The 112,402-nt window shown below is 40.2% G+C and overlaps 2 protein-coding genes across 2 annotated transcripts; one reads left to right on the plus strand and one right to left on the minus strand.

Annotated features, from left to right (window-relative positions):
* Positions 1-24,704: 24,704 nt before the first annotated feature.
* PPIC (peptidylprolyl isomerase C) lies at positions 24,705-30,407 on the plus strand (the record flags this gene model as incomplete). The annotated part of the gene is made up of 6 exons (XM_079548609.1): positions 24,705-25,168; positions 25,228-25,372; positions 27,040-27,153; positions 27,576-27,669; positions 29,198-29,382; positions 30,279-30,407. 6 exons carry the CDS (start codon positions 24,705-24,707, stop codon positions 30,405-30,407), a joined length of 1,131 nt encoding a protein of 376 aa, XP_079404735.1.
* Positions 30,408-32,569: 2,162 nt separating this feature from the next.
* On the minus strand, positions 32,570-106,791 carry SNX24 (sorting nexin 24; the record flags this gene model as incomplete). The annotated part of the gene is made up of 7 exons (XM_079548036.1): positions 32,570-32,640; positions 36,256-36,320; positions 36,773-36,805; positions 38,272-38,366; positions 62,894-62,998; positions 67,306-67,389; positions 106,732-106,791. The coding sequence occupies 7 exons, from the start codon at positions 106,789-106,791 to the stop codon at positions 32,570-32,572; spliced, it is 513 nt and encodes a 170-aa protein (XP_079404162.1).
* Between the last annotated feature and the right edge of the window lie 5,611 nt (positions 106,792-112,402).

Consider the following 112,402-nt stretch of genomic DNA (forward strand, 5'->3'; position numbering starts at 1 on the left):
CGGGGCCGAAGAGAGCGGACCCGCGCCCCATCTCTGCCCGCAGCGGGCGGCCCCGCCAGCCCCGTCTTTCGGCTTTTTCTCGCGGCGTCGGAGCCGCTCGATGCGCGCTGGGAAAAGAGGAGGGCGGCTGCGGGTGCTAAACGAGCCGAGGGCCCGCGCGAAGCTGCTCCCCGCTCCGGTGCGCTGCTGCCTCCCGGCCCGGACCGCGGCATCGTGACCCGCAGCTCCGGGCCCGCCCTGCTCGTCCGCTGAGACGCAGAGGCTGTGCGGCACGGCCCGGCCGCAGCCCGCTCCCCTCAGGCGGTTCGGCGCAGCCTCGACCTCTGGCCGAGCTTCTCGGGCCGGCGGCTCTCCACGCTCCCGGTGCCAGCCCCGAGGTGGACTGAGGCCTGTTTGTTACGTCGTGTGTGTTTTATAAACCCCCTTTCTGGATGTGCCTTCCTGCATAAAGATGCAGGGAAAAAAAAAAAAAAAAAAGAAAAAGAAATAAAGGAAGGAAGAAAGGCGGAAAGGAGATTTTGACTTCCCCTTCTCCCCGGCTTTTCCATTATTCAGAGGACGAGCACTGAAACAAATCACACAGACCGTTTAGAAAGCGATCAAACCTTTATAAAAATCCATCGCCTGTGGATCGATTGGTGAATATTTGCAAGGAATTTGTTCAAAAGAAATAAATAAGGAGGGTAAGTGTACTAAATGCAGAGGGGGAACACGGTGGTGTTTTTCTTCATTGATTAATGACCTCTAAAATAAAACGAGCGGGAAGAGGAGCCAAGATCGATAAATTAACTGCCCAAATTCATCATTTTCCTGAGGTTTTTTTTTGTTTGTTTGTTTGTTTTTTAATAACCCCTAGGAAGGATGCCCGTCTCTTTGGGAACTGGAAGGTGTTAGGGTGGTCGTAGAAAAGGGAGATAAAACCCCTTGCGGAGGGATGCAGTCGGGGACACCCTATCTGATTTCGTTTGACACAGAATTAAAAAGTTTGCCTTTCATATTAATTAATTCTCCCGATCCGGGGGAAGACGAATGGTCGGTTCCCTCTGACAGGAGTCCGATAAAGGATGCAGCAGCTTTCCTTCTTGCCCTAGGCGTCTCCTCTTTGCAGCTTTAAGGTCACGAGCGGCCGAGTTAATAATTCATTAATACAGACGTTTATTCAGATGGGATTCGCGCTCCCCTTCCTCCCGCCGCTCCATGCAGCTTCCCTCGAAGAGAAGAGGAGGAGGAGGGACGGAGGAAGGCGGCGCGCGGTCGCGTTTCTGCGCACGTGAGCGGGGCCGCCGGGCAGCGCAGCGGCTGATGCCGGCAGCGCGAGGTCCCGGCCTGCAGCCGCCGGGAGGGGCCCCAGGGGGCGCGCGTGGCCCCGGGCCGGGCGGGTGGGGCTGCGGGCCGGGGGTCGCGGCTCGGGGGTCGCGGCTCACGGGTCGCGGTCCTTGCGGAGCTCGACGCCGGAAAAGAAAGCACCTGTCCGTGCGGAATCGCTCCGAGATGCGGAACGGTTTGGCTGCGGCCACCAAGCGGATGCCAGCCGGACGCGTAATGACTTTCTGCCGCTATTGACCCGACACGGATATGAACCGCTGACCTTTGATGTGAGGCGCTCTGTAGTCTGTTACGGATCCCCTGAGCCAGCAAACGCCCCGCACGGACGGATTCAGATATTCGTGTCCATCATCAAAGCGGACCCACACAGATGGCATGAGAGAAGGGATTGCTCCGTTGCGAGTGAAGATAAACTGAGCTGGAGCACATGCTGAATTTGGGGTTGCTCCGTTCCTCTTTGCATGCACAGCCCATCTGAAAATCTCTTGTTAGCTGAGAATTGACCATTCAAACACAGTTGTTAGATTATTCTTAACCAAAGATATAATTGGATGCATTCTATCCTAACTATATAAACCAAGGAAATAAACCAAACCAGACAGTAGCTTTTCCAAAGAGAATTATGCAACTTAAAACACATTCTCAGAATAATAAACTTACCAGACTGAACACTAAGATCTCTAAGCATGGCTTTTGTGTGGGTTTTGTATTTTCTTTTTAATTGCTATTATCATTTTAAAAAATTTATTCCCTATGTGTCGCTACGTGCTTGTTCTTTTATGTATATTATTGACTGTAGCTACAGAAATGATGTAAGGGAGCACTCCAAAATTCAGGCTTTCATACAGTGCTTATGTGAAGCTTTCCATAGCAAAGGGATTCAATGTTCCCAATGCTGGAGCAGCGCTGAGCAGCTGCCTCAAACAGCAAAACTCCTGAATCTTATATAAAAATCGTTCTCATAAATACAGAATCTATTACAGATAATCATTTATGTATGACATGAGAGTGATAAGGTCTGGGGAAAACTTAAGCATAGTAGCACTGTGGTGGTTGGTATTGCCGTGAGAATGCCATAGTTTCACCATAGAGTTCGCAAAAGTAAATGGAGATATAAGTGGAAATAGTGGCAGTGTTCTGTTTCAGATTTTGTCTGAGAGTCATCATCAAGACTCTGCGTTTTTTAATGGAAAAACCTAGCACTTGTTTTTACCACTTCACTGCTTTTTCACAACATTCACCTTTCTGGAAGATTTTCTCGGCCTACCCACTTACAGCCTTTTCTTTCTTAGTTTCTAACTCAGCCAAACTCTGGAAGACAAGCGTTCTGATATCACTGAATGATACCTATGTGCTGGGACCTGGGGGGAGGGCAGTACCCCCTTAGGAAGTGATGATGTGTGATGTGTTCTGCAAAAAACATCTGCTTACAACTTCAGCACCATGTGGAGAATTTTGGCTGCTTGAACGCTATTCATATTAGTGGAGTTTAGTTTCCTAAGTGAAAGAATACAATTGAATGGCATATGAACATGCAAGCAGGTGTATTTAAATCAACAGTTAAAATCATTAAGGGATTACAGTAGAGTTCTCTCTGCCTCACAGAAGGTTCAGTTCAGTTTCTGACTCTTTGTCAGTTAAGGGTTGGGCCTCTGTACTGGCAAAAAAATTGGTCAAGTTACAATGCCATGATGATCCTGGCCAGTGAACATCATACACAGAATAGAAGAAATTAATATGTCTCCAGCAGCTGCTGATAATTGCAGGGAGAAGTTCCACTATGTCAATTTGATCTCAGAAAGGAAATCTTGACTATACAATGTCAAGAATCCTCCAAACTATTAAGGAAAGCACTGTGTCCATAGCAATTGCTGATGCTGAAACACACATAAGAAAACAACAAGGCCAGTGACCCCAGTATGACATGTACAAAGATAAAGGAAGTGGGAGCCATCCTTTAGCAATTAGGATCAGGTAACGTCTGTGCTGGCAGTTTGGGATAACCAAGGGGAAAATTAAGGGTTAAGCATCAAATAGAAGCTATAAAACTCCATCTAACTTCCTGACAATGAATTAGTCAGGAATGTGGGAGGATAGAGTGATGGAGATTTTGGCACTGGCTACCTGCAGCCCTGCTGCTCAAACTGTCTGCAAAACCGCTAATGGTCATGAAGAACAAAACAAGGGAACTTGATCAGAACGAGAAGACTTTGATGGCATTCACTGCAGGTACATATAAACCACTGGCTGAAAGAGCTTCTGCCCTACAACTGTTGTAGGCAAATCTTATGTCTCTGACACGAACTAAAGTATCAGCTAAACCAGTTACTAGGCCTTGGTTTCTCTCCAAAGCTGAAAGTAAATTCTGTTTCTCCCATACTCTGCTACTGGTAAGTAAATAGTTCTACCAGCAAAAGCAGACAGGATATCTCCTTCCAGATAGTTCCAACAGGATTACCATTTTTGTTACAATGAGCCCATTACAGTGACCTTAAAGCATACTATTTTGACCTTAGATACAGCATGCACGGAAGGTCCTAGAGTTTGCAGTCTATGAAATTCTGACCTTCTGTTGCTCTTTTGCATTGGTTATTAAACTTATTGTAGAAGAAGCTCTTTCTTTTAAGGCAGGGTTGACAGTTGATACAGGAGATTTGTAGGATGACGTGTAAGTAGTAAAGCACAGGTGTTTCATATATTGCACACCTAGCTGCAGCATCATACTTTCAACAGTACACAGTTGTTTTGGAATTTCTTCTTGGAATTTAAGAAGCTGCTGTCCTGAAATAATTTCTTATTGCATCTGAAGCTACAGTCATGAGAAATGTAGGGAAAGGAATCACATCCTTATTCTGACTGTATCAGCAGATCAGTGTATATCCTTAGAGCCAGGTTAACTTAAGCACATTGCTGAATGGAAGGGGCTTCCCAGACTACTTGTTGTTCTGGTTGAATTCATCATTTTTGGCCGTGAGATGATAAAATAATCAGTGTTTGGTAACTTCTTCACAGATGCAGCTGCTCTGATAACATATTTTCTGTCTGTTCTTCAAGTGTCACCAAAGATTTTGATATACCACTCTGCTTCACTTAGAGAAGACTGGTCCAAGAGGAAGTTACAACATGACCTCTACCACTCTTCAAAAAACATATCTGGGACAGCTTTAAGATTTCTTTCTCTTAAAAAAGCCTACTAACCAGAGTGTGCTTATTGCTAATCTTGGAAATATGTTTACTGCTACCTTATTTTAGGGTAATATTTGCACTATTAGCTTGTAGTCACACTACTAGCCTAAAACACAAAAAGAATTTATTCTTTTGTTATACATCTTTTGTATCTGTATATATGTATATACATTGTATGATTTATACATTAGGAAGACCCAGGCAATTATAGGCCAGTCAGCCTCACCTCTGTCCCTGGAAAGGTGATGGAACAGCTTGTACTGGATGTCATCTCCAGACAACTGGAAGAAGAGGAGGTTATCAGGAGTAGTCAGCACGGGTTCACAAGGGGGAGGTCGTGCTTGACCAACCTGGTAGCCTTCTATGATGTTGTGTCTGGCTGGGTGGATGGGGGGAGAGCAGTGGATGTTGTCTACCTTGATTTCAGCAAGGCATTTGATACTGTCCCCTACGACATCCTTATAACAAAGCTGAGGAAGTGTGGGACAGATGAGTGGACAGTGAGGTGGGTTGAGAACTGGCTGACTGGCAGAGCACAGAGGGTCGTTGTTGGTGGTGCAGAGTCCGGTTGGAGGCCTGTAACTAGCGGTGTTCCTCAGGGGTCTGTGCTGGGTCCGGTCTTGTTTAACATCTTCATCAATGACCTTGATGAGGGGATAATGGCCACCCTCAGCAAGTTTGCCGATGATACGAAGTTGGGAGGATTGGCTGACACGCCTGAAGGCTGTGTTGCCATTCAGCAAGACCTGGATAGGCTGGAGAGCTGGGCAGAAAAAAACCGGATGAGGTTTAACAAAAGCAAGTGTAGAGTCTTACATCTGGGGAAGAATAATTGCATGCACCGGTACAGGTTGGGGGATGAGCTGCTGGAGGGGAGCTCTGCGGAAAGGGACCTGGGTGTCCTGGTGGATGACAGGTTGGCCATGAGCCAGCAGTGTGCCCTTGTAGCCAAAAAGGCCAATGGCTTACTGGGGTGCATTAAAAAGAGCGTGGCCAGCAGGTCGAGGGAGGTGATCCTCCCCCTCTACTCTGCCCTGGTGAGGCCTCATCTGGAGTACTGCGTCCAGTTCTGGGCTCCCCAGTACAAAAAAGACAAGGATCTCTTGGAAAGAGTCCAGCGGAGGGCCACAAAGATGGTGAAGGGCCTGGAGCATCTCTCCTATGAGGAAAGGCTGAGTGAACTGGGTCTGTTCAGCCTTGAGAAGAGAAGACTGAGAGGGGACCTGATCCAGGTCTATAAATATCTAAGGTGTGGGGGACAGAATGGCGAGGCCAGACTGTTTTCAGTGGTGAGTGGAGACAGGACAAGGGGAAACGGCTGGAAACTGCAGCATAGGAAGTTCCGCACAAATGCGCACAAGAACTTCTTTGTAGTGAGGTGACGGAGCACTGGAACAGGCTGCCCAGGGAGGTGGTGGAGTCTCCTTCTCTGGAGATGTTCAAGACCTGCCTGGATGCCTACCTGTGCGACCTGGTGTAGGGAGCCTGCTTTGGCAGGGGGGTTGGACTCGATGATCTCTGGAGGTCCCTTCCAACCCCTACAATTCTGTGATTCTGTGATTCTGTGATCTTTTGATAAGGGCTATTGTTTTCACTTGAGTCTTTATAATTTTGAATTTTCCAGAAAATCCTACTTTCAACTCCTACAGTTCTATTTCCAGACATCTATGTTGCCAGTGTAATATATGACTAGGAAATTAAATGACAGAAAGTGTATGAAGTTCCGTAGAGGTTTATCAAAAGTTGATTTAAGCATTGCAGGTGGTGCTTCCATTCAGACACACCAACCCAAATCCTACTTTTTGAATATGGATGGATTACTGTGCCCTTTATCTGAAATCAACTCGTAACATTCTGGAATGTTATCACTACAAGGCCAGGCTGGATGTGGCTCTGGGCAGCCTGGTCTGTGGTTGACGACCCTGCACATAGCAGGGGGGTTGAAACTAGATGATCACTGTGGTCATTTTCAACCCAGGCCATTCTAAGATTCTATGATTCTACATTTGAAATCAAACCACCCATTCCTCTGCTGGAACAGGCTTCTAATCCATGCCAGTAAATTACCTAGTGTCCTCTGACTTTCAAAATGTAATTTCATAATAATTTCTTGTTGATTTTGCAACTACTCAGATTATGAAAACATGCCACGTGCTCCAATGTAATGGCACTATTTAAGACAAAATGTCCTTAAAATCACAGTTGATGTAAAAATTAAAGGTTGATTTAGTTTATACCATTTAGCCTTCTAGGTTACAAGTGAGCTTCATTGTAGAGATTAAGTAAACTGATTCAACATAAATCTGACAATTTAAACTATGACATGCCCTCACTGACATTGAACTTGCAATGCTTTTATATTTCAGATTGACTCCAGAAGGAAAGTTCACTTTCCTGCCTGTGCTGGCAGGCTGATGTCCTTTACGTTTCTGAGCAGCAGACCATACCTGAGGCGAGACAGGTATGCTTTTGGTCTTACTTCCCCACTGTGTTAATGTTCCCTGAGTGACCCTGGCACATGCTTTTCAGAATGCCTTCTGCCTGCCATTCCCAACTGTTAGTTTGGTTGTCCATTCTGCAGACTTTGTAGAGCTCCCTTGCAGTTCTTCAGGTTTGCAGAAATTCACAGAAGGTCATGGCAGGCACTCAGAAAAGCTGAGGAGCTATGGAGAGAACCAAGACATGGAAAAATACTGAGGATTTGCATACTTTGATCACATACATTGGACAAAAGCAGCAAGAATCATTTTAATGTAGAGCAATGTCATAGGTGAAGACTACAGTATTCTCTAGAATAGTGATTTGGAGGGAAAATGATTCCTTAATTAAAAACACATGACCTGAAGAAATGACAGAATCATTATTACTTCCTTTTAACTTAACTGGTCACGTACAAAGGGGAATAACATCCACACAGTGAATTCTAGATAACCCGAGAAGCACCTTCAGATTCAGTTGGAGAATTTTCTACAAAACCTACTTTGGCTTTGAACAATGAAAGCATTCAAGGGCACATGTAATTTCCAGAGCATATCTCCCAGGAAGAGAACTCAACAGCTATTTTTTGTGAGATTTTTTGGAGTTTTCAAGAAATGGAAATTGTATCCTAATGCAAGGGTAGGCAACACAGCCTTTCCCAAACACAATTTGAATTTGATTTGCAGATCAGTTATCGCTGTTCACTTCTGCTAAAATCTGAGATATGGAATTCTGGAAATTCTTCTGAGGGCTATAACATATTACCTTCGTATCCTGGGGAATAAGGGGGCAAATCCATAGGCATTCAGTCAGGAGGAATGCACTCTGCATAAAATAGAGCACAATACGGATTTATTGGATGTCATTTAGTATTCACTAGCATTTTGGAATGCATTTTCACTTGACAAATGATTAAGGTAAATACCTGAGAAAAATGCTAGTTAGCTAAATGGTGTCACCTACTAGATTGAATAAGCATGTGGAATTTATCATTTAAAAAAATAATAAAATACTGTCAAGCTTATTCAGTGGGAAGTTTCATACTACACTGGAAACATTTCCTAAGGCCTTTGCACTACAATTGGTACAACTGACTGTTAAAATTCAAACTGACTGAAGTCAGCAAAGTGACTCTGTAAAAATGGCACCAGCTAACAAGCCTTACTTCTGGTGTGCATTGAATCATAGCTTCTTTCCCTTCTTCTGTTTTTCTACAATTAGAATACTTTTTTTTTTAATTTTTTTTTTAATTTTTTTTTTTTTTTTTTAACCACTTTTAATTCCTGGTAGCTGTGTAGAATAAACACAGCTGTGGGAGAATGAGCTAGATACTTTTCCATTTATATAAGATAAGCAGATTGATTAGCTAACCTGAGATTCTTTGTTATCTGTAATGCGGTGTGATGCAAAGGAAAATATAACAGCCACAGGTTAGGTTTTCACAACTGTCTGTATTGAAGGCCCTCAGAGGAACAGATGGAATACAGAAAACCTAAGAGATATCAAAACAGAGACCTTTCCATTTCGTCACAGTTACAGTCACTGAAAAGCCATATATTAAACAATTTCCCACATAATTCCAGTTGAATAAATGCACTGGTATTTGATACCTGGAGTTCTTGATGGATGCATGCATCTAAAATATATTTTGATTAAATACACTGGTAATATTTCATATGTTCTCAAAAAGCCTCTGGGAAGCAGTGACCCAGGAAGAATGGAATTAAAGCTTCATTTTTCTCACCTTATGAAAAATTTCACTTTCTTTTTGAGGAAAGTCACATTACTTACTGGAATATCCCAGACAGTTTCAAGTTATTCTGGACACTAGATGCTGACAAGAGGAGCATGTGAATACATAAAAGGTTTAAAATAGTCTAATATACAAAGAAGAATGGGCTGATATGCTGGCAGTGTTTTCAAGAAACACAACTTCAATATCAAATGTAGTAAGATGCAGACAGAAAACATTACCTACTAGATACCTACAAGATAAGAGCTGGTAAAAAAGGGCATTTGATTGATGAGACAGGAATCCTTCAAGCACCATTAAAGAATGCAAACTCAGAAACTAGCTGCAGTTGTTTTCTGGAACTGAAGATGAGAGATTTAGCTTTACATGTCTTACATTCACCTTTCAGGAAGAGCTGAGCAAAGACCAAATTCTAAGATACACTGTGCTCAGAAATTGAGTGGCCAAACACTGAACACCCAACCAGGCCTACCAGGGTGTGCAGCATTAACATCATCTGGGCAAATGAACACCCAACTGACAGTCCTATACAAATAAATTGGTGTGGAACTCAGCATTTTGCAAACTAACAGACAAGATTTGCACTGAGACAGGCAGAGATTAAAAAAAACAGGAACTAATCCTGCTTATATCCTGAACAGTGACCACCAAACTATGCCATATAAATAGACTGGGACAGGATGGCTGAAAAGCCAAGGGACTTCAGTAATGATGCTCCTTTTGCCACGGGCCTGTAATGCTGAGATCTCGGTTTCTGTGTCCCAATCAGCTACCAGTGTAACAGGTTGACTTTCCTGCATGCAACAGAGATGCTGGTTCTTATGCATCTTCGTAAGAACTTATCTTTCTAATGAAAAATGGTCTAGGTGGGTAGAAGTTGCATCCATTAATTGAATTACATAGAATCACAGAATCACAGAATGGCCAGGGTTGGAAGGGACCTCAAGGATCATGAACCTCCAACACCCCTGCCACATGCAGGGCCACCAACCTCCACATTTAATACCAGACCAGGCTGCCCACGGCCCCATCCAATCTGGCCTTCAGCACCTCCAGGGACGGGGCATCCACAGCCTCTCTGGGCAGCTGTTCCAGCACCTCACCACTCTCTCTGTAAAGAATTTCCCCCTGACATCCAACCTAGAGATGAGTATTAACTATGTATGCACTTCCACTTGCCTTTTTTATGTTACATTACATACAAGATACTCTTGAGTGTCTGTATTTGTGAATAGATGTGTGAGAGAAAGAAAGAGAAGGAAAGAAAGGCATAATGACTGTGTGTGTAATATATCTCAATCTGCGTTGCCAAGAGACCTAATATTATATTAAGATCAAAATGGTGCCAAAGAGAGAGGTCAAGCAGCAGCAGCCAAAAAAAGTTATGATCAGTTCAGGGTACGATGATCAAAATAAACACTTGAGAGTATTGTTTCACAGGATCCAGCCATAGAGGAAGCCCAGATACATTCTTTGAAAGATATCACTGCAGTTGCAACGTGTTAAAATTACTAAAAAGGAAAAAAGGAATGATGATTGAATATTAGATGGAAAACATGCTGGATCTTCTACTGCTAACAGATTCTTCTTTTCTTTTAAACTGGACTGATAATTGTTTTACTTTGTGTCACTAATAAGAATTTCTCCATCATCAAAGAAAGATTAACAATGTGAGAACCCAGAGGGATTAGAGAATTAAGAAAAACTGTAACTGCTTAGACCAAAGATTTGGCAAAACATAATAGTGCCCTGAGGCTTTGGAGCATTAAATGCCGAAAGTGTTTGTAGCCTGAGAATTGTGACAGGCTCAGTATTTGGAATTATGGAATTGTTAGTGTTGGCAGGTTTGCTAGAGGGCAGCTGACTCCCAGTGATCTTAATTTTGTTCTCAAAGCAGAATGTGAACAGTTCACAAAAGCTCTGTTGGTGGAGGAAGAGCCAGATTAGACAGCTTCCTTGCAATAAAAAGTTACAAGAGAGTAGGGCAGTCTGCCTGCTCAGCAATTAAGTTGGAATAATAAGCAGATCTGGCTCGTTTCGAAACATCTATGTACACATTTATGTGGTCCAAACTTGTAAGTGTACAGTCAAGGAGTCCGCAAACAGCATTTCACTTGCAGCCCAGAACACTCATTTTTGAGTACGTTTTCCAATTTTGTACTGTTTGCCTTCAAGTGGGATGGCTCAAAGGTATTTAACTGATGTTAGCACAGCATTAAATGGGAAAAAGGTGTAAGAGTGGTGAAATACAAGGGAAAAAATCTGGACACCTGCCCATGCAGCCTTTTGTAGGGAACTGGCATTATCAGGGCTGTTGGACTTGATGATCTCTCAAGGTCCATTCCAACCCCTGGGATTCTGTGATTCTGTAATACTGTACAACCTGTAATTTTAATGTTCACAGTGATTTTGATTCTGTGCTTCACCTCTAGTCTAGTTTCTATTATGACACTAAAATAACCAGAATGCCTAACCCTGGAAAAGAAAGTCAAGCAGCAACCTGTAGACTATCATAACACAATTTTTTCTTCCAATGCAGCAAGAGCATCTTCCTATCAAAATACACACCTCTGGTGGCCAAGATCCAAGTGTCCTAGACATTATTTTGCTGTCACAGCCTGTTGCACAAAGTACACAGCATGTATTTCAGTAATAACTGCCAAAGAATGAGTGACATTCTTACAGAGAGGATGAAGCAAATGGGTGACAGCTTCATTTAAAACATGAGAAAAACTATAGTCTTATGAACCACAATTGATAGTAGCCACAGAATTGAAGCATTCAGGCTGTTTATTTTATGAATTTCACAGTGGAAACTCATTCAGTGAAAGGGATCCAGAAGTTAATCAGCTTTCCTTGCCGCTTCCCTTGAATTTGAAAAAAAGAGACTTTGGATCTTTGGTAAATCCACTTAAAGTACTGTTTGCAGCAGCTAGATCATGAAGTACAGTGTTGTTCTTGGAGCTAACTCTGAGACTGGGACATTTAAGAGTTGGTGTTTAACTCTGTGTTGCAAAATCTTTTCTTAATTGCCTCCACATAAGTTTTGCCTATTTTTTCTTTTATACTTTTTTTTTTTCCTGTGTTAATTATTAGCAGAGAATTCTTGAATAACTGTTGCATGATGAAAAAGGGGATACACATTACTGTTTGTTCTATTTTAGGCAACTGAGCAATTTGCTACACTCTCAATGGCTTCAGTGTTTATTTTTTAAGACTAAAGACAGAGTGCATATGGCAATAATTCTGACATTTCTTCTGGTGGATGAATCATACAGCACAGTCGGACATGCTGGGAAATCACATTATAATGTATTTTATCAACAGAAAGGGCCATTTGCAGCAGGTGACAGCAGTTCATACTCGTGGTGAAAACAGGTTAATGGAAGCAGATGGTCAAGCCTGGCAGGGAGCTGTGTGTCCATGTGGCCCAATCCGTGCTGAAGCAAGGACATGCAGAGCAGGGTGCCCAGCACTGCTCCAGGCAGCTTCTGAGCACCTGCATAAGGAGATCCCGCAGCTTCTGGGCAGCCTGTGGCAGGGTTCAGTCACCCCTACAGCACAGCAGTGCTGCCTGGTGGCCAGAGGGAACCTCCTGTGCTCCCCTTTGTGCCCACTGCCTCTCGTCCCATCCCTAAAAGGAGCCTGCCTCTGTCCGCCCTGCACCCTTGCTGTGGGTATTTGTACTTACTGTCAAGATCCTCCCTTGAGCATTCTGTTCCAGCTCTCTCAGCTTCCCCTTGCAAGAAAGGTGCTCCATCCCTAAATCATTTTTATAGTCCTACATCGAACTCTTGTTAGCATGTCCATGCTTCCCTCATCATGGGGAGTGAGAAATGGCTCCAGTCATCCACTCTAGTATTAAAGCTGGGTTAGAGTAAACATTCTAAAATTAAAATGATGATAAATAGTAACTTGTTGTTCTGGTTTGATATATTATTTAATATAAATTAATGATGCTATAGAGGAGAAAACTGCAAAAATTTTTTGGAGAAAAACGCTGGACAGCAAGAAAGTTTTTAGCAAGAACTGTGGTTGTGTAAGTACAGCTGCATGCTTTAGCTTGATTATCTGTATGTTTGGCTGAAAACAATAACACAATTTACCAAATATATCTCTCTTAGCCTTTTTATCTCAGTCCACAGTTGTGTGAGCCTGCACAACCCACGATTAAGTGACAGAATCAAAGAACGGCTTGGGTTGAAAAGGACCACAATGCTTATTTGGTTTCAACTCCCTGCTATGTGCAGGGTCACCAGCCACCAGACCAGGCTGCCCAGAGCCACATCCAGCCTGGTCTTGGACGCCTCCAGGGATGGGGCATCCACAGCCTCCTTGCGCAACCTGTTCCAGTGCCTCACCAGTCAGAGTAGGTACAACACAGAAAGTCACTGTCACAGTGCAACAGGTAATGTTTCTGATTCCAGCTAGTCTTGTTGCATCCATAAGGACTCAAGGACTCCCTTTGGAATTTTGCAGTTTTTTGTTGTTGTTTTTGTTGTATCACAGGCTGGCTCCTCACAGTCTTCCTTGCTGACAGTAGCATGCCAGAGGCCATGCTTTGGCCCTGTACCATCTCCTCTGGTTTTTATACACATAAATTCTTCAACTACCCCCCTTCTTCAACTACCAGAGAAAAGGCCTTAAGGAAAAGCATGTTAAGGAGTATGGGCTATGAAAGAATGAAAAATAAGATACAGCATCAATTACAGAGATAGAGAATAATCTTCTCACCAACAGCATTCACTTCCTAACCCTCAGCAGCATACATGCAGGAATGATACACAAAAACGGAGCCTAGTGTTATCACTACAGATTCTGAAGTGATTGACTACTCAGACTCATTACCTTTCTGTTCAATTCCATCTACTACAGAAATCTTCTCTGGAGAAGTTTTGTGAGTAATTCTGCAAAACACAAAAGGTCTTGATACTTCGCCTCTTTCTTTTCCCCTGAAATTCAATAGGAATCACTGCTTTAATGATCTTTGGATGTAATACTATAATCACAACACCGTATCTGGAGATACGTTATGTTTGCACATTGGACTAATGAAACCATGAAAATGTTTGGCCATATTTGTCTTGGTGAATAAATATGGCTCTTGGCTCCTGGACTTTGCAATCAGGAAAGGAAAATGGATACAGTAAATTAGCTGAACTCCAAAAGCAGCTCTGCATCCATGGAACTTGATGATCCTGAGGGGCCCTTCCAACTCTGGCAGTTCTGTGACTCTACGATCTCTCAGGCTTCTGTTCCGACAGGTTGAGCGAAGGGTCAGACAGCTCTATTAATAGCTTTAGGTGACTTTTAGCTGGCACCTTCTGAAACATCCACTTCAGTCCTGTAGAACAAAAGAAAAAAAAAAGTCCCTTGGCCTCTGAACAGTATCCTATTTTGCTGTTTTACACAAAATTCTGTACTGCTATGGTTGTATTGCTGTATGGTTGTACTGCTGTGGTTGAACACAAACAAGTAAAAATGTAATTTCACCAGGCCAGGAACACTGACTGAATTAAACAGAAATGAAAATAATGGAAATAAGCTATCTAAAATTACAATCATGGAAAAGGTTATGTCTACATGACTCATGCACATATTTCTTGAAAATAAAAAGCATATCCATCTTCATACATTTTAAGCCTGTTTCTTCCTTTAAAAAAAAAAAAAAAAAAAAAGGTATCTCAAGTATTTTATTCAACAAGAATTTGAATTAAAAACTGAATTTCATGTCACTCCTTACACCTAAGGATCCCTACACCTAACAGAGCCACTACTGCTATGAGTTATCAGCAGGAAACTTTAACATCTTCATTTTGACTTCAAGTGAAAAAGGAAATAGCACGATATATTGCTGAGTGTAGATTATTCTTACTGTTTCATTCTTCTTCTTTGTGTGCTTTTGGGATCTCTTAGGGGAAAATGGCATACAAAATAAACATTCTCTGCTAATTTTTCATGGATTCTTCAACTGTGTTTAAACTTAGAGAACAAGGCTGTAAAGAAGTAAACCAGCATTATCAAAACAACCATTTGAAGAATAACTAAAGAAAATCTGTTCACCAGGTTCTACAGAAATTATGACACTCATCATAAGATGGGGCTAAAAATGATGTGTACTGTGTAGAACACAATACTTGATATAGTTGACAATACTCAACTATAGTGGCACAACTTTGAGCTAGATATCCAAGCAGCTTGTCATATCAGACTTTCATACCTAACTTAAGGCCTCCTTAAATCAGTGGTAGCTTTGATGACATCTGAAATCAGGCCAGGCACTCGTTGCCTCTGTTAGCCTGCTTACTCCATTCCCATGCACAGTTCTGGGCTACATTTTCAGAGGTTTCTTGCAAAGTTTCTTGCAAGTTTCTTTCCAAGGTGGTACATAAAGTTACTAGTTCATTTCAAAAGACAAATCCTCAAAATATAACACTCTTTTTTTCAACAGCCAACATTGTGAAAGAAATGGAATTACCACCACAGCTTATAGTTGTATCTGTATCAGAGATGTCTTTACAGTCATCCCCAGGAACTTTGATAAACTCAGAAGATGGGCCCTTGTGAACATGAGGTTCAACAAAGTAAAGTGCAAGGTTTTGCACTTGGGTCGAGGTAATCCCTGATATGTGCACAAGCTGCAAGGAGAGGTCCTTGAGAGTAGCCCTGATGAGAAGGACTTAGAAGTCCTTATTGATAAAAAACTAAACATGAGCCAGCAGTGTGTGCTTGCAGTATGGAAGGCCAAAGGTATCCTAGGTTCCATCAGAAGATGGGTGGCCAGCAGGTACAGAGAGATGATGACACCATCTATTCTTCCCTCATGAGGCCCCATCTGGAGTACTGCATCTAAGTCTGGGGCCTGCAACATAGGAAAGATTCCAAAAACTTTTGAAGAAGGTCAGAAGGAGGTCCACAAGGATGATCCAAGAGCTGGAGCACGTCTCCTATGGAGACAGGCTGACTGAACTGGGCTTGTTCAGCCTGGGGAAGAGAAGGCTGCAGGAAAACCTCAGAGCGGCCTCATAATATATAAAGGCAGTTTAAAACAAGAGAGAAGTCTACTTTTTACGTGGTAAATAGTGGTAGGACAAGGGGGAATGGTTTTAGACTAAAGGAGGGAAGATTTAGATTAGATGTAGGGGAAGTTCTTTACTGAGGGAGTGGTGAGGTGCTGGAACAGGTTGACCATAGAGGTTCTGGATGCCCCATCCTGAGAGGTGTTTAAGGCTGGGCTGGAAGGGGCCCTGGGCAATCTGATCTAGTGCTTGATCTAGCAGATAGCAACCCCACCTGAAGCACAGGAGCTGGAACTTGCTGATCCTTCAGGTCCTACCCAACCCATGGCATTCTAGGATTCTATGATTGAACCCTGTGTATGTACTTGATTTTATAGCCATTACATGCATGATATTATTAATGGCAACCATGATTATTCATGGGATCATTCAAGTCAGAAGATAGCATAGCTTTGAATAATTTTTAACTTGGTTTGCTGACATTACTGCCAGATAAATACAGAGAACATTGTCAGGTCTTATGGAAGGACAGGCTTAGGGATGGACAACTGTTCTCTACCTCATCCAGCTCACTGGGAAAACTCATGACACTAGAGATGATCTTGTTGGAAAAGGGAATGCAAAGGTGAATATGAACTCAGTGGCTGATGGGCTTATAGTGGCCTCAGCCAGCCAGCTCCAACTGAAACAGCTGGGACCTGTTCAAGATATCAAAAAAATTCACAGCTGGCGTTATAAGGTTCTTGTCCAGCAGAAAAAGACACAGGTTCCAGGCAAACTGAAGGTTATATACGGCATACTGATGCTGCCTTATTATCCAATTTCATACAGGCTTCACACAGTGACACAGATATCTTCTTACTGCTGGAAATAGTATTTCAGGCAGGTAGTTGTACAGCACAACTTTGACTTTGCCGTGATTCAGCATGACCTAATTGCACTTGACTTCTTGGCCACATCCTGATGTATTATAGCATCCCCTGGAAGAGAGGGACACAGCTGGCATTGTATTGCTGGAATAAACTCCAGAGAAGACTCATCACTTCCTCTCACAATGGTAACTATTGAAAAATACAAAAGGAAGCTGCAGCTGAGTTGCTGATCTCTGCAGTAATAAGGTAGTGTGATAAGTTACTGTGCTGGCACTTTCCATAAATCTCATAAATTCAGTGGAAAGGAAACCTGAAGCCTCTTCTTCATATTTATGCCAACTTGCTGCAGTCTGAACTTGTGTCTGCCTTCCTACCTGTTCCTCACAGATGACCTGCTCTCTGTTCCAGCTTCCACTGAGAAGTTCGTTCTAATGAATTGACCTGAAGGCCACAGCCATCTTATTTTCCTCTAGCAATCGGGGTTGGGACACTTGACAATGTTGCTCATTCATGCCTCGGCTGAAATACGACTTGTGATAATATCTGCACTCACACAGTGGCCTGTCCTAGGTCTGAACACAGATGCACCAATCGTCTCTATCTTTGAGCTGGTAAGAGGTTCAGACACAGCTGTGGATAAGCTTCATTTAATTAGATGGTAACTGTGAAATGTCTCTTCTACTGCTCTTACCTTCTGGCAGAAAAGAATACGTGTAGACACTCTTTGTCTCGGTAGAATAACATCCCTAGCCAAGTCAATCCTTACAGACTGCAAAATGGACAAATCCTACACCACCAAATGTAAAAATCCTATTCAGAAAGAAAATACAGTTAATGATGAAGCATCACAGATGGAAAACAGTGGAAGGGAAGGTCAGCCAACAAGGACACCCCTGCTGGAAGGCTTCATAGACGTGCCATTCATGGGCTCGAATATCCTGCTTCAACAGAGGCAAACGCTGCTCTGTAAGAACAGGGTTTACACAGTGCTAAAGAGGCAGAAAAAATATCCAAGTTCTAATTTACATTTCAAACACTCATACTGCTTTTCCAAATCTGAGTTCCCAATGACATTATAATTTATGAGCCATGTCATTGAAGGATAACACTTTCGCTGTGCATGACATTGTTTGTCCTCCAAGGAACATTTGCTGCATTAGACATAATATACATAGCCAGCTTGTTTATGAAATGAGGACCAAATTCTGTCTTCATGCTTAAGAAGATTTACTGGTTCAGATTTTCAGATTGGTATCCTAAGTGTGAAAACAGTAGTTTGCAGGTCACATGACGTATCAATCTGCCTTTATAGCATGTGTTAGCACAACAGTTGTGAATAAACTCTGGATTTACAACAGCACTAGGCTTTTTTACAGAGGGATACATATAAAGCTGTCACTTCCCTGGCAATGCTGTCTGAAGTTAGAGAATTCTGACACAAAACATTGCTAAATCTAAGAAAGTGCTGGGTTTTCTGCCAACTGAGAGGGAGACAGGGCATAGCCCTAAAAAGGAAAAAGCCTTCCTGGAACTGAATTTTAAGCATTCACTGTAATCCCCTGCCTTGAGCAGCAGCCACAACTGGCAGTCTTAGGGGTGAATTTTTTCTCACTTGTCAGGCTGGTGGAAGGAAAGACATGAAGGAAGAGATCTGGAGAGAGCAAGTTCCCTAGAAGCCTGCAGTGCCAATGAAATGATAAGAATGCTAATGTTTAAAAAAGCTTGAACATTTTAGAACAGAGCAGTACATGGACTTTATCAATCTGAAGTTTTAATGAGAAGAAAAATGCCACCAGTAGTTTGCCAAGCCAAAATCTCTCTATTTCTAAGAATACCATTGACATATCCCTATGTCAAGATACAATCAAAGAAACATCTGCTCTGTTTCTACTCTGTTGCTTCTGCTAGAAACTAGAGACATATTTTAAGAGACATAAAATTGGACATGAGTAAATCAGCTTCCAGGTAACATTTGTGGAATCCCCTAAAGTTTTTTTTGAACTTGAAAACAATAATCAAAGCAGGGTTTTTGAGCTCTGAATGAGGATTATCTAGAATTTAATGGATTAAATTATATAAGTGAGATTCTGTAATTTGTTTCATCATCCAGACCATTACTTTGTCAACCACAACTGTGTGGGATGTGCCATCCAGAACACATAATGAAGATATGCTTCCAGACAGAAAAATCTGGCATCCAACAAAGTATGATGCAGTTTAATGACTGAGTAGCAAAAGTTTCAGTGGCATTGTAGTTACACTAGACAACACAGCATATAAAACACAATGTGATGTCACAATTCTGAAAGCATTTCTTAGTAAAAGGATGTAAACTAATCTGATCCTTGAGCTCTTTATTCAAATTTTCCTTGCTCGCAGTCACAAATTCAGCTCTTTTTCATGCTACAGTTCTTTATATCAATGTATGATCTATAAAACAAACAAACAAACAAAAACCAGCAAACAAACTGAAAACCAAACACCGTAACATTTGCTGAGAATGTACTAAGAACAAATACAGCTAAGGCTGCTGAAAGTTAACAGTCTTGCCAGATAGGAAATACAGAGAGCACAAATAGCAAGTGGAACATGTCATTAGCATCAGTTTTTGATAAATTAAATGTTGAGAAGTGACAGTGGTATAAGCAAACTGTCATTCCAGACAACTGCACTTCCATGCATTATGTATATTGAATGTACTTTGTAGGAAGTTCTGCTTTTAAAATGCTTTGCAGAGTCTTCAGGGTGCACAGGGGCTTGTTCACACTTTCAAAAGGTCTTTAAAGCACTACTCTAATCCAGCAGCCTAATGCTGGTAAGTCTAAAAACACAATGGAAAAGTTCCCCAGTGCCTGAAACCTGCCTTTCCAAAGTGAAGAGGGAGTGAGGAACCCACAGCTTCTCTCTCTGTTGGCTCTCTTGGGACCTCTTTGGTAACAGAAGTGTAAAGCTGAGCTCCTTCCATCACCCGTCAACATCTGACTTCTAAATATGAAGCATTGGCACAGCTCTCTAAAACTGAAAATCAGAGTTATTTCCAAATTAACAAGAACTGCCTTCCCAAAAATAACACCCTCACATTACCACATATCACCAGCACTACATAAAGCCCTATGATAAACGTAATTGCTCACACAAGTTAATGGTCTTAAAATGCAGAACTTGGAAAACAGGATCAAGCGGGATTTCTATCAAATACGCTTTTTAAAATAGGACAATCAACTTCAAATAGATAATGGATAAGAAAAGCAGAAGAGCTTCAGTGCCCAACCACAACACCCCTGCAAACCAACACCAGTACAGTGCCCACGCAAACACAGGGCTAATATGCATAAATATGAAATCTCTTTCAAAATTGAAAGGGAGGACACAGATGAGGAAGTGGCCCCAAATCTGTGCAGACAGCTGGAGACAGCTTTCCTAGCACACCCTGTCGGAGGACAAATGGATTCATCCTTATGATAACATTGCACCTTACTGAGGAGAGTCCCAGATGGAAAACTAGGTAGATGGGGTCCTTGGTCAGATACTACTGTTAGCATTGTAGTAACAACACTGAACTCCAGAGCCTGAAATATCTGCTCTTTCTGTATCTTCTAAGTTTCTCTATGTATCTGCTCTTCCTGTATCTTCTAAGCCATATTTTCTGTACTAATGAAGCTAGCATCATACTTCTGTCAGCACAGCAGGCTCCCAGATCAGTTGAAAAGTATCATTTATCCTCACATTTCACTCATCTTGAAACAAACAACATTTTTCGTCCTTGTAAAACCATCTCTGAACAGCCTTACCCCTGGTTCTGAGAAAGTCTTTTCTAAACATTATCATTTTTTTCATATAAAATTTCTCTAAACATCTGATTGTTTTCTTTGTTACTTACACAGGAGAAGTTATTACACAAGCTGTTGTCGCTTCCATCCTAAGCAGATGCAAGACCCATTTTTCCTCTTCACTACTGCAGTCCTCTGCAGCGTTAGGAAGGTGGTCTCCAACCCCATTTCTGTGCTCTCTCAAGTCTGAGTCCTATTTTATTACCTCTGAGCTTTTTACCTCCTAATCAATTAATGAACCCACATCCTGCCTCATTCCTTGGTGAATGAACCCATTCGCCTATGATGAAAAGAAAAAACAAAACAGATTACTCGGTATTATTTAACAATAACTAAAAGCCTCGTAAAGCAAATGGCAAATTTGGATCAATTCTTCACTGTAGTCATCAGACAGGACTTTGTTTCACAACTTTCTGAACTTCTCATTCAGATTTTAAAGAAGGAATCCTCTCCTCTTTTCTCTTAAGAGCCCAGAGCTGCAAATCGCATCCCCTGAATTTCACCTTTGGGCACTATTGGACTAGCAATAATCACAGCATTCACAGACATAGGGTCTGATTTACGAGTGGCTCCTGTGTGGATCCAGGACTTGGACTCCACGATCTCATGGGTCCCTTCCGTGACTACTGGAGCTCATTGACAAAGGCCCAACCTCCTTCTAACACTCCTGTACTGATGTTCAGGTGTAAGTACTTCCACGGAGGTGAGACCACAGCCAAAGTCAAATGATGTGCAAAAGTATTTGGAGCCCTGGAATGTTTACACTAAGTAATAATCGGAGCAATAAAAAAATACATCATCATAATTCTGAGATGCTATTAAGAAGTTTTAACTCTGTTGCTTTGAAAACAAACAAAACTGACTGCACACCTCCTTACAGCTAGACATAACTGCTACAGCTTCTCTTTTCTTTTTTTTCCCCTACGGAATTTTAAGCAACTGCAGGCTGCATGTAGAACAGACTCCAATGAATGACTATGTGTTAAATGCTCACTCCAGTGAGATGTGCAATTACAGATAGCTCTGCTATCCTGCAAACAAATGGGCTCAAAGCAAAACCGGTTTTGGCTCCAGCTGTAATATTTTGAAAACACGTTGCCAGTATCACCTAAATAAATGCTTTGACCATTAGAGTGGAAAGGATGACACTTCAAATTGTGCTTGGATACAAAATTTAAAAAGCTTAAAAACTGTTCACCAAAAGGAAGACACTTATCTAGAGCATGGGACACATTTATTTTGCATAAGTGCACCGGATGACAGGGGAAGTTTAAGCCATTTTACAAGTGATTTAATAGAAGAGACGGCAGACATGATACACTCAATTTTTCTGAAGTTACATAAAGGAAAAGACAAAAAAAAAAAAAAAAAAAAAAAAAAAAAAAAACAAAACTCCTCATAAACTTATTTCTTCATTATTCATGAAGGCCATATATAGTGACTTACAGTTCGTGGACCTTAAACTGCTGTCTTTTTTAACTGTGGTCTCTTAGAACTATACACCATCACCATTGCCCTGATACTTTACAGCTTTTAACTTTATTATAACACAGACAATGCGTAAGATGAAGTGGTGTCATTTCTTAAGTCTTTATGGGATTAAAGCTTGGCTTTAAATATATGGCTGATACATGATCATGATACATCAGAACTCAAGAGAAGTACTGCAGTGGGCTTCTGAAACAATACGGGCTGAGGCTGAGGCTGGTAATGATGACACACGTCCAGTCATTCAGGTCTGAGAATCACAAACCCATTTCAAAGCGAGGAAATAAAGATGAAAGCTCAGCTGCAGCAGCCTTACAGAACACAATACTTACTTCAAGTTTCATTCTGGCAACTGTCAAGCAGTTAACGTTGATGAAAGTGCCTACAGACCCATAAAACATTATTATTATGTATGTCATGCCCAGAATTCTTTTTACCTGTGTAACATGATATACTAGAGCAGTTTGGATATGAAATATTTCTGTATCACTGCAATAAATCATAGTGCACTAAAATGCCATACAGCTGAAAGGAAGTGCTGGAATTACTGCCAATGCTCATAGCACCAGAAATCAGAAAGTGTCAGATGCTAAACGCTTAATATATCTCTCTTCTGTACCCATTTTAAACTGTAAAAACTCTCTCAGAAGCAATGAAACACCTCATTACAAATACTATTACTGAAATGGGAGGCTGTCAGGCAGTAGCCATTTATTCTCTTAAAGGCTTGATTACTGTAGAAGACAACAAGCACCAAAACAGCGCACATCTGCTAGCACTGCACTGCAAAATGCCATGAGAACCAAGTCAGAAACATGAGACAGTTTTAAAACATTCTTTCAATCGATGATCCAGTTTTGGGTGTCACAGTTATCTTTGTGCCATTTATCTATTAAAAAACAAAAAAAAAGGCAATGCACTTATTTGTAACTTCTCAGATTTTTAAAGGATAAAGGTAATACTGCAATTAACAGCTACACAGCCAGGTAACACCTGCTCCAATATTTGAACCATGTGCACTGGGGTTCTTAGTGTACAGAAAAGACAACCAAAGGAAGAAATGGCAGTAGCCTTCCAGTTAACTCTAACAGAGAGGTGAACAAAATCCTCCCAAGCTAGGGAGGATGGAAGGGAAAAGAAGTCTGTTGTTGATTTCCCTTGGTTTTGTACTTTTTTTGTACACAGAAACCGTGCCTGTGCAAATCCGCCAGGAGTTCAGCGTGGCTGTCAGCAGACTGTACGGGGTGCTTGAGCAAAAAGTACACCAAATCTTCACAATGGTTGCGAACAGCTGAGGCAGAAAAACAAAGAAATCGTAACAAATGTTACATGTTATTCCCTAGTTGAGCTGGACTATCAGCACAGTTCACTCAGAGGGACCTACAGACTGAGTCCAACTGCCCAACCACTTCAAGGCCAGTAAGAGTCAGAGCATACTGAGGAGGGCAGTGCCCAAAGGGCTCCTGAGCACCCATGGGGCACCAACCATTTTTCTGGGAAGCCTCTTCCATCATCTGACCACCGACCCTCGCAGTAAAGGAATTTATCCTAATTCTGAGTGCATACCTCCTCTGGTGGCCTTGCACATAGCAGGGGGTTGAAACCAGATGATCACTGTGGTCCTTTTCAACCCAGCCTTTCTATGAGTCTACGGTTCTGACAGGAGGCTTCCTTAGTTTTATTCTAAAGATCTTTTTTTCTTTCCCATTCCTACAAACCATACTGTTTGTCAGAACTCTATCTTCAGTCACACAATTCATATCAGATTCCTAAAAACAGGCATGGCATTTTGCCTCAGAAAAAGGTTATCCATGTGAAATTGAGTTTTTATTGAACACATTAAGTTTCTGCCTCATTTGGATATTTTCTGTTTAAATGCTATTTTATCTTTTTCCAAAAGTTATTTATCATCACCAACATGCATAAACTTTATAAGATACTGTAAGTCAGACACACTCTCATCTTGTTTGCAAGTCTTTTCCATGCTATGAAATACTTATCGCCCTACACACCAGCATTATACAAAGAAAACATATTTACACCCCAAAAAAACAGCAACATTGTCCATGCAAAGACCAGCATTTTTATTGAGTGAAATGGAACTCTGCACAGTGTTCTGGATGCCTTTATTTAGCACAACTCGATGGAGTAAGCCCCTCTATCTCAGAGCTGTTAGATGAGCCTGCTAGCCAGACCATGTCCTCTTGGTTGTCTTTCCCTTGCTTGCTCCTCGCCATCCAAACCAGCCTACTGTGACTGAACAGATATAGGAAAACAAATTACCATCAGCTAATACTTTTCCTCTTTCTGACTGTACCCTCCGTATGACTCATTTGATCCGGACTATTAGAAATACCATGTCTCATGTAGGTCTATTCCCCAAAATCAAAACATTCTGCCTTCAGAACACTGAAGGCTATTAGCATGCACTCTATGTGCTATGATGCACATTCTTCTATTCTCATCACACTCCTCTGAATACGCCATGATGTGCAGCATCTTTTCATTGTGCAAACAGATGGCTTTAAAGCAGACAAAGTCTAAATAGGTAATATGGGTGGATTGCACTGATGAATTTTGCAGAGGCCTTAGCACGCACACGCTGAATCCCCAAACAGAAGGTATGATCCAGGCCAGGCTGGATGTGGCTCTGGGCGGCCTGGTCTGGTGGTTGGTGACCCTGAACATAGCCCGAGGGTTGAAACCAGATGATCATTGTGGTCCTTTTCAACCCAGGCCATTCTAGGATTCCATGATCCAGGAACCTGCCTGGCATGCCTCAACCACCTGGCATTTAGCTAGCAGGACGGAACACCTGCAAAGCAAGCAGCTGTCTGATCAGCTTCTCAGCACCAACCGCCGCGTCCCGCACCTCTGCAGCTCTGCCATAAGCAGACGCAGGCCGGCCCCGGGTTGCAAGGCTGCACCGAGCGCCGCGCAGCCGCGAGCTCTGGCCCTGGACGTGCTGGCACACGCCGCTGTCAGCCTCCTGCTTGCAGCACAGCGGCGCGCAGCAATTATTTTTCCTTCAGGCCCTGGAACTTGGGAGCGCACAGGTCTCACCGCGGTACAGCCTGCACGTTTCTCACGGACCGGCGGCGCTGCCCCATCTCCCCGCGACGCCGATACGGGCGGCCGGCCTCCCCGAGGAAGCAGCCCCGTCCGCAGCGGGGCGGCCGCCGTCCTCCCGCCGCCCCTCCCCTGGAGCGAAGCGGGGCAGCGCCGGCCGCGCGGCGGAGCTGAGCGCCCCCCCCCGCCACATGGCGCGGGAGGAGCCGCCCGGCGTCGGGCGCAGGCGCCGCAGCGTTCGGTCGCGCCATGTCCCGCGGGCAGACGGCGCTCGGCGCCATCGCCTGGCTCTGCCTGCTGGTCGCGGCGGCCGACGGGCTGAGGAGGAGGGGACCCAGCGTGACGGCCAAGGTGACTCCGGGCCGGGCCGGGCCGGGCCGGGCGGGAAGCGGTCGGTCTGTCGGTCTGCTCTGGGGCGACCCGCGAGCTCCGCCCGCCTCGCCTCGCCTCGCCTGCCAGGAGCGGTGCCCGGAGGCCGCGCCGCGCTCGTTGCGGCGGGATACCGCGCGGCAGAGCCCGAGGAGCGGCGTGGGGTGTCCCGGCCCCCGCCCTATCGCCCCGTGCCGGTGCTGCCATCGCCTCGCTGCGGCGCGGAGCGGCGTCACCGTTTCCGTGAGCTGTCGCACGGTGTGGTGACGCGTGGAGCTCTGAGCTGGCTCGGGCTGCCCGCCGGGGCTTTGCTGTTGCGTTCGCTCCCGTCTCGGTGCCGCGGGCGCTGAGCCGGGCCGTCCCGCTGCCCGCTCCGCCGTGCCGTGCCCGTGTCCGTCGCCTGCCCCGTTACGGCGATTTTTAACTTCGGCTTCTATCCCTGCAAGTCTGAAGCTGCAGCGTCTGACGGCTCAGCGACGTTTCGTTCCCTTTTCGAAGGACTTGAAGAGAGGTGGTGACCCCAGGTTGTGCCCGAGAGGTCCGGGTTGGGCGTTGGGACGCATTTCCTAACGTTTCGGGGAGCACAGGCATTTTCGTGTGCAGCTCTGCCGCTTGTGAAGCCTGGCCTCAGTTCGGGATAGGAGCTTTGCCTTCTCTCTCGTGCTCTGTGTACGCATTTGATAGTGCTGCTGCCAGCAGGCATTGCTGGCAGCCTTGGCTGTGTCACCAGCACCCTGCCTGGACAAGATTTCCATAGAAAATAAGGTGTGTTTAGAAAACCTCCACAGGTTTTTTTTTCCTGTGCGCCCATACCTAAAGAGAGCTGACTGCAAAATGAAGAAAGATGCATTTATAAAAATGCCAGGAAATCAGGGAAAGTTTGTTGTTAATGCTTTGGAAGCCACACATCTAACAAGTACAAGTATTTGGTGCCAAGTGCCAAGAAAATGGATGAGGTGCATCAAAAGGAATGTTATTTTCTTTATAAAGCTTTTGTAACATTAGCCAGGAGTTCAACAGTCAAAACCACATGGAAGAAGAAGAAACAGTAGAAATGTTTGGTAGGAAAGCATGAAAGAGGCATTGACATTGGAGAGACTGTGGTCATTTATTATGATAATTGGACTAATTTCTTAGAGTTGCAGACTAGTAATATTTGGTCGAGTGCAGAACAGCAAATACCACATCACAGGAATACACACTGCTGTTTCCTAGAAGTTGTAATAGTTTTTATGTAACTTTTTCAGAACTTATCTCCTCATTTCCTGACAGCTGCTCCTATTTAATCATTTGAACAGTTTTGCTGTTCATAGACACACACAGACATTCTGAACTATGTTAAATACCTCCTAACTCTTTTGTCTTTTCCACATATGCTTTTTAGCAACACACACGTAGAAGACTTCAGACAGCCAACTACCTACTGCAGCCTGCTTCTTCCTCCAGGCAGTTCTGGGTTGCTATGTGGGGAATGGACACCTTGCTGGAGCAGCAGGGTTTTCTTCCCACCTTTTCCCACTGCATAATCTGGTTTTGGAAACTGGAAGGAAACTAGCACCTGAGGATTGTAATATTAGTTGTGAGCGCCCCAGAGGCTATTTCTTACCATTCTTCATGTTTGTGTCTCTTTTCTTAACAAATACATCTAGGTGTTCTTTGACGTGAAGATTGGAGACAGAGATGTTGGCAGAATTACAATTGGGTTATTTGGAAAGGTTGTCCCAAAAACAGTGGAGAACTTCATCGTGCTGGCAACTGGAGAAGTAGGTTTGCAGTTTTCTTCCTTTGTGTACTAAAGTTTGGAGTGGGGAATGAGTATTTAAATGCCGTTTTGGCTGTGAAATGTCCACTTCACCTCAGTGCAGTCAGTGCAAGAGTGCCATTCCCGAGTCCGTGCTCTGCTGCGTGAGACACAGAAGTCCTTGCATCACAAGATGTCACTGGGGCTGGCTGTCAGCACCATGGCGTGTCCCTGCCCAGCAGATGTGCCGTGCAGAGGCACTGTGGTCAGCACTGGTCAGACAGACTTGTACCCTCTATGCAGTCACCTGCATCTCACTGCTGTTTCTTGCCAGCATTTGGCTCAGGTGGTGGTATGTTCTCTGAAAGCTGACCGCTTACCACGTGCACATTTCCATATGATCATACAGAACTGTGTGTTACATTCATTATTTCATTTTCTTAGAGAGGATATGGATACAAAGGAAGTAAATTTCATCGTGTGATCAAAGACTTCATGATTCAAGGAGGGGATTTTACAGCTGGAGATGGATCAGGAGGTAACATGCCTTTCTTATGGCTTCTTTCCTTTCTTTGAGGGTTTACTGAAAAGATGGATGAAAAAGCATTTTCCTTTTTTCTTTCAACTCCCATAAACAAGAAAAAAAAACATTTATTTTAGAAACAGCTAGTTCTTTTCCAGGCATCTTGGAAGATAAGATGCACAAATGCAGGTTACCAAATAAAAGTGTGCGCAGACCTTCCTTGTCCTCAGCTTCTGCAGATAGCGCTTTCTGTCTGTGACTTTCCCCAGTCAGGAGCCTGGCTTTGCAGTGGGCATGGCAAGCCCTTTGAGCATCTAAGCAGCTCCTACAGCCATTTCCACCATTCCCCTGCTCTGCTTTGCAACAGCACTGCTTTCCTGATTGCAAGTATATGTGGAACAATTTCAGTCACCCAGCAGCAAACTAATCTGCAACAAAGCAAGGAAAGCACTCAGGGGGAAGCAGGTAGGGAAAGAGCAGTCTCACCTCCCTTGTCCTCAGCTCAGCCATTTCTGTGGAGCATTCCAAAAAGTGCTGCGGGAGAAAAATCCAAAGCAGGGACAGAGAAATTGAAGTGAGTGTCTTGCACTCTCTTTTTTCTTCCACTAAATCTATAACTGCCTCCTGAACCTCCAGAAGACCACATCAGCCAGTTCAGGAGAGCAGTCTAGTGCAGCATCTCTTGCATTGCATGCATTCTGGCCTGATTTCTTCTCTTCCTTTACACGCGTGTTCATCAGGTGCTACGATTTGAACTGTCTGCGTGCAGTGTTAGTGACTTCCCCGCTGGGACAGAATGGAAAACACATTCCTTTTCCTTGCAGCAAACAGTGGGGAAGGCTAAAATACCACAGACACAGTTTTAGCACTAAAGGTAGGCAAGGTTTGTTTGCCTGCTACTACTGTTTGTTGGGATAGCTATGGTGGTGTGTTGGGGCAGCATCCCTACAGGCACTGTGCAAACAGGGAGCACAGCAGCATTCTCTTTTCAAAGTTACAGTATTTAACCATGACTATTCTTTCTCTTTTCAAGCACCAAAATTGTTACGTAATGTTTCTATAGATACACATGGAGTCTGTGACACTAGCTTCCCTAGTCTTCATAAACATGTTTAAAGCAAAATACAAAAATATACTGTGCAGAAAGTGTTACAGGAGTACCAAAGTTGCCACAAAACATGACTACCTTATTTTTAGTGGCCATAAAGATGCAATTTGAATTTGCTGGGATGAAGTATCACTGCTGCTCAGCGATGTATTTTAGTAGGATCTTTGAAGATACTGAGTTTGCTTGTTAAATTCAGAGGCTAAAGCATCACTAGCTTTAAATATTCTTTCCATGTATCTGGTGTTTTAGTTCACCTTATTCTTTTCTCTACATGCAAAATCTTTTCAGTTACTGAGTCACAACAGTGATGTTGTTAGGCTTACTCAAATGATGAATCTTTTAAGTCTCGACTTTGTACTCGTTTCATTTTTTAACAAGGTTGTGGGTTGTTTGCTTTTTTAAGAAAAAAACAAACAAACTTTTTTTATGTCACAGGAAGAAGCATTTATGGAGAAAGGTTTCCAGACGAGAACTTCAAGCTCAAACATTATGGAATTGGATGGGTTAGCATGGCTAATTCTGGCCCAGACAGCAATGGATCCCAGTTCTTTATCAGTGTGACAAAACCTTCCTGGTTAGATGGAAAACATGTAGTATTTGGCAAAGTCCTTGATGGAATGGTAAGCTGAAAGCAAATAATTCAGGGAAGTATTCTCCTGCATTATACTGGCTAGTGTAACTTAGAGCCATCTTGAACAACTGAGTGTTAACCTGATGTGCATTTGGTAGAAAACGGATGTGAAGAACTTGAAGCTAGGAGATTTGGAACTGAAATACCAAATGATGGCCCCTTGCTTCAGATCACTAGCCAACGAAGTCAACACTGACAACTTTGCAGACTGCAGAGTTCAGGTCCCCCTGCTAGTAACGCTGCCAGCCATGAAATAATTATATTTCTGCAAGCTGTAGGTAACTCTTTAGTTGTTAGGTCACATGAGTGTGAGGTATACAAACAAATATTCAGAACTGTTTAAAAAGGAAACAAATGATAGTCAGTACCCTCCACGTGTACACAGCAGCAAAACTGATCAAGTGCATCACTGCAAGGGCCAAGCAGTATGCAAGTTCAGAAGTGTTATTTCCCATTGATTATACTTCTTTGACTCCATGTAACTCATTACTCCATTTAATCTATATTTTGAAATGAACGGGTAAACACGACCTTCTGCACCAGTTATTTGAGGAGTTTGCAGACCTCATCAGAGCACTTCCCCTCACATCCCATCCTGAGTATCCAATTCAATTCTTAGGAGCTCAGCAGCTGAAAAAAAAAATAATTGAAGAGAGATTAAAACTAAGTTTTAGTCTAGTTAGATGAACTGGCAGATAACAAAAAATGAGTGCTCAGTATTTCTAACTGAATTTTGTCCTTTAGAAATAGCTACTTTGATCTCTTGCCTAATACATACAATAAAGGTAGAAGTGGTCACCAGGAGCACTTAACTGCTTGCTGTGTGCCAGACTTGAGCCGCTGGAGCTTTCTTTATCCAAAAGATCTGTGCTTTATTTTTTACAGTCTGTGGTGCACTTGATAGAGCTTCAGCAGACGGATGAACATGACCGCCCTCTTCATGACTGCGTGATCGTGAACAGTGGCAAAATAGCTGTAAAGGAACCATTCGTAGTGGAAGTAGATGACTGGTGAGAACAGTGCTCAGTGTGGAAAGTACAGTGTAATCCTTCGAGGTCTAAGTTTTTTGACTGATCTCAATTGTCTATTGAGTTTTCTCCTTAAAACACATTAAGCTATATGCAGGTGATGCTCCTAAGTTGCCAGCTACATAAAGATAGTGCTGTGTGTAACAGCTGGATGGAGCAGGTCAGGCCTTAGAACTCAGGACTTACTGAAAATCTCTCATGAAAGACTGTAGAAGTACTTCCTTTTTTCAAGGCTTGAAATAGTCATTTTGTATTCTTCAGAAATTTTCACAATGTTTGTTACTGCCTTTTAACTGAAAATGTTATTTTCTGTAGAAGTATCTGCTTCTTTTAAATACACGTCTCTGGGGAAAAAAAGTAAAATACAGACATGTTTTGAATAAAAAACTTTGATTCCAGATAATTAATGAAGAGTTTTGTTTTTTGTTTTTCTCTCCCTTTTTGCTTTCTTCCCACTTCATTTGAGTCTGCAAACCATGTGGGAGTGCTGCTTTTCAGATGAGGTTTCAAGATTTGAGCAGGGTGGCAGATTTCCTTAATGTGTGAGTTGAAGTTCTACTGTCTTTCAAAAAAAGCAGTGCATTCAGATGACAATCCTGCAATCAGGAAGTAGCAGGTCTGTCTCACTGAATACGATTGTCAGTTAGAAACCGGACAGTCCTAGAGGTCTTTTCCAACCTTGGTGGTTCTCTGATTTTAGGAAAGCTTGAAGGTGGTGTCTAAATTTGCCTACTATTAGGCAATCAGATGACCATTTTACATTTCAGTTTGTGCTCTTTTTTTTGCTTTTTTTTTTTTTTTTTCCTAGCCTTTGCAGGTAAGAATCTGCAAAGAGTCTGGGAAATGAAGACTGGAAGGAAAAGCAACAGTTTCTCATACTGTCTCACCTAAATTGCTTTCCACTAGTACCTGAAAGCTTTCCTGGAGGTGGATCCCCCAGGCAGGAAAGCAAGGACTCTCACATGGGCAAGTTGATTTTTTAAGCAAATCCAAACTTTTCACTATTTCCAAGCAGCTTTAAGGCAGATTTTGTAGTCAGGCAATACGTGTGCCTCCTGATCAGTTTTGGTAGTGCTTAGCTTTGCAGTTACTGATTCTGTGCCTTTGTCCAAGTTCAGTTTCCCTGTTCCATGAGTGTAATATATTCAGAATAGCAAGTGTGGTACTGTGAGTTTTAGACAGGCAACTAACATGTTCTTGTGCATCACATGAAGATGTGATGACCTCTTTGATAACCTCTGAGAAATGTTTTATTTGAACAGAAAGGCACAACAAAATACACTGAAGCAGTACATCAACGTTCTAGTAATTTATTTTGTAATCTCCAGTAGCACACAATTTCCAGTTAAATCTGAATATATATACACACAAGTATATATATGAGTTTTGACATGATACTACTTAATCAACTTTAGTAAGCTAAAGTTCGTATGCTCTGTGACTTATAAAATGCTAAGATACAGAATACAGTCTGCAAAATAAAGAGTAAGAATACACACAGGTTATGTGTCATAACTGAGTGAAGATCCCCTGGTACATAGCATCACTGTGACTGAAATCTGGACAATTTCCTAAAAGAGAGCTACGTATTTCAGAACATAAAAGCATGATTTCTCATGGCAACTGCACATACCCGCGTTGGCTCTTTTCCAACCAATAATTAAGAAGCAAATTGAAAATAACTTAAGAAAAATGCTCAGCAAATTCCTCAGTTTCTCATGCATTCACTTCAGTGCCAGCACTTTCAATCCATCCACTGCCAGCAATGGGCCTGTGTGCTGAGAAAAAGCCTGGTGCGAAAAGGTTTAGTGTAATTTAGGATAGAAACAGTAGAAAATATTAGTACAGCTTTTAATTCTTTTCAAAAGATAATGTAACTCAGTGTATGATGTTCAGCTTGTAGTGTTAAATAGTTACAAAGAGTCTATCAACAAGGTACAACTACCTTCTGTATGCTTGTTTCCAAATCTTTTTAAAAGCAGCAACAGTAGTGACACTGATTAAAAAAAAAAAAGTAACACTTGAAGTTAAGCAGAGGTTGTGCCTCTTGATTTTGAGCACAAAAATCACATCACCATTTCCTTCTTACTAATCTGATTAAACATTGCTTGGAGACTTGCTTCAGCTTCTTCTAGCCGTGAATCTCTTCTACCTTGGCAGTAAGTGAGGATAAAATATTCCATGTAGGATGCCTTCTATAACCACATTTGGAAAGTTATCTGAAAAAAGACAGAAAACCTGGTTTTGTTATCTATGTCAGTAAGGACAGGTGTTCTTGTCAAATTTAACTGCTTAAGGCCTAGTCTAACCCGGGTTACTGCATCACCAAACTGCTTGTCCACACTGGGATGTGCTATTAGTAGTGCTGTTTCAGCACTAAAGCCACTTCAGCGCAGCGCTGGGCATTGCATGAATGCACTGCCAGATTTGTAGCTTATTGATTTAAAGGGATGCTCTCATACTTAATGCTGCTGGGCTCCCGCTCTTTATCTGAATCTCTTCTCACAAGGAAGATGGATTACACTGGCAATTCAATTTCTAACAAAATCTCAATATACTTGAAGGAATTCCAAGAGTGCTACCGGGAATACTTCAAAGCTGTTTTTCCACTGTGGTTTGCAGCAAAAGATGTTCAGGCTGAGGAGAGCTGGGGATGCCTTTACCATGCAGATGGTTTTGTGAGGCAGGGAAATTTCAGAGTGACCGATCGACACAAGAAGTCATCCTATCATACATTAAGTAAAAAAAGCCACTATGTGGGATGCTGGCACTTAAATTCTCATGTTACATAAATTCTCATTGTTACATATACACAAAGGAATTACCTGATGAAATGTAATAAAATACCCACGCAGAGGAACACCAGGAATTATGTTATGAAGCTAACAGCCAACTCCCACCTTCTTGGCAATGAATTTGACTTAAATTACCAGGCATGAGGAGTAAGAATTTCTGATTTTCCTTTTTACAACCTCAGAATTGCTAGTACACTAGGAATGAGTCTACCCAAAGATCAGACTATTTCTGATGGATAACTTTCCACCCTAACCAGTTTTCTTCCTTTGGCTGTGAGTCTAAAGCACGCTCAGAGAAGGCAGATGCCACATTCACAAAGCTGCCCAGATAGCTGATAAATTAGATTCTGACCTGGTCCTTTTACTTGTATCATTTTAGAGCTATAGTGGTGAGCAAAAAATCAGACCTGACTCAGTAAGAAAGCAATAAAAAACAATAAATCCTCATTTGCTTAAACATTCCACCTCATCCCCTATTAACACTGATGATTTGAATGTATTACAGGCTCAACAAACAGAAGAGTCTTAGGATCCTGTCACAAACTGCAACTTCCATCATAAAGGACATGCATACAGTGTTCTCTAACTTCTCCTGTAGCAATCCCCCAAGTCCTGTGAGCTGAGCTCAGCTACCCCAAATTACCCAGATAACACTTTGCTAATATCATTAATGTTATTAAAAACTCACTGCTAAGAGCAGTCTGATGTTTTCTTTCTAAATTGAGTTCCGTGGTTCCATCAAACTGTAGTGGTTCTGATGTAATATGTAGGATACCACAGAGGACATACAGGAAAATGAGTATTTATTAAAAAAATACATCTTTGCACCATCAGACCTGCTGTGAAGCTTTGTGGCTTTTTTAAAGCAAATTAATTTAAATTAAATCCATTACTACAGTGAAGCACAGTCCTGCAAGTATGTGATACCTGCATAGCTTAACTATCAGAAGAATTTTCAATCCAGTGACAGTAAATCTGAGGTTTTGTTTTTCAGCCTCTGCAGTACCATTTAGTCTTGCAGCATTTTAGGCTTTTCCTTAGCTTTTCTTCAACATAGTAAAAACAATTGGTTTTTTTTTTTTTCTTCCTTTACTCTCACAAAAAAAAGAGTGACCACCTCACACACACAAAACCAGAGGCGCTCATGCACTTCTGTGTTAGCTAAGCCATGAAAAATAAGTCTGAAAACCAATGAAGTATGTAATAGTAAATCTCATTTTTGGGAAGTCGTCTAGCAACACAACAATGCCTGAAGTCATTACAATCATGACAACACTATAATAATTTTTTCTTTTTTAATAAAGACAAGTAATGTGCATTACAGTCAAAAATCAGCTGTTTACTTCATTAAAATCCACAAATATGCAGTTTCCTATTTTTTTCAAAAGATGTTAACATGGGCACTCCTGTACCCAGGAAGGATTAACTCCATTTCTGATCTAAACAACTGTCGTAACTGACCTTCTTCAAAGAGGGAATGCGATGAATAGTTGTTTGCTAACTCACTTTTCATCAGTTGGAGTAGCTCTGGCTGATTTTTGCAAAGGAATCCATCACAGGGGAAACTGATCAGGGACAACGTTATAGAAAGCTCATTCTGCACTTTCTCCATGGTTTGAACTGACAAGAAAGAAATCTTAAAGGCAGTGGTTTTTTGTGTAAGTTGTTTTCTTTCTGGATAAGCTGAGTCAGCACAGAAGAGCCTCTGGATGTAGAGGCTGTTTTTTTTCCCCTCATTTTTTAATGCTAGAACTGGCATTCTACTTGGTGTTTTAATTCACTATACATTAAAATAGAGAGTAATTTGCAAGTGAATTCTATCTTTCAGAATAAAAAGAAAAAAAAGAATGACTTAGCCAAGGCCTTGAAAGTTCTTTGTGTCAGCTATCATTAACAAGGTCTATTTAGTATTTAAACATCATGCATAAGGAGAGGCGTTTATCCTGATCCAAAGTAAAGCGAAACTGAATAATTACAAAATTCATTAGAAAATTACTAATGATTTCCAGAGAAGAAATTTCAGCCTGACCCAGTGTACACACTAGGGAAGAAAGATAAACATCATCACAGAATTGCAAATCCTTGAGCAGAGGTCTTGCAGCAAACCCTTACACGAGGGCTGGAAACATTTAAGCACTGTCTTTGTGTTTCAAGACAACTGCATAAAGTCCATTTTATCTCTCAGAAATAGTGTGCAACTGAATGACGTTCATAATTTACACTCTCTTCCAGATGGCCCCAAGTTTGCAATTAAGACAAGCCTTACACAGTAAGACTGAGATAAGCAGTATGACTCACTAAACTAATGTTTTAATGCAAGGTTTAGTAAAAGTAACAGTTCTCACAATAAGATGACAAATCTGGTGGAACACAGTATAAAAATGTTGTTTTTCTTAATCCCTGCACATATTTTACCAAGATTTTATCAAGAGAACAGAATATACGCTCTCTAAATTAATAATGCAGAGCACTTTTAAAAAAATGAAAGGAAAAAAGGTTTACAACAAGCTATTTCAAACACTCTTTTGAAGAACATATTAAGAGATGAAGGCTAACATAAATGCTCTGTGAACACATCCATTATACTTTTTTTTTTTTGGCCCTCACAAGAGATCTAGAGGTTATAAATGATAAGAAATAGCAATAATCCAAATGGAAATACAAACATGCTCACAGCAGATGGACTGATGTTTAGGGAAAAAGCACTTATAAAGGATGGGACCTCTAAGTTCAAATCCTTCAGGCAAAGCAGCCCCAAGGGTCAACAACAAAAAACAGAGAAGCAATGTCCTCAGTCTTCTGATCTGAATTCTCAGTAGATTTGTCTGAGAAACAACTAGGAGAAAAAATCCACCCTTTTACAAATCACCCACCCCACCCCGAGCTGTAATGGTTTCTCACTCAAGAGCTATTGCCTTATTGGCAGGCTATTAGGTTTCAGACCAGTGTTGTTTGACTCGGCTTGTATTAATAATAATGCGGTTGGCGCGGTGCAGGGCAGGTCATACAGCACTGTTAACAGATGACAAGTTTGATTACCATTGGCTTTAGGCAAGACATAGGGATCCCTCAGGAACAGCAGCACAGGCTGGTGGGACAGTTTGCTGCTGCAAAGATGAAGAACAGAGATGTCGGTACTGGAGAACAGTAAACAGAGCATTGTACAAACCAGCTTCGACAGACAGGTCGCCAGGCAGCTTAGGGCTATGCTGCACCCTGCGTGCTACTGCTGCTGCAGAAGGTTCCATTCACAGCCTTCCCATGGAGGCACACTCACAGCAGCCACCTTCAGCACTGCTCCTTTAGAATGGTATTCTGTGGGATTTTGTAGGGAACCTCCAAACACAAGCGTTAAGGCTCAAGTGACATCACAGATAGATGGAGCTATTGCAACTGACAAAACTAGCCATGACATGTAACAAATAAATCCTATTACAGTGGTAAACTACTCTTAATTTTGACAACTGTAAGGAAAATACAGCAAGTGCCCATCATTTCAAGTAGTTCATGAACCTGACCTCACAGAGGAGGTCAGAGGAGTAAGAATAGAGCTCACCTTGATTCTTCAGACTCTGTTTCATCAAAAGAGCTGCAATTAAAGTGAAAGGAAACTTCCATTACAATAAAATTAATAAAATTACTCCATAATAAAAAATAAACCAACCCAAAGCCTTCAGGAACCATCAAAAGGAGCAATTTTCCTCTGGTCTGTAGCTGCATAACGCAGTGAGAGCACAAACGTAGGAGGCCCTATTATTTTACCACCACTTGGAGATGTCAGTATCCACTCTCCTCCAATGGGTTCATAGCCACATCTACCTATAAAGTGACAGGGGTGCAATCCCACTTGGGGCACTGGCTGATATCATGAACCACAAGTGAATACTACAAGCCTGCCAGCTTGTCCCTTCATTACTAATGCCTGATCATTTATTTATGGGCAATATGGATTTAGTATATACAGTTTTCTCCAGCTGTTGAGGGTAGTGTGGCTGTTAACATCACACTGACTGCACATGGAGCATATTCACTACTACATATCACCCTCAAAGGCACTCTGTGAACATGTTATAGTAGAATCATCTTTCCAGATCTTTAACATTAGCCTTGCCATAACTAAACAGTAATTTCAGTTTATTACTGCTCATCTTTAGAATGGCAAAGCAATTATTATCTGGGAAAAATCATGGCTTATGATGTAGACCTTAACTTATCTTAATGAAAATGCCCATATAGGGAGGTAGGGAATGGTTTAAGAATCTGCTGAAAGGATTTCCTGCTGAAAACCAGCAGCAGATTTATTCCCATGCAGAAGTAACTAAGGACCATCCCTTCCTCTACATCAAGAGGGCCCCACCATAACCTGTATGCTTTCCAACCTGCCCTCTCCCCACTGCAGGCACACAGAATATTCTCTGAAGAGGAAAAGGGACAACCCCACAATGCTGCTGGAAGTTCCAACCATGACAGGTTCAGAAATGCTTCTCCCTACAAACCCGCAGATGATAACACAGCTTCTGGTCACACTGATTTTGGAATTTCTCTACACTCACCATGATCATAACACGAGTCTCTTTTCAATCCCAGGAACAGACCCTTACCAGAAGAGGGCAGTGGGGCTACTGGGGTCATTGTAGAAGTACAAGACCTCTTTTCCACCCCAGAAAGGGTGAACACAGAAGTGATCACAGAATGAATTTCTACTTTGACCAAATGTTAGCTGTAAAACACATACAAACAAGTGCTTTCTATGCAGGAAATAGTTATGAATATCTTCTAAAATTCACCTGATACTTTAGGAACTATAAGAAAAACCTACTTTAACTCTACTTTCCAAGAACACTACTTTAAACTTTGCTTCTGCCTTCAAAGAAGCTGGATTTATTTTACCACATTTTGAGGATATATAAACACATTTAAGTCAATCTAATGCCCATTTATTTTACAGCTTTAAGATTTGGCAGCGAGACCATTTTAAGTCAATGAAATTGCATCAGCACTGAGTGGATATGGGCCTTCTGGCCTCCATTTGTTTTTCAGTAGATGAGAGCTTACCCACAGCTTTCTGCTTTTGGCAGGGTAGGTACATGTCGAACATTCAGGAAATCGAGAAATATTTTAGGAAGCTCTTCATTTTCTAAAATGACTGTCTGTAATAAATGAAAAAAAAAAAAGGAACAAGCAGAAAAGAGTTTTTTTTACATGTTAAATATTCAACTCTTCTGTTCAAGCTATCAAAACATTCCCATTAGTAACACTATTTGTTTTTATCTCTATTTCTACATTGGTGGAAAACATAAGTCTCAGCTTTTTAGAATTTTATTAATGCACATCTTAGGAAATGCCAATAGTGTCAGCTCTTTGCTTGGCTTGGCAGATCAGCATACAGTGTGCTGCTCCATCCACGCTGTGGCTCCTGAGGATCTGACCAGAGGCCTGCTGGCCAGACCTGACACATTCTTCCCCAGCACCAGCACGATGGCTGGGAGCACTGCAGCCTCCTTTGGTTTTCTGCAGGTAAGGTGACTTACAATTTTAAATAAATCAATGAAAAGTACACTTAAAAACACATGGCAAATAAATGAAATGCTTACATGTACATTCATCATATAAGAATAACTTTCAATGAAAACAACAGAGCTCTGTCAGTTTCGTAGAGGCAGGCTGAAAAACAGCAGCTGCTTTTCACAAGGCAAACAAAACAGTCCATACACATAAGCAGATGTTCGAGTACAGCACTTTACATACAAATGAAAGCCAAAGTTATCTGGTCTAGAACAAACATACACACAGAAGAAACCTCTCTAGAATTATAAATAAATGGTTAAATGCAAGTGGCTGCACAAGCAAAGCTATTCCTGTTCATTATGTTCGTGTTCACATTCTCTATCAGAAGAAACAAATCTAAAGAAGAAATACCAATAGTGGTAGGAGGGAATGTTACTTAGCCTACAAACGAATAACTTCTTCCCACGTTTGTATTCAATGCTGTACTATCACTAGGAGAGTGCAACAGCACGTAGAGGGTAACACGCTCACAAAGAAATGGGGCTGGAAAAGACTTGTAGAGGTCATCCACTCCAGCCTCAAAGCACTTCGTGCTGAAGTTTTATAACATTTTGGTTATCTGTGTAAGGAAAACCTCGCTCATGTAAACATTACATACAGTGTGCAGAGATCTAAAGAGAAGCATTTGGAAACAAAGCTATTTGATAAATGGTTCTTTTTTCATGTTTCATTTGCAGATATGAATTTAGAATCTACATTTCTTCCACAGCTGACACCATCACTAACAAGTTAAATGAACGGCAGGAAAAACTGCTATTTTCTGTTCTAGACTGCAAGAGATCTAACAACTTTTACAGAAGAAACAGAAAGATCTGAGTGGCTGGCAGGTTTCAAGCCTTTCAGTTCACCTCTATATAAATATGCTGCATTAAAAATGCCACCTCATTTGCATTCTGTAAAATCAGCACTCTGCTGCTGCAAAATTTATCTTGTTCTGCAGTTGGGTTATGCACAGAAGGAGGAGCGGAGGTGCATACATATTCAGAGGGTGTGTGAATTGCAATAACAATGTCCATGACATGGTCAAATAAAACCATCTAATTAATTATATTAAAATGGACAGCTAGAAGAAGTTGTTTAAAGATGCTTAAGGGCACACAACACTTGTGTGCAGCCTCATATCTGCACCTCCTGGAAGCTTTGTCCAAAAGAAAAGTTGCCTGCTGAGGCTGCTGCACAGAGCAGTGATTGCCAGGAAAGAAAAGGAGAATATGTTGTTGCATAAAAGGAAAGCACTCGGCAGCTGCTATGAACCTATTTGCTGCTGCTCCTGCTCACTCTGGTTGATGAATATTGCATTTTATTTCCTTCCATTTCTATTTCATGGTATGCGCCATGTCAACTCAAACCCTGATAACCTGCCCTGACCAAATGTAGTTCACAAAAAAAAAAAAAAAAAGCTTTTCTTTTAGTGTCCTACTGAAAAACAGAAAAACAGATCAATAACTTTACTTTCCAATAAGCTCTTCAATAAACTTCAAGAAGCAGAACTTGGAGGGAAGCAAAGGCAGTTTTACACTGTACTGTATTCTGGATGCCACCTCACCTCTGCTTAGGGAATTTTGCCATTTCCAGAATTGTACGACTACATTGGGAAAAAAAGAAAGAAGAAAAAAAAAAAAGAGGATTTTCCAATTAATTTAATGTGACGTTGTTTTAAAAATAAGTACAAAATAAAGTATAAAAGGATTATACTAAAAAGTGGGTAATAATATACTAACTGGCTTCAGTGCAAAAAAGGGCCAGCACATGATCCAGCTGTTTAATATATGATAGAAACTGACCTGCTGTACAGATAGACTTTCAGAACAAAAGAAAGAAGAACAGAAAAACAGCCGTACTGAATTAAGGACATCTTTCCAGCCTCATTTTCTCTCTCTGGTGACAGCCCAAAGTGTCCAGAGAAAAGTCTAAACGTTCTCAACTTTGCATTTAAGTTCCTCAAATATACTGTTAAATCAGAGGTAAGTGCTTTTGTAGTCGGATTAATATATTTCCAACATCCCACAGTAGAACAGATTTTTGACTTCTGACTGAAAACTTTAATAGGATTTCACAGACTTGGTCATCTGTAAGGAAGAGCTGAGCAGGTGAAACCTCTGAATCACAGTCTGTAATTTGTGTAAGGTGCTCAAAAGTCACCTTCGTTCAACTGAATGTACGACATTCTCAACGCAACTACACCTTGCTTGTTCTGCAACCGGAAACTTAACGATAATAAAACTTCACAGTTTGTTTATCAGTAATGTGGTTTTCTAATACATCTGAATTCTATAAACATAACAGTAATGAATTTCAAATATGGGCCTCAGTATCTTAAATAGACTAATTAAAGACAAAAAACAGAACACAGTAATTCTTCTCTAAACCCTGTTGAGCTAAAACACCCATCACAAACAATCTCTGGCTAATTTGAGAAGTTACTCCAAACATACTGTTTTCAAACTCGTTGATCTCAGCTGAACCAAGAGCATAAATGCTATGTTTTCTTAGGAAATCATAGAGGGTATTTACCCGTTACTGTCATACTTTAATGAACTACTCCATCCTTCAGAAAAAAAAACCCAAAGCAACAACAAAAAACAAAAGCCCCCCCTCCCATCACACGCACAAAGGAAAGTCTGATGTTTATATCAGCAGAAATGACTCTTTTTTTGGTTATTGAAAGGATGTAATTATTATTATGTAGCATAAATCACAAAAATCCCAATTTTTCTACCTTATCAGTTTCATAAAATCACATTCCCTAAGGACGCCATTGATCGGTTGCACATGTTCTCTCAGTGACATCCAAAATACTTAATTGTCGGTCATCTTTTCTCCTTCAGCAAGTAAAATATAGTCACAAAATTGCAAAGGGATTTGTTCTGCCTTAACCTTAGCTAGATGCCATCATGCAGTGGAAAACAGTGCTAAAATATCACAGGATAATGCTCTCCAACAGGGGAGACATATAAACAGCATAATGATTTCCCACGAGTTTCCTTTTTAGAAAATTGTCACTAAAGCCAGGGTAAGTGGTGACATATCTTCACAGAGGACACCGTGAAATCGAACACTGGCATTCTAGTTAGGTCCAAACCTACTCATCAGCCAATTATAACAATGACTGAACAGCCTGCTGAAAACCCGAGCAAGACCACTCTGCTAACCTTAGGAGATCGTCACTCAGAATGTATTGTTTTCACAGATTTTTTTTTTAATTATTTTTCTTTTTTAATGAAAAAGACTTAAAAATAATTTCTTACAGTTACCCACCGCTTCTTCTCAAGGTTGCTGGAACAGCCATTACGGAGAGAAATGAGTGCGGGGCACGGAGTTTTAGGGTTTTTAAGAGTCCTAACAGACTTTTCCCTTCAATCGGGTTTAGTTTGAAATGCTGTGCTGTTAGGGTGAGAAAGTTCATGACAGTTTTTCCTCTCTTCACAGGGAAAGATGCTTCACACCACCTAATTCAGCGGTGCAGCTAAAAAGGGGGAGAAGAAAATCAATACATTCCAGCTACAGTAAGTAGGCTGGAGTGTCAGCCTCCACTGGGACCAAAACCCGCATCTTTTACAGCACTTTAGTCTACATTCTTCTATTAACCTGCTTTTCCTGAACTGCTTTGCACAGTCCCAAGAAATGATAAAAAGGTTACCAAAAGAACTTATTAACTAAAAAAACAAGTAGAGAGGAACCAGACTTCTAAGAGCAAATGTTCCCCTTTCTGAATAGCAGATAGAATAGTGCTTTGTATTACCCCACTATGAAGAACTGTGAAGAAGCTCACCCCTTTTTGCACTGAGAATGCAGCTGTATGCCATCGGAAAGGGGGAACTACATCTATCAGAATTGTTCCTAAATACATCCATCGCCTACACTGTCACATTAAGGAATCACCATTTTTCAGCACCAAAGAAACATTCACTGATGAGCAATCTCTCAATAAGGGAAGGTACCAATCATGTTTAAGGTCTGTACAGATACTATATGTGCTACAACACAGAAATGACACTCCACACAAAGTACCTGCTAGCCAGTGTTCAAAGACTACCTAACAAAAGGAATCCAGAAGGAGGGGTGTGCCATTTGTACAGCAGAGCTTGAAAGGGAAGATAGCCTAGACTGTAGGTATTACAGGATACCCAGATCCGAAAGACAATACCTGGAAGTTAAACTCTCTGAACCTCAAGACTAGAGAATAGTAAAAAATTCCTACACCTGCTTTCCAATCACTTTTTTTTTTTTAATTCTTCTGATGAATTCAAAACTCAGACACATCTCTTGAACCACAAAAGCATCAAGCCACCTGTCACAGCACCCTCACACTACGCAGGATAAATGAACTAGATAGCAGCGACAGGTTAAACTGGAACATCACTGAGGATACACGTGCAGAAAGTTTCTCAATAGCCTACAGGCTATTCGCATTTTCACTTTTGCCTTACCTGATCTCCCAAGCTGGATGTGGCTCTGGGCAGCCTGGTCTGGTGGATGGTGACCCTGCATATAGCAGGGGGTTGAAACTAGATTGTCATTGTGGTCCTCTTCAACCTAGGCCATCCTATGATTCTATGATTCTAATTTTAACACACTGTAGTTGTTTTGATTAAAAATCTACCAAGCGATTTTTTAGTGAGTATTTTATTTAGAGGGATAGTTAATTACACCTTTACAGTTCCAATTAATGCTTAACTTAACTAAGTGAACTGATGTGGTAAAAAAAAATAACAAAACACACCAACTTTGAAAGAGTATAATTTTAGCTGCAGAACAGCTAAAACACAACAGCGTTTGTAAGTATTTTCAAGTTTAATTTCTAGACATTCTGAAATGCATCCTTTCTTTTTTTCCCCCTCCCTTTGTTTTTCATTTGGAAGAGCAAAAGATTTTCCATTTTTTTTCCCTATATCGGTGTATTTTCTGTACACTGTATTTACTATGCCTTTAAATATACATTAAGGAAGAAAGCCTGAAGAAAATGCAGCAAACAAAGAATTCAGCTTTACTTCATTCTTCAGAGCCCAGTGCAATAGATTGGTACCCCCAACACTCAGAGAAACACGAGTAGCCTTGCAAGATGATTTTTTCTTGCTCTCTCAAAAAGCACTCTCTGGATGAGCCCTACCTCAGTGTGCTACAGACTATTCTGCAACAGATGCAGATGTTGGATTGGATGTTGGCATTTTTTGATTAGATAATGAGGTTCTGATCAGGTAAACGTAGCTTCTAATGAACTGAAAAAAGCCCAGAGAAACAATAAAATACTGGAAAGTCCCAATAAGAACTTAAGAGTAGCCTTGAAATAGTATTCTTCTTTGCTTTTTTGCCTCATAAGAAATATTCAACAGCACTAACTCATATTTGTTGGCTTTGCTGGGAACAAGGAAGGAGTCAGGTGGTTGATAATGATTCAGGAAGTAAACTGTGAAAACAAATCTTGCTTTCCACAAAACTGACAATTTCATACAAACGCTACCAAAAATCTAGAAATCACCCGTGGATGATTCCCCATCCACACTGTTTGTAGAAGGAACTGTAACAAAATGCTTTCAGCCTTACGAGAACTTATTTTGTCTCCCTGATATTTTCTGGTCAGACATTTTGGGCCAGACTAAACTCCTGAGTAACGATTCAACATTCCCTTTGAAACTAATTAGACTAAGCAGCAGGTGCCCACTCCAAAGTCCAAACAAGTTAATGCAGAAAGCACAGGGAATTCACTACTCTGGGGGTTAATGAACTCATTGTGTCATTTTTGCAGAGGTGAAGAAGGGGAAACCCACCAAATACATTCAGATTTATGGTTATTTTGTTTTTCTTTTTTCTTTTTTTTTTTTTTTAAAGTTTTGAGAATTGGTAGTCTTTTCAACAGAAAATCAGGTGCTGTATAAGGACTGCAGGATACTTTGTTAGGATCTGCAATGTCATAAGAGCAACTGTAAGGAAACTGATCTGCTTAGTTCTGAACTCCAGAAGCTTTTGTTAAATTTCAATAATCTTAAAAAGAAAATACTACATTGCATTTGCTCCATATTTACTCATCGTCAGCAGCAAATGCATGGTAAAAATCTCTTTCATCTGTTGCCGAATGCTTAATACAATTAATACAAGCAACTGACTTTGATATCCAAATTCTGGAGCTAATAAGTGGCTTCTTATACAAAAGCAATGAATCACAAAGCTTTGATCACATATACACTCAGGAAGACGGGATAGCTGACAAAACAGAAGTCAGCTCTAATAGCATAAAGAGATAGCATACGGATACATGCAACAACATAAGGGTATTTATTTTAATTTGTGATGGCAACTGGTTTTCTCTAGAAACACTGTGCACAAAGAATTCCATTTAAATATACCCCACTTTTCCAGATCACGTTAAATTAACATCTGCTCGTAATAGTTCTTATGTTTAAAACATTTCCCTAGCCCCATAGGAGGGCAAGATCCAATCAGCTCATAACAACGTGGTAAATGCTTGGCTGACAGCACTACACATTGATTCTAAAGCATCTGTTTTCTGAAGAAACATTAAGGTTTGCTCTCTTTGAAAAATATTCCTCAGACTTCTTTCCATCTTAAAGGAGACCCAGGACTTCCCCATGCTGGCAGCAGCACTACTCTTCCAGAAAGGAGCCTGCACTGTTAAGTGCAATGCTTTGTCCTAGGACAACCATTCCTCTGCTCTATTCACGGCGCTTTATGATATATCTGCATTTCCTTAAAATCTGTCAAAGTTATTGCTTTTTCATCCCTTAGTGCCAAAACACTGCCTTTCGAATACACTGCAAGAAAAAGCTCTTTGTGCCATCACACCACCTCATGGAAAGATCCAACGGCAAATTACCAAAGTCTTCACTCATCAGTGAGATCAGCTGTGTGCAGAATCCAGCCCAGCACATCACAGTGTGATTTTCTCTCTCAAAGGAGCTGATGGTCTTCACGCAAATAAGAAAAACTACGTGTAAATTTAAAAAAATAAATAAAAAATACAGAAACTATGAAGTCAGGTGTAGATTGTGTGATAGTAAATTTTTGATGCTTACTGCAGTTTCAGGCACTTGCTTGCTCAGAGTCAATGTGTCCTTATCACAAATTAATGTTACTGGAAATGCTAGGATTAGACAAAGTAACTCTCCCTTTCTCTGCAACCATGCACACTCTGCTTCTTGTTTTTGTAATGCTGCTAACAGAGTTATAAGGTTTTCTACCTTCTATTATTTGGTTCCCACCCCCCCTTAAGAAAAATCTTAATGCACACACATACACACACACACAAAAAAAAAAAAAAAAAAGGCCAGGCAAAAAAAATCCTTCCCTCCCTTCCCTTTTTCAAGCCCACCACCCTGGCAAAAAATCCCTCACCTCTCTTTCAGTGAAATGAGTGTGCCCTGTTACATGCTGCTCTGTAACTATAGGAGCAAATCAATAGCAGCTGAATGCCATCTGCTTCGGCAGCAGAACAGCACCAAAAGTGTGAGCAATGCATCTTCGCTTATTGAAAGGTTATTTTATGCAAGTAAACAATTCATCGTCTTCTTGCACGCTTGATGCTCATTTACCACTTTTGATCAATAAAATATGCAAAACAACAAAAAAATTGAATCCTAAGAGTAGTTCTGATGCCACTGTGATAGCTAATCAATATCAGGTCTCTGTTCAGTAAGGCAGGCAGTAGGGTAACTCCTTTATTGCATGAACCCTGGAAAACGTGTGGAAATGTGTCTTGTTGCCTCTAATGTATGATCTGAGTGAGAAACACAACTTCTGCCTTCAAATTAAAAAATGGAGAATGAAACTGAAAACACTATTTCAATTTCTTGCCTTACTTAGGCCAGCCTGCCTGATGATTTGTAGCACAGAACCTGTTGTTGTGCTGATAATTGAGCTATGTTATCATTAGCACAGATACTTGGTTAAATAAAAGCCATTACAAGGCTCACACTGCCCAGAAACCCAGTGAAACTGCTCCGCCTTATTAAGTCTTGCTTCTCAATATATTTTCAGCATTTCAGGTGAACTCAGTTTTTCTGTTAAAAACAAACTGCTATGGGAATTTCTTTTGCACAGTGTTTCTTTTAGTCAGACCACAAACTGCCTTATTACATTAAGCCTCCTGACAATTGATTCAAGCAGAATACTTCCCTCCCACCAAAGAAAACAACATCATTTTTACAGATATTGCAGAACAAGCCCACCAATTTAAACTGTTTCCAAAAATAACACAAAGTGCTTGAAATACAGTTATTAATCACAAACGCTCTCTTTTCCAGCGAGCTCTATCCCCTGCATTAAACAAATTAATTGCTTTCTCATTTGAACAGTAATTTTGTTGAACATGTTTGAAAAACAAAGCCACAAATTAAACTGCATACAGGATGTTCTAATTTGTATGTTCTCATTCTGTCCTGTTTGTACGTAGGAATGCAATTATTCAGGAACAGGGCCTTTATCTTAAGAACAGGAAAGCATTTTGGATGCTTCAGGAAAATAATATCTTACCCTTCACTTAAAAGAACAATCAACAACAGCAACAAAGGAAAACATACATTTTATATATTTGCAACACAGGCACTTCCCAATGCATTGGCTGTGGACTTCTAGGAAATACTTACTAAAATTTATATATATTAAAAAGCATAAATAGACTGCAGAAAAAAGCACTTCGCATCCAAAATGAAGTATTAGAAACAAACAGTAACTATTGGTCAAACAGCAGCACTCATAAATGGAGAGAAAAGAATCACTTATTCATTATTCGTTCCTCACAATTCTTTGAGTAAACAAGATAATTGTATGTACATAAATATAGGTTCTATAAATCCAACGAATCTATAAATCTACCTATAAATACACATGCAGAGAATTTTTAAGGCGGGTAATTAGTAACATTCAGAATCACATGTACGAAAAAAGTCCTCCTGATCTACCACTGAAATAATTGTTTAATAACAAGATACGCGTCAGGCACGGGTTTATCAAAATCTGAAGGGGAGATTAATTTAGGAGCAACACTTGAGTCTTTTCATCTTACAGTCTTGTGAGAACCCAGCCTTTAGCTGTAATAGATAGCTGCCCCTCATTCCACATGCCTTCTTCAAAAACACATACGAGCTGATATGAACTCCAATATACAGTTTGATCACATTTATAGAAGCCAAAGCAATTTTGATCAAATTAATAATACAGAACATGGCAGCAAAAGTGCAGTAGCTTTGAGTCAATGACCCAACTAGCAGCAAGGGTATAATTTAAAGTCAGAAATTTCCAGTGCATGCACCGTTAGCCACAGTGAACCTGTTACTGCTCTAAAGGGAATTGTTTGCCTCTTATTAGATTTTCTACAGCACAGCCATAAGTGATAAATGTACTGCTGTACTCACTGTCAAGTTAATCAATGCTGCCAAAGTTTTGTTGACCTAACAGTAATCCATAAAGTGAGCGGCATTTTCTCTATCCCTATGACATCTTGGTCCTCAGTGGGGATACAAATCTTACAACAGCATCTTAAAAAAAAGAAATGAAAAAACAAAGCAAAGCAGAGGGCGGGGGAGGCATCTTGAAATTTCTGTCTCTAAATTAGCAGATGGAAAATTCCTTGTCTCTCTGTGAAATGGCATAAAAGCGAAGGTCTCACAGTGTGTTCAGTTTGACGGCTAAAATGCTAGCAAATGAATAACTTCACAGAAGATAAAGCCTTGCCTACTAAAAGGGAAACAGAAAACAGCATCGGGAGTCTTCCGAGGAAACAGTTGTGAACATGGAGTAGCTGTGATGACAGGTTAGTGCTCCGGCTCAAACACAGCAATTCTGTAAACAGTAATGTGAAAGTAATAATAAAAAATTGCCACCAATAAAAGTTCTCTATTGCTGCACCTGGCTGTAACTCAAGATCCACGAGAGGCACCACCAATGAAAAGAAGAAAAAGTCAGGAAACAATTCCTGGTAGAACAAGCTGCTCTATAAACAAACTGCTGCCATGCTCTCACAAGCAATTATAGACATATGAAATATGAATTGCCATTGATTTTTCTTCTAGAGGTCACTCTGCTCCATGTTTTACGCACTCTGGGCATTTATTTGGGTGGCAAACTGACAAGTTTTTACAGAATTAACGGAGCAATGTAATCTTTGCTCAATCACAGGTACTTCATTATGGTTCTGTTCTTTGACACTTATCCCTCCCAAAACTCGCCAGCAAGGGATTCCTCAATAAAGGTGAGAACAGTGCAATTGCCTGTGAAAAGACACAGTCCCAACTTGGTCAGTGAATGCTTATTTACCTCCTCTGTGCTGATGGCAGACAAGTGGCGTCAGTGGGCGGCTGCATTTATTACAGCATACAGCTCTGCAGTTAAGGCTCCGATTTGGCAAAATATTCCCCATATCCCATATCATTAAAGAAGGGATGAGTTCTCTCCAAAGGATAAATAAGATTGCAAGTGAGCTCCCTAATGGAAGTAACACAGCTATCTGGATTTCTGTTGAAAACGAACACAACATTAAAACAGTGCAAGAAAGTTGAGCTGCTGTCTATAAATAAAATGTTTTTGATACTATCTTCCTACCTACAATTGCTTTATGTTCCTTAACCAGCAACTGGACGACTACTTTATTTTTGACAATAAAACTTATCAGTGAGTTTCAAACTGGGAATCATTAGTTCATCAAGCACATAGTCTAGATTTTTTAAACAGAAATTTTCTTTACTTCTATTATTCATTTTTTGGTCTCTGGGTTTCCCAAGGAAGAAAAGCTTGCGAAAAGATTGTTGCACCATACCTAGTGGTCACTGTGTCCCTGAAGGCCTTGGCTTACCCTTGAAATAAACCTTGTAGGCACCTGAAGTGAAGTTTAAATTGTTATTTTAAGTTACATTTCTTACTGCCTCTTAAGAGACTGATGAGTGTGGTAATATTATGGTGCAGAGAGCTTAATCAGATTCTGGACTCTGTGATTAGCAAATAAAACTGAACTATGCCATCAGCCTAAGTATGTCTCAAGAACTGGTGCCAAAAACTCAAAGTGGGATATGAATGTAGCATAAGAGTTCAGAGAGGGTTTGCAGTAGAATTTCAGTTTACAGCTATTGGCTGGACATGGAAGTGACCTCAAACACTTGATCATTACCAGACAACAATATGACTGTTGCTTAAATCACATGAATGAGTCAAGAGGACAAAATGAAATCTAAAACAAAACTGACAATCCAGAAAAACTGGGAAGAAGCTGAACGAATCCAATATACATTTAAAAATGACAATGTGCTGACTGAGAAAACAGGTAAACACAGAACAGAGAAAACAGTTTAGATGTCTCCATCCACACATTAACAAGAACAACCTCTCCACCTGTCCACTGTCTCAGCATCAACCGATTGGTCTGGACTCCAGTCTGATTTTCTTGGTGAATATCACCCCTTTGAAATATCTGGGCAAAATTAATTCCCCAAATTAGAACAATGGGATATTTTTATTTCTCCTTTAGGTCAGTGTCAATTTCTTTTCAGATGCCAAGCATAGCTGCCAGACCAGACTGAAATGATCCCTCTACTTCTGCATGATTAATGCCCTCCATGAATATCTGCACTCAACCATAATCACTGTCAGCCAACTGCATCATTAGAGCATAAAAAAAACTCACCAGCCTGTATTTCCAATACTAAAAATGTTCCTAATGTGCTAAGGTAACTTATTCTTCCAGTATGTGTCCTCATCATTTCAGTTTTAAAAGTTGGATAAACTTATTGGGATTGTATGAGCTGACTGAAAACTAGCAATAAAGATATCCACCTCTACAGCCAATAGCACTTATAAATGGTATTTATACCATTACAAAGAAGCAAACTGCTTCCTCATTAGGAAGTTACATAACTGCTGCTGTTCAAAACCATTAGCATGCGTCAGTGCATGACCTTGATTCAGATTTGTCCAAATACACAGTAAAATATTTGATGGAATAATGTAGAGACAAATGCTACACTGCTGATGGCCACAAGGCTGCAAACTGAATTCTGTGCACAGATTCTGTTCCACTACAGCTTTACTGAAGTGTTTTGTTGCTTTATGAGTCCTTTTGAAACTTTAAACTAGAGATTTTACCACTGAAGTCGGTGTGAGATCTGGATCTCATGTTGAAAAGCACACTGGGAAATCTGGATGTCCTGACATCTTGGAGTAACTGGGAGAGGTTCCACTCTTCTAACTTCCTTGTGATGTCTTGAGGACATTAAAAAAAAACTTGCAGAAGCCAATGTGACAGGGCTCAGAAATCCAGTTACTCAGGGTACACTGTGACCACCAAGTAAATTGAGAGCAAAGACATTAAAGAAAAATACTGGAAACAGACCTTTCAAAGCACTATGTCTGTTGAACCATGTTAGTTATCATCAGTACATGAGGTGATGTGACAACACACTATCACAGTTATGAATACTGTATTTCCCCACTGATGATGATATTCTAGAAATAATTTTGAAAAGACTCTCAGAAATCGAAAATGAACTCCCCCTGCCTGATACATGTAACTGGAATTACATGTTTTCAGAACGCTTATCAGGAAAGTTAGCATTTTCCTAGAATAGATAAACCCAGTGCTTTGTAACAGCATAAGAAATAATATTTTTAATCGAACCATTAAAAAACTGTAATTCTGCAAAAGCAGGCTCCAACCACACCCCAAAATATTCAGAAGAGCCACGCACAGACTGATGCTTGCCACATGTACACCAATACAAACTGGCATGCAAATGCAGCTGAGAGAAAGGGACACTCTTCAAAACTCTCCAGGTATGCATCACTGTAGAGATGTAGCTGTATTAAAGAGGAATAATAGTCTAACATGCCAGGCTACAACTGCTACTGGTTACAAATGTAAACAAACCATGGTAGAGATTATGACATCTTTCAGTCAGTAACGAACCGTGATACAAAACTCTGACCTCAGCAGGGAGGCTTACGGTGCCGTTCAACCCAAGCCATTCTGTGGTTCCACAAGCAGGGCTGTCTTGAGTTTCAGATAAAAGTGGAGTAAATCTTGTGATTGGCTCTTAGCTGTGGGATCTGTGATCTTCACACGTCTATTATTCCTTGCACTATGTTGTAGGAGACACATACGTAGCAAAGGAGTTGTCAAATACGTTTTGACATCCCATTACTTAAGGTCCTCAAATAAGTGTCTTTTAATGCTCTTGCTGCAAGAGAAAACATCTGCATCACAGATTAAATTCTTTTCGTTGCAATAGAGCTTCTTTATGTAAAATTTGCATTCATTGATAACACTGGTTTAGTCTGACTTTTATACCGAGCTTTGAACTAATTGCTCTCAATTAATCTGTTCCACTCTTTGATAGCTTATTTATCAGATTGGGAAAGATAGATTTAACGGTCCTTGCTGGAAACAAGTTCTTTAATTGGAAACACCAGAGTGTTTAGCTCACTTCGTGCTCCAGCAATTAAGGACAATTTGGAAAAGCGTTTTTCCACCTACTATTGTCTCCTTGATTAGATTTCCAAAGAAGCAGACAAAACAAATGACAATACCACCTAGCAATATTGGTTCAAATAAAAGCCCAGCAGCCAAATTACTTACTATGAGACATGTGAACCATCCCCATCAGTTCCAATGCTGTGTTACATTCATTTTGCTTTATCTTTGCTTCCCATGTAGGTAAACAGCAAAATTTCTTTCAAAATGCATAGCTCTATGCTTTGCCTCTATACAATTATCCCTTTCCACAAATAAGCCAAATCAACAGAAGAAATTATTTTTCTTGATTAAGCTCCCACATTTCTCTTGGGATGGAACAAAACAAACAATTAATCTTTCCTTATTTGTTCTCAGAAGAACCTACATCCCTTAAACGCACGATAACCGGGGTACCTGTGGCAGGCAGTCGGCAGCAATTAGGCTTGTGCTGAAAATGAATGAACTAGAGTCAGAATGCCTAATCTGCTGAGAGTTTCTGCAGGAGGGCAAGGTTACACCAGGAAAATTCCCCTGCTGTGGAAATACTGTTAAAAATTACCACTTGACTTCAGCATAATTAACAAGGTTTGGGAATTTATATGAACTGAGTAATTGAAAAGAATTAGCAAGAGATATATGCATTAATCTTCACCAGTTACAGCGTGCCTAATGAAATTAAGGTTCTGCCTCTACTCCATGATTTGTTTCTGCAAACTTTTTTCAACTATGGAAGAAAAAGTATTTTAGATAAAATCACAGCAGTTATCAGTAATTTAAAAAAAGAAACTGCATCATAAACCTAACTTTCCTTTATTATATTATATGCCTTTATCATGTTATACACCTTCATTTACGTATATTTCCTTTGAAAATCTTATAAGATTTTCTTACATAGAAATCATAGTATTTTATCACAGTGAAACTTCATGAGTTTCTGGCATTAATGTCCACAGGAAAAATGCACAACACAATTAGAAGTTTACCATTATTTAGTAGCAGGTATTTATTTGTAAACATGTGTGCACTTAAATTCCAGTCTGTCTCAGTCAAGACATTGTACAGTCAATAGTTTCCATAACAGGAGCTTTTTTTTTAAAACTCTTAGCCAAACCCTCGTTGTATTCCTATTACAGAGACAATGAGATAGTGAACAGAAAATTCAAGGCAAACAGTGCTGATGTGTTCAAAGATTCTGTTAGCAGAAAATAATGAGCATCATCTTCCTGCAGCCTAAGGAAGAGTAGCTGTGTGTCCACGCCTTCGCCAGACCAGTCACTGGGCTGTACTCTTTAAACACAATATCCATTTTAGGTTGGAAAGGACCTTAAGATCACCAGTTCCAGCTATCGCCTAACACTGTCAAATCCACTGCTACACCATTCCCGTAAATGCCATATCCACAGATCTCTTACATACTTCCAGGGACAAGGACTCCACCACGCCCATGAACAGCCTGTCTCAAAGCCTGACTGTTCTTTCTGTGAGGAATCCTCTATTCAATCTGTACCTCTGCAGCACAACCTGAGGCCGTTGCTTTGTGTCAAATCACTTGTCACTTGAGAAAAGAGACTGACACCCTCCTTGCTGCAGCCTCCTTTCAGGGGAGTTGCAGAGAGCGATGAGGTCTGCCCTCATCCTCTCCTTCTTCTCCAGACTAAACAATCCCAGTTCCCTCAGCAGCTCTTCATAAGACTGGTGCTCCAGACCCTTTACCAGATATAAACAACGCTAGATAAAAACACGGAAGTTATCGCACACTTCAAAGTGAAGAACTGTCGGAATAATTTTATCATTCAAACTTTCATTCAGCTTTCTCAAAGATGCATTAACTGTTGCTTACATGATCCCGTACTACTTTTTACCCCCAAAAGCCAGTTCTTCATCCCAAGCACAGAATGAATGGCATTTGGTTCTTCAGAACGTATTCGCTACTTTGTTTTCAACCTCCCACCTTCAAATATGTCCTGACATGTAAAAACTCAAACCCTGCCACAAGGACAGATTTATTCATTTCTCCACCTACTTTTCCTTTATACTCACACACACTTCACAAACACATAAAGAGTATTAATGAATGGCCTTCAGTCACACAGAGTGTAGGCAACAGACTACAACTGGATTGCATCAAGGCAACAATATGGCAAACATAGGTGTAAACTACTTGTTTATGTAATGTGTATACTGCTGAGTAATCATAACAGACCGTTGTGTATTGCACTACACATGCAGTAATAAAATACTCTTTCACTAGAAAGTATTTTTTTCTTCATTGACAATTCAGTAAGTAAATTAGCAGGTTGATTTTGAAGAAAAAGTCTGTAAAACTTAACTGGCCTTGGAAGCACAATTTAAAGCTATAACCATTTGTCCACAGAAAAATAAGAATCAGCTTATGCAAAACAACATAGAGAAGAAAATGATAATGTGTTTAAAATATTATGTGTTGATGAAAAAGTGGGAGCAACTATCTTTCTATCATAGTTCTGGGCTGGGATAACTGCCCTTACAAGAGCTGCATCTCCCTCCTTCCTTTACTACAATAGACAGAAGTTGTTTGAAACTTTTTTCTTTTTTTTTTTTTTTCCCCTACACAAACTCATACAAATCCACTAAATACGTATAAGAGAAAAAAAAATTCAAAATGTAAAATCTGTGTGTTAAATGAGGAGTTGCCATCAGGATCACAGATGGTCACATGCTTATTTTCATCATGGCTAAGTAAAATGAGAGACTCAAACTTTCTATTGTTCTAGAAGGCATCATGGATATGGGAATGAATGAGACAGCAGACTGCAGCCATGAGCCACAAAATGGGGACTCCAGATTTAATATCTTGCTTATACAGGCTGTGACACAGGGCAAAGAACTCCATTTCTTTCTCTTCCCTCAAAATCTTTTGGTTACTCTGAGCACATGAGGTCATGATGGAGACCATTTCTCACTGTATATACAATATGCAGTACATGCACTTTGATGTTCATCTTAACTTGGGCAACAGTAAGTTATACTACAGCATTATGAAAAGAGAAAACTGCTTATGTATGGTTTTGAAATTTCTAATGACTTTTAATGTAAATTTTGCTTTTAACTGAGTAAAATTTACTTTTATCAGTTCTGACTCAAGAGAAGAATGAGAGAGAAAATCATGTAGTATAGTTCTATGTAGCAAAAAAAAATCCACAGATTATTGAAGATGAAGGAAACTATACATCATAAAATCATAAAATACAAAGTACCAACACTTAAAAAGCAAAAAGAAAATCAGGCAATTCTCCTAAGCACACTTGAAAGAAGCTTTAAACATTGCTGCAGAGTACACATTTGTAAACAGAGATTGTTATTAAAAAGCTCTCTGTTAATTGATCTGCAAAATTAATTTTGCTTTCCCCTCCTGTTTTACAGCTCCTCTAAGCCAATATAAAAGTCTGCATCTATCAAACACACTCTCTTAAAACCCACAGCCATTGAAAACCAGCTACGTATCTGTACCACCGAAGAAACATGTATGCACAACAGAATCTTAAAAGAGCTGGTCTTAGCAATGATGGATTTAAGTTATTAACCAATCAAAAAAAGATGGATGGTGGTCTGCTTTTCTTAATCTACATCATCATCTAGATCTATTTAAAGATACGTGGTATACTAACAAACTTAGTTAAGGTTTCGATAAAATCAGTAGAATAATCTGCCCTGTTACATTGAGACTGTATCGATCAATAAAATCACTTGTACTAGGAAAGTACTGTTAAGTACTGACAATCCAAGCCATTAATATTATTTAACACTCTGCTCACAATCTTTAATAAGGACAAAGAACATTTTGCTTTTTTATTCTTGTCATACCATTGTTTTTATAGCTCCTTACAGGTAGAGTTCAACCTCGATGACCGTAGACTAAATAGCATCAGAGAAGGATGATACTGATTAATTTCGGATAATAGAGAGAATTTTCATTGTGATTAATGGACACGTGTGATCCAACTGCCTTTCCAGCAAGACATGAGTTAGATCTTATTTCACTGCTTCCAACTTTTACTTCCAACTTTCTAAAACTGAACTCTTTCTTCTTGATGTATTCATCTGCATTTAAAAGAAAACTGCTTCCCAGAAACAGCAATCAGAAAGATAAGCATCTGTTCTGGACCTGATGGGATTATTTTTTTTTTTCTGCAAATAAGCCAATTTGGTGTTAAATTAGTTAGAAATAGATTCCAACAGAGAATGTGTACATAGGACAAAGGGGAGGATGGCTTCCAAAGAAATCTTTGTGGTGATTAATGAATGATATAAGGAAGTCAAAGTGAATCCTATCCAGCTCTTGCTCTCAGATACGGTGAAAGGTTAAAAGGAAGCACAGTGAGAAAAAGCCCACAGATGAGACACACAGAGTAAAGTGAGAAGAACAAAAACAGGTCCAAATTTTGCACAGAAGTTTCAATGTTTAAAATTTCTTCCTGTGCATTCAGCTTCTAAATATAAAGCCAGCTACCCAACACATGCAAATAAATTATCCTCAGAGGTGCATTTAGTACTGTATCTCATCTCCAAAAACGGCTGTGATTAATGGTTACCAAGGAGGAGTGTAAATGAATAGCATGAGATACTTTCCCTCAATAGTCCAGCAGCCTCAAAAGTTATACCCAAGTCACAGACTTCCTATGGTAAGTGTGAAGTCTTCCATGAGCTTTTCCACTCTTCCCTTTAAACAGTTTGAACTTTTTGCAATCTCAATACATTTATGTATTAACACACAGGTATTCAGGAATAGCTCAACTCTTGACATAGAGCACATTTCTGAGAATATAAAGGAATGGCAATTGTAATGAATGCTGAAATTGACAGAATGGGTACATGTCATTAATGAAAAACACAGAAATAAAATTCAAATAGCTGAATGATCATTGAGCAGTTCTATGATTATTTTGCCATTAACATTTATAGAACTAATTAGCAACAAACAATTCTGTTGGGCACAGGCAAAACAGTGTCTCCCAGAAGTGCACTTATCACATACAGAGATCTCAGTATTTCTAAAAAGCTGCAACAGCACAGGGTAAAAATGTTCTGAAGTCATTCCTTTTTATTTCATCCTTTCTTTCTTTCTAAGATAAAGTTCAAGAATTGTTTCTATTAAGCACAAACAGAACGCTCCTGGTTCCAGTTTTATATGCCAACTCCATACAACCCACTAACCAAAATATCTCTCTTTTTATGTGACAGTCTAGCTTTTTTTCCCCTCTCTTTGTGATGATCTTTGATCCCTCATGATCTTTGGCTGATTTTTATGTATTAGAATGATATAAATACCACTTTTTTTTCCTCTATTTTACTAAGGAAGAGAAATAAGTGAAAAATCCTGTGCTAATCACTAAGAATTTGTGCTTCCCCACTTTCACCTTCTGGTTCTCCTCCAACAAAAAGTTCTGAAGCAGCACTTAAGCAACAGTTATAGAAAAGGATTATTCAGATATTAAAAAGGCAAAACTCCAGACCATGCACTCTGTGGAGTAGCTGCTGACTGGCATCAGCAGCCTAGATGGCTTTTCTTTGAGCAGAGACCTCTCCAATGTTCTTCAGGATGGGTAAAGCTATAAATGCCCGAATTCATATTCCTCCTTGTTAGAATGGAAGAGGCCAACAAAAATTGGAACAGTTAAGCAGTGAAGAACTAATGGATCTTCCTAGTAGCTGATGGAAAACTTATTTTCTTCACAATTAAATAAAACAAGCCTTAGGAAATCAAATTATCTGACTCCTCAGGATAATAGTGAAAATGACTAACACTCAAAGGCAACAGAGGATTCATATCCTTAGTTGCAATATGAAACGCTGTTCGAGTTTGGCAATGCTCTGCAATTGCTTCCAAATTAACAAAAACATTTCTTTTAATCTACAACTTTATGAAGCAACAGCACAGAACCAGGTCAACATAAACGACAGTAGCTCAAATGTTCCAGAATATAAATAAATACAAGTGACCAAAAGCTTGGATTTTTTTATTTGCTTTTTGAGCTATAAATTATTTAATCCCCTCACTGAGATTGTCTAGTTAGAACAGAATATTTGCTTATTTACTTTAACTTCATCACAAGCAATTTAATATTAATATTTTGTGAAGTTACTAAAGAAAATCATCATAGTTCATGAAGAAATGACATCTTGGGCCAAATTTTCCATTGGATACTTTTTCTTCTGCAGTCAACAATTAAAGAAATATTTTTTTTCTTTGGCATTTGCTTTGCATAGTTCCCCAAACCAGAGTAAAAAAGTATACAGTATATGTACTTTATACATAGTAATGAGTACAGTAATGAGTGATTTTCTCCTTTATATTTCTCATGAACTTTTTCAAAGAGAATCGCATGTTGAAGAATACTGAAATATAGGTCAAAGTGCTTCCCAGATCTCGAGATTATTTCCCTAAACAGAAAACAAATCTCTAGTCCAGTTTCATGAAACTACATAATTCATTTTGCAGATTGGGAACCCTGAAATAACTGGAATATCAAAGTTCACCAAGTCTTCAAACCTCACTGCCAAACAGCGCTCCAACCAATTCTTCAGGAATCAGAACTGCTCTCTTTTCACAAAGTACAAGAGTAAATAAAAGGCAAGTACGCTTTCTCGACATCTACTGAGAGAAGTAGTATCTCTATGTGTTATCTCTGGTTAGAGGTGTACATACATACAGACCTTACATCCTTCCACACAGACAGGTTCAGAAGGTTTATAGCCCTCAATTTTATATGAGATCCCTGCCAGTCACAGGAAGAATCTCTTCAGATCACCTGAACTACAATAAAGAAGACAGTATCCTGAAGCTCATCACAAATACAAGCCTTCTCCAAAATCTCTCTATAATCAAATAATTTCAATGAAAACTAGCAGTGACATATTCTGATGTCGAGTGGGTGCCACATTACAGTGAATTCTGTTAACCATGTCTTCTATCTCGTTGGACTGATGACATCAACAAATGATGAAATTTCTTCTGCCCAAAGGGTTGGAAAATGTCTATTCCATTGAATGTCAAAAGGCAGGCCTGACAAAGGGCAAGACCCCAGGCAGAGAGCCTGGATGGAATAACGTCCAGTGTCAGCTTAGTGGGACCAGGATATGACCTAAATTCAAATCAGTAGAGGGCAGTGGTTAGATCAAATTCTTCCCTATTAGCAGTTCACTGAAAACAAGCTCTACAAGAACTGCTCCTTCCAAGAGTACATTACACAAAATCTAATTGTAACAAATACTCATCAGATTGAAACAGTTGTCACAGTAACCAAAAATAAGGCCCTCAGTGCTGCTCCAACATCTTACACACTTAAAAACACTTAGAAATACTTAGAAATAACACATATAAACCAACCTTTCACACTTTCAGGAAAATCAGATCATTATAGGAAGAACACATCCTCAACTAGCTTTCAAAACCAAAAATGACCTATCTGATGAATTTTAGCTGACAATGGATGACAGTGGATTTTGCTGAATAGTTCTAATATAACTAGAGCGCATATTTCTATATCACAGTCTAATAATATTTGGTTTATTCACCACTTTGCTGTTCATTAGAAAACTATAATGAAATGTTTCTGGGCTCCTGACCAGGCACTTCACGAAACAAAACACACACAATGAAAGAATCTGAAAGGCTGGTTTCACCACGAGAAGATGAGGTACCTCAAGCAGCAGCACTTTCAATCTCAGACCATGGAATTCTTTGCTTTTCTTACTATTTGATGCAGAGATAGATCAAACATTCTAATTTAATCTCACTATTTTTATCCATATTTCAACGACAGGAGGTTCCTTCATTAAAAATATATTAAAAACTCAATATGTCAGAAAGAGGTCTGTGTGTAACTGCAATTGGCACAGCGCGTTATTTGTCTTTGGCACAGGTTTTTCCAAGATGCAAAGTAAAATAATGAAAAATTACCATATGCTGCACAAAACAAATAATTTGAAAGTAATAGTTGTGTATCTGCTCAAAATCTTTGCATGAGATTCTAACTGGTTTTGAAAAAAACTACAGCAAGTAAAATAAGCCCACTGTAGTTGACCACTTGCAGAAATGGTTGATTACTAATGATGGCAGTAGCCAACCTACTTTTGAAGATTAAATTCCATTAGTATAACTTGAAAACGTATCAGCCACACTTTATACACACAGTGCTGAATTAAAAACAAACAGAACGTATTTTGAAGTTGGAGCACATTCCTACACTGTCTTGAAAGTGCTTGGCACTCTGATAAGTGAACTGCCTTGATATGAGCATTCATTTTCCTAAAATCAGGCTCTCATAGCTGTCCTTTCCTGTCTTAACCACTGCATTTTCTTGTGATATCCACCAGTAAAAGAGGGTACAAGTTAATTACATAAAGAATGTACAATTGTAAGAGCCGACTAAATCTTCCAGTAGGGGGAGATGTTCTTTTACAGTTTAATCGCTAATTAAAAAATGCTAAGCAATTTACCCTTGTACCTTCTTAACAAAACCTCATACAAGAAATAGGTGTATGTGCCTTAGTACTGATACTCTCCAAAAGGCAACTCCATGAAAATCAGGAAAAAAAGGAAAGTCACAGAAAATGCCCTTAAAATAAAAACACACTGATTGCATAAACTGTGCTGACAGCCAACAAAACCAAAAAGATCCTTTTGTTTCAAAACCAAAAGGACTTGGTAATGCAATGTTTTTTTTACACCCACAATAACAAATTTAGTCACTCTTGATGATATTTGAACAGTCACGGCCATCAGGTGAATACCGCAGTGACTGGAAACGGCAATGTTGCATCCATTTTTAAGATGGGTAGAAAGGAGGGCACAGGGAACTACTACCTGTCAGGATCACCTCTGTGCCAGGGAAGACCATGGAACAGATCGTAAAGATATGCTAAGGCACATGGAAGAGAAGGGTGATGATATGGGCAGCCAATATAGCTTCACTGAGGGCAGGCCCTACCTGACCAACCTTGATGTTTTTTATGATGTAAGGTTTCCCCATGACATATAGCTGTGAAAATGGACAACGGAAGATCCACTGACATCATCTATGTGGACTTCAGTAAGGTTTCCCCATGACATCATTCTCCCCAAATTGGAAAGACATGGATTTGGAGGTGGACTGTTTGATGGACCAGGAACTGGTTGCAAGACTGTACTCAGAGAAGGGTGGTGAATGGCTCAACATCTGGACAGAGATCAGTTACAAGTGGAATCCCTCAGGAGTCAGTACTGGGACCAAAGCTCTTTATCATCTTCCTCAATGACATCCACTGTGATGATGGAACACCACACTATGAGGACAGGCTGAGAGTTGGGGCTGTTCAGCCTGGAGAACAGAAGGCTCCGGGGAGACCCAATAATGGCCTATCAGTATCTAATGAGGGGCTACAAAAGAAGGGGACAGACACTCTAGCAACCTGTTCCAGTGTCTCACCACCCTCACAGTAAAGAGTTTCTTCCTAATATCTAGTCTAAATCTACCCTATTCCAGTTTAAACCCATTTCCTCTTTTCCAGTCACTACCTGCCCTTATAAAACGTTCCTCCTCAGCTTTCCTGTAGGCCTCTTTCAAGTACTGGCAGACAGTGCCGTGACAAGACAAGGGGAAATGGTTTCAAACTCAAGGACCTCTAGATTGGATATGAGGAAGAATTTTTTAAGGATGGTAGGGCACTGAAAGAGGCTGCCCAGTGAGGTGGTACAGAAGCCCCATTCTTGGAGGATTCAAAGTCAGGCTGGATGGGGCTCTGAGCAACCTGATCAAAGTGTAGGTGGCCCTGTAGGTGGTGTTCATTGCAGCGCAGTAGGACTATCTGGCCTTTAAGGATCCCTTCCAACTCAAAAAATTATATGATTCTATGTTTCAGTTGAAAAATAGTCACTAAATGTTTTAAAATAAAAAATAAAAAAAAAACCCTCTACTTCCGGAAACTCTCCTCATATTTCAGAACAAAAATTGAGCTGGACTTCCAAAAATTGAGCCGGACTTTTCATTCCAACTTGCTTTTTAAAGAATGTCTGAAGTTCACAGTGAGAGTAGAAGTTTCATCTACTAAAAAAGGATGGGATTTATCATTTATATATCTGTACATCCAAATAATTCCTGTAGGTGCCCTTTACAGTCTGGAGCATAATGAGTGTCCAGGTAGGACTAAAAATGCAGTGCCAACAGCGAGATGAGTATGCGATGATGAATACCTACTTAAACTAGATGAACTAGACATGTACAGAAGAGGGATATGAATTTGATGAGCTGCTGCTTCTGTAGTTTGCCTAAGCTAAGGTTAGTTAAATAAAGCCTCCTTTTTTTCTCTTCTATTGCACTTTTCATTAGTACAATAAAATCAGATTTGGAAAGAATAGTATTATTTTATATGCAGGAAAATACAGTGCCTGTAAGTTCGCCAAAGTCAGTCAGCAGCCTAATGAGAAGCAGTCTAATGAGAAGCAAAATGCTAACAGTCCAGCTGCTAGACTTGCTAAGTGAACGCTGCCAGTAAGGATGCAACTTGCAGTCCACATTTTAAGTTGCTTATAGGTGAACAGCCCACTTCATACCTGAACTACCTAGAGATGCTTTGGATAGTAGACAACCCTGAAAAGACATTTTTGTTTTTACTTCACGCTAGTGGGAGGAAACTCACCTGCAAGTACAACTCCAAGCCTTGTCGTCTCTGTTCCAAGACCTTTGGGACCCAGTTCCTCACATGCTTTGAAGGGATCTCTGGAGTCCTTATGCATTTCTTGAGCTAAAACAAAAAGAAATTCAGACTAAGAGAAAGGATAATAGTGCCCCTTTAAAGTAAACACGTTTACACTAGAGATGAGAGACAGCATCAGTAAAACAACCACACATAAAGGAAAACAGCACAGCAATCAAGATCCTCTCCAATCAAGTTCAACTCATTGAAGTAACAACTGACTTCTTAAGCCCCTTCATACCTACAGGCTGCAGTTAAAAATCCCTGTGTTCAGTTGCCCTTTTCAGTGAACAGAAAGCCTAGCACAACTTGTCATTAATGGCTTTACAGCCAAACAGCAGCAGCTACTTTAGGATACTTGAAATGAGGAACTATGTCACACTGATCACACGCTGGAGCCAGACTGTTAACTGACTGCAGCTGAGCAGTGGGCAGGAGGGCTGAAGGATAACTAAAGCAGAGCAATGTCAATCTCCGACTCTGGTGACTTGCAAGGCTGAGCCTTGGGAGAACACTCAAGAAGCCCAGAAACCACAGAGCAAGGGCTCAACCTACCTCACAGCAGCTAATATAGATGAGGAAGGAACATCTAGCACCTGACAGCTGGATTCAGTGCCCATTGCAGCCTTAAGCACCCAATGAAGATATAAGATAGAACATTAAGTTCCTCTTGTGCTTCATTTCCTCTTTAATTGACTTTGCATGACACGTTAGAGTATGACTGCACCGTACACAGGTATTACAAGTCTGGTGACAAAAAACCACAATCATTTCTAACACCAGATATAGGCATTTATGTAAAAGTGGGGGAAGGAGAAGAGCTAAACATTTTTATGGAATCAAGAGAGCAAGATATCCATGCCCTCAGTTTGCCCCAATGGATTGACAATTGTGTTCAGTAGCTTACATAGAAAAACACCAAGACTGCCACTGAATATAACTTCCAACAGAGCTCCACAACTGTTCCTCTAAGATTCTCATACAAAATCTTTCATAGATATATGTAGAAATGTGTGTGCGTATGCATAAATGAGAGCAGACAGACAGACACAAATATCTATTATGACAGCAGAAAGAATTCTCTTTCTAGAGCAACGTTTTTTTTTCAAAACCAACCAGTATGAACATTTCCCTCAAAACTATGGAGCAAAAACAGTAACTGGAATAGCCCTCAATGTATTTTAATAGGAGGTGACGTTGGACATTCCTTCTGTTGTATATTGCCTCTAAGTAGATCTGAGGCAAGGGAGCCAAAGAAAGAAACTCAAAATTGACTATGACATGCGTACCCATGGGAGATTGAGAATTTACATTTCATCTTTGAGATTGCTGAGATGTCACTATAGGAAAAAGCAGTGCCAACATATCAACGTCTCTACAATCACAAGTAACGAAGCTCCAGCGTAGAAATCTCGATCGCTCTGGAAATATTTTGCAACTTCCTGATCTCTTAACAGTGCTAGATTACAATTTAATAAGAAATGAAAATGAAATCTGACCAAACTCACGTATATTTACTGAATGGCCTTAAAGCCAAAACACAAAATCTGATTTTTCCACCAGGTTGCTCACAGCCCCATCCAGCCTGGCCTTGAGTGCTTCCAGGAAAGGGGCATCCACAACCTCTTTGGGCAACCTCTTCCAGTGTCTCACCACCTTCACTGTAAAGAAGTTCTTCCTAATATTTAGTCTAAATCTACCCTATTCCGGTTTAAAGCCATTTCCTCTCTTCTAGTCACTACCTGCCCCTTATAAAAAGTCCCTCCCCAGCTTTCCTGTAGGTCCTTTTCAAGTACGCTGGCAGGCTGAATGCAGTCTTTGTGGAGCCTTCTCTTCTCCATGCTGAAAAGCCCCAGCTCCCTTAGCCTGTAGTAACAGGGGAGGTGCTCCAGCCCTCTGATCATCTTCATGGCCCTCCTCTGACCTGCTCGAACAGATCCATGTCCTTCTTGTGTTGAGGCCACAGAACTCCAGGTGGGTTCTCATGAGAGTTGAGCAGAGGGGCAGAATCATCTCCCTCCTCTTGATGCAACCTAGGATACAGTTGGTCTTCCGAGCTGCAAGCACACATTGCTGGATTATGCTGAGACTTTCATCAACTGACACCCCCAAATCCTTCTTAAGGTTCTAGTGCAGCTCAGCCTTCTCAGACAAAGGTACGATCTGCCCCACTCTCTACCCCACCTGTCCCCAGCAAAGGTTTTCTTTCTGCTGCTCACCAGTCATCTCCAGTGCTGAGGGCACCTTGAAAATGCAGTACATTTAATGATACCTTTATAATTCTCAGGCATGCAATGGTGAGTGGAACTCATGTTTTGAATTAAAGGGGAAGAAGAGAATTGTACTATCTTAAGAGCTTTGAGATTTTCTGCTTTTTCTAACACAAGGCAGATGAATAAAGGGTGAAATGATGTAATGTATTGTTAGAGAACTCTTTCTCCAATATTTCTGCAACTGAAAGCACTGAAGCAGCCTCAGATCAGGACGTCTTGAACTCTTTGTTTACCACAAACCTAAGTATTACTGTGGAAGAAAAAAAAGACTTAAATAGCATGTTGAGCAAAAAACGTTGGGTGTTTTGCATCTGTGCTGGAAGAATTAAGAAAACCACAGCATAACTTAAAATGGACACCAAGCAGATGAGGTGTAAGATGTAACAGACTGAAAGGTAATCCAAGGGTTCTGTTTGAATTTTGGCTGAATATTTTGCTGCTATTTTTGGTTAGAGAAAAAAGAGGTGTCATTAATGGCTCTTTTGGTGCTTTAAGGATAATTCTCTACAAAGGGAGTTACTGCAAGGTGACAAACCTGAGACTGAGACTGCAATCATTCATGACACTTGTGTGGAGCAATAAGGGGAAACATGCAAGTAAGTCAAGAGATAACTGGAAATTAAACCATGCAACACCAGAAACCACAGTGAAATCAGACAACTACAGCAAACAATCTACTTACATATTCAATTTTAGCATAGAAAAGTTAATTTTTCCCTTTCAATGCTTCCTAACTTAACCAGTTGTGTAATTCCTAGTCAGCCTATTATTTTACTTTCATTTGTTGTTTTAGTGTGTGTAAAATAATGCACACGTATGGCAGAAGCACACTGTAAACTTGTACTGCTGATTCTGACACTGTTGCTCATATGTTATCATATTGAAATAGAACACAAGGCAAAAAAGATGTGAGAGAGATCTGAATTAAAGCAATAAACAAAAAAAATGCACTTTATAAAGTGGCAGTCAATTACCACAGCTGGGGCAAGAAGCAAAAGGCCAAGAAATAATAGCACATATTGATTACTGTGCAGTAAAGCAAAATCTTTTTTTTTTTAAAGATTCTTTAGGACAAAGACACATACACCTCAGCAGTTTCTTTCTGTTGTCCCAAGTTGGCTTATATCAATATAAGGCTGTCAAAATTCATTCTCTCTGCTTCCTCCCTGGATTAGACCATTCATGAGATGACTCAGGGATACCAAACATGCTGGTATCAGCAAGCTCCTGTGACACTGCAGTGGCAGGAGCTGTAAACGCCACAAGCTTTTCCCTGTGTTCCTCTCTGTTTTCTGCAGATGCAGATTTTTGGTACTGAAGAAAAGCAGCACAAGCAAAAGCAGTCAAGCCTACACATGCTCCTCCAATGCAGAAGCAAGAAAAGTCCCAGGAAAGGACTGAAGCTCTTCAGCATACCCCCAACACCAGTAGGCTGCTGCTTTTCCAGAATTATTCTTCACAGTATTTGCTTTTCACAAGGCAGAAACGATTTAAAATTTGCCTTTTGGTAGGATGCAATAGAAGCATCTAGTTCAGCCTGGGGAGGAGAAGTTGTACCCTCCCTTCAACAGTCATCAAAACAGTTAGCGGACACTCAATCATGAAAGATTAAGGGATACTTCCTACCACAATCACTGAATGAAGAGCAGCAGAGTGAGCCAGTCCTTTTCATGTTTAGTTTCCTGGTGTGCACAAGTTGTTGCCTCAGCTCAGCAGGTTAGCAATTCAATTTATAGATTTAACATAAATTACTTGCATAACAGCATATAAAATAAAGCTGTATTGCTTTGCTATAGGAATGTGCTGTATTTCATCATTTTGTAAGAAGAAAAAAACCCCAACATACTGCGGATGCCATTTTAGCAATGCCGCATGTAAAAAGCAATAGAAAAGCAGAGAAAGGATCAGCCCGCAACCCACCATCCTCACTTCCACAAAGCAGACAGCTATTTAAGGCAAGGTCTCTTTTCCAGAGACATGAATCACAAGATGTATTTAAGATAAACCATAAATGTTAACAATTTCAAGTGAGGGGAATCAATCAGAGTAAAACAAATCTGCTATGTGTAAATAGATAACTACCTTTTTATGGAGAGCATGGAATTCACTATACCTCTTCTCCACAAAATGCTTCCTTCCACTCATTAGCACTTCTATTTTGAAGACCTGAAAAATTATGAATAGTAAAAAACACATAAATGGTTTTTGCACGGATAGTTCTGTGACAAGACTGTGATTGCACATTATACCCAAAATGTAGGGTGGTTCCAAAATATGACAGCTGAAATAGGTAAAGAAACAGAAAAATGACAAATGGGTATCATGGCTGACTCTTTTATTAACAAGTTTGTTCAACAAACAAAAAGACAGTTCCATGTGGACTTTACACTGTATATTAAAATCTAAATGTTAAGACAATTTCAGAAATATTTAATACAGTGGGAAGTATTAAAAAAATAAAAGGACAGTAGGAACGACAACAAGAAGGCTGGAAGGAAACAGAGATTTATTCTCTTTTCTTACATATAACACAAAAATAACACAAATGCAGTAAGAACCAGGTAATAAACGCCTTATGCTATGCATGGAGAAAAAAAATTCAACTACTACACTGCGGGTTAATTACTTCCTAACCTACAAAGTCAGATGCAGTTTCAAGTGAGCTCATGCTACTATCTGTAACCTGGGGTGTGTGGGGGGAATAACAGAAAAGCTATGGCAAACGCTTGTTTTCTTTGTATGATACATGTGACAGCTTTGGTTGCTGCCTCTAGGAGGTTGAAGGCCAGCAGAAGCAGCTCTCCGGATGCACTAATTAGTAGTCACTAACATGACACTTCCTTGATACTCAGGTTGCAAGGTCAGTACTAAGGGCAAGTGATGAGAAATATTTTGAAGTACTCAAGAAAACATGGTCTATTAAATGAAGATCAGCAGAAAAGCAATACAAAAAAGGTGCCTGATCTTTCCAGGTTTTTTTTTTTCTTTTTTTTTTTCTTTTTCTTTTTTTCATTTTCCGTTTTGCTCAGAAAATGCTGGAAATAATTATTTCCAGGAGAATGAAAGACAATGGTCAGAAAAGATGATTGCATCAAGACCTGAGACTTGGAGCAAGTGAAAGTACTTGGAAATAAATTTGCAAACAGTGTTCACATCTGAGCACAGAAAAAAGGGTTTTCTGACACAGAGCACGGAGCTCGGATCAGAGCAAACAGGCAGGAATCACGCAGGATAAATGCTTCCTATTGTCAGCTGGAACCTGCCTTTCAAACAGAGCTCTAACTGTGATGGCTCTTGCTGGCAAGTCAAACCACATGAGAACCAGATGGCACTTTATTCAATCCAGCCTGAAACACATCCACCTTTGAACGCGGGATGGATGGGACCAGAGTCACTTCACACCGATGTTTACACTACCAAAATTAGTTCAGACCTTTGTAATCCATCAAAATAACTTGAGATACGTTACACCTCCTTGAAAAGGACTATTTCTGTGTCCTAATCACTGTGAGCAAATGACCTTATTTGGGTGCATTGATTTTTTTTTTCCTTGTCCATTTAGACTATTTTGGGAGAATAGCTATAGGCTATTAAACAATTCTCCTCTCAATGTGCAAAAACTCCAAGGTACCCTCAGGAATATATTTTAAGTTCAGAGTTGTAAAGAGGATCAGATGCAAAGAAAAATCAATGCAAACTTTTTTCTTTAGTCCAGACTTAACATCCTAATTATATTAGAGGAAAACATTACTTACATCTTATACTCTACACACTGCATGAAAGAAATAGGCACAAGGTACAAAATGCCTCTGATTGCACAGGAAACATGTTGTGGATAAGGAGACTCAAGGACAATTTGTGGGAGGACTGGCTAACAGAATATAAAAATACTTAAATTAGGAGTGTGAAGTGGCCAGTTCAGGTGCTGCAATGGTTCTGAATTAACTAAAGCTCCAGCAATTGCTACCAACTCATGACACCCAACTGCACCTCAGTCAGGTAAGAGCCTCAGCACCAACATTAGCTCAGCACTTTCTTCTATGAATACGCTGAAACTACAAGCAACTTACCTTTCTTGGTTACTGCCCAACAATTAGCAGTGATGTTTGCACAAACTCAGAAGATCATTGAAAGTGTTCTTCCAACGGAATTTAACCCACATAATGACATCAGGGGTAAGCCACTCCAAATTGAAAATCATCATGAATAATACTGATGTTGCCTACCAAAACTGTAGCACCAGCTCTACAATTCGTAGGTATCATAACAACAGAGGAAACTCCTGGAGTTAAAGTTATTGTTAATAAGACACTCAAAGCTTTCAGGACTGACTACAAAAATACTTAAATATGATCGCAGGATAAAAAGAGGGTGGAACCATTCTAGCTCCCTTCTTTGCCTCTACTTTGTCTCAGTGAGATGGAATATATTCAGATACTGGAAACCACTTTTTGTTAGTGGCAATTATACATAATTTTGCCACTTTTCTGTATTTATCCGTTTCTGAAATCACAGCTCCGCAAGCTACATGACACGTTTTCAAGAGGAATAATATTTCTTGTTCCAGAAAGCACAGCAGTTGTACAGTATTACATAATAACTACAATGTACAATGCAAGAACAAATAATTGGTGTTGCATCACTGTGAATTTTTGAGATAGCTTAAACAGAAGAAAACAGGAGCAAATATAACATACACAAGCCTTTAAGTGCAGAGATATGCTAAGAAGACAGAGAACCATACAAAACTAAACTGACAGCAATCTCATTCAGTGTTATGCATGTCAAGCACTCACACAACAAAAACAGCTGACTCCTATCTTCTAATTTGATGTAGAAACACATAATTCCAGTAATTAATCCAAAAAATTCAACAACCAACCAAAAAACTTAAAAAACAAAACTCCACCCCAAAACCAGAAGGACAAATTTAACAAAATCCGACACAAATGATAAATATGATCAAGAATAGGAAGGAAAATTGACAGAGTAATGCCTCAGTGTGGCTTCCTATTATACCAGAAACACAGAGATGATACTGTGAGTGTTCAGTCAAAGAAATTAGATTCATTCCATTTTTTATTATTTTTGTAAGCTATTACTATCATTTTGTGTGTATTTATATAGAGAGAAAATTAATTACAAAGTATATAATCTTCTGTAAAATTACAGTCAAGAAAAAGGTTTGGGGCAACCAAGGAGATACAAAAACCAGAAGCAGAAAAAGAGAATTTTACAGGAAACAGATACATTCATCTAACATTCACAGGAAAGAAAATCCTACAAGATTCTTGTACTGTACTTTTCTCTCCTAATAGCAAACTTACCAACACACTTCTATTTAATACATTACTGACAGAAATAAATACATCCCTTTAGATGCTTCAGCATGCCTCATAGACTTTTGTCTCAGGAACAGCTAATGATTTCAAAGTGCCAAGACAGTCAGCCTTAAATCTTTGTCATGGCCACATGGAAGGATTTCCAGGACAAATGAAATGACAGCTATGGTCCACGAGGCACAAATAGGATTTCCGCATGCTTAGTGTTCCATTATTGCTCAGACAATGGCACATTTTCTCTCTCTGTTATGCTATAATTAGAACAAGACCGCAGCACATACCAAAGATCAAAAGATGACTCTAAACCTGTCTCCATCCAACCAACCAGGGGCAGAATGTGGGTCCTTGGCATCAGCAGGACCACTGGGGTGCTGTCATGGCCATGGCCACGTGTGGGTAAGGCACTGCCTAAATACTCTCTGCCCAGAGCTGGGGGCTGGACACAGGGCCAACCCAAACCTCTCAGCAGCCCAGACAGAACTGAACCTCACTGACCCCCAGATGAAAACAAATCCACTTATGCTGACTTCAGTCTCAGGAGGGAGGGAGAGGCAGCAGAAATCAGTTCCGTGCGGGTGCAGGGCAGCTCTTTCCCCCATCACCTGTTTGGGTTATTGACTCCATGCTCACTTGCTGAGACTTAAGCTGTTCTTAAGCTTAAGCAAGTTGCTTACAGCCACATCTCCTCCTGCATCCTGCAGCAGCTGCAGCCCCACCCAGTGTGAGCAGCTGGTACCCAACCAGCCCTCCCCTGTAGGAATGGATAGTAAGGAGAGAAGTGGAGCAGCTGGTTTAGCTGGGGCTCTGTGAGTACTTTACAGATGAAGGCAGCTATTGGAGGCAGGAAATGAAAAAGAGATAGCAGTTAAATTCCAGGAACTGAGAACAAACATGGAGTTGGGAATTAGGATGAACAAGCACAGAGCTGTGGGGCATCCATCCTTCCTGGCAGAGGTGCCCAAACAGGCTGATCCCATTTTCCAGATGGCATGAAAGCAGGCAGCAGGCAGCAGCAGCCCCCAGACCAGCAGCAGCCCCCAGCCCTGCTCCCCAAACCAGTTCTATGCACATGCATACACACTCCATCCTCCAATATGGCTCTACACTCTGTGTTTCACTGATAAAGAAAGGTTCCCAAGAGATTCACACCCATCACGTTTCCAGGTATGCTGTCTTACCCAAACTCAGTTCAAAAGCCCTATTATCCCTGCACTCCAAACACTGTGATCTCTCTTACGTAGATCCAAACTGTTACACTCAGTCCTACCTACCTACAAGGTCAGGTATTAATTAAGCCCACAAAAGAAGACAAGGCTATGGGCTCTTCAACAGTCTTCAGCATGTAGTTTGTCTTTCCCACCAAACCTATGAAATAATTAAGGATATTCCACATTCTACCTTCTTCTGCAGTACAGGTGTTCCACACTCATAAAATGGCACAGTATTGGTAGGAATTACATATAAAAAACATGCACAGAACTCTAGGGAATTCTTTCTGAAGATGGCCTTTAAGTATGTCACACTTCTTGGGGCTTAGAGGGAGAGCTGGTGAAACGATTTATATCACAACCAGGTGAGACTAACTCCCTGCAAGATGGGAGGCTTGAGGGAGGCTTCTGTGCCAGTGTCACTGCTGAGTGAAGGAGCTGCTGACACATAAGAGTAAGTAGTATTCTGATTTTTTCAATTCACTTTAAACCAATCTTTCCCAAGCACATCGTTCATAAAAAAAAAATAAAAAAATTAAAAAAAAATCCCATAGGAACTTCACTGTCATTTCCCGAAGAATAACTTTCTTGACTTTCCAAGCTAAAACGCCTTTCCCTTGCCAGTAAAACACTGACTATGGAAATCTAACTTGTAACCAACCAAGAAGCTACCAGATCTGACCTGTTCTTGCTATTTTTCTTTATTAGTTTTGCAGAGAACAACTGTTACACAGATGACATCCCTTTAAAACCTACTTGTCAGTGTGGTCACCTATCTGGCTAACATCCTTTGAATTAAACTCAAGAAAAAATGTTTTTATCTTTTACTGAAAAAGGAAAAGGCTCCTAACACGTTATAGTTCTCACAGTCACACAAAACAAAGCAAAACAAAACAATGTCCTGCTCTGCTCCATTTGTTCATCTGGATTATCTCAATGTCTTTTACCAGAAATATTCTATTAATAGAACCACCATGAGGCTTTGTAATGGAAGATACGTGAATTTTCTAATGAAAATAATAAACTGAGATAAAATACTTGAATAAAAAAAAAAAAATAACAAAAATATATACACGAAACAGATGAATTCAATGTCTGATGAGATGTTAGGAGTTTTATATTTCATCAGAAAACACTTTGCTATTTTATCCATAAAGACTGCGAAGAATCCCTGCACTTTTCAAGGCAAGAGGCAGCTTCTAGCTACAATGAAAACATCCCCCTGCTGCAACCAACTAGCTGCAAGAAAGTCCACTTTACTAGAAGCTAGAAACCAAAGTTTTTTTCCTGCAGACATTCAAGGTCAGGCTGGACAGGGCTCTGAGCATCTGACTGAGGTGTAGGTGTCTCTGTTCATTGCAGGGGAGTTGGATCAGATGACCTTTAAAGGTCCCTTCCTGCTATGATTCTATGGTAATTTAAAGTCTGTGTTATTTTCTTCACGTTTATAATTGCTGTCTGAAAACCTGTGGGCTATTCAGGACTTCCAAAATGTTGATACTGAATGTCTGCTAAAAAAAATCTCCAATGTGTCCAAGAATATGTTAAAAAAGTGTACACTGCAGCCCCATGGAACTTGCAATAATTCAGTACTCTCCCAGCTTGCTCATTTAATTACCATAAACTCCCTGGCATGATTAAACCAATGTGCAGCAGCATTCCTTGTGCCAACAGGGAATAACAGCCTTGTCAGATGTCCCTTTCAGAAGCTTAGAGTTTAGGTGAAAACTCAATAGCCCAGCTAATTCCAAGCCCAGGCACCATTATGCGACAGTGCTGAGTGGCACCTGCAAGCAGAGCAGGTGAAGATATTACATCCTATTCCTCAAGGTTTGAGATATTAAGGAAGGAGATAACACTTGGCACAAACACCGATTACTCAGAACATGTGAGTGACATGTAAAGATTGCATTTAGAGAAATATTTGCCATGCAACCCAGATCTCCACTCCTCAGTCAGAAATCAGTTTAAACAGAACACAGCATGGTAATGAGCATCACAGTTTGGAGAAGGTGGCTTGGGATTGTCTCAGATATATGTTTACCATGATACACAAATTTAGCTTTTTCCTGTGCTGACAAGTTACTAAACACATAGGAACACTAAACACAACAGGATTTAGCCAGCACACACAAAGCACACAGTACTAAAGATCAACTTAGTGCAAGGCAAAGAAATACTGTTTGTTCTGCCCCTCGAAACAGAGCCACAACTACCTAAGCTGTTGTGTGCTATCATTATTGTTCTTACACAAAATTGGCAGCTTTATTTCAAACATCAGCATTTGTTTCTGAAGAGTCATTATGGCCATTTAAGAATGCAATCTTGCTCACCAAAGGTTTCCCTGCAAAGTTAATTTCTTTTGAATAGCAATTCAAAATGGGATGAAGACAAACTCAAGCTGCAACACAGCTTCATATCTTACTTGACTGAGCCTGCTGCTAAAGAGAAAAGACTTGAAAGAGGTTATCAGTATTTGTTTTTTGACGCATTAAACTTGAGAAAACAAATTGGTTCTTTACCTGTATGGAAGGCAGACAGAATGGAAATGAAAAACCCTGTGCAACTACTTGAGAAACTGCAAGAGTAACCATCACAAACAGTTCCAAACAAACAATAAAATACTGGGCCCAGATTAAAATTTAAGTTACTAAGCTCCTGAATTCACCTGATGTGGCTAACAACATCTATGGTATACTTACCCTAGTGGCCACAATGAATGTAGACAGTTGTAAGCCAGAATTAGTTCATGCATTGCTGGCAACAAAACAGAAACAGTGGTTACAGCTGCACAAGCCGCAAAATTTAGCAAAGTCTGAATAAAACCTAGTGCTGCCAGGACCAGCCTAGCTCTATCAAGGTACATCTGCAGGAACAGAAGCTGGTGATACGGAGACATCCAACAGAAGGGAGCAGAATGAGTGTGAAGTTCAGAGAATCAGAGAATTGCAGAATCACCAGTGTTGGAAAAGACCTCCAAGATCATCCAGTCCAACCATCCACCTGTCATCAGTATTTCCCACTAAACCATGTCCCTCAGTACAGCTGCACTTTCCTTGAACACCTCCACTGACAGTGACGCCACCACCAGCCTAGGCAGCCCACTTCAGCCACTCTCTAGAAGTAATTCCTGATGTGCAACCTGAATCTCCCCTGGCGCAGGGATTCAGAGGGATGCAGGCACATCCTTTTGGACTCAATGTAGTCACAAATCTTGGCTCGAGCACAATGGGAGAAAAAAAAGGATGAGAGAAAAACATCTCCAAATTTTCACTCCTAGTTGTGCAGAGTAAATACAGCAAGCAGCTGAATCACAGACATTTCAGACAGACTCGTACTGGCAGTAGTGGAAGACTTCAGGCAGTACAGAATTCAACTCAACGCCCGTGCCTGAGATAATGCAACATCTGAAACACAGAACTACATTCAGTACAATTACATCAATGCATTAAGTAGATTCAAAGGCAGCAAATACACTAATATAAACCAATATTCGTCACAATATATAAAACTGAAGCATCCTCTCAGCAATACTGTGCTACAAGATTGAATAACCTATCAGAGAGCACTGCTGTACGTTAAATACTGATAATTCCAAAGACAATGAAAATTGATTCAACGAGGATTATGTTAATTTGTAACTGGCCTTTCCATCATTTGGAAGATAGTGAAGTAAACAGTGAGTCATTATATGCCTGTACATGTATACGTAATACTTTATTTGGCTGACACAACAAATTTCAGAAAGGTTTGAAACGCATTATAATTTGCATATGATACTGGAAATGTGCAAGAACTGCTCACTGCAGGCAAAGTGACATGCAACAGATCACTGAAAATTGTGCTAAATGTGTAATCAGAACCAAAGGTAATCCAACACATCACTCTCTTCAAATGCAATCTAGAAGCATCAGAGTCAAAATGTCTAATTTGGAAGTCTAAAAATCTGAAAGTGCCTTTTTCTCAAATACAGAAAAAAAAAAGTCATTCTGCAGGCATTGTTGCCTGGGCCGGCTGTTGTTCTGACTGTGAAGTAGTCATGGAGTAAAAATGTCCCTGTTCATTGCAGGAGTTGGATGAGATGACCTTTAGAGGTCCCTTCCAACTCAAATGATTCTGTGATTCTAAGTCACGGCTGTGTACAGACTACTGAAGAGTCACCTTGGCTTGGATACTCCACTAATAAAAGCTAGAGGATTTCTAAAAACAGCATTGCAAGAAAAAGGTACCCAAATGCTAACTTGTCTATGAAATGTTAGACACCTTCCAAGCTCCTGATTCTTGGGTCTGAAATACATTTGATTCACTGTTCCAAAACAAGCCACGTTTGCACACCACTTGCAGATACCAAATCATTCAGATAAGAACAGCCCCTAAATCCTGTTGCACAAATTCAGAAGTGCTATCAAGGGAAAAAGTAAGAAAAAAGGATTACAGTAAGATGTCACTACACAAACAGGTGATCCAGATATCATTCACTCCCTCATCCTGAGGCTTCAAATATTCTTTTTAACTTATTATGAGCTTAATGGCAACTTGACACCCTTATGTAAAACCCACTGAATCTTTGTATTTTTCTGGATCCCACCATTTATTAAAAAAGAAACGAAAAAACAAAAAAACAGAAAAACTTCTGCAGCTTCTGTTCACAAAAAACTCTGCCATAAATAATTCCTTTAAATATTTTTTGTTACAAAAGCCCCGTTACTGTGAGTCTCCAGTACCTCCCTGCAGAAGGAATGTAGAACTTTTCTTAGTTTACTTGGAATTTTTTTCTACATATTTGCAAGAAACATCAACTCTGTTTACAGCAACTTACCTTGCCTTGTATGTTTATGAGGCACTACTTCCAGCTGCTTTAAGTAGCAGCTGCTCAGCACTCTGTACGTTCTCCCTCCTTGCTAACCTACTCTTGCACCCGTGCTTTTCGCAAGTAAGAAACATGGAGGGATAAAGAAGGGGCATTCACCTTGCATCAGTGGATTACTTATTCTTCTGCTTCATGCAGCAGTTCACACACACTGGTGCTATTTTTAGTGAGCAGCTCAGTAACATACCAAGAGGATATGACACGGAGTTGATTTAGTAAAATATATTACAGAAATAACTGGCTGTGACACGAGTAGTTAGAACAATCTAATATTTTCCATTACAAGACTGTACTCAGTTTCTTACAGTTTTGCCAACCTTTAATTTTTGGGCTTAGACATTTCCGTACCAGGTTATGTGATTCAGATAGAAAATATTTTTAGAAAGTTTTGACTGAGACAGTCCAAGCACATCCATAAAGAAAAATGTACTTTACTTTATTTGTGAAAAAAAGAAAGAAAGAAACAACAACCACCACCTCTGATACAAAAAAAAAAAAAAAAAAAAAGTTTGGCCAATCTATACCTTTCTGAAAGAAAAAAAAAAAAAGGAACTTGTAACAGAACACAGAGTATTTGTGTAACAGAGGTTTTCCAATGGCATCACCACTGCTAGTGCTTCACTGTCAGTGCTTTGGATTTTGCGTTGAGGAATAAGGTTTACTGAGAGCTATTGGGTAGGTGGATGGTTGGACTGGATGATCTTGTAGGTCTTTTCCAACCTTGGTGTTTCTGTGGTTCTATGATAAAAGCTACTGAAATTTTATGGAATCTCCACAAAGTTACTGCAAATTTCAGGCCTACACAACAAATTTTCATGGTTCACCAAAAACCTGGAGCCATTGTGATAACAGGAAAAAAAAAAGAACAGACATTTTAACATTCAAAAATTCATTTATTCATTCATTAGTCTAGGAGTCTACACAAGGGACATCCATCAACCATACAGCTGGGCAGTACCTCTCCAAATGCTGCACTCCCTTCCTTTCACCTCCACTTGCTTTCTTAGAAATAAACAGTAGAAAAGGGAAACCCTTAAGAAATGATGGTTACAGATTCAACACTCAAACATCAGCGTTGTCTATTAAGCCTTCCACACACAGCAATCCAGCTCTGCAAACTCATTCTCAGCAGTCAGTTGCACACTACTTTTCCTCTCTGCATGTCTGCTTCGCTTGCACAACTGCCAGTGTTGTGGGAACCAGCAAGCAAAGCACATACCTTTATGGCTTCTTCTCATGTAAGAATGAGAGAGTGAAAGAAATAGCACAAAAAATGATGTGTACAGTAAGTATGGCCTCAAGATTAATGCAAACTGTAAATCTACAGACTCTGGGAATTTTGCTATTGCAGTGCTAAAGGATTTAATTTATGGTTTTCCCCAGGAAAACCTACTTAAAGCATCTCACTTGGGTATGATTCAGAGGCCTAAGGTTAAAAGCCCAAGTCCTTAGAGAGCCTGTTGGCCTAGACCAGAGACAGCCAGTACGCTTACACAGACACACAGCCATGACACACACGGCTCTACTGGTCCCTATTTCAGACATGAGAATCTGTGACTCTTGAACTTCCTTGCCTCTTCCTGATTTTGCTGTTTCATCATTGTTGAAAGCTCTTTATTACGGTTGTAAAATATGAAGGGAAAACACACAAGCCCCATATGGCCCAAAGCCATTTTCTACACATACCATCAGTGTAGGCATCTCATTTAACACCAGAATTCTAATTGCAGCAGGGACCACTGTTACTCTACTCTTAGGTTCAACACTTCTCAGCTCCTCCTTCTACAGCATATTAAAGAGAAACAGAAGAGCTATTCCACAAAACGTATTGATTTTTCTACCTGCAGAAGGCGACTCTCCATAAAAAATACTTCCTTGCTCCTCTGCTTCATGAGAAAAAGAGGTCTCAAGAAGATGTTATTTGCACAGTCATGGACCAACACAATATTTTGTTACGGCCGGTGTTTTTGGGATATGCCACCAATAATAACTGGCAAGGCATTCTTGAAATACAATAAAAAGTTATTTTTCTCAAAACTTCTGTACCATTGAAATGCATAAAGAATATGGAATTAACCCAGCTGAGGATTTTTTTGTAGAAAAAAACTCCTTAATTATTACTTAGGCTCATAGAAAATGGAGGAAAATTCATTAAGACATGTAGGTAAAAAAAAAACTGCCATAATATGTAGAAGGGTGACATTTTCTTACTCTTTTACACTAGCTGTGTAAGATCTTCACCATTAATTTCTTGTATAATTGTAACGTTCAACTAAAACTGAACATTAACATTTTTGACAGGAAAACCTGGCAGCATTTCTAATGGACTTGAAGGAAGAAAAGATGAATTACTGCAGTTTACAATGACTACTACACAGCACACTGGGTTTCAAATAGAAATTTTGTGCAAATTTCTTCGCACAAAAGAAAAGTCAACCCATCAAACCCCAAAATATACAGCTTATAAATTCTACCAATCAGAAATAGAAATACATACTGTAAAGTCTGTTATCTTATTTGCAGACCTTTCCTTTGCACTGAACACTTTCTATAAAATCTGGCCAAACGGACGGCTCATATCATACGGGGTCATGCTGAGTAAAGTAGTTAAAGAGTAAAGAAAAGGGGTAAAGGGGTAAAGAAGAGGGAATTCAAAGTGAATTCATCTTCCCAACACGCTATTACATGTGATGAGCTTTCCTGGAAGGGCATGAATGTCTTCCTGCTCACAGGAAGTAGCGAATGAATTCCTTGCTTTGCTCTGTTCACACATGCAGGTTTTGCTTTACCTAGCAAACTGCAACTCAAGCCATAAGTTCTCACACTCTTACCCAGCAAGAGGCTGGGTGGTGCTTAGTGTTAAACCACAGAGACAGTAAGTATTTCCAGTAATTTGAAAATATTTTTTCTAAGGGTCTTTCATCTTTGTCATCAGATACTGAAAAGATCAGGTATAAAAAGGTACGGTTGAAGTAGTAATTTATTCACAGTCTACAGAATCATCCCCATATTACAGGTAATACTGGTCTGCTCAATCAGCAAACGAAGACAGCTAGGAGGAAACTGAAGCCATGTCTCCTCTTGTTCTTCTCAGCACTTGTGTGAAGTGGCACTGCTTTCTCATACATTCATTATTTCCATTCCAAGGGAGAATAATATTAGCATACCACTTTTAACAGGCTCTAAAACGCACACAGTTCTCAGATTTGTGGCTGTCTAGTGATATTTTCTTCGTTGTTGTTCATATAATCACAGAATATCCTGAGGTAGAAGGGACCCACAAGGACCCCTGAGCCCCACCCCCTGCCCCACACAGCAGCACCCAGACCCACACCCTGTGCTGGAATCCTGCATCCCTTTGGTGGGGCTGCTCTGCAGTTTCTCATCTCCGGGTCTGCTCACAGAGCCAAGGGCTGTCCTGTCTCAGGTGCAGAATCCAGCACAAGGTCTCATTCAGCTTCACATGGATTGACACTGTCCAGCTCTCCAGTCTCTCTACATCTCTCTGCAAGGCTGCTGTGCCGTTGAAGGAGTCAAACAGCTCTTCCAATTCAGCACTGTCCACCAACATAGTGCACAGTGGTGTCCTGCATCCAGACCATTAACGAAAACCTTACAGAGAATTGACTCCGAAACAGGGTTCTCCTGAGGAACCCCAGTGACAACTGGTGACCAACCTGATGTAAATCCACTTACTCTAACTTAAATACCTCTATGGCTGCAAGCACCTGTTTGATACTGTGTTTGTATTGTGCTTGTAAGTAAATCAAGTGCTTGCTTGATTTAAAGCATTTAAAACATTCAGCATATCGGGAATAGAAGTCTGAAAATAGTTCTGATGTTTTTGCTTGTTCTTAAAATGGGAATCCAAATGCCTTAAATTTTTGGTGAGAGGTTTCAGTTGTGACTAAACAATGACCAAATACCTTTTCTCTTCTACCCTCTTCAAACAGACTGGCTCACAGTGCTGTCATAACAAACTCAAGAAACATTCTTCTGCAGATTATGATCCAGTCTACAATAACAACTAAAAATATGTTTCCACTCTCCCTGGCCTTTTATTTCAAGGTATTTTAATCAGCACAATGTTGCACTTTCTTGGACTTCTTAGTGTTAGTGTTAAGAAAAAAGATCTCTGACTAAAAAAAAACCTCTAGTGACTTGCTTCCAAATCGGATTTGTACTGTCCCCATTCAAGACACCTATTTACATGAAATCTCTTATAGTTTCTCTGGCTGTACAAAATGCAGATGACACTGCACATCAGGCCTCTGTTTGCCTCTTTGCACAGACAGTCCAAAACAGTTTTCCTGATCTGTTTCAACTTGAAATGTTGTCAATATATGGATTGTCTTGCTTTCTAATTCAGTGAAAAATCTAGTTTTCCATTAGTCTGCCTTTCTAATTTTCGATACAGCTTTACTAAATGTAATTATTAAAGGCAGATTCAAGAAAGCAATTACTGAGCTACTGGTTTGTATCTCTGAAGTCTTAATAAGTAACAAGAACTTGAAGTGACAGAAACACTGCAAAATCTGTAAATACAAAAATCCAACTATATATTTATCTTATTGGATGCAATACACAGAGGAAAAAAGCAGAAGGATATGGAAAACTGATATGATCTCAACAAGTTTGGTCAACTATACAATTCTCTTATCCCAAATCTTACTATCACTGTGCAGTGCATGTAGAATTACAAGAGATTTCAGAACTACTGCAGGAATAGCTCTAGAAACAGTTTTAAAAACACCATATCATATTAAGTGCAAGACTGTAAGCAATGGAAAAATGGAATTTTATAGTCTTGATATAGCAATTTTCAGAGTATTCTGAAGGTTACAATACTCAGAGGGTTCATACTGGACTATGAAATATCTAATCTTACCAGTATTTGCAGTCAAATAGCCATAATAAAGTAAAAGTGATTTTGTAAAATAAACTTAAGAAATTAATACTGAGTAGACTCATTTAAAACTGAAAGCATCTTAACACACAGGAAAGCACTATGTTATAGAAGATCTCTCATGCTGACTTCTAGAGATCTTCAGTAACCATTCTCAAGGTATTCTGAGTCCACACATGTAAGACTGCAGTTGAAATAGCTTTCTCCTGTCTAATTACTTCCTCCCCCTCTCCTCCCCCAAGTCAGCCATCACCGTTTCTTCCCCATTAAAAGCAGTCACAATCAGATCAGAGACAAAAGTCTCACTTAATAGCAACACCTTGACACTGCTCTTCTTGTGGTCATTATTCTACATACAAAACATTTCTCACTTGCAAAAAGAACAACCTTGCCTGTGAGTTGATGAGTCAAATTAGAAATTAATTCAAAACCACTTTCTGATTCAAAATAAGAATCAGCCTACACAGAACATTTGCAGCAGCCTTCCTTTCATCACAAAAGTTGCAAGCTCATCATATCCAGTAAATGAATTTAAGTATGCTGGCAGAGCAGCAATTACTGATTCAGCATCATCTGCTTTGCGTTCCCCTGCACTTGTTGCAAATGTGTATGGGCAGATGAGCAACTAGCCTATTCCTCCTATATAAAACAAAGATAATTCACTCCAAGTAATTAACAACATAAATGATAGGTAGAGGCAAGACCCAACACCTGAGAAAACAGGAATGCAGTTAATTTACAATGTTTTTCCTTGGTTACTCTTAATCCAGGTTCATGCCTTTCTCAGAAAACCTGGTCTAAGCCTTTCAGCTGAGGAGAGCTACTGCTGGAAACTCCTGTAAGAAAACCCATAGAGATGAAGAGGAGATATACTCCTGAGAGTCTAAAATAAATACTACAGAAGTCAGAATTCTGACTCTGAGATCATGCGAGACACAGTATGAACATGGCAGTATCACAAGCATCCCTGCTGAAGACAAAATCTCCTGTTTAGCAGCAGGGGCTGCATGAAAAATTCTTAAGGCTGCTCACAGCTGAAGTATCAAGCTGAATTCTGAAGCTTTCCTTCATGCAAACTGTGTTCCATTGAGAGGGGAAAAACATTTTAAACATGCTAATCTTCTTTAGGCTGTGAAACCTTAACCCTCATCTTCTAAGCAGTTTTGCCAGCGGTCAGGACAGCAAGAATGGAAGGCTACCAGGTAACAGTGATTGCTGTCATGAATAACTTCAAGCACAGATCTCATGCTATTTCACATTACTAAAGCCAAGATTTTTTTCTTAAGCACATTTCATTTTACTGTTTGCTTTCTCTCCAAAATCAGCTTCCACGTTTTCCTTCCTACGAGACAGCAATTACGGTAAGGAAGCCTATGTTTCTTAAGGAGTAAATCAACCCTTAAGACTAAAAGCCAAATGCTATACTCTTTCTTCAACACCTTAAATGTCAACCGATTACAGAAACTTCCTAATTTCCCAGAAAATTCTGCTTGGAATTTGAGCTATAAGTTTCTTACGTTAAAATTGGAACAAAAGTCCATTCCTAAATACTATAAATGCAAAACTGAATACCACTAACCTCTTTTTATTAACAACTATGACAGCCAATGCCTTGTTGGAATCATGAAGTATAATAAAAATTTCAAATAAGAATAAAACTGCACACTTCATTTAAAATTCATCACAGTGGAATACATCCGTTTGCTTTAATCCTCCACTGTCAGTTCTGAAAGCCATTTCAGAACTACTTCATAATTAAACTAAACCAAAACAAACAAACAAAGAACTGACGACACACTCCCAAAGCTTTGATCCTTGCTTTTCTAACAAAAACCTGAAGTCACTGATGCAAGGCAATTATTTGATGAAAGAGTATGCTAACGTGAATGGAGACTTTCCCCACCATGTATTTCTGAGGACAATATTTTCAATACTTATTTACTCTTCCCTTATTTTAAGAGCAGGTAGTACCCAAGACTTACTATCAAGACACAAGAATAAAAGAAGAGGTCACTTGTGAGCAGACCATTTAAAATACTTCATCCTGTGCCCTGTAACACAAGAAGGCTCTTTTCTCTTCAGTATTTTTGAATTATCTGACTCATGTACAAGCCACAATCATCTTGCTGCACACTTACAGAAAATGAAAAATCTTGTCTGAAGCAATACCAAATCATTTATACACAGCAGACATCCAGCTGTCATTTCTGTCAATCCTAGCAGCACACCCTCTCCCACACTTCTCTCTTTAGTCTAGGTGAGCTGTCAAGTTCCTAGTTTCTGACGTGTATTTGCATCATTCAATGACATCTGACAGTAGTGAAAGGCCACAGAAAACTGCTTATTGATCACAGCAAAACTAGTTGACGGAACAGATGAGGTTGTATCACAGAAATGCAGCCACACTCAGGTGATGACATTTTGCTCCCTTGTATATAACTGCTTAATGGAATACAACTTCATTATATCATGCCACTAGTACTTAAAGAATCTCACAGTTCTCATGAGTGTTTTGTCTATGCAGTGATGAGGACAATCTATTTGTACTGGTACCAATGTATTATTAACCTGATTTGCTCATGAACACTTGCAAGCTACCAGCCAATGTGTCCCGATGAATACACTAAGAGACACTGAAGACTCAATCTTGCCAAAATTTAATTGAGCTGACCTTTTAAAAAAAGATGGAATTACCATTTAGTGAGCCAGATCTGCTCAAGATTTACTTCTGCAGAATACTGTGCTGCTTAGTAAAGACATTTTAAATGGCCATTTTTGTGCTTGGGACTGGTACAGTTTCCCAATGGAAGGGATAACTGATCATTAGTATTTCAGAGGTTATTATATCAACTTGCATGAGAGTCTTTCAATCTATATTGATTTAAATGCTGAAGAGTTCTTGGACAGCAGCTCTCCACACACGCTGTCCTACAGTGCCCTACAGATAAAATATCCATTTTCTTATTTTTATTCCCTTCTTTTCGTCCACCTTGAATAGAATCTCCCTATCACCATAAACTTATTTTGCAGAGAGTAATCTGTAAGGACTTAACTGTACAGACAGTCCTCACAGAATCTATATTAGCTGTATAGATGAAAGACTCAAAGCACTCAGGACAAAGTGAACTGCAACAATGTAAAATAAATGCCAGCATAATAACTGAAGAACTTTAAATCACAAAATCCTAGGTTTAGGCTGATAAATGAGAAGAACTCAGAAGAACTTGCTCTTCATTTCATATCTTAGAGTGGATGGAAACAAGTAAGTCTTTGTTTCAAACAAGAAAAACCTAAGGGAGAAAAAGATGGTCCAAGAGTCATTCTTCATGACTGATAACTGTTGCTCAGCCTAAGTTAATCCATACACTTATTTAACTACTTACTTATAATTGAAAACAGTCTTCAGCAAAGCTATCGGCCACCTCACACACTCAAAATTACTTCTGTTTCAAGAGGAAAGAAAGACTCAGCTCTCAGAGGCACTTCTTTCCCTTGACTTTGAACAAGCAGCATGAGACCAAAGGATGACTAAGTCAACGTCACACACTACTAAAGAAATACATGCCTTAAGAGTATCAGAGAAATGGAACTGAATAACTTAAACAAATAGGATGCATTCATGATTTTCCTTAGCAGAAACAACTTGGACAATCCTATTTACCACATATAAACAACAAAGGAGGAAGATGGCAAGAGTCTTGCTGTTTTCTGTTTCATCGAATCACTCAAACCTCTCTCAGACAAAAAAAGATTAATGGTAAGCATGTTCTCTTCTTGGTGCTCTTGTAACTTAAGTACTGCAAAAAATCTAGAATAATTTTGCTTTGAGAACAGAGAACATCTTGGAGTAAACTGAAATTTTAAAGGCCATCTGGCTAAGTTTTAATCAACTTCGAGATAGAGAGCAACTACTTTTCCCACTCTAATGAAACTTCCCAATTTCATCTCCAAGGGAGCAGGGGGGAAAGATGTACACACAAAAAACCGCAGCACTACAGCTCTTCAGAGCAGCAAATGCAAGACTGTTTTTATTTTATTAACCCTGGCAAAACATCTTTTTCCCTTTTAGTTTTTTCTCCTCTCAGAAGGTGAATTAACCTCACGGAAACTCAGGAAGAATTTCAATTGGTGCTTATTGCCTGTAACTGAAAATTTCTGACTACAAGCTGACAGTTACAATGACTCAAAAATGAAACGAAATATGGAATGTTATCAAATGGTTTTCGAAAATATCTTCAACATTTTTACACATCTAGCTCAGCATACGTCTAGCAATAACTGTCATCTCAGATATTACGGCCAGTGTCAGCATTTATTTGCACATGCACAAAGCCATACATATTTAATATGTACAGATCTAAGGGGAAATGAATGATAAAAAAAAATAAAATGTATTCAACGTTTGTGATGCTGAATTTCTGAATAGCAAATCCTCCGTAATCTTCACAAAGTTAGAGACTACTGACGGTATACAGATATTTTATGTATATTTAAGAATTATTTTATCTATATTTAAAAAGCTTTTTAAAAAGTCATTGCAAAAATAAACAAAGAAAACAAAGACGAAGAAGTTTTTTACATTTCTGCCAAAACATTACTGCATAAACTTTTATTCTTCAGAACTCTACAGTATCAGGAAGAATATCTTTAGACAAGAAGTCACAGACAAATTACATTTTGTCCTTTCCAAGTCTGGCTCTTGTATGTTGTGCTTATACAGAAAACAGGAAATTCTCTTCATCTCAGTTATCTGATACACATAAATATGTGGGCACAAAGCCTCGATGCTTATACTGATGATGGCAGCAATTCATAACCAATTATGAAAAAAACATCAGCCCAAACACTCTTACCAAAGTGAACTTACTTCTAAATTAATGCAACATTTAAACACAAATCTGACTTTTAATTCTAGTGCAAAGTAACTATCCAAAGCACAAGAAACATTCCTGCTTAATCAGTGAACTTATTTTGAACCACCTGAAAATCAAGGATATACTACTTTGTATTTATTCCCAATTTTTTCAGGATTGTAGCAAGTTTTCTCAGGAAAACCAAGAAGCCATGTAGTTCTACTGTAATAGAGAAGGAGTTAAGAGGCCTGGAAACGGAGACTGTATGACAGGCTGTTAACATATGAATCCACGAGGACAAGCAGAATTTGAAAGAGAATTACAATAAACACACTTTACTATTCCAGTCTTAAGATAACGTATGTTAACTTTCAGATGTGATAGCTACAACTTAATCTCTTTTAGATTCAGCTTTTATTTTTCTAAGGCAATTGCCAGCTCCTAACTCCATCATGCAATAACCCAAATTATTTGCTCACATTTAGGACATTACTTTAATATTCCTTTATTTCATTACAGGAAAACATCCATCACGGGTATGTTTCTGTTTTAGAGGAGACAGAATACTTTTTCTTCCCTGTGAGTGATTCACAGAAAGCCCACATCACTACGTCTGACTTCAAAAGACGAGAAACTGACTCTTTATGACAGGGATATATGAACTGGGTAAATGCCCAAGCCATTGCTCAAAGCATGCCTGTAGCAGTATCATCACTTCTTTCCAGACAGGCACACTAAGCTGAAGCCATGATTTTGTTTTCCTTGTTTAACTCAATGGAGTTAAAGTCAAAGTCAAAAGAAAAAGAAGTACTTGCATTCATTATGCATCAGAGGTACCCTTCTTTGTCAGTGGAAAAATACAGACTTTAGTGCCATAGGCTGTTGTCTTTAAAAGGCTGATAATAAACCAAGAACCTAACATTTTAAAAAGGAATCCTGAAAAACACGTGCATGTGATCTCAAACACCTCCATGCTACTTATACACAGTAATTTACAGTTCCCTCTGCTGTCCTGAATCCCAAAGCCTAACACTTGACAGCCTGCATCACATAATTGCACAACATGCCACTTAGGAAAAGGCTCTGAGAAGGGTTCCATCTTTGCACTGAAAGCACACAACTCATGAGGGTCTACAAGAACTTCTGCAATGTAGTTCTATCTTACTTTTGTTCCCAGTTTCACTTTCAACCTTCTTACTCTGCTCCTTGGTAAAATTACTGACTTGTTTATTGCACAAAATTCAGTGCACAAGCAGTAACCTGCCCTCCCTGTCTAGGCAGCTTCAATGTCATCAGCTCTCAGTTACATTACCAACAGTCTGGACGTGGAACTCCTTATGGTGGGTTTTTCTTTTTTGCCTTTTTTATTTTTATTTTTAAGGTTAAGATAGATGAGTGTACATATGCATTTGAAAGTCAAATCAGTTTAAAAAAGATACAATCACTACATCTATGACTGAAGAAGAACACCTAAATATAACCAAGGTTTATATGTATAGAAAATCAGTAGATAAAGAGTAACACCCATTTAAATCCACCACGACACTGTTGTGCTCAGTACAGTGATAAAATACTTCATACTTGCAGGATCCTGGAACCTGCTCTCTATGTCTGAACACACAAATTTGGTGCTCCTGTCTACATCGTTAAAAAAATACACTCTTCATATATTTCAGAGAGAGTTGGGTACAGGTTTCCTCCATGGATGAAGATGCAAAATTAATTCCCTGCTGCCAAGGTCCACCTCGCTGTCTGAAAGCGTCATTCACGATGCTGACATTTTGTCACCCAGCTATTTCGCATCAAAACCTTGAACCCATGGAAAGCCTTATTCAAACTACTGTGGAATAAGTAGTTTTTTGGAAGAAAGAACTGCAGTTACAAGAAATAATATAATCAATCACCAAGCAATAAAACAGCCATTTGTTCTAACGAAACACTGCCTTTTAAAAGAACATACAATACTCTTCCAATTATCACTACTCAATTATCATCAACCACCAGAATAAATCACATGTAGGTCATGTTGATCAGTATGTACAAATGTAACTACTAGAATTACCTAACTGAAACTAATCATCTCAATTCCTAGCACGTCACCAACCTATCATTAAGATGAAGCCAGCAGAATTTTGCCACATATTCATCTGCTGGAGAGGCGGAAATATTCACATATTCAGTTTTCTTAATTTTTGACAAATTTAGGTAATCTCACAGTAGGCCTGTTTCAAAGATCTGAAGAAATAAAAGCATCAAAATGTCAGGCTTAAGTGACCAGACCAACTAGTAGACTTAGAGGCAGAGGGAAAGCTGCTTTTCTTATAAGCTCTGATGATTTCATTGGAGATGCAGAGAACAAAAATCACAAGAAGGAAAAAGCAAGTAATCTCGTGCTACACTAAGGAATTCTTTCACAGAAGTAATTTTATTAGTTCAACTAACAGTTGTAACAAAATGTTATCACCTCGTCAGAATCATTAAATTTTTTATTCAATTCCCATCAAGTATTTATCAGTCACTTGAAGACATTTCTGTGCCTGTAAATTGCCATTTTTTAGAATACCTAATCAACCCAAACATCAACTTAGCAAAACAAAAATACAGTGTAAACAGTGTTGTTCTCTTTTGCCAACTGTTTATTCCCCTTCTCAAAGCTATACAATGCCCAGTAAAGAGAAGGAAAAGAAGCAAAAATATTCTTCGTTATAATGCCCAAACTACCAATAGAATATAAATCTCAATCAAATAATGGAAAGAGATCATGCATGTGCAAATCTTTCATTCTCTTGTCAGAGTGGAATGTGTATAGAAGTGATCCGCACAAGTTTTTAGATGGTACTCATCAATCAAATTAAGCAAACCTCAGCAGGTACAGAAAAGCATGCAACACTATTACCTAATAGCCTGCTACCTCTTTCTGCTCCAATCTGCTGTCATACCAGAATTACAGAAAGTAATCAGTTTGCTCCTGATAGGCAGGCTCTGAGTGTAAGGACTGTTATTACAGAGAAAACTTAAAAATATGCTCTTACTCTTCATCTCAGTTTTAACCAACTCCATGTGGCTCTTCAGGCTCTTCTGCAGCAATCAGAGCACTGTGACTTACCCAAACCTGAACTCTCAGATCTGAGATAGGGCATCAGAAGAGGGTGATTTTGCTGGAAAACAGTGATTTTTCCATAGGTCACTTCAGTGGAAGATGCTTAGTTGCTAAAACATATTCTGAGTTAAGGTTCCTCAGAATATGTATGTGAGCTTCAACAACACGACTGTAGCACAGAACAATGCAGGTACAGAAAACTCTGCTCTTTGTTTAGAAGAGGAGGTCAGGTAAAAGATATGAAAATTAAAAGAGCAGTTTGTTCCATTTAATTATGTGCAATGTATCCCTCATTAAGAAATTCCAGTAATTAAAGTAGTACAAGCAACAAAGTCTTTCCATTTCATTCAAAATTTGATAAATCATATTTGTGAATACATCAAGATGTTTATGTCCGTTCATTCTATCTTACACTCATCTTAAACTAAAGTATTTCAAATCCTTAGCTATAGATTTTGTGGGAAGAAAAGAGATTTTCCTTAATACAGCCAATACAGAAAAGCTGGAAATGGATTTTACGCAGTGACTTGAATTGACCACACTGATGTTGCATGATTAACCAACAGACTTGGGCAGAATACTCACAAGCACCTACTTACTTTAATAAATACACACTTCAGCAAAAAACAACACATGCTTGATATTTTTCCACCGGAGTTGTTAAAAGTGGCCTTAAAGTTTTAATTTCGAGGGAAGTAGAAAACATTACTGAAGCATTCATGTAGTCCACAGATCTGTCTCATCAGATTTTCCAGTGTCTTTTCAGTATTTTAGGGCACAGAAACATAGCAGATACAACCAGAGCCACTTCCTAACCACTCACGTTTTCTTCACGCTATGAAGTTTGACTCTTACAAAGTCAACTGAGACTGCATTAGGTTACACATTCCTTGCTGAATACTTTGCAGTTTTCCCTTAAATCGTTAAGTACTATTTAAGCTTGGCACAGACACTCCCAACTCAAACACAGTAGAATAACGTAACAAATAATAAGCACAATTCTCTTCTAGGATTTATGGTTTAAATATGCTAGCACATGCAATTAAAAATAATGTAATTAAAGTGACTTTACATACCTCCTAAATTCAATGCACAGAGTGACCCCTACCGGTCAGCGAGGCACCTGAGCAAAGATAAACCCGACAGAAAACCACCCCTTCCAGAAACAAATCCACGTGAGTTTATACGGACAAAACTCAGCTAGGAGTATAATTACCTTATTCAAGTCACAGAATTATTGAGGCTAATAATTTAGAAGCAAAAATCCACCAGTGTATTTGATGGAATTTTTAAAATTAAATAATTCTTTTTAATATAAATGAGGAAATAATCAAGAAAAGGACTTGTAAAGAACACTTAGCATATACCTCCATCTTTGGCTGAGAAGTTATTATTACGAGTTTAAACTTCCCCTGCAAAAAATCTTAAAAATGCCTAGGAGGAACAACCTTTAGTCTACTGTCTTTAAACGAAAAATATTTTTATTGTGCTTCCCCAATTAACATTAATACCAATTGCTACAAGAAGTCCCCATAAATTAGATTAAGTTCACTACTACTTATACTATACATAATAGAGGAAGTCGTAGAAGTATCTAACTATTTGTCTAAACATTAGCTGCTTTAACACACAACTAATAACCCAGGTGACCGATAATGGATTCTGCAAGACACATGTTACCTAATATACTCTTTATTCATTTAACAATTAGAGTCGTAGGAGAAACAGTTCAAGATCTTAGCAGCAATATGAGTATGCTCACAGATTAATAAAGAAAAATAGGCTTTTTATATCAAGTATTGAATGTTCACTTTTTTTTTATTAAATAAATTACATATTACAGACATACACACACAAAAATTCAGCACTCAACTTGGCTCAAAAGCAACCTGGAAACTGTAAAGCTTGAACCAAGTGTGAATTCTCAGAGCATTTATGCCACTGTTTGGTCTCCATAAATGTTCAAGCATTTCTGAATGTCAGTGGGTGCACAGTTTCCATATGGGGGAATTCAGATCCAGCCTCTTGCTTCCTAGGCTCTTCCAGGTCAGACACCCTTTTGTCAGAGCACCCCTCTGCAGACAGCTGTCACACAGCATAACATGTAATGGAATACTGGTGGGAAGGCTCAGCCTCTCCTGCCATACCACCAACATCTGCCTCTGACATCGTGGCCAGAGATAAAAAAAAGAAGAGGCATTACTTTTGGAGCAGGTCTTGAAGTAACAGAAGCAATGCTTATTTCCACTACTAAAGGAAACCTCTGCTGAGAAAGCTGAAGTAACAAACAAAAGCCACTGTTCCAAAACTCCTGCAAAGTAAGGGGAATATTCTGTAGTTGCTGCAAATTTCCACATCAATCCAGCATTGCCCAAGACTAGTTTTCTGTAAGCTCCCAGTATGAACATTACCACTCCCAGAAGCTCAGGACAAGCTGGGACCCGGAGGCAAAATGAAGACCTCTGAACTTCTCAGTGGTCACAGTCTGGTCTACAAAACATGATTTTTCATTTCTGACCATTCATCAAAGTTGCTGAAGTGAACAACTGCAGCCAAAAGATGTTTTTAGAATGCATTCAACCAGTGCTAATTTAGCACGCTAAATCCCTAGAGTCTTCAATAGAAACTCCACATTTTAAAGAGATTTTATTTTTGGGACCTATATTTAAATATTTACAACACTACACAAAGGAGAATAAAAGAAAGGAAAAAAAACCAACAACACTGACATGCTATAAAACATTTAAGAAGCCTGTAACTTGACTTTTTTTTCCAAAACTATACACTGAACTTTGATACTATTTTCACTGTAGTGCACAGAACACTACAATACATCCTGTAAAAATATGAAGTTAGCCATTATTAGGCAATAAAAATATAGCCAAAGAACACTGAGCTTAAAAGTTACACACTCTAAAGTCAGAAAATTCAAGAAATTATGCTGCCCATGTGCAACTGCCCAGCCAGCTACAGTACCAGACATATTACTACATCAGTAAGCTGCTCTGATCAAATGATGGCCTTTTACCTGCTTCTACTTCCAAAACCTGATCTCTGTGTGGCAGTGCAAACCCACACTGTGACTGCAGGGATGTGAGAACCTATTTGGCAAACTGGGGGGTTTCTACATAACTCCTTCTCAAAGCACAACCTCGTGGTAAATCGTCTACTCTGCAGATTTGAATGTCCAAAGAAGTATCTCTCCAGAAAAAGCTATGCAGTTGGCACATACTGAACTCTGGGGTAAAAACCACTCTTGATGACCTGCGTATGTAACAGTAATCAAAATTAAATCTGTCTTGTCAGATCTCTCCAAATAAGTCTGTGCTGAAGTTGTTTTCAAGATAAAAATTTAATACTGTTTTACTTAAGTGCACAGGTGATCCAGCACTGAGGCCTTCAAACAGCTGACAGTCGAAGGATATCAGCCACTACACAAGCTACCTAGCTACTCCCTTGTCTGTCCTGATAAATTGATCAATCACTTCCCAATCTCTTCCGTAAATCTGCTGGAGATTTGTAAATGGAATTGTGTTTCAATGTCTACAAGCTAGAACTAAGAACTGTTTTAATGCAGGTGGTAAAAAGGGGCTTCCATCATACAAATTTTGCAGCTGATGACTGAATAAACACTGACTTTTTTTGTCTGCTTATTGTTCTGCCCAAAATAATCTCACTGTTTTCCTGAGAAACACAGAAATTGCCTGCATGAGATACAATGAAGATAGACCTTTTTTCTCAGTCACCATTCTTGCTAATAACAGTGATTCTGAGCACTTCTAATTTGGTCAGCGTCAAACACTGCCAATGCCAAGGATAGCAGTGAAAGACAAGTGCTTATTTAGTGTTTAGACCAGAGGCACATCACCATACTCCTGTACATCCAATATTTGCACTGGGTCTTCTATTTTAAAATACTAGCCCTGTAGGAACTACAGAAGACTCTTTGATCATTTCCTTGCTGTTAAGGGGGAAAAGCAACATCTAAAAATCAGCAACAAGTAAATTACTGACACTGAGAATACTGTGAAGCTAAGCTACCTGGATGTGCCTGTCTGCAAACAGCAAAAGGGAACTGGAACGGCAGATCCCAAAGTGCTGCTTTATTGCCTTGTTCTACACCTCTGAGGTATGGCAAAATACATGGTCCAAGGTTCAATGAAGCATACCAGTGCTCAACAAAAGGCATACAGGGTGAAGCAGACAAGAATCTCATGAAAAGCCATGACATAGTGCCTCCTGCATAAGGTCAGAGACAAGGTCTGTACTAGTAGGGAACATGTAAGAAACATCACTCAAATCAGACAGCACAAACCTTTAAGCACCAAAGCTAGCATTGGCAAGGAACAGCGCATCCATGAAGTCAAAAATGCATTAAATGCATTAAGCAAATGCAAGATTAGATCATACCTTCAGTAACTTCTGCAGATAAACATATGCAACGCAGCAACAACAGTCGCTGTCTCAATTCCCCCTGAAGTACTCTTTTACTCTCAAAAATACAACTCTCTGATCAACTCCTGAAAATTCTTGGTAGCAAGTGGCACACACTGTTTGTACTTTGATCTTTAAGTTCTGTCATTAGGAAACCTGAAGCCTCATAACTTCCAAACTTGTATAGTTCACCTCCATGCCTCTTCGGATGAGACAGGACTGAGGTGGAACACACCCATTCTTTCAGGTATTAACTCTAGGAAAGGTTCCTGTGTGGTTTTCCCATCTTACAGAAACATGACAGTACCCTTTTTTTTTAACAAGAGAGGGCAAAGGACTGTACAAGTGTTGGACAACCAGAGCTTCCTGCCTTCCTGCCACTCCTGTCCTGACTCTGCTTTGTGCTTCACAGCAAGCCACCAACTCCCCTACCTCCTCCTAGGTTGGCCACTTGGCAATCTGAGCACTTGAAGAGGATAATTTCCACTTTATGGTGAAAATTATATACAAGAAGAGGTGCTCGGAAGTAGGAGTGTAGCAACAAATTGTTGTAGTTTCTTGATTAGCTTAAAGATTGATAAGTTTTCCCCCAGTGGTCTGTATCTGCCATACTCTACGTATGTACACAGTTAGACACAAATACACTCCGTCCCATTCTTCACTGTTAACGATTTTTAAGTCTGAAGTGCTAAAGAAGATTTACTAAAGAACAAAAATGCTTTACTGAATAGTATTAGTGGTGTTCAAAAAAGGATAAAACATCTGATGTAACAAGTCTGCCTCAAAACGTAATGCTACTTAAGAACAGAAAGAATGGCTATCCCACAGGAAGACCTTCAGCAAACCAAAGACATTTCTTTTCCTGCCTGGAGAGCCAGAGATGGAGCAGCTCATGACTATTTCAGCAACCCTGCCACTATGAGAACCTCTAACACTTTCAAAGGGAGAAGAACAGAGCTACTTTGGATGAACTCTCAAGAGCTGTTTTAATGATGTGCGTATAACAAAACAGCTAGCACTGTGCTTTAAAAAAAAATAATAATCATACCACAACAAAACTCCATGAAATAAAAGCAAAACATTTTCAAAAGTTGGTATACCTCACGCTGGAAAAGAACTCTTCCTTCTTTCTGTGTACAGTACGAACAGTGGGCTCTGGCTGTAGCCCAGAACCTCTCTAAGAAACTGTGTAACACAATAGTATTTTTCTGAGTATATTTAGAACAGAAAGGGAAAAAATGCAGGCTCACTGGAACATTGTGCTTAGCTAAACAAAACTGCTAAAAACTGTTGAAGCTGAAGGAGGAAGGAAATGGCAGACCTGCACAAATTTGCTGGGGGGGTGCTCAGAGTTACACTGCTGTCAGGAATTCCCTAGGTAAAACAAACAAACAAAAAAAACGGATTGTGCTCAAGCATTTTTATAAATTCCTCAGAGATGCCATGAATATTAATAAGAACATTTTTTTAAAACAGTCTGTTAAATATTAAAGCATGTGCATGTATGCCATACTAATGTACAACAACTGATTAAAATTTGCCCTTCCCACAGGACTCAGTAACACACTCTTTTCTTCTGCTCTTCAGAGAAATTCTTGTTAACCCAAACTAGCATGTTCAAAATAACAAGATTCAAGGATCTGGCAGTTTTTTAGAACAGATTACTGACATGGTTTTGAATGTTTCTCAGATGAAATCACTAACATTAACACCTTCACATTAATCGATTGGTGTCAGCAGAATTCTGGTGAGCTATGCTGCAGGCTCCAACACAGAAGTAGTAATCAATTTAGGAAGTCAGCTGAAAAAAAAATGATGCAAAGATCAGAGTTGTCAATGGCAAAATAATCTCATCTCAGTGGTGTCATAAGAAGAGTAAAAAAAGTCACACGTTTATTTCATAATGAAACAAAACTACTCTAAACAAAAGTTTAATTATCCAACAAGTCACAAATAGCTAATTAGGATCTACGGATAAGTTCTTCTGAAATCTATATTCTAAATCATATTTATCCAATTTCACATCAGATACATTTTAGAACAAACTGTACAACCATTTTTTTTTATTCTTTTGTACACAGTGTTGAAGATCATAACTCCTAAGAAATGCAGTGATGTTGTTTAGAGATTACTAAATCTCCAAATAATTAATATTTGGTTAAACACTGTGGAAATAAAAATGGAATGAAAACAGTTTACTCCCCAGAAATCACAGAAAATTTTTATACCTAAGTACTGCCTTCCCTCTGCCCCTGCATGAAGGAACAAAGCCACAGATTTTTTGTCCTCACTTTCCATCCACTAACAGCTTTTAAGCACAAATAATGTTTCTCTCTTAAGTTGCTAAATTCTTGGCTCTGCTGAATTAGCAACGGAGTTCTTCCCCAGCGGAGTACTGAGGAGAGGGGTGTTAAATACTATTGAAAATAGGGTTCCCATTTCTCCATACTCTGTTTGGCTATCACCATCATGGGAGCTCAGCCATGTTACATGCCACAGAGAGCTACCTGACACAATCTGTACTGCATTCTTTACCTTCCACAAGCAAACCATCAGAATCTATTAAAATTACTTTGTGCCGATAGCACTAGAGACATGACAAATCACAGGCCAAGAGTCAGATACCAAAGAATGTGTCTCAGGGCATCGGGGCCAGGCCCATTTGCAAGCAAATGATATTGTGTGAAGCTGGCATGCTCAGTGCATGACAAACTGATGCAATTTCAGCACTGTCGGAGAAGGTGGGTGAGATTTCTCTGATGCTGGCTATGGTTAGTGTACAGAATTGTGCAGAGTTCCCAGATTTGAATCACTTGGGGCTGAGAGGGCTTCACTTGACAAGCCACAAATAATTACACTACACTCTTTCTATTGTACTCTATTATTTTGCCTCTTATCTGTAAGCTTTGAGCACTCACGAACAAGCAAGGTCGCTTCTATTTTGACCATGATGCAACAAAACATTGCTCTTTTCTGATATGATAAATAAAACGCAGCCCTGCAGACTAAACATTTTTATCAGGTTCATTTTCCACTTTTATAAGCAACAACAACTTTGGGAGCTTGTTAGCAGAGTAGAGGTTGGAAGCAACCATGCAAGTTCATGAGCTTTTCACTTAGGAGTGTGATACAGCTATCTCGTTATAGTAAAATCCCATTTGAGAAACAGGGTATTAAGTTCTTAGCCTTTAACAGATAACAGTTGTATCTGTGATTACCTTAAACAAGTTTTCATCCCCTTTCAAATCAGCCATTTTTGACCATTTAGTTGGCAAGTAGCATGCACTAGTTGTGAGCGTGTAGCATGTTGCTGGTTCCTTCCCAGGCACCAAATCTATTTCCAGACTGAAGTAACTGCATTTTCTGTGGAAGTCCACAAAATGTGTTATTCAAACACCTAGGTAGCCAAGGAAGTTCAGCATGAGCAGTATTATCTTGACTATTGGATTTAAAGAATAATGACATTCATGATTATATCCACATTAATAAAAAAAAAGAAGAACAAAAGAATAAGCAGAGGTGCTCAACACTAAAACAACTAAATTACATCACCTTTTCCTACTTCACAGAACATTCCATTTTCAGAGAAAAATGCCCTCTTTTTCCCATGGATGAGGCGAAAATCAGACATATTTCAGATTTTCAAATTACCAGTACTAAAGTATTTAGTATTTACCAGTATTACCATTACTAAAGGATAGTAATCCTTTTTCTTTTTTTTTCAGTCTTAAAACTGTTTAGAGTTTTCTAAAGCTGAAATTAGCATCTAAAAGTAAATTAAAAATTCAAATGTGAATACTAAAATGCTTGTAGAGACAACATGCTTCCTAGAACTGTTTCTGATTCCTATTAATGCATTCCACTTACATTTTCCTTCCATACAGTAGCAATTATGTGCTAAAAGAGAAAATACTAAAAGACCTCTGGACTAAAAGTGGTGAACTTCAAATATCCTCTCCTACTTTCTCTCCAATTCAGGCCAACATAAAGATTGTCTTGTATACTTATATACAGAGGACTGTAATTGTCTTCTCTTAACACTCCTGGCAAGTTCTCACCAAGTTCTTTCTTAAAACATCTAAAAAATGTTCTTTCCCTTTTCTCAACTGATTTGAAAAAAGTTTAGCAAAAACACAGAAGAAAGAACTCTGCCAAGGGAAGGCAGAACTGAAAATACCAGAAAACCACATTGTGATGTACAGGGGAGATAGAGAAGACAAAATATGGTATATTCAGCCCTACTTCAGAGTGTACTTGAGCCTTGTAACCTGTGCAGAACAGGACTTCTTAGAATACTCACATGAAATGGCAAAAAGAATGAACCACTACCAACCACCTTTTATGTGCTCCACACAATGAACAGCTTCTGATATTTTCAGTTCTATACAAAAACAGATGCTTTGAGTCAGTACTGCCCTTCCAGGCTCCCACGCTATGACTTAAAATCAGAAGCTAAGTCTTGGTATTTTTCAGGCAGAACTTAACTTCAATTAAAATTTAACGTTTAAGTGTTCTCTGATACATGTTTAGAAATGGAAGGTTTGGGAATTTCATGTAGCCTATGTTGTTGCAGAATACGTTTTTTCTTCAAATTTGTAAAATATAGAAAGGCAATAGGCTATTACATTTTGTGAGTCTATAATGTCACAGTACCGAACTCCAAATCTGTTTTACAGTTACAAAGCATTCAACTCCAAATCCGTTTGGTGCTGGTTTCCCTGAATATCCATTTCTTCACAGCTCTCAAACAAAGCAAATATTGTTAAAACATTCTCTGACATTAATACAAATCTATTAATGCTTTAATTTATGACTAAAATGAAGACATGCTTTTCTGTTTCCATATCTCTAAAGGACAATAAAGTTAGACTGAAATTATCATCACAACTTGACTGCAAAGCAGATGTGAGACCAAGTAGTCCTCTTTCTGGAAAGGGCTTATTACTGAGTAACAAGAAGGCAATCTAAACCCCCCAAAAAAGAGGAGGCTTGTGGAAGAGGTACTTAGCTGAAGTGCACATGGTCACTTTTCCATAAAAGCAGTTCCATGTAATCAATATAAACTTGCTTTTGATGAATTGATTATTTCACCACACAATCAAGACTTTCTTTGTCCTTACACAGGAGGTGATAGGAAAGCTTTAGATTTCACTATTTTCCAATTTGGAGATACTGCAGCACATGAGCACCCTCTGCTCCAGTTCAAAAAGCAGAATCAATTTTTAAAAAGCGAATCAATTACAGGGCAAGATAAAAAATACATAAAATAACAGAGATCAGTAATCCTTATCTCACAGTTTTCAGGTCGCACTGGTGGGAATAAAGACCATCCTAACTCTACGCTGTTTCCAATACACAAGTCAAAGCAGTCAAACGCTAAAGCTACAGTTAAGGGCAGGCACTATTTTTCACAACACCTCATTGGCATACAGCTACCACCAGCGTGGCTACTCCCCCTCAAGCAGGAATTTTCATACCATGCAAGCGATCTAACAGCTGCCACCTAGAGGCCACGATCTTAACTGTGTTTCACCAACACAGATCCACCAGGTTGCCCAACCTTCTGGCTTGCCTGGCACACATTGAGTAAAGAATGAATTCTCTCTGCCTGCATTCAGGCAGGTCACTGCAGAAGCACTGCTGTCTATTTATTTCCATGGAAATGACAACCAGGAGCAAAACAACAGTACCTGATAGAGCAAATTCTCAGCTACAAAACATTTTTCAATACAGTCACTATCATGAGCTATACATTTTCACCAGCAATGAACAAGAGCCTGCATGCCATGCCTGTAAAAATCTGTACCAGCAGTAGTGATCACTTTTGCTGTCACCCCTGCTGAACAGCACCAACCTCCCTCACTGTGCTCACATCCACAGTTTGGCTTCCGTAAACATTCAGCAAAGTGTTAGTCAGAGATTTTTCATGAAATTTTACTCTTCCTTTATGTTGTCCTTCAAAACAGCTCCTCCACCTGAGCTGGGAAATGGTTTTAAGTTGAAGAAGGGGAGATTTAGGTTGGACGTCAGGGGGAAGTTCTTTACAGAGAGAGTGGTGAGGTGCTGGAACAGCTGCCCAGAGAGGCTGTGGATGCCCCGTCCCTGGAGGTGTTTAAGGTCAGGTTGGACGGGGCCCTGGGCAGCCTGGTCCAGTATTAAATGTGGAGGTTGGTGGTCCTGCATGTGGCAGGGGGGTTGGAGATTCATGATCCCTTCCAACCCTGTGATTCTGTAAAGCAATTCAATGGGTTTCCTGCACGTTTTGGAGGTGAGACTGCTAAGGATGGAATGGAGGCTCCCCTCTGCCAGCTGTGCAGAGATAGAGGAGAGACCTGAGTACAGACAGTGTTCTGCCCCCATTTCTATCCCAGCTTATTTCAAATCCTGGAAGTATGCAAGCATCTTTTTCACGCTCCAAGTTCTTCATTTAAAACAGAATAACATACAACATGTATTAGTTTACATAATGTGAATTGCTTATAGCACTGTATTTAGGTAGAAATAATAAGACTAAAACAGACTGTTCCAGGAAAGAGTATCCTGCAGGTAGGATATTTGTCATCAGAAAATCCAAGGATAAACAGCTTGTTAAAAGACTTCATACACTTATCCTTTCATTTCCCATTAAAAAATACAATTGCACCTTCAAAGTAAATGACAACGCTTCTGCTTTGTCATCAAATTCTTCTTTCACAGGGCTCTACAAAATGCAGTTTTAGTTTTCCTCAAACCACAGAAATCTAAAGCTTGACAAGAAGTGAAAATGAAAAGCTGATAGATTTCCTCACTCAATTCTTGTAAAACCGTAACACAGAATGATGTTTGCTGACAGTAAGAATGACCAAAGTGCTGTCACTGGAAATCCTGCATTGCTGCATCTTCACAGGGGCACTTAACAGAAGCACTTCCACCAACAGACAGCACAGCACTCCCAACAACTGCCTCCTGGGTCAGCCAGCTTCCTTAGCCCTCCTCAAGAGATTTTTCTGTAACTCATCCCAGAGTCCTGAAGGAATTGGCTGATGCAGTCGCCAAGCCATTCTTGACGATGTCTGAACAGTCATGGTGGTCAGGTGAAGACCCTGATTTCAGACTTAAAGAGAGGAGATACAGGTTGGATGTAAGGAAGAAATTTTTTACGCTAAGGGTGGTGAGACATGGGAAAAGGTGGTCCTGAGGGTTGGTGGATGCACTGTTCCTTGAAGACACTCAAGGACAAGCTGGACAGGGCTCCGAGCTCCTCACTGAGCTGTACATGTCCCTGTTCAGAGCACGGGAGTTGGACTAATGACCTTTAAGAGTCCCTTCCGATCCTGACAACTGTGGTTCTGCTCAGCAAAGGTGGATCAAGACTGACCAAACTTTGTCCTCAGTAGCCTATTGAGTAAGAAACACAATGTGGTCACTAAGCTGCAGTATAAGTTTCATTGACTTCCTTCCTATTTGCGAATTCCAAGACGGCTAAGACTTAAAGATAATTACTCTAAGAATCACTGAGGTCTATATATTTATAAATCCTTTAAGGCAGCCTGGTCTGGTAGTTGGTGACCCTGCACATAGCAGGGGGGTTGAAACCAGGATGATAATTCTGATCCAGGGACATTCAATGTTTCTACGATTCTATGATTCCAGTGATCAAAACACTGTTTCAGTGCAGATAAAGCTTACAGACTCTCAAAAACACCCAAGGTACTTTACAGTCTTATAGGTTGTACCTTGCTTCCACAACATTTGCAACACCAGGAGCGATTCTGGGAGTAGTAATAAAGTGTTAATTAAAAACACTGTAAGCACATGTGTCAGTCAAGTACGACCTCTGCTCTAGAACACGTTTAAATGTATGTCACCTTGACCAGCAGTACACCACTGTAAAAATTTTTTGGTCAATATAAATCAAATGTACAGTAATATATTCAGTAAGTTTCCTAGCATCTGAATCAACATTAGAAATCTAACTAGTATTTATTATTCTGTTATTGACAAAGGGAGCATATTTAAATGATAACAAGAACACACGGGTGTCATTTCGAAGTTAAATTGTTCCCTAGGGATATCCTTAGTAAGCGTCTGCATTTAAAGGTCATTCACTGCCAAATTATGAACAATTGTTGCATTTATTAGCACAGGCTCAATAGTTTGGAAGCTAGTGTCATCAATTTAAACTGACAATGAAATCTAATTGTCCACAAGGAAAACAGACATTTTCCTTACTCTGCTGCACCACTTTATGTATACACAAAAATAAAAAATAAAACAAAAAAAAAAAAGAGCAGAAGTGTAAGATTACTCTAGATTTTTCGGGCGGGAAAAAAAACTTTCACGGTTCTGTACAAGAGAAGAGCATTCTGGCATGAGCCCTGAAACAACGACAGAAAGCAACCCAGCTCTTCATTTGTTCTGTTGAGCAAGCACCACCTCAAGTGTTGCATTGCAGACTTTTGCTTCATTTTATTTGTACTCCCTTCTTTTTCTGAATCAACCTGGAAGCAAAAAAGCAAGTTGGTATCAAGCTTCCTCACAGCAAAGGATGAACACTCTCCTTTCCAGGCGGTGTGACAGTGGCAGGATGAGTATGAGAGAAAACAGATCCTGCTCTGACAGATAAGAAAGCAGAAGGCCAGAATTGCCAGGGAAGCACTATGAGCCTGCAGAGCCACCCACAGCATGCAGGAGGCCACCACCACCACGATCAGTAACATCTCTAAAGCCCTCTTCACCGCAATGGCCCATTGATAAGCACAGAGCAGAGAAGATGCCCTCTATGACCTCCTGGCACACTGCTAGCAGGGAACCCAGCAGAGCCATCCACATGCCTCCACTTCCATCGCGCTTTTGCACCATTAGATCACATTGCCTCTGATAATTCTTCATTTCAGTCACACCAGGGAGCAAGTTGTCACCTGTCCAAGACCAGCTGTGTTTAGCAGCCCTTCTGTGAACATTATCATACTGTTTTAAAGGTGAGTAAAATATGCAAGATTAATGATATAAAATAATTGAAATCTAATTATCTATTACATTTAATAGAAAAAACACCATTCACTCAGATATGCTACAGAGCCCCAGGATAGCAACCATCTTTCATTTAAAGGCTATATTTCAAGGAGATTAGGTATGTAACAGCATCCCTTTCTTATCTCAACTTTTCTAATTCATCACACCTAATAGCTCAGAAGTGGTGAAACGTCTACTTAATCACAAAGACTTCAATGCTCTGCAAAACCCATACTTTAGAGCACAGCTCTGAATAATAACCCCACTGTGGGCCATCCCAAAAAGAGGTTACATGGTCTGAACTTCTGGCACATTTACATGTTCCAACTCTCCAGGTGAAATTTTTGTTCAACAAAAGATAATTGTTCTGTTACTTTTTTCCTCTCAAGGAAATCTCTCTTCCTATGAAGTATCTTCCTACCTCGAACAGAGCTCTCATCAGCCTCAGTTTTGCTGGAAGGAGGATTTATGGTGTCCTCATTTGCACCGGCCATGAAGTTCAGGTCTTGGTATAACACTTAAACTATTTATGTAGATAAATAGCTCCAAAAGTAATGCCTCTTACTTATTTCCAGGGAACCTACAACAAAGAGCACAGTAACGCTGTTTGATAGAGCAAATTCTCAGCTACAGAACACTCTTCTTCAACACAGTCACCACCACCAGCAGTGCACTTTTGCCAATGATGAACAAGAGCCTCCACACTGAGCTCATAATAATCTGCACTAGTGGAGATGACCCACTGTTTCACAGCTGCTATAATGGCTTTGGTGCTATGAAAATGCTGCCCACACAATCCATCACCCATTGGCTGAACAGACAGAAGTCAGACAGCACCAAATCCAGACTATAGAGCACATGTGGCAGGACAATCCAGCAAAAGGTTGTCACCACGCTTCATAGTCTTTAGACGGGTAGACACCTGATGTTACCATGTTGCAAGAGAAAGGTTTGTCTTCCCTGGCATGACTCTGGAAGTTCAAGCCTTCAGCTTAGCATCACAATGTAGTGGTCTGAGTTGATAGTTTTTCCATGTTCCAGGAAATTCACAAGATTCATCCGTTTCCTGTCCCAAAAGACAGTGCATGTCACTTTGCCCCAAGGGCTGCATCCTGAACTTTCCTTTCAATAGGGAATTCAATATCACCACTCCATGGGCTGCCATTTTGACTGTGGCTTGTAGCGGTGACACCATGTCTTGTCAGTGGTAATGATGGAACCCAGGAAACTGCCACCTTCAGCCTCACATTGCTTCAAAAGGTCCTAACAAACTTGCATATGGTGCTCTCTCTGTTCCTCTATAAGCATTCATGGAAGCCACCTGGTGCGAACTGTGCGATATTCCAGAGTACTCACCATAGTTTCCAGCACACCGAAGCCTAATATTCAGCTCCATACACAGCTATCTGGTTATAATCTGCCAATGTATATAGTCTGAGTGGATGAGATGATCAAGATGCTCTTAATTTCGTGGTGTGACATTTGTAAGTGGCCATCTGGAATGTGGCTTGTCTTTCACATCACTGTCACTACTGCTGAAACACACTGCCCACCCCTCGCTGTGCTCACATCCACTGCTTGGGGTCTCTGTAAACTTCAGCACATGTCAAGGAATGTCAATGGGTGCCACTGTTTCTGCATGGAGGAATTCAGTTCCACATATATGCTTCATATGCTTTTCCAGTTCTGTCACACTGCTTCTCTGCTGCCATCTGTCACATGGCAACATGGAATGAAATACTGGTGAGAAGGTTCAGCCTCTGCTGCCGTATCACCACCATCCACCTCTTAAATCATGCGCCAACATCATAAAACAGGAGGCAGCCCTCATAGTAAAACACCATGTCACTATCAGGACTGACTTCCATCTTCTTTGCCACAAATATGCCTGACACAGAGGAACTCTGCCTACACATTTTAGTATGGTTTCATATTCAGGTAAACCCTAGAGCTGATCCAACAGTTTACAGAATGATTTCTTTTCAATGTGATGTTTTGTAGAAATTCTGACTCATCACGTGATAGAAGAGGTAAGGTAATCACGCAGGAATAATCATCCATCTCTACTGAGCTAAAAGCAGGTTTCAGTTGCACGAGCTTCAGTCATTGCTGCTGACCAGAAAATAACAGTGTTGTAAATTTTTTTTTTTTCGAAATTATTTCTATGGTTTCTGGATAGTTTCATTTCTGATTTTCTCTGATGCTTACACAGCTTGATGCATGTAAAATGAAGGAACAGATCCTCTGGGTAGCAGGAGTCAGACTGCAAACATTCAAAAAATACTAACTCAAATATTAAAAATATATATTGCTAGAAGAAAAAAGCAAAAAAAAAAAAGCAATTATTTGTGTGCCTAACTTGCACATCCCTCTGTCATTTCAACCAATCAAGGGACATTTATTTGACAGAATCACCGAATCGAAGAGTGGCCTGGGTTGAAAAAGACCACAACAATCATCCAGTTTCAAGTCCCTGCCATATGCAGGGTCACCAACCACCAGGCCAGGCTGCCCAGAGCCACATCCAGCCTGGCCTTGAATGCCTCCAGGGATGGGGCATCCACAGCCCCCTTGGGCAACCTGTTACAGTGCATCACCACCTTCTGCGTGAAAGACTTCCTCTTAATATCTCACCTAAACCTTCCCATTCCCCCTTTTCCTATCACTATCCACCCTCATAAACAGCTGTTCCTCCTCCTGTTTATATGCTCCCTTCAACTACTGGAAGGCCGCAATGAGGTCTCCCCAGAGTGTTCTCTTCTCCAAACTAAACAAGCCCAGTTCCCTCAACCTTATTTCATAAGGGATGAGGGACGTGCTGGATTCCAATTGACTCTGCCTGTTTTAAATACTCAGCCATGTTTTACAGATGATCTCATACTCCTAAAGCACGCTGCAGGTCACCACACGCACTCAAATTTAACAAAGAGGCAGAAGTATAGTTGTGGTCACCCTTCCATCTGCATGCATCCAGAATGGTCTGCAAGGCTGAGCTGTTCTGCAGGCCCGGACATCTCCTGCTCATGCACACTCCTGCTCATGCACACTCCTGCTCATGCACACACAGCACTGCACATCCTCCCTGGATCTCGGCACAGGACTCGTTCGGTGTCAGCACAGATCCCCACGGAGGCCCAAGCAGGAGGAGCACCAGCCGTGGTACTCACAGACTGTTGGCCAAACGCAGGCAAAACGCTGCCGAAGTTCTCAGGTTTGCCTGGAGGCTCTGCGGCAGAAGATGACGACCCAACCGTCAGCCAAGGGAAGGGCAATGACGTCCCTTACTCGCATCCGCTTTGATTTAATCGATAAGCGCTGCGCCCGAGGAAGGTACAGCTTTGCACCACGTCGGCAGCGTCACGGAGCCGAGCGCAGAGCGGTAAGAGCCCGCACAGCCTGGCACGGTTCTGCTCGTGCCGACAACGCGGAGCGGCACACATCGGGCGGCAGGAGGGAAGCGCTCCACGCCATTCACCTACACGGAGCCGCTCTGGGGGACGCGATTCCGAACGAACGCACGTGAGGAAAGAAGCCGGCGCCGCCTGCTTTTTGCAGAACGCTCCGAGGCGGCGGCCGCTGCTGGAACCCGCCGGGACGGGGCCGCTCCCCGGGCATAGCGGTGCCTTCGGCTGCGGCAGCACGACCGCCGGCCCGGCTCCGAGAAGCCCGGCTCCCTCCCTCGCGTCCCCGCCTGGACGTGCCCCCTCCGCCCCATCCCAGCGCGACCACCGCAGCGTCAGTCGGCCGGGTCGCAGCCCTTCGCGGGCGCGGGCGGCCCCGGCCCGGGGCGGCGCGGCTCACCGTGTAGCCCCGCTCCAGCTCGCTCTCCTCGTAGCGAAAGGAGGGGATGTACACCTCCATGGCCGCCCGGCGACCGCACGCCGCTCCGCCGCGCTCAGGCCCGCGGGCACCCGACGAACGCCGCCGCCGCCGCGGCCATCTCCGGGCAGCACGTGACTCCGCGCACGTGACACCGCGCGGGGCGGGGGGCGGGACGGGACGGGACGGGGTGCGAAGGGGCGGGCGATCGGGTCTGACGGGGTTAGACGCGGCGTCAGAGGGTGCTTGGAATGGAGAGGAGGCTCAAAGCTGAGAACAGTTGCCTGGATGACAACGCTCAGTCCAAAACATAACGGAGGAAATCGAGAAGCGCGGGAGATTCCAGTGATGGGCAGGAGAGGCTGCGGCCATGCACTGTTCCCTCACAAGCGCGTACCTGTAGGGCTCAGAACCACGTAGCTTTAGGGTGCAGAGCCATGCACCTCTAGGGCTTAGAACCACGTACCTGCAGGGCTCGCACTGACGTATCTGCAGACATCAGTGCAGTTCCTGCAGGGCTCACAGCGCCTGGAAGCACAGCAGGATGACAGAAAGCTGTTTTTATCTCCATTTCTCCATGTTTTACTGCCAGGTAAATTTAAATGTGTTTTTCTCTAAGCAAAGACCTGTGGCCCAAAGAATTCAGTACAAAATAAAATGCTGTTTACTAAGAACAAGAAGGAAAAAAAGCTAATCCCAAACAATGTAAGTACTTATCATTATTGAAAGCAGTGTGAAATCAAAACTAATATCCTTGGACATGTGCACTGTGCTGCTACGTGCTGCTCCTGCTGCTATCGGGATAGCGCTGTGCTGCCTTGCGGTAACGGTGGCTCAAGAAAACAGATTTTCATCCCCAGTCCTACTTGGTACTTCTTTTGCTGCAGGTGTCAAGCCCTAGGAACACAATCAAACCAAAGGCATTGAACAAGGAGTTTGATTTTTCCCCAAGGGAAACTTTATTATAATCATCCCAAGGAAAGACATGCCATGTATTAACAGTTTAATTGGGCCATTAAATCTGAGCATGCTAAAGAAGAATTATCAATTATCATGCTATTGTAACTGTAAGTTTCTGGTTTCAGGCTCCGTTTCTGTTCTCCGAGTGCAAAGTGGATGAACAATTTGAGTGGTGCAATGCATTTGCACTGATGAGAAGCCAATGGAAGAATTTCACAGGAGGGATATTTGTGGTTGTTGGCAATCTAATAACCAGTAATTTCAAAAAGCTGCTTTTCACCCCTATGCCATATAACTTATTGACAAAGAAAAGTTTGAGACATTAATCTGGTTTCAAATTCAATAGCACATAATAGAACTTGTGACTGTGCATCAGCCAGGAGGAACAGGGAAGATTACATGTTGAGCTGCATTCGAACGCATCAATATGCTTTGGAATGTTAAACGCTTAATTTGAACAATAGATCATCATTAGTTTGTGTATCTCTAAAGTTCCACGGTAAAGTTCCAAGAAAAAACATGATTTCTCCACATGGTTAGCAGACCAGGGACCATCTTCCTACCTCATACTTCGAGAAACAAAAATTTAAGAAACTGGAACCCATAAAATGCCATCAATGTGAGTAGAAAACCATGCAAACAGTTTGCTAACTATTCAGGTGCTACCAGAAAGCTGGCATTGTGTAAATTGACGACCAGACAGACACTGGTATCCTAAATAAACAGTAAGAAGTCAAGCATCAGAAAACTTCATGTAGAGAAGCAAAATCTGTTTACTAAGGAGTTCATATCTTCCCTCCTGCTTTGGTGCAGATGCAGCTGTTTCCAAAGTGTCACAGAGGACTTTCAGCAGCCAGCGAGTGCCAACAAGACGGCATTGGAAAAAGAGGTGGAAAAGGCTGAGTCTGGAAAGATCAGCCAATTTTCTGCAGTAACTCACAGTATCGAAGAAAAAGCTTGTTTCTCCTTTCTGCTAATGGTCAGAATGCTTGGAGCTGACAAGTAAGTAGTTTTCTGAACAGCCGGAGAGCATGTATGAGGTGGGTTGTGGGGCAAGGGGGAAATGAGTCTGTTACCACTACATAAGATAACCACAGACTTTCATACAGTGCAGTGCTCCTCTAACCTGCAGAGCCTCCCCAAGCACCACAACAGATGTGAGGCTAAGATAAAGGCATTTTATTTCTCATGATTTGTGCTATCTTCCTTCCTTTTGCTCTTCCTATCTCGGTATCTCTAAACCACAGCTATATGATTTATCTCGAGTTTTCTCTCCCCTTTTCATTTCTATTGCTTATTTCTTTTTTTTTTTCTTTTTTTTTTTTTTTTTTGTTTTGTTTTCGTATAAATATCCTCTGTGTAAACTGTTTTCTGACACCTATTTTGTTAAGTTTCTCAATGACAGGAGGCAGATTTTGATTATTTTGTTTGCCTTCCTGATATTAGTCACTGCCTTGCTGATTCTGAGACAGAAAAGCAAGCAGAAGAAAACAAAACCACCTTGCCACAAACTATTTCAGTAGCACGGTCAAATGTTATTTTGCTTATTTGGAAGTTCTCTTACTTGACAATGGAAAATGAAAATGAACAAAAAAAAAAAAGAAACAACAACAAAAGACACAAAGAATTGCGTCCTTGCAAGTAAGAGTCAATTTGAATCACCCTGCAACCCCAATTCTTCGCGTTTCAATACTGAAGTTAATCTTCCTATACAGTTACAATAAATTCATATTTTGTCAGATTCAGATTGGTAATCTTTCTGCTCTACAAATTAAACACAGCCAGCAGCTCATCTCCAGCACCATGTGAATGAAGTGTACATATCTGGGGCGCAGATTTGAGAGATGCCAAAAAGCAAATCCCTGTATGAGGCCTTCAGAGAAAAAATAACCCAGGAGAGGTAGGATGGAGAATAGTAAGAAGACTGGCTATTCCATTTAATAATGGACAGTGACTAAAGAATCAGAAAATTCTGTGGACTGAATATTATTATTAGAAAGATAACAGTGTCCTCGATTTGAGCTGTCATGTTGTCTTTCAATAGGCATACATTTTTAATCCAAAAAGTATAACCTACAGGAATGGGCATAATCCAGACTTCATGGTACTAAATACCTGCTGAGTGTGTCATAATCTAAAAAGTAAATTAGACGAAGGAGCTCTTTGCTTTTTTTTTACAGCATTCTAAAGGTTAGTTGCTTGAACTACCATAGCTGAGTATTTTGCCAGCAATCATTATGCTCAGACAAGTGATTCTTCAGTAGTAACCAGGTGTGGAGTTTCAGGGAAATAACATTTACTTTTGTGCAATACCCTGCAGTGAGTTCCTCTCGGATGATACTTTTGCAGCACCCCCATTCACTTGGTTTGAATGACATCTGCCAATACAGGTGTTAATCATACAAGGAATTATGGAAGATCTTCAATCCTCACAGTTATAGAATATTTTGGGCTGGGGAGGACTTTGGAGATCATCTACTTCCAACCCCTTGCTGGGGGCAGGGACACTACCCACTGGATAACTTGGCTTTCAACCCTTCCAATGGATGGAGCACCCACCTCTCTGGGCTGTCTGTGCCAGCACCTCACCATCCTCAGACAGAAGAATTTCTTCCTAATATCTGATATCAACCCCCCCTCTTTTAGTTTAAAACTATTCTCTTGTCCTGAGAAAGAGTCTCTCGTATTTTCTGCTGATGCCTTTAGATACCAGAAGGCAAAACAGGGTCTCCCCGGAGCCTTCTCTTCTCCAGGCTGAACAAGCCCAGTTCCCTCACCCCTTCCCTATAGGGGAGGTGCTCCAGCCCTCTGATCCTCTCCATGGCCCTCATCTGGGCCTGCTCCTGTCCTTGTGCTGGGCATTTGAATGTAGTACTCCAGGAAGGGGAGAGGGAGAATATGAACAAAATAAATGAACAGGTTCTTGAAACAAGGGTTTTATGGTTTTATGCAAGCCAAATGTGACATTTTACTGGAGCACAGTGATGCAAAAAAAAAAAAAAAAAAAAAAAAAAAAAAAAAAAAAAAGTACACTGTTTTTGTGTAAGCCATTGTGACATTGCACTCCAAAAATGCTACTATACTCCTATACTCACCACAGGCTTCTTGTTTTAGGAAGAAAAGCACACTTACGCCTTTTCTGTTTTCAGTTGTCCAGTACTAGAGACAAAAAAGTCCCACTAATCCCTACAAGAATACTTGTGTGAAGGCTATTTCTCATTCTCCTATCAGAAAGAAAAGAAACTGGATCCTGAATTCAATTGTTCTGATACAAGACAAACAAGTTCTAAAAAAGCTGGGAAAAATCAATGAAAAAAAGATCATTAATGTATATTCTATCCATTCTGAGATTTGCATATCTGATTTAAGTCTAACTCCAGCAGTACCCACCTTCACTCTCATTGGATCACGTTTAATGTTGAGCTGCTGGTCAGCTCATGAGCATCTTGCAATCCAAACTCTTAGTAGCATTATGCCTAGTACAATTTCTTCACCATTAACTTACTGCATTCTTGAGCTTTTGAAAAGTACTTACAAGCCAAATGACTACCACTGACGCATGGGTTGTGATAAGCTTAAAGTACTACCATTGCAGCATTTTAAGATACTCAATAAAGGCTTGACGTGTTTTCAAATAACTTTGACTCCATACCACTTCCCTGGAAAATTTCCAGAAATACTGAGTCAGCAGAATTCTAGACAGAAAAGATTGGAAGACAGTAATCTTGGAAGTTCACTCTAACTTTGTTTTGTAGATCCTCAGAGTATGACATTACAACTGCTTTCAATTTTCCATTCTGTTCAGAATTAGTATCGGTTGTTTATTTATCTTCACCATCAATACCAATTCACAGGCTTGTCCTGCAGTCTTATGATCAGCTGAAAGGAGCACCTTCTCTTACGCGTTGCATTGTCTTAAAATTGTTAACATCAATACACTCCATTGATGAATTCAGTGTATCATTAAAAAGACACTACAGACAAAGCAGCATCTCCTAGGTTAATGCTATGCATTTCAGAAAAATATTGAACTGTCCCAGTATTTTCTTCCCAATAGAAGGTATGATTAGCTCCTGCAGATGCATTCTCTACTCAAAGAGAATGCCTGCCCTTACAACTATCTAATGCTCTCCACCAAATGACTGACTTTTCCTCCTCCTTTGATAACCAGAATTTTTCCAAGTTTTTTTTTTGTTTTTTGTTTTTTTTTTTTTGCTATTTTCAAAGTGGAGAGTGCTGAACTTTACCAGTCCAGTAGGATCATGCAAGTAATGTTAGTCCTTCAGAAACTCTGTATGAGACTGTAGGTGTCTTTTGACTATGAGTATTAATGCAATGGTAATTTCAGTTGAAAAGAATGTCTGTAAAAAAGTAAATAAGAATTAGAAAAGAGTTTACCACAAGCAATTATCTATGGATCCTTATTACCATCTTCAGAATCCTTTCCTCGTTGTTGTTCAGCCTTTGATGTAATCTCAAATTGTTATAAATGCTACTTGTAAGAAATAGCAAACAGACACAAAGACAGAGCTTAATGTTTCACAATGAATATCCCCTTTATTACTGTGATCACAAAAACATGATTTTTACAGGAATGTTTAAGTGAACATTAATCGAAGCAATTAAATTGTTTCACAAAGATCAGATAAACTACAGAACACTGTATCATAAAGAACAAAAATACCAGCTTTCT

This window comes from Tetrao urogallus (genome assembly GCF_951394365.1).
Source record: "Tetrao urogallus genome assembly, chromosome: Z".
Taxonomy (NCBI): Eukaryota; Metazoa; Chordata; class Aves; order Galliformes; family Phasianidae; genus Tetrao; species Tetrao urogallus.